This window comes from Cygnus olor, chromosome 1 (genome assembly GCF_009769625.2).
Source record: "Cygnus olor isolate bCygOlo1 chromosome 1, bCygOlo1.pri.v2, whole genome shotgun sequence".
Classification (NCBI taxonomy): domain Eukaryota; kingdom Metazoa; phylum Chordata; class Aves; order Anseriformes; family Anatidae; genus Cygnus; species Cygnus olor.
Window position 1 is genome coordinate 94,420,930 of NC_049169.1, and position 126,847 is coordinate 94,547,776.

General features: G+C 42.8%; 1 protein-coding gene and 1 long non-coding RNA gene across 2 annotated transcripts; one reads left to right on the plus strand and one right to left on the minus strand.

Annotated features, from left to right (window-relative positions):
* Positions 1-50,822: 50,822 nt before the first annotated feature.
* Positions 50,823-78,413, minus strand: DPT (dermatopontin). Its single transcript, XM_040570069.1, has 4 exons — positions 78,005-78,413; positions 67,814-67,939; positions 56,738-56,845; positions 50,823-52,239 (listed from the first exon to the last, which is right to left on the minus strand). The coding sequence occupies exons 1-4, from the start codon at positions 78,301-78,303 to the stop codon at positions 52,173-52,175; spliced, it is 600 nt and encodes a 199-aa protein (XP_040426003.1). The 5' UTR covers positions 78,304-78,413; the 3' UTR covers positions 50,823-52,172.
* Positions 78,414-81,994: 3,581 nt separating this feature from the next.
* LOC121076067 lies at positions 81,995-115,307 on the plus strand. Its single transcript, XR_005823312.1, has 3 exons — positions 81,995-82,161; positions 111,701-111,854; positions 114,749-115,307. It is a non-coding gene; the product is annotated as an uncharacterized LOC121076067 (long non-coding RNA).
* Positions 115,308-126,847: the final 11,540 nt, after the last annotated feature.

Sequence of the window (126,847 nt, forward strand, 5' to 3'; positions counted from 1 at the left end):
CCAATATCTTGCTTCTGGGTAAACCTGAGCTTTCCTCAGAAAACTGAAGAAACTCAAATTCTTATGTTTTCTCAGTGGGGACGGTTTCCTCTACTGTATCTCACACTCTGGAAAGAGCCACTTGGCCAATCGCTACGAGCTCAAATTCCTTTGCTCCGTGATGGTTACCACAGAGAATACGTTGAAGAACTAAGATTGTTGGGGAGAAGAGAGATAAAAACACAGATCAGTGATATTTATCTGTCTCAATCTCATCTGTTGTGTGTGTAGTATTATTTACAAGAATGCAGGGTTTTTCTTATCATTGTCAGGAATTAATTTTTGCAGTTTGTAACTATTTTAGCGTTTGGAGTCGAGGGCTATATAAAAAGAGCATCACAAACAAAGTGACAGGTTCCTGACAGAAAAACAATAAGCAGAACCAGGACGCTTAGATTCAACTTTCAGTCCCTTATCTGCTAACTCCTCTTGTCTCCACCGAAGAATTATTCTAACTCCTTGGCATGAGTTTTCACCAGCCAAAGAAAACCCTACGTGCTCTCTGCTGTCCTGTGGCTGTCCAGTTCATGTGTGCTGACTGGACTGCTGCCAAGCAGTGCATGCTCTTATTCTCCTGGCGTTTCCCCACGGTGGAGGCACTGTGTTGAGTCTTTCTGTCTATTCAGAGACTACTCTTTTGCAAAGCTTGTAGGGATTTCTTTCTTTTAACATCAGTTGAAATTGGTCAGCGTATAAAAGTAAAGGGAAGGCACATGAATAACGCAGAATTATTTTTTGAAAAGGTTACCTTCTCTGAACTTTGTAAAAGGGAATCCTTGGGATTTATTTCTTCTGTTTTTCCCCACATAGGTGATTTCATTTGTTTAAAAAAATAGTTGTAAGTGTTTTTAATAACAAAACCTTCATGAGGTCCTATGACAGAATTTAACAAACTTGCTAGATTTTAATTTGCAGTTATGGCTTTCAGGAGAGGAGGAGAAGAGGAAAAAAATAAAAACAATAAAGCAAAGGGGAGAAGAAGGAAGGAAGGGACCACTCCAGCATTTTTGCAAGAGAAATTCAGGGGATTTCTTTTTAATGAGGACTTTTTTTCCTTCCTTCAAAATTCAAAAGAATTAATAACAGGCGTAGCCATTATAAGGGGTACTTTTTTACTTAATCTCTCAGATGAAGAACTGTCACACTTTCTAACCACACCACTGGTGAGGTGCATTGCCTTTCTTCATGCTGGTTACTATAATCTGACAATTTTGGGCCACATCCTGTTCTACGAAGTGTTAAAATATTTCTTAAAACTGCTCATAGCACTTGACCATCATCTGCTCTACAAAATGAGACTTGGTGCTTGTGCAGTTGTACCTTTACACTGCACAGACTGAGAAGAGCTTTCCTTTCATTTGGCTTCCATCTTTCCTTAGCCATTTGCTCAGTAAGCCAGTATCAATGGGAGGGTCGCAGTGCAAATGAAGGCTTAAATGACAGGGGTGAGGAAAAAAGAACTCAGCTCGCACGGGCCTGCAGCAGACACCTACTCTTGATAATGTTCCGCTCAGAACTTTCTGAAAGAATCCTTGGGGTTTATTCGTTCTCTGGGTTTTTCCCCTCAGCATCACTATGAGTATGAAAGCCTGTGTTAGACAAATGCACCAGTCTATATTATTCACCTGAGCTCACTGCAGTGAGTGATGCAATGTGGGAGGCAAGATGGGAAAATTCCTCCCCGCCACCCCCCAGATTAGCTTTCATTCTATACTTTGTAATTTCAAAGAGCAAGCTGTGGCTGTTAAATGCTGTTTCACTTTTCCTTTGCAAACTACTTTTATCTCTCGCTAAGGGCTGCAGAAAACCCCACCGTGTCTATGACAGCAATAAATTAAGAGCTCCCTCCCATGGCTGTCACATTTCTTGCACTTAATTCAGCTGATTTTGGCACGGCCACGGGCCACTTTATCCCTCTCCTATGGTTCAGTGTGGCCCAATGTGCAGCACTCTGCACAATCTAGCAAAGCACACCAAACCTGGTGACTGCCCTCACTTTCCTCCCATAAACAAAACCACCCCAAATTAACCATGTCCCAGTGGCCAGTAAGGCCACCTGTTTGTGCCAGGTCTCGCTTCAGACTATCAGTTTGCTGTATGTGCACTAGCTTACTTATTGACCTATGATACTTATTTCTTCCATCCCATATATTACCGTTCTTTGAGATAAGCAGCTATTTTCACGGAATCACAGAATGGTTGAGGTTGGAAGGGATCTCTGGAGGCCATCGGGTCCAATCCCTCTGCTTAAGCAGGGCCATCTAGAGCAGGCTGCCCAGGCCCTGTTTAATATGTGGAATGAAAAGGCTACTGACTTCATAATATACAGGTATGCATAGCAATAGATGACCTAATCTCTGCTTGATAGAGCAATTTGTACTTCTGAACTAAGCAGGTATTGATGCAGCCCCAAACTAGATAGGACAGGTGTCAGCTGTTTGTAGCTAGTTAGAAAAATCAAGGACTGCCCTATTTATCCCAGTCCTTACCTTGCTCTAGCTCTTCTTCTTGTCAGTCCACCTGCGAGCTGAGCTATTTTACCTCCTTTCATCATGTGCAACCAGCAGATTCATTTTGAGTAGCAATAATGCTACAGTGTTGCTTGCACAGTGTTTCTTTCCTGAGGTTCTCAAAAAGTTGTAAGAATATTAGAAACTATAACTGGGACCCCTCATTCTAAAAGGGGAAACAGGTCTGGCAGAATAGAGAAGTAGTGCTGTAGCAGTGCACTGTTCCTCAAATAGGCTGTGGAGAGGGTGTTATAGCTGCTAGGCACTGCTTCTCTTTGCTGGAGTCCTCTGCTCTGTCAGGGGATAAGGCTTTGTTGTTCAATTAGAAGTAAGATAAGGTCTACAGCCTCAGTCTCAAAGATTTTAGGAAACAACTAATGTGAAGTAAGTAGAAGCCAAACTCTCACCTTGAGTTAGTAATATCATTTTTCAGTGGCAATTAGCAGTGGTTTTTAAAAGGAGTAACCAGAGATGGGAGAGTGCCTATATTTTGGTCCAGGCTGTAGGGATGCTCAGGTTATGCTGCCCAGACTTTGTCACATTCCTTTATTTTTATGGGGACCTGCAAAACCGATTTATCAATCAGAATGCAATATTACCAGCAGCTTGTTTCATATTCAACTAGGAGGAATTATTTTGCAGATAAATCTCCTTTATCCACATATTGTTTAGAGAAGCATTTGGTGTATATATACATTTGCTGTGCCTATTCCAATGCTGGAAGTGTTCAAGGCCAGGCTAGGTGGGGCTTTGGGCAACCTGGTCTGGTGGGAGATGTCCCTGCCCATAGCAGGGGGGTTGGAACTGGATGGACTTTAAGGTCTCTTTCAACCCAAACCCTTCTGTGATTCTATGACTTGTATGGATGGTTTTATTGTTTGGCAATGAAGCCCACAGGAGATATGCAAATCTGGTGCTCCTTGCAGAACTGCAGGAGTCCCCTCATGGGGAACCAGAGCTGGGAAGTTAGCAAAATCTTCATCTCTGTCTCTGAATTTGTACCTTGATCCTTCTGGCAGCAACTTGGTTGAGCCTCACAATCATGATTTCTTATTCTGCCTTTAAGCACTCTCGTGCTCCCATCTGATCTCTCCTTCTGTGCCCTCTAACTAAATATATTTCATTCCTCTGTATCTTCTTCATGAAGGGAGCACAGCTCTCATTGAAAATCAATTTGATGGGGTTGAGGTCCGAAGCTCTGCCAACTCTCTAGGCTCCTGAGTGCCCTTTTGCTTCTCCTGTGAGGGAGGTGAGACAGGTGGGTCATGGAGGCTGCTGCTACTCCCCACACCCTTCCTTCAGACCTAATGTAGGTAGCTTGTGACATGAGCATGGGTAATGTTGCAGTTCTGCTGTGCCATTCTTCTCCAAGGACTCACTGCCTTGGTCCGCAGTGGGTAAGTACAAAGAAAAGGGGCGGGAACGTGGTGCTTTCAGGGAATAATGTAGGGGGAAGTGGCTGGAGGTAGCTGCAATCTAGTTCAAGTAAGCCATAGTCTTTAATGACTTACCTGTTCACCTATTCCTTATTCTCTGTTTGGTGATGTAAGCATTACCTTAGGGAAAGAAAAGGTTGAAAGGTGTGTCATAGACCCAGGGCCTTAAACCTACGTTTAGCAAGTGTGAAGAATGGGGGGAAACAGAGATTGCAGAGAGAGGAAATTGGCAGGCAAGTATTAAACCTCCTCTCCCCAGGCAGAAGTATTGGAGGGAGGAGGGAAGAGGAGGAAATGTCAGAGATTTAGAGGCTTAGTTGCCTTGGGGAAATGCAGCCTAATAAAATGAATGTCAAGGGCAACCTGAGTTGCCTGCTTTTGTTGTGAGGAAAAAAAACGAGAGTGTTGGTCAGCTGTGACCATCCCTTATTCTTCCCAGTCAGGGACTGCAGAGACTGATCTGGGACCTGCCCTGGCCTGCCAGTACCTCACTGCAAGGTAGAAGGAGGAATCTTCCTCTCAGGAAGGTCAGGTCAGATGGTCTGCTGCTCCTTCCTGGCCTGAAAAACTGCTAAAGCACATTTGCCTTCAGCAGAGCTTGCCATTGCAGCAATCCAGTTTCAGCTGACTTTGGGCACATCCTTGCTTAGGTATCTTCACAGTAGAGGGAAGGGGACTAGAGTTTGAACAGCTGAGAATAAGGTTTTGTACATTCATGATCCTGATGTTGTGCCTTGAAGGCTTCCTGCACTTTGCTCCCTCTGTGTGGGTAGCTCTAGCTGGAGCCCAGCGAAGCCTGAAGCTGGTGAAGCAGAACAGAGGTGGTTAAAAATCAGCAGGGTGTACTAGCCAGAGATGAAGTGCCAGTCTCAGAAAGAAACAGAAATGACTGCCAGGGCTGGTTTTGCAAGGCCTTAATTTCAAGTAACAATGTCTTGGTATGAAAACTCTTCTTTTTAGCAGCTGACTGTTGAGGAGCATCTCCTTTCTAGTGTTATTTCTATGCTGTTTTTTAAGTCTGGCTTACAGGCATATATGTAAAATACAGAGTCCTGAACTCCTTTGCTTCTTGCACTGGTAGGGCAGGCTTGCAAGACTTTCCACAGGCTTGGACTGTTCGCTGCTTGATATGCTGCCAAAACCTACTGGGGTGTAGTTCATTTGTGCTTGAAATTGGACCGGACTGTACACCAGCACTGACACCAGCCTGCCTGTGCTACCACTTTGTAGCCAAATTTACTGCCAGTGGCTGAACTACCTGGTGCAGACAAAGGTGTGAATAACGTACCACAGAGCAACAGGGTCTGTCTGCGTGTCAGACCCTGCAGTACTGGACACAAGTGGGATCTCTGGGCTGCTTCTAAGGGTTGTGCGCAGTGGGACTATGGCAAATCTAGCAGTGGGTTTGCTTTTGTTGTGTGAAGTCCATTTCCCCAGGTTAAATTTTTGGGGGGTGAACATGTTGAAAGCATTCCAGATTGATGAGGGATCACAGCTCTCATTGAAAATCATTGTGACTGGATTGGGGTACACTTGGGTGATTCTAATTTCCAGGTTAGAAAATAGGGGCAAGTCATTTGATTTGGGCAGAGCAATAAAAACAATACGTTTTCCTGCTCAGCCACATCGAGATCTTATTCCTGAATGAACTCAGTGGTTTATGCTGTTTTTCTAGATACTTCTAAGGTACTTTTCACTATAGGGTTGACCTGCTTCAGAGGAATTTTTTTGCATTTCTCTCAATATGATGATGAGAGATCAAGCCTGCTTGGTACAGTTGCAGTGTGAACAAGTGAACACGTGAACAGCGCTTTATGCATAAAGGAGTGCATGTGTTTTGTCATATCTTCTGTGTAATGTGTGGAATTGTATCCATTTTACCTGACTGTTAAAGGAACTGGAGAGTAGAGAAAGACATTCAGCTGAAGTAGAGAAGGGAAGAAAAAGCTGCTACTCAGGATCTTCCAACATCTTTGCTGTAATTGTTAAATGGGGACCTCTCCTTCCCTTGTCATGTGGGTTAAATAGCCAGGTTCAAGCTCACAACAACCTGTCTATCCAAAGTTAACCATTCTCATCCATTTTGGCATTTCAAAATCCTGATCAGGGTCAAGAGTACTTCTTTGCTGGTAGTTTTTGAAGGCTCAGAAATAAGATGCATTGGCTTGTCAAAGTGTTTAAGCCCATCTAGAAGCTGATTTGGATGAAGCCGGACAAGCTTTCCAGAAATCTGCAATAGTCTGTTATAAAAGAGTAAATAATATTCCCTACCAGAAGTATGAAATGGTGATGTAAATGGACCTACTGACTTTGTGAGGACCACTTGGAACATTTCTAAAAGCCTTCTCTATTCGTTCCCTCTGTTCTGTCCTGTTTCATGCCTGGGGATTCAGCTCGTGTGCAGAGATCATACCTCACTGCCCTTCACAACGCGGTTGTGCAGTAGGCTCTTTCCAGGAGAGGTTTTGTTTCTCCTTGCTGTTTGATAGTGGCTTTGGTTGAGAGATTCTGTTATCACAGTTGTTCTTTATGCAAAGAAAGAGGTTCATATATATACATATATATATACATATTTTTTTTTTCAGAAAGCACTAGAAAAGTACTCAGGAAGTCCGATTTCTTCCTGTAACCTTCTGCATATTGCGTATGTTGGCTATGCCTGTCCAGTGAGGATATTTTTTTACTTTCTTTGTATTCTTTACTTAATACATATACCCAAATCTCTTAAGAGTATATGATATTCAGCTTTCCAATCCTGATCACTTAGAAGCTGAAGGCCCCTAAGACAAGGTTAGATTAAAAAATTATGGCACTTTTTTTATTTTTTGTGTCAAGGAAGGGCTTTGCTTTTCTGTGCTGAGAATTTTAAGTATTTAGGGATATGGTGCTCACCTTGGGAGTAGGGAGTAGGGAGGCAAAGTTAGGAAATGCACCTGGCCTGGCTGGACTGGGAGTTCTGGCACTGCTGAATGTCAGATGACGAGTCCCTCGGGCACTGCTCTGAAATTACACTGTTCTTACGGTCTCCCTGCTGCTTCAGTTGGGCATATGGTTCAAAGTAATGAAAAAAATGAGATGGGTATTAGCCCAGCACTACCTTTGCCTGCCGCTGTGCCTCTGACTTTGTTTGAAATGACACGCTGAGCAGAGGTCTTGTGCATAAAACAGCTGGTTGTTTTGAAATGTATTAAAGCACCCTGGAGCAAAAATGTTCTCAAATGGCAAAAGCTGGACAGGCTTCACAATTTTTCCTTTCATTGCTGGGTATTCTGTGTGAGCTCAGGCTTCTCTCGGGCTGTTGGCAGGTAAGTGCATGCTCACACACACTGCTAGCTTAGCAAGGTGCCTCGGTGCTGGCTGGTTGTGCCTGTGCTTGTGCTATTGCAGCGTGGCAATTCCAGGAGGCAGAGAGCTTGTGGCTGTAATTTTTTTTTTTTTTTTTTGCTTTCTATAAAAGCCAGGACTCCAAAGAGGCTTTGATCAAGGTGAGCTTTCCTTCCAGCCCCTGCCTGCATAGCTGTTATCCAAATAGGGGGCGAGGTGCCCCTCTAGGTGAGCTGGCTTGTAAACCAACCCCGTGGGGGGGTGCAGAATCCCACACGCTCTCCAAGTTGTGCTCCCACCCCACCCAAAAGCGGCTGTTTCTGTTTTCCCAGGGAAACAATGTGGTAGCAGCTGGCTGTGGCCTTGGGTCCATTTTTACCAGAGGCTACAAACCTTGCCAGTGATTTTTGGGATCCTATTCTGAGAACGTGAAAGGCTGTCAGCTTATATAAAGTCTTATGCAAGAAATTATTCTAGGGAGAATTCAAAGCTGATTTTTCCTCCCACCTGTGGCTATCCATTACATTTTGCCTACGTGTTCTTTCCATGCCTTTTTTATACTTTAGTGAACTTAATACCTAAGCTGCTGAGCACATTAGTAATGCTTCATTGCAGCCCCTAGCCCCTGCACTTCGGTGCCACTGCTGTGGTATTACAGGAGAGGGAATGTCCTTGGCCTCTCTCTCGGCTGCTCTGTGACCAGGAAACAACACCTCATTAATATCTTTTACTGACCGGTGATTGCTGGGTGCCACTTTGTGGAATGAGAGAAGGAAAAGGCTCTGTTATGGCATTTGGCCTATCTCCTGGATATTTAAAGGTCTGCCCTGCCTATAAATAACCTCTTAACAGGAATTGTCTCGGTGCAAGTTATTGATGGGCCTGGTGTTGTGACAATGGGGCCTCTGCTCTGAGCCAGTGCAGGCCTGATTGAACAAATGAGGTTTGGGGGCCTGCTGCACCGCTGACGTGGGATGCCGGGTGGCTTGGGGGAAGCAGCGCTTCCATCCCATGAAGCAAGGGACCCCCACGGGCATGCACTGCTAGGGCCTTGGGTGCACCAGGGCATGCAGAGCCATGGGTGTAGCAGCTTATAGCAGGTACAGGAGCACCCACTGCTGCTGACTTCTGTGCCTGCCTTCATTTAAATCAGGAGCAGCTTGCTGCTGGTGTGATTAGATATCCCCTGTTCCACTAGTTCTCATCTTTCTCATGTACCATACATTAGATTTTGATCTACTGTGATGGAAATTCCTCCATGATATGTTTTTATCCCTGTGGTGAAACTGAATGGTGCTGTACTGTAACAATAAAACATACAAGTACAGAAAACAGCTTTTGAGTATGGGAATAGTACATAGTCCAATTTCTATTTACTCTTGTGCATACTCCAAATCTCTGCGGGATGGATTTAAATGAAGAGCTTCTGTCACTGACTTATCTATTTAGAAGGACCTTCCTTCTGGGATAATTAGTGACAGGACAGTGTTCAACTTCATTCTGCACTTCCCTCTGAAAGAACTGCTGAGATTTTTATACCATTGTGCACAAATGATACATTTCTGCTGGGGAAAGGCAGACACCTCTGGGTTCAGCGCATCCTAATAGTCAGAAGTGATTTGCACTTCATTTTTTCAGTTTAGCATAAAAGCATTAGTCCAGGTACTCTGAAAGAAAGGGACTTTTGTTTAGGTTCCTACACTGCCGTTTCTGCTTGCTTCTTAGAGATCTCTCTGGCTATTTGGCAGAGGTTTTCATAATAAGTATCTAAGCAAAGGTAGCTGATAAGTAGAGAATATAAGTTGAAAAAATAGTGAATTCACAAGTGCAAACATTTCTGCTGGAAACCTAAACATAGGAAGTGTGCTTATATGGTGTATAAATGGCAGACCGCAGTTTGACTTGCATAATGTATCCAGTTGAGGCCGAAAAAAAATCACTTCAAAATTTAAATTTTGGTTTCTCAGAACTGAAATCATCTATAGAGAAGGCATTGCAGTTCCACAGTTATGATAAATTTATGCTTAATACAATAAACTAGTTTAGAAGCTATTTCACAAATTATTCTCAATTTAGAATGATGGAAACTTCATTGGATTAAAGCGTTTTCTACCAGTGACTCTATTGGATCTGAGACACTGATTTAAGTCACTTTCACAAATCAACAATCTGAAATTTGTGTTTGAATTCAGTGACTTTAGTTATGTATCTTTTGTTTACACATCAATCAAGAATTGTAACATTAATTATAAAATATTTTATTTGATTATTGTAATCCAAAATCATTACATGATTTTTTTCAGCTAGTAAGAAATTTATTCTATAGCTGTATGTACTTAAGCTTTTTTTTTTTTTTTAGTTTTAGTATTTGCATTCTAGTAGACAGGGAAAGGTGAATGATATGTTTCATATTTGTGCCGTAATTAACTTCCTACCTACTCTTTCTATCAAGTTAATTTTGGAAGGAGACTGGAATTCAGATTCATCCATTGAAAACTAACATTTTAAATTCTCTAATACAGCTTAATAGATTTTCCACACTGAACAGTTTTTTGAAATCTTCAGTGAAAGTTGCACTCTACAGAATTCAGGATAACAGCAGTGAATGTGCCAATATAGAAACTCTGTAGGTGCTGACATTTGAATGAATAGAAACTTTCTTAATTCAGGAAATAGTTTATTGTACTTTAATTAGGAAGTGTGATATGGTAATTTAGTTAAAGATATTTCACCTCGTTCTTTCTATAAAAACTTTTACTTAACTACTTCAAAAGCTCACTGATTCAATAAATGGCAGTTTTCAATGTCTTAATTTACTGTAATATGCTTAATTACTAGCATTTACTTTATATTCATTTGGGATATAAAAAGGTTCATTTTTTAAAGTAACGATAGTAAAGTAATAATATAATCAGAGAAAGATTTAACTAAAATGAAAACCTCTACTTCTACAATTTTGAATAATTGATTTTCCTCTGCCTTGTTTACTTACAATAAATTGAAGTTTCAAAAAAGGTAAGGCTTCCTCATTAAATATAAATATATCTGAAATCAAAGAAAATAAGTCAGTAGTGATTACAGTAAATTGTTGTGGGTGGTTTGGAGTAAGAGCTCAGGTTTCTAATAACAATACAAATCTAGTTTTCCTTCGTGTTGAAACTAATTTAAGAGGTCTGTTTATCATGGGCCTGTATTTTAAATTACAAGAATCTGTCTGAGCTCTGTGCAGGAGGTGTATGTTTAACTGGTGTTGGATGTATGCCTCTTCAGGATGGGGCATTCACGTGGCAGAAGGTTCTGTCCTTCCTCGGATGGCTTAGTGTATTTGTGATGTGGAGCTGTACCAGTGGGATCCTCCTTGCTGGTGGCAAATCTACCTCTCCTGCCGGTTCAGAGGGGGTGCATTGTAGATGCAGATTTGAGTAGATATGGAAACGTCTGAAAAAGTGGAGAGAGAACTCAGATCTTAATTATATCTTTTATTTAATAAATTGGTCTATATTTTGCTCCACTTTTGGCACTGGAGGTTGAACTAGTACACAGAAGTCTTGGAATATTGCTTTGATTGCTTCATTATTTTATTTTTCCCTGTCGTTTCTAATGTTGTCAATCTGCAGCTTTGATCACAAAAACTTTCTTCTTCAGTTGCTCTTAAGAAACTGTAACTGTAGATCAACTGACTTCATAAGCATTAGAGCCCAGCTCCCTCCTATTTAAAGAAAGTCAGCACTTCTCAGTGTGGAAACGTGCACCTCTTGAATGAGAAATCCACGCCAGAGGATTAGGAGGTTTGATTCATCTGAAAGGATTCTGCTAAGTAATTTTGTAAAATGATGGAAATAAAACTGGGTTTAAAAAAAAACAAACAAACAACCTCCTCCCCCCAAAACAAACAAACAAACAATTCAACATACGTTTAACAGAAATGAAAAGAGACTTTTTGCTTTCACTTTATAATGTAGGCATAATGAAAACGTAAAGTTGCATTGTGAAAAGATTCCACAATGAGCCCTTCTCATCAAGTTCAGTGAAATACAGAAAGTGAGCAAACAGATTTGCCAATGGTTCCGTTTTACTGCCTTAGTTATAGTAATTTATCCTGAATCAGGCTCTGCTATTTTACCAGTTGCCTTAGTTTTGTCCCTTGCAAGAAAAATAATGTTGCGTCTGACATCTACGACAGTGATAGGATCCATAGTATATTACAAGATGGTAGTGTTTGTACTTTCTCTGCTTTCTTCTGTCCTTCTCCAAGGTCAATTGGCCTCAGCCTCTCCCATTTTCTTCAGGTTATCTGCTGTTGATGCTTAAGGTTGGAGTGATATGACAAGCAGGGCAAAAACGCACAAAGTTTCCATAAGATAAAAAGAAAACTTGAGTGTATATGCAGAGCATTTAGTTTTATGTGATATGCCAATAATTGTCCTAATCATGAAATCCTATTAAAATAGAATTATCACTGCATATCATTCTCATCTTTGGCATGCTGTATGAATTCATGATGTTTTATCTTAATCCTGGGTGCAGCAAGATAAGTGGGTTCAGGATGCTATCAGATTAAGTAAATTATCTTCGCAGTAAAAGACTGAATACTGACAGAAATATTCAATCTAGTTTGTGTGTTGTTAACTTCATTTCAATTTTCTTCCTAATGTGAGGAATTTGTAGTTGAAGATAGCTTACACTTTTTTGTCTAGCAATTTATTACCTCATGGACAAGGAGTTATAAAGCATTTTTGTAAGTCCTTCTCAATGTTTGATTTGTTGATTTCTTGCCAAGGGAGAATCAATGAATCACTTCTGATTCCAAAGGAGATGGCATTGGCTGCATGAACTCGGAGATGGGTATTGACTACCTGATTACGTCTTTTCTTATACACAACTTAGATCAATGTAGGTGATCCTTCCATTGCACTGTGCATCTTATATTTTCTGTGTCTGTGATTTCTTCAATTATTCAGAGATAACTGCTTCATACAAATGTAAGGATCACTTATTGAAAGCTTTAGGAAGGCTATTTTTTTTGGCCTTGGGAAAAATGTTCTTTGTCATCACAGTAAGATCCAGGAACCTCAGTCTTGCACAAAGAACCATTTTGGCAGATAATAAATATATGTGAGAAGAATATTCTGTGACGGGAAAGACTACAAACTAAGTAAATAAGCTGAAAGACCCATGTCAAACAGGCACCCAAAAACATTTTTAAAAGAAGAGCCCTCAACAGAACATTGAAGTTGTCACTATGTCAAGTGATTTAGGTCTACGGCACCACATAAATATTTATTTATATATATTATAGACATATATGTTTCATATGAGATTTATAGAAATATTTTTACATAAGGATGATAAGTCCTCTGTGTGTCTTTTTGAGTATACAATATTAATAGCTCTTTGTAATAGCATCAACTAGATTATTTACAGGATGGAAGGAAGACCTTTTAGCCTTTTTCTCCTTCACTCGCCTGTCAGGAGGTAGTGCAGTGCTTTCTTTTCAGGGGATTTCTGTTACAGAACTTCATGGTCAATGCTGGCCTGAGCCAGAGTTCATTGGATTTCCCCTGTGTTTCCTTCTGTGTGCTTTTACTGCTCACGTACACAGAGAAGGGAATAGCAAAGTAGATAAACTAATTCTGAATCTAGTAACAGAATAAAAAATAAGAAGTCAAAATTGCTCTTCTTGGAGGAGGCAAAGCTAGCTAAACAGTCTGTTTAGCACAGCAAAACAACTTGGGGTTCTCAGTTACATTCATAAAAGTTCTCTCCCAACTGACACCTGATTTAAAGATGAAATTAGCACATATGAAAACTAAAAGGTAGTACATACTAATGTTTGTAAGGATGGGGAGTATCCATTCAAAAGGGGGGAAATGGTATTATTAAGAATTAAATCCAACAAGATGAAAATTTAGAATGAATACCAAGAGTATGAGTAATAAATGTAGAAAGATGCAGACTAGGATACAGTGCAAGGGAAATGTTATCCTTGTTTTATAGCTGAAGTACCAACAGGTAAAACCCACTGCAAGGCTACCTATTGAGTATCTTGAAGGGCCAGGGATGAAATGTCCTTTGCCTTTTAAGAGTATGGAGGACTGAGAATTATTGCCTGTAGTATGGGGAGTGGCTGGAATTGCTGACATTTAAAAAAATAAAAAATTGTCATAGTTTATGAACAAGAAACTCTGCGAGACCTGGCTCCACACATTTAATTTCAGCCTTTTTTTCATTCTCTGCATAATCGTGTGCTGTGTTGGTTTTGTTTGTTTGTTTGTTTCATTAATGTTGGTCTATGGTATAACGAGTGTCTTTTGCTGTTGTGGTTTAACCCGACAGGCAGCTAAACATCATGCAGCCATTTGCTTACTGCCCCCCCCCCGTGGGATGGGGGAGAGAACTGGGGGGAGTAAAAGCTTGTGGGTTGAGATAAAGACAGTTTAATGAGATAGGAAAGGAAGAGAAATAATAATAATGATGATGATAATAGAATGTACAAAGCAAGTGATGCACAATGCAATTGCTCACCACCTGCTGACTGATGCCCAGCCCATCCCCAAGCAGCAGTCCCCCTCACCCCAGCCAGGCACGCCATATTAACTGTTCAGCATAGCATGATATGGTATGGGACATCGCTTTGGCCAGTTTGGGTCAGCTGTCCTGGTTCTGTCCCCTCCCAGCTCCTTGTGCACCCCCAGCCTGCTATCAAGCACTGCTTGGCAACAGCTAAAACATTGGTGTGTTATCAGCGTTATTCTCATCCTAAATCCAAAACACAGCACTGTACCAGCTAATAGGAGGAAAATTAACACTATCCCAGCTGAAAGCAAGACATTTGCATATTTCAGTAGGCTCATTTCTGTGCTTTCCTTGGCCATGTTGTGTAGCTGTGAATAATTAGTATCTGAAGTCACCACTGGCATGTATGAGAAGCATGAGTAAAGGATCTCAAAAAGCAAGTTTTCTTGTTCTTGTTTACAAATGGGTTCTCACTTCTACTGTCTTACTCCTTGGATTTGTGCTCATAAGCCCCTTGGTATGAGAGAGGGCACAAATTTTGAAGGAAACAGCAACATCTTTTATTATACCAATTTAAATATTCAGAATATAGAAAGAATATCAGGGTCTTGAGAGGTTTAACTGGAGGATGAAGAAAGTAAACCTACCTTCAGCCTCTCAGGGACCAAAATGAAAACAAAGGGCAAAGATGGACAATTCTAATATCCTTAAACTCAGTGACTTCCTGTATACTAATAAATTGAACAGTGCCAGAGGTTCCCAGATGCCGAGTATCATTTGGTTTATATTGCTCTAGTGGTGTCAATGCAATGTTTTGGCCCCAACCAACTAGCACTCTACTGGACAATTCCCATGCTCAGCTTGAAAGTTAACAAGGACCAAAACGCTTTGGTCTGTAAGAGAGGATAGCAGCTAAAGAGGGAAAGTCTGTGCTAGAGAACAAGTGTTGGGTGCATTTACCTTCCTGGTATAGATGTGGCAGGGGGGTTGGAATTAAATGATCTTTAAGGTCCTTTCCATCCCAAGCTGTTCCATGTTTCTGTGACGGGCATTAGGTATCTGGTGTGTTAATATATTTTTGTCAGCAGTCCAAGGTGGACGGTTGTGAAGCTGTTGCATGTTATGAATTAACCAGGGCTGAATCTAATATGGACTTGGAGAAGACAGGTTTTGGTCATCTTATTTGCTTCTGACCAGAAAGTTTAGCGTTACTTTCTTTTCAGAACAGGTCATCTTCTCCATGGTATAGAGTGTGCGTCGTCATCTGTATAAGAAGAAACAATTAATGTTAGGTGGTGTTTTCATTTGTTTTCTATTGCATAATAATTCTACACCTGGAAACTGTTCCTCGTCATGATCTCATTTCATATTTGAAAAGACTGCAAATAAATGAGAGTGGTAGTGGATAAATGTGACTCCTTCGAAATTGTGAAACAAACAAAAGCAAAGAAAACAAACAAGCCCCTAACCATTATGCTTCTGAAATTTCATCGTAATTCCTGAAAAGAGTTTTGTATCAGCTGCTTCCAGTGCTCTGGTTGCCTGCTTAGTTTGGGTCCACATCCTTGAACTACATCTCCCATGGCGCTCCTGCAGGTTCTGCGTATCCTCTCCCTTCAGGCAAGGGGGGTCTGATGCCTAAAGGCAGTCACCTGCCTTTGCTGAATCATGTGTGATGGTTTCCCCTAGGAAAGCTGTTTATAAGCAGACATTTTTACGCCCAGTGTTTTGATCAAAACCCTGTATTTGCAATCTTCCCAGTCCTTTGTGGCTTCCCAAAAGAGCCAGGCAGCTCAGGTTAATGGCTTTAACTTTTTGCTGAGCACTGAATATGCTCTGCAGTGGGGGGAAATACCGCTAGCCCCAGCTGATAGGTAGGGAAACCGAGGCATGTTGTCTAATCCCTGGTGAATAGCACAGCTTGGGAACAGAGTCCGGATCGTGTGCCCCCTGCCAAGTACGCTAGAATAGGTGACTTAGAGGTGAAAGGCTGCAGCTGTGAGGCCGCCTTGTTTAGCAGTGATTAACATTCCTGAAAAGCCTGCCCAGGCTTATGTCAGGTAGTCGTGATTTACTGCATGTGAAAGTCTTTATGCAAGGCTTTACATGCCAGCTTTAGCCAGCTCAGGTGCCTCCAACTCTGAATTTTAATTTGTATTATTCCTCTTCTGATTTAAATGAGCAAAATTCCTAAATGTTTTACAGGAATAACAGGGGGATATGTCATTTCTTGTGGAAGAGGTGAACAGCCTGGTGCTGTAAAACCTCACTATGGCACCAAACAGATCTTTTTAAGAAGAAAAAAACAGAGCTGAACTTTCTAATTCAATTCCTTCTTGCACTGGCACAATAGAGCAGCAGCTGCTACTGCATCACCCAAGCTTCCCTGCCTGCAGTGGTTTTGCATTCCTGTCTCCAGTCAGGAGGTACCTCCCCTTCTAACGCAGCAAAGCTAAATTTAGCCCCTGCAGAGTGCACGTTTCCTATATTTAGTGTTCTGAAAGTCAGACTTCAGCAAGTAACTGGCTAACTATGAGGTGCTCTGCAGTCCAGGAGACAGAAATAGAAACACAGCTAAGGGCCTCCTTGGGTTTTCCCCCCCCCCGGCCAGGCAGCAGTGACAATGGAGGGGCCTGTGCAGGGCTGGATTTTTTTTTAAATATATTATCAGGGTAGTTATCTTGGGATTCCTGAACGTGAGCAGACAGAGCTGCAGAGCCGAGTGGTGCTGGGAGGAGGCTAAGCTTTGCGATGGAGGCGGGCTGCTCACACTCTTGCAGCCCTGGCAGCCTGGTGGGCGCACAGAGGCAGTGGCTTTGGGTGCTTGGTGCAGCATCCTCAGGTGCCCAGCCCTCTGTAGGGGTCATTTAGGCTGTTTTTTACTCCTCTGCTGTGCAGTTTTATATATCTGTATATCATATCTGCAAATGTGTGTGTGTGTGTAAAGAAAGGGCCTGATTCTCATTTACCCAAAGCTTGGCTAGTATCAACTTGGCAAGATTTGTAAGGCCGTGTAACATCGTTTGCTAAGCCAAATGATGTATTTGGGGATGCTCTCCTTTGGGTCCTGCATCAGTGCAGGTGATGCAGGCTGCAGGTTTCCAGGGGTGGAAATATGTTGTGTCTCTCACTCACTTAGCCCCCAACCACATGAATAAGCAGTGTGGGCATGGTGGCACCCTGACTGCAGCCATGCTCCCTCTGTGCGGCTCTGCACTGGTCCCTGAGCACAGTATGCACCGCTAGAGGGCTCACAGACTGTGCCTCACTGTGTCTAAAAGCAAATCTGAATTCTAATGGTAAGGGGTGCTGGCACTGAACACCTTTTGTGCTACCAGTGGGGTTAACAGAGTTAGTATAAGCAGGTATTCAGGGATCACTTCAGACTGCCTCTTGTGTACTGCAAGCCATATGATTTAATTCATTTGTGAATCTGAAAGCATCTTTTGGACAAACATCAGATCAATTTGGTCAAACAAATCACTGTTGTCCTTTTTTCATTCAAGTCTTTAGAGTCTGCACCTTGAACAAGATTGGATTAAAGTTTGATCAAAAAGCCTGCTGCATTACGGAGACAAGTCCCCATCAGGGTATTTGAAGAGCCCTGTGGGAACTTGTTTTCAGAAGAAATGTAACTGCTGTAGAAAGAGAAGTATAGAGGGCTAGAAAATTCCCAAAGTGATCCCTTGCTGTTATAGCCATCAGGTCATGCAGTGGTAAAACTTTCCTAAATTGATCCTGTTCTTTCCTGAAAGTAGCCACAGTTTTTTGCCCCCCTGTACTTCTCCTGGAAGACTCTCCCAGAACAGCACAGGAAGAATCATTTTCTAATCTCTAGCCTAATGTTACTGTGGCTCATTTATTCCCATTTGTTCCTGTACCATTTGTTCTTCATTAGCTCTTCTTCCTCCCTGATGTATCGCGTCTATAAATATACCTGGAATAATCATGGTTTGTGCCAGCCTTCACTTGGCTGGGCTAAACAAGCAAAGCTATTCGAATTGCAGATTCTAAAATAGGCCATCAAGCTTCAGGATGTCAGCCACGAGGCACAAGTACTTCCTTTTTCACCTTCTTTTACCCCTTTGTCCGTTAGAGAGCATTGTACAGTGGGGTTACTACAGCAAGGGGAAAACTGGCCGTTAGGTCTTATTTTGAAGTGTGGCATTAGAGCAGTTTTCTGAGAGAGCATTGCACTGAGAGAACCATTGTTATGATGCAGATTGCTGGGTGCTGGTCTAGATGGGCCATTTGTCCCTTCCAATACTTTGATCAATTTTTTTAATGAAGAATTAGGTTAGTTGCTGTAGAGGAAATCATAGTGTTATAAACCAAGGAGCACAACCTCAGCCAAAGGTTGAGAACAAAGCAGCAAGAGCAGAGAAAAAAAGAGCAGAGCTTGCAGAACACCTCAGATTTTCCCAGATTTTCTGTGAGATGCCAGGAGTGTGTTAAAAGCATTCAGGACTGCATTCAGATGTTGGTTGCTTCTTGCATATGGGCTAGTCCTTGGAAAGGGGAAAATGTTTCTAGCCTGGTAGCAATATCCCAGACTGGAATGAGCACTGCATTCCTTTTGCCTCTGTCTCCTGGCTTAGTTTCTGTGCATGTAATGAGTTGCTGTTGATGGCTTTTGACCACTTCTTTGAGCTGGACACAAGGAGCTGGCAGGGTCTGAAAACTGAATCTGTGCAGCAGTGGAGAAGAGGGAAGCATCTCTGATGGCTGGGTCCAGGCAGCAACACAAAGCTTGTGGCTGAGAACAAACTGATAAGCAATCAGTAACTGCTGCTGTCTGTGGAGTCATGAAACCTGAACCATCCTGGGGCAGGACTGGTTTGCCGCACGCTGCTCCCATGAATGGCAGGCAGAAAGATTATCCTATGCTGCTCCAGTTCCGATTTCTCTCGTCTGTCACCCATAAAGTGCGCTCTGACTTGGGTGTTCATTCATATACACAATTATTAAACGTATCTGCAAAAAAAATCTTAACATCCTTTGGCCCCCATGTTCAGGGCAATGTTTTGATCTAAAAACAGGGGGAAGGGGGTGTGGGAGAAGAGAGGGCATTATTCTAGGTGGAGGCCCAAAGCTGCTAGAAAGGAATGGAAATGGAAGGGGTTTCCATGCTGAAGGTAATTAGGGAAGATGAAGTACTTAAATGACGTCAAAGCTTCACTGCGCTTAGAGTTAATGCTGAATTTCACTGGTCTGGGAAAAATGCTGAAATATCGGTGCTCAGATTTGTGTTAATAATTCTTTATGTGCTGCTAAATGGCCCAACTCACTTTGTCATGGGAAAAGGATAGTAATGATCCAGCCGCTGGACTCCGGGAAAAGACTCAGTACAAAAAAAGCCAGCTCTGATGTGTGATCAGACAGCATGTGAACGATCTAATGTTATCTCCCTGGTAGACTCAAGACCCAAAGGAAAAGGAGGCCTTGTTTGCTAAATGGTGCTCTTCCCAATAAAGCCGTACTTAAAGAAAGGCAATGTCAGGAAGGTGCAGCATAACTGCTTCTACAGCAGCAGGCTGATGCCAAGTAGCTTCCTATGTCCTGGCTGTGTGGCAGTCACCGAGGTGATGCCCTAAAGCTCAGGTCCCAGGGCCTGTATCGCCCTTGTATCACCTCAGCTGTGGGGCGCAGGCAGAGCTGGGCCACCAGTGCAGGGCCAGCGGGGGGGTCCCGGGAGGTATGGCAGGGTGGGCCCCTCTGGGCAGTAATGTGGCTTGGCCTTTGCCTGGACTTCCAACCTGTGATGTTCCTCTGTATCATATGGTACCAAAGCTGTGGTGAAAACCAGCTCTGCCCAGGTCAGCAGGCAAATTCCCAGTGACTCTAAGGCCAGGATTTCCTCTTGGCATGCTGTTTGGTAGTGCCATTCTCCTCACAGCCGTAGCCAAGAGATACAAAACAGTGATTTTTCCCTTCATGTTCCTAGTTCACCTGCTAACTAGCTGCTGAGTACCAGTTTCCCATTTTCTGTCTCTCAGGTGCTTATTTCTGTTGCCAAAATGTCTCCCTCCCTGGCAGGCAGCATGAGAGAGGATGGCACCCCTCTCTCCTTCCCCAGATGGTCACTGCTGTCTCCTCCTCAACCACCAACTGCTGAATGTGAAAAGATTCATGACATGAGTGTTGACATAGTGAGAGGCTGAGAAATTCCCTGGCTTATAGTGCTGTCCTCAGCCCGACCTTCCTCTTCATCTACATTTTCGTTTGCCGCTCGGGGTGGAGGGGGGAGGCCGTGAGTCACCCCGGGGGCCGATGACTCATATTTTCAGTCAGGGCCTGAGGTGTGCTGAGGGTGTCTTGAGACTATGCCCAAGCTCTATGCCCGGAAGCTCAGCAGAGGGGAGGACTCTCTCTGTCAGGGGTACGTGCATGGGTTTTCCTCACAGTGATTTCTAGCCCCCAGTTGTCTTCTCTCGATTTCACTGTTTCCTCCCTTGCCAGTAGCTTTTCTCTCTCCCACAACCCACTTCTGCTTTGCAGTTCCAGAGTGAATCTGCCTGTTTTCCATACATGCTAACATTTTCTTTTAACATCCCATATTATTTTGCTGTTCAGAGAGAACGCACTAGTATTTACTGTTTGTATGCAATACAGGTCTGACATGGCTTGGTGAGCCTGTGTCAGTGTGCTTTGGGTTGTGCTAAGATACTGCATTCTTTTGAGCAAGCAGTTGTTAAAGCATACATGCTGCTGTGTGTCATCCCTCACAGCTGGTATCACCATGGGTTAAACAGGCTGGTTTCCAACCGCGTATCTGAGGTTCTTAAAATACCCATCCAGTCCCCATTTGAAGTTTGCCTACCATGCATAGCGACTGGCTGAAGCTGCTGCTACGCCCAAGAACTACTTGTCTCCTTCTGTTTGAGACTCACCTTCACATCGGAGTACAGTGTCAAGAAGCAGCATGTATGGGATCTTGGGGAGGAATGGCAGCTAAGATGCTGTCCACAGCTGAGGGAAGTCTGCTCTGAAAGGAGGTGGAGACAGTCTTGAGATGATTGGTGAGAAGTTGCGGGAAGAGTTCTGATTTAAGTCATTGGTGATATTGGAAGTGTATTTTAATGAGATGGGCATATAAGAGGTGCAGTGTGATGGGGAAACTGGAAAAGAGGACAGTATTGGAAGGTAACGAGTAATTGAAGTAACCCTTCTTACCTCCTTTGAACTGAGGAATATCATAACGTTCAAAGGCACCTGAGAAAAACAAACTGTTTGTATCATGTACTGCATGGCTGAGGTGTTGACAATGCTTCATTGTCACTCTGTGGCTTTTAGTTGAGGTTACCCAGAAACAATAGGGGGTAAAAAGTGTTTCACCATGACTGAGTTCACCATGGAAGAGTTTGTAAAAAAAAAAAAGTGTCATGGAGAAAAACAGAAAAACAAATTACGTTTTCCCCAGTCTTTTCAGTTTCTCCTTTACTTGTAGACCGTTTAACTAAAGCACACAAAGGGAAGTGATGCAAACAGATTACAATCTAATTCCATCATGTTCTTTCTCTGATTTCTTTCCTTTTCCCCAAATTGAAATAAAAAGAGAGAGGAAAGGGAAAAATAATTCAGTTTGGGGTTCTTCATCAAAAAAAAAAAAAAAAAGTTAAATTTTAAATATTATTACAAATATCATTATTTTTTTTTTTAAGATAGCCAGAGGTTGTTTGTTGGAGAAGCAAACAAGAACAATGTGAATTGAAGCTTTCAGCCAGTCTGTTCTTGACAGAATGAAACAATGGCTCCTCATCTCTGCATATATCTTTGCTACAATAGATTTAAGGTTGCATTATACATAAGAAGGACATAACTACTACACCATTTACCAAAATGCAGCACATCTCGCATTTTGTGTGATAGGTTAAAAAACTTGTATGTCATCTGAGCCAGCTCACAATGGATAATAATTAAGGAGTTGTTAGCAGATTACCAAGGAAGTGAAGTTGTTCTGCACCCTTTTCTAATCTTGAGGTCTAAAAATGTATATCAGATCAGGAAGCATGCATATATATATATAAATATACATATACGTCAGATATAAAGTTCTCAGATCAAAGTGTCCCTACTAAAAAAAAAGATTTGTTCCAATAAAGTAGCTTCTAAAGAAGTCTGGATAGTGGCAGTGTTACTGGAGCCAAGCCCCCTGGAAGCTGCCAGCTGTGTTGTGTGTCTTTTGGCACCTCTGTAACATACGTAAATAGCTGGAGACCTTTCTGCAGCCAGGAACAAGTGAGATGAGAAAAGGCTCTGTTTCTAAATTTGAAAAGAAAGCTGTAAACAACAGGCATGCTGATTTTAAGTGTGCTAGGGGACTTCAGGAGTCTGCCCTTTGATCCTCTCTGCAGACAAGGTCAGCCTCCTCTCTGTTTTTTTGTAAACACAGACGGTGCATGGTCTGGGATGGCTCTTTCACGAAGACATAATCCCAAACTGGGAGGAGAAAGCTTATCCCAGAGTGATCAGAAGCCCCAGACTCATACCTAAGCTTTGTTAAGGCATTGCTTACAAATTGTTCAAAGTGGCTGCTTTAAAAATACATGCTCCTGCTATGCAATTCCTCTGCTTAATTGTGCCTCTATAAAGGTCAGGCAAGATTGTTTTTAGGAGAAATCAGAGCAATAAATAAAGACCTCAGGCTATGCGTCTCCCTGCTGGGCTATGTAAATGGAAGTTCACTACACTATAAGTGACAAGAGTCCTTATGCTACCGCTGTCCAGGACCACCATGTTTTTGGTATCTGTCCAGGTGGGTTTGTAACAGATATTAGAAGTCTTTGCTGTTCCCTAATCCTATTTAAATGCCAGCCATATTTCCACCCTCCATGAACTCTGCACAATCCCCACAGTGGGACACAGATTCTGGTGATGGTAGTTTTAACCACCGCTGATCCAGTCAAGGGAGAGCATCGTAGTTTACTGACATACACAAAGCCATATGTTGAGGAATCTTACCCCAGATTTCCGTTATTTAGAGTCTGTGTCTCATTTTAAAATGATAAGGTTTATTCCTAACTTAAAATTCTGCTACATTATTTTGCAGAGGTGTTTATAGAATTTCATGTATCTGCAGAGAAACATAATCCAGCAAGATAAGTGTGAATTCTTCTGGCCACAGCGTTGTGTCAACAGCATTTTAGTTCCTTTAGAAAAAAAGAAAAAGGTTGTGTAGTACACTAAGAGCACAACTGAAGGCAATGGCTACCTGGGTGGTATTGTGTGTCAGTGAAAACTATAGCTGAGTAGGCAGCTGCACATGGTACATTTCACACCTCATCTGCTCATAGCCACTAGAATAACTTCAGTTATTCCTTCCTGCAGGCAAGGTTGTGAACTCTAGAGAAAACATAAACTAATTCCTAATCCTCCAAATTGCTCAAGGTGCTTCAGGTTATTGAGACTTTCTGGCTGCTTTTTGCATGCTTTGCTAGTACACTGAGGTGACCCTTCAAAGTTTTCGGCAGTTTAGAGGAACTCTGGCTGCAGGCGCTTCTTGTTATCTTTGCTTTGCTAATATATTTCACATGCTATTCTTTTGAGAATTCTTTAGAGAACTATTTTTCATTATTTCATCAATTTTCTACTTCTATCTTTGCCAAGATGCTTTTGCAGATGATCAATGTTTATGTCTTTTTTTTTTCATTTTGGGTATAGACTTGATGTAGCAGAGAATGAGTTAGTTCTGTGGGCCACAAAAATGTTCTTGGTGGCACTTTCTGTTCTGTGGTTTGAGACAATGCGTCTTCCTCCATCTGCCCGGTTACGTTTACCCAACTGCTTTGGCTTCATTACAGTCTTTTCCAGAATCCACAGCCCATTTATCAAAAATGGTCCACGGGTATTCAACCACATGTACAAAGCTTGTTTTTCCCAAGTTACCTCTAGCCTGTATAGATTTTGTTTTTTTTCATCTTTTCTGTGGCATTCTTGGAAATGTCATGACGCTGTTCATTGATTGCACCTGTCACCACAAGAAACTCAACTTTATTAATTGTATGTAATAATGTTTAATAACATCTACAGCATCCTCTGGACACCACAAATGAGATCAGCTTCTTTGTTTCACAAGGGAGCACTGTTCTTTCTGTTTTATAGACAAAGAATAGGGCCTTGAGGAGACTATGAGGGAAACCATGGCAAAACGAGGTTTGTTTTCTGAAGTCTTTTCTATCATCCTAGTCAGAGGGCAATCCTTCCTAGTTGGCATTTCTCTGGTGCCGTGCATTACAACTTGCTTAATTACCAAGTAGTGTTGTTCTTCATGCGAGAATATTTTGTTCCCAAATCTTCATAACTTCAGGACACAAGAAATAACTGTATGGATGAAAGAGCTGTTACTTTAGAACAGCCATTGAAATGCACATAAACACACTGCTGAAATTGCTCTGGCTATTTGCATATCATTTACATTACTAAGAGGCCTTGGTAAAAGTTTTTAGTATGAAATCTCAGCTCATGCTTGTAGTGAATGCTGATACAAGTTGGAATAGGTGAGAGCATTGCCAGAATTCTGTTCAGCTGAGTTACACATTGGTAGTGGAAGTGACTGAGGGGAAAATTGCCCTAGAAGCAGGTAATGGAAGACACTTCTTTTCACCTGTTGCATAACGTATCCATTCTATCCCACAGAATTCCTGCTTCTAATGGCTTCCTAAGGTACTCTGTGCTAGGCATTTGGATGGCTTCAATTACATTCCTGGTGAAGAGTTTCAGTAGTAGCATAGCTGCTGCCCTGTTTGTTTTTTCATTATCAGAATGGGGAAACTGTTAGGATGGCGGGGAGGCAAAGCTGTTCTCTGAGTGCAGGGCTGGACTAAAATCTCATTGTGGTGTGAAGGAAACATATCTGAAGTGCGGAAAAAGAGACTGCTGCCATCTCTATGACACTGTTCTTTAAGGTGGATGTTTTCTTTTTGCTCTAACATAATGAGTTGCTAAGTGACTGACGTAAAAATACAGAGATATCAAAATGATGTATACAGCTGCGTTTCAGACATTTAGTGCAACTGCAGAGAAAACTATATGCAATGATGCTTTACCAGCAGAAGTGGATGTATACATATACAGGTTGATCAGATCTCGAGTGGGTAAACATCTGCTCAGTGTGTTGACCTGCATGGAAGTATACCAGTTAACTATAGCTGATGATTTGGCCAGAGGTTCTTTAATTTTTAACATAAAATGCTCAGTTAAGTATAGATTTGGTATCTGATGTTTATTCCATGTTATTATTTATTTCTAAAGCAATTTAATTTCTGTGGTCTAGTAGTATAACAGAGCATTTAGCTATCAGAAGAAATCTAAAAATCACCTTACTAGTGTTACTGTAGCAGCACAGCTCTACAGCTTTAAATTCATATCATAGATACAGGGTGGAAATTTAAAAATGTCACATTTACTAATAGTATGTGTTTGTTGTTTTTTTACAAACTTTCAGACCTTTTTCCAACTTTTCCAACTTTTTTTTCAAACAGGTGATGATTTGCTGAATACTGCAAACTGAAGATAGACCTCAGCTACCAAGGAGTATAGTGGCAACCAAAAGCATTGTTATTTTGCCATGAACTTCATGTAAGACCAGGAACAAACTTTCTCTCACTTTGCTGTGGCTTTCCACTTACAAAATGGAGGATAATTGCACTGCCTTGTCACCGAGAAGCTTGAGCAAATATACCTGGTTGGTGATGATGAAGGACAACAAAAATGCAGCCATGTAAGTAAATAGTGAATGTTGTCAACATGGGTTATTTATATGTTTTCTTTTTTTAGTGTGTACGTGCCTCCTGCTGTGTCTGTTGTAACAATTTATTGTGGGAGCTGGTCCTTTACTTTCCAATATACCAACTTATGCTTTTAAGCTCTCAAAGTCATGGTCTAGTTCCTAGTGAAAAAAATATTGCTGTCTGTCTCTAGATTTATGTGGCAAGATTTTGTCAGTTGGGGACTGTAGTAGTGACCTCTGTGAAAAGAGGCCAGGGGTGCCTCATGCTGGACACGGTTGGGGTCAGCTGACCCCAAAAAAACTCATGTAGGATGCAGCTGGGCCCATCAGCAAAGATGGTGGCACCTCTTTGAAAACATTTTTAAGAAAGGGCAAAATGTTTCACAACAGTGAGGAACAAGGAAAAAAAGTGTGAGAAAAAGCCCTGCAAGCACAAAGGTCAGAGCAGAAGAAGGGAGAAGAGGTGTTCCAGGCACCAGAGCAGAGATTCCCTTGCAGCCTGTGGAAGAAACCATGGTGGAGCAGGTAGATATTTTCTGAAGGAACTGTGTTCATGGGGGACTGATTCTGGAGCAGTTCGTGAACAACGGTGGCCCGTGGGATGCACCCCCATGGGATCAGGGGCAAGGTGTGAGGAAGGATCTTTTTTCCCCCTGTACTGTTGAGGATGGGGAGTGAGAGAGCAGCTGGGTGGTGGATGTCTGGCAGCCAGCCCAGGTCAACCCATCACACCATCAGATTTCAGAGTTTCCCAGCACATCACTGCGGCTTTCTCTAGTTGCTTGACCTCTACCTGTCAGGCAAGGCAGACTGACTCACTGAACAGCTGTGGCTTTAGAGCTCTTCTCTTCATTGTGTCTCTGTTCCTCTCAGCTGACAGTGTGGAATGGGCAACTGTATCAGGTTACGTGGCCATGGCCATGCAGCTGTGCAGCACCCACATTCTTGCCATCATTGTGTCCACTCCTGGCAATAACATACACCCCTCTGAGGCCTGTTGGGCCAGGCAGTTTGTAGACCTCAGCACTGCACTGAAGGGCAAGAGATTTCCATTTGGAAGCTTTTCTTCGTGACCCTACGAGATCACATTTTGAGACAAGATGTTGCAATCTAAAACTGTAGTCTGCAGTGAGGCCATGTTCTAGAGCTCATTCATCCACTCCAAAGCTGCTATTAGCATCTCGAATTGAAGATAAACCCAGTTCAGAAACTGGGAGTCATCAAGGTTTGTGGGGTTAAAGAGGGATATAAATTTAGGGGCTAACGAGTGAGAAAGGGAGTTCATTCTTATGTGTTTGTCAGGTAGTTACATGGCTGTATAAGTGAATACTCTCTTCTGATTGACCAAAAGTAATGAAATAATGGTCTTCACTCATCTTTGTGGTTATACTGCTTTATTCTTCTTGCAGACTGACAGATTGTCTGTTACACAGAATGAAAAAGACATACTTTCAGTTTATTTTCTGAACACATAAGTTGGCTTGGCAACCAGGGCGCCCTGAGGAAGGACAATATAATGGCTTCTTGCATAAGGACAGTACACCCATGTAAACACATCTTTTTCTGTGTTCTCAAATTTGCAGCTGTTGTTATACTGCTAGTGCCAAAGTTTTTTTCAGTCGTTTGGATGTTACTGTGTGTTTACTGGGCTCCTGGCTTTCTGGAGAGATGCAAGCTTCTGAGCAATCTAGATGGCTTCCTTTGAAAGTCAGGAGAGTTTGGAGAGTTAGTCACTCAAAAGACTGCTCTTCTCAGGTCTCTGTGTTTCTCAAAGTGGCAACAAGGTTTGTGATAGAGAAGTGCAAGGAAATGGAGTGTGTGGGGAAGTAGACTATCATCCTACAGGGTCAGGCTCTCTGCACGATACAATCTCCGATACAACAAAGGACCAGCAGGATCCTGCTGCAGACCTCTTCCCGATTGCAGTCTGAGCATTTTATTACATGTAAAATCTTTGCTTTTTCAGTGGAGTGGTTGCTGATGCTGAGGTCCCATCTAAGTTCAGGTAAAGCCCATGGAGCAATTCTGTGGAGTCCCAAAACTTTGGAATGGGCATCCTACATTTTAGTAAGTCAAAAAAAGAAAACCAGAGTCACACCCGAAGAGTCTCTCTGGGTAGGTTGAACCTGATAAATGACAATGTGGCAGAATGGTGTAGAGGCTAATAGAAACAAGCATTTTGAGAAGAGAGGAGAGGGTATACCAACTATCTCAGAGGAGAAGGTCATGGGAGGATATATTTGAAGAATGGAGGGCAAAGCTTTACCTGGCAAAGAACACTGAAGAAGAATATTCTTGTGCAATTTTGTTTTGATGAGCTCCTGCAGATTGGCATGAAGGTATTGAGACAAGCTCAACAGTTAATCTTCACCTACCAATCAGCCACTGATGCTGTGATACATTACAGAGGCAGACTTTGGTTTAGAAAAAAAAATAAAAAGTGATTTATTGAGAGCAAAACATCACAGACCTGTGCAAAGATAGAAGGGGAACAAAGAGACCGATGCATTTGCAACTTCACATTCCCAGCAGCCTCATTACAGAACCTGCCTCATTTAAGTGAAGGGTATCACATTTTTACACACAATTAGATCCCTAAGGATGCGCAGAGGGTGTCTACGCATCCTACTTAAGGGCAATAAGTAAAGTAACTTTCGTTTCCCTACTTGCATTTTAGATGCTTAATTTTTAAAAAAAGTTAATGCTAGGAGGTCACATATGTCACAGCTAATGTTTATTTCATGATTAATGTGCACCTGTGGCCATGAATATTGTTAAATATTTTCACCATATTATTCATAGCCTTCATACAGCAGGATTATTTTAAAATTGGCTGTATGTTTTTAAGGAATTTGTAAAGATTATTTTCTCCTTAATTCCCAGTTCTCATATAAAATGAATAAACAATAAAGGGCATTCTGATGGTGATATGTAAGTTGTTAGTTGGTCTGAATCCAGAATTTTTCCTCTCATGGCACCTACTGTGATTTCCTATCTAAAGAATTCTTGTTCTCTTCCAGAGAGATTTGATCGCTTAACCATGCTTCTTATTGTAAATATGGTGTTGGACTAGGCACAGAAATGAAACCTCACAGTTAACAGAGTTGAGCAATCAACAAACCGACTATGTATGTTGCAGAATGCTCAGGTTGAGATACACAGCAAATACAACAAACTGTTAACCAAACAGTTGTTTTTCTTCTCTCATTGCTACTTCCTTTGCTTTTCCCATCTTCCTCCTTTTTCTCCTTTTATATTTTCTCTTCTTTCTCTTTGCCTTCTTCCTCCCTACTGTCTTATACTTTGTTTATCATATACAGGCCCACTTGACCCCAGGTAGGCAGCTACATTTTTAGAACTTGATTCAACACAGGACTTAAACACAAAACTAGGCTAGCTAGGTCAAGGTGAGACATATCCTTTAGGGAAAGGAAATGTAAGGAATACTGGTTACATTGACACTAGAGGAAGAATCATCCCTTTTTGTAGGCAACCGTCAGAAGTGCAGGGGGTTTTCTGTGTATAAGCACAGAATCAAATGCATGTTGTTACCATAGGCAATGAAGAAATCTTGCAAAAATCTCTGCTGAAAATAGGGGATCAAAGAGTTAAGGACTATTGCTGTAGCAATTGCAGATATTAGTGTGAGTTTAATGAAGAGAAAAATATCTGCCTTGGGGTGCTGGAAAACTACTCTTTAATTATTCATCTGTAGGCTAGTTTGCTTGTCAGACAAGAAAATCCATATGTCTGAGTTTTCAAGCCATGGTCCAATTTTTTTTTTCAGCAAATTTAAAGCAAAATACAGTATCACCATGCTTGTTTAAAGGCTGTTCTTGCATTCCATGTGTTTTGTTCTGAGATGATGATTTGAGAGGTTTCTCATTCTCCTGTCTCGAGCCAAGGTTTCTCATATTGCCAGTTTCGATCATACTTAGATATGTGTGTATTTAAGTTCTAGTTTTGCTGTGAGGTAAGTTGAAATGCTTATTGCTGTCACTCTGGCAGTAGTGAGGTGCAATTAGTCTTATTAATGCAAGACTATAAATCCTATTGGCCAGAAGAAAAATAACTGTGATGATGTCCCTGAAGTTTGCTGGTTGGTTTTGGGTGTTTTCCTGTGATTTATATGGTCCCCCAGTGCAAAACCATCTCAAATCAAGCCATGCAACCTCCGCAAAGTCTCCAGAGTGGATTACTCATATCACAGTAATAGCTAAGGTCATTAGAGCCTAACAGGGAACAAAATAAATGAAAAAGACAGAATAGGTTTATGAAGAGTTGTGGTGGCAGGTAAGTGGTCTGCAGCACTTGATCGCTAATAGCTGTGTACAGTTGTATCTCAGAAAGCAGCAAAGAAACTGCTGCTGCAAGAAAATGCCAGGCTCACAAGTGCGATTTTGTTTTTCCTGTTGGATGCATTTGGTTATTATTTTGAACTGCGTACTACCCTGTGGAATTAGCTCTCTCATCTGATCTTAAAAAGAGTATTTAGACTTCAGAATTGCAAAGAGAAACAAAGGAAAATTTCCAGGAAACCAAGCAGGCCACTTACTTTCCTTAGGGGACATAGGGCAGTAGGGTCTGCAGGTAACTCTGGTTCATCAGCCTTCCTGCAGAGGGGAGACGAACCTCTGCAGCGCTTTCTTGTACTGGAGCTGTGCCTGGCAGCATTTCATTGTCCTCCATCCACAGAGTTGGTTCCCAGAGAATTGGCTTGAAAAACTGCTGCATGAAGTATCCTTAATGTCCACCAAATTGCTATCTGGCCCTCAGTGGTAAAGAAGAGTCGGAATTTGTGGTTGAAGTGTGAGTCAGGCTCCGGTACAAGCCTGGGAGGAGGCAAAAGAGCCTGAGAACAGGATTTGTATTATAATTAATGCTTTTGAATAGCGCTGGGTAATACTTGCTTTTTTTCTGTAAAATCACTGCGGGTGATGGCTTGAAAATGCAAATGTTCTCCTGCTAGCTGGCAAAAAGATGCAAGTAAGGCCAGCTGCTTTCCAGATAGGGCACAGCAGTACCTGCCTGTGTTACTGCTGCTTCAGCTCTTGGAGGAGAAACATGGGGAAAGTGGGGGAAGACAGAAATCTGAGTGAAGGCAAAGAATGGGAGGCACATGGTCCTTCCTGTACAGAGGCTGTGGGCTTCCCCCTTCCTGCCGCAGTGATGGAGCTCTGACCAGCTTCCTCTCTAGTGGAGCACAGAACTGGCACAGTCCCTTCTGCTCGAGGTGGAGGTACACACAAATAGGTGAGGGGCAAGAAAAGAGCAACAGCCTAAGAACATGAGTTTGCTGAGAGACTGGGAAACTTATGGTATGAAAACAGCACTCCTGTGCTTATTCCATAAAAATTCTTGAAGTTATCTTTTGATCAAATCATATGAAGTGGATCATAAGCAGAGAGATGAAAGATCCGAGAAGCAAAAAGGTTACTGGATGACATGGGATGGATTTACATGTCATTAAGAATTAGCAGACTTCAGTTTTTTTGCTCCGCTTTTCTGATGCAAAGCAGTTAGAGCAACAAAGTTGGAGAGTAGTCTTTCAGTTGAAGATCGGTCTGAATGGGAGATGCTGGTGGTAAGGCACAGGCTGTGGGAATATTTAGAGCTTGCTTCTGCCCTTGCTGCAAATTTATACTTGGAAAGGTCTTTACTTTTGCTCTTTAATTTTGTGCTGTGGTACGCTTTTCCTGACTGCTCTTTATGTAGCCTCAGAGTACTATAAAAGTAATATCCTAGAAGCAACAATTCACAGCAGTGTTTGTGGTTGACCTGCATCTTGCAACACATTGTCAGTGCCCTGTTATCAGCTGCTCTTGTGTGCATTTCCCACTAAAATTCCAATATGTGATTCTCCCAAATTCATACTTAGAGAAGATGTGTTTTGCCATGCTTCTAGCTTTCCATGGGCTGAGGTTTTCATAGCTGATTGAGAGTCTTACACAAAGTATATTTCTTTTTTCTTTTTTTTTTTTTTTTTGGCACTCATGTATTTGAAGTAAGATGGGTATTAAAGCATCAAGTAAATGACACAGTAGCTTTTCATTTCAATTTCATTATACAGGGAATTACAATCATGAAACTGAACTGGCTGCCTACACCTTGTATATTGGCCAAGATAGGAAAAATCAGGAGATTATCAAGAGGTCCTTGATATGATTGAGGGGACAGGTAATCTTCAGGTAAAAATACTCACCTTCCCCTGGGCCTGACACAACTGGGCTTTACTGGTGACATTCGTTAGGTAGTAAAGCTAGGATTTGACTGGTTTCTTCAGCAGGTTTTGGCTGAGTGGAGGTGGTGTGTGAAGGAGCCGTTCTTCTAAGACAAGGGAACCTGGTGCTATTTTATTTAGCCGACTTGTGGGATGCATTCTGAGTCCTGTGTGTGTTATAATTTTAACAAATAATATAAATATTTACAGATTCTGCTTCCTTGTAACTCTCCAAATGGACTTTGTCATAAGACAGAGAGACAAATATTGTGTGCTTCCCATGCAATCAGCAGGGTTTGAACTGTTTTTTGACCTTGTGATGATTGGGCCTGTCAGAATCAGAGGTGCAGGACAGCAGTGGCATGACCTTCATCTAAACAGAGAGCTGCAGAACGATGACTGTGTCACAAAATGCCGGACTAAACTTTGCACTGACCAGTGTTAGTTTAATTTGCTGGCAAATGTGTGCTTGAGTTTGCAAAGCCAGCATTTGGGGAATGAAAGGAATATTATCTTTGCTTTTAGAGGCCTCAGTTCCACCTGCAGTTAATGAAGGCAATAAATGTTGAATGAAAAAGTACCATACTTAGCGAGTCTCTTCTCAGGACAGAAATAATGGCTCCTGAATTGATTAGACATGTTATGTGTGTATTCTCAGTGGCTTTATTCTAATTGCCTCTCAGTGAGATTTACTACAGTTTCAGTATGTAAATAAATAGCCAGGTGTGGCTGTGCTGCGTTCAACAGGTTGGTCAGACTTCCCCTTAAGCTAGATGAGAAGCACAAATGAGCAGGAAAGGTTTTGCTTGGGCCAATAAACACTAGTCTTCTTAACTTTCTGGATGGCATCCTTACAATACTGACTCCTGCCCTCTGAGAGGAACTGGATTTAAATCATCAGCTGATTTCTGTAGCCAGAGAACATCACATCAGATTATACTACTTTGGACCACTGTGAATGAAGCTGGCCCTGATTTAGATTGGACATGTGGACATGAAATGTTATCAGTCATATCATAACCACAATGAATCACTCATTGCCCCAGACAGATTTATCCAGTTCTCTCCTCATCATTACAAGTGTTTTCCTTAGTTAATTTTACTTTGTGTGCTAACAATAGCTTTTACTAATTTCTGTGAAATTATTTTTTCATGTAATCTTTGTTGTTTTTTTTTTCTTAATTTCTACTATAACTGCATTTTTGTAATTATAAAATGATCAAGCAGGCTGACTCTTTTACTGTAAACTAGAAGATATAACTAGAAGATTTTGCTCAGTCAGATAATGACAGGACAAGGAGGAATGGTTTTATACTAAAATAGGGGAGATTTAGATTAGAGGTTAGGAGGAAATTCTTTGCTCAGAGGGTGGTGAGGCACTGGCACAGGCTGCCCAGAGAAGCTGTGGATGCCCCATCCCTGGAGGTGCTCAAGGCCAGGCTGGACGGGGCTTTGGGCCGCCTGGTCTGGTGGGAGGTGTCCCTGCCCATGGCGGGGGAGTGGAACTGGATGGGCTTTGAGGTCCCTTCCAACCCAAACCATTCTGTGATAAGGTATATTATATGAAATACAAGGGAAAAAATGAGTGTATGGGTGCCACGAACATTTTGACCCAAGGGTAATTTTGCTAACAGCAGTTTCCAGCTCAGTTCTTAACCTGAAAATCATTCACAGATTTGTTATGAGTAGGGGACAAACTGGGTGACTATTCCCTTGTGTGTACACACACACCTACACACTTTTATAATTTATTTCTTCTTCCTTTTTTAATCTATAATAATGAGAGAAAAGCCCAAATGAGAGTTACGGCTTGGCAGAAATTCAGTTTGTTGAAAGGATTCTATGTTGTTACAGTGTAAAAACGGTTATTTGCTCCTAGGTCAGAAATGGATGTATAAACCATCATCTTTTACCCAATTACTTCCCTAATTTTCTTGCTTCATGAAATGATGTCCCTGATTGTCATAGACTAGTTAGATTTATTTCCAGTGTGCTGAAAGAATGTAATGGGATGCATTGGCAAGTGACAAGGTTTAATGTCTGACTAAGCCATTAGCTATTTTTAATGACTGCCTTGGCCTGTAATGGTACCTGACGCAAGATTAATGGCTTTTCTCCAAGCTTCCCCTGGGAGAGACCCTGTTGGTCAGGGTATTTTGAAAGTCTGTATGGTTTTGAGAGGCTGTGTGGCTATAACACAACTTCTCCGTCAGTGGTTTTCCTAGTATGATTAGGCTGAAGCCCACCCTCTTCAGCAAGCCTTACATGAAGGTGTTTTCACAAACTAGATTGCAGGTTTGGTTCCCAAAATGTGGGAGTGTCAAAATATGGAATGTGGGAGTTAAATGTGTAAAAAGAAGAGAGAAGAAACTACCAGACAGCTCCGTGTTCTCTGTCTTCATTATCAACATCTAATGAAGCTAGATAGCTTTCTTGGCCACTCAGGAAGGGAAAAGGAGAGGCTCTCAGTGCCAGGTCACTACTAACCTACTGCTATCTGGGAGATACCTGCTGATGAGAAGTCTGAACAAGTACCTGCTTTGTTGACTAGTTCTTGAGATGAAGTCAAAGTCTTGCAAGGTTCAGAAAAGAAAGTAACAGGGCAAAAGTAGCTCATCATTTCTGTATTCTAAGGATTTTTTTTTCTTTTCTTTTTTTTCCATTCTGTTTTCTTCTTATTCTGAAGAAGAATGTTTCTGATGGCAGTGTGTGGAGTGTGTGCACCTGCATGCCAACACATGTTGTTGGAAAGGCTGCCTTGACATTGGCACTGGTAAAGCTCCCCTATCTTTAAAATCTAAACCTGCAGTTCAACTCTTCCATATATTGCTTCATTTAAGAAAGTTATCTGAAACTGCTACCTTGTAAGGTGTCAGCTTTGTTTATTAAAGTTACTTTGATTTGAAATAAGTAGGTAAACTGCTCTGTGGGTGATTAGATTAAGAAGAGGATACATGATAAGAAGAAAAATATCCTTTCTGTTGTTAGCTGCATGATCTGCTCTGGCTCTCTGATAACTGAATCAAATAGCAGTAATGTCATTGTTGACCAGTTTGCTGGTCTGTGAGGTCAGGTTCAGCTGTGAGCAAGATTTTTCCATGCAATACTGATGAAACCAGGGAAATGTTAACAGTTTTCATCTGTATGGTAGGTTTCTCTTAAATTAATATAACCTTGCTTATTTGTTTTATTAAGGCCTGTGGATATTACAGAGAAGGGATTTATTCTTTCTCAAAGCATCATGGGCTGAAAATATGTAGTGAGGTAAGGCAGTTGAGCTTATATGAGTTTACACTGAGTTTATGTATTATGTTCTATGCACTTTGAAGTGTTATTCTTGCAATCTTTTGAGAAACAAATATCATCGATGTTATATGTTACATTTTGGAAGTAAATCATACTTGCAAGTGAGTACAATGCCACCAAGTGTGGTACGTGAACCTATATGCTAGGTGTTCCTAAACGGACTGTGATCTCCACTTGCAGACCCATGAGGAATTAGTCATAGATTACTGTAGGTATCAGTAAGTAAATGAAAGGTGAGTATTAAAAGGTAAGTTTCTGTGATGGAGAGCTTGTAGTGCTAGCATGTGAACAAATGCAAAAAGGTAGCAGCTCTGGTATAGTTTAAACCCGTGGGTCTCTTAGATTCTGAAGAATGAAAGCTCTTCCTTTCCAGAGCTTTGCCACCGGGTGCCACGTGGGCTTGTAATATAAATTTAAATTCAGGAGTTGTAGCCAACCTTCAGATCACCCATGCACTGCCTTCTCCAAAATCCCGGTTTTTCTGTAAACTAGAATAGAGTTAGCAGCAGTTAGACTGCTTTGTGTATCATTTGTCTTTGGAAGTGCTAGAGAGACCATCTATCGAAACAGCTGCAAGATACCATGTCACAGCTCCTCTAAGAGACCCCTTAAATCCAAAACCTGCACTTCCCTTTTTGCTATTCCTTTCTGGGATATAATCTACTAGGTCAATCAGATCCCATATCTCAAGGGAAACTGTAGCACATAGCAAATTGATGCATAGTAACATTTCTTTTAGAGTAAGTTCACCTGCAGTAGACATGGGGAAAAACTAATTGCAGGCCCAGAGCTTTAAGATTAATTGGGAGATACCAAACATTTTTTTGAAAGATTTCTTTATCCCAAACAAAGATTTGGGATATATAATGTAAGAGGTTACATTAGCTTTCATTTTGATTTACGTTTGTAATAATTTCTTAACGTTTGTCCAATAAAAAAGGAAGAAAAAATTATTCTTTGGTGGCCAAAATGTTATCTTTCATGAAATATTGGATAATCTTTTAATGAGAACAAAGACACTGCTGTGTTTGAGGACGTGAGAAGACTTCTGTGCTGGTTGGCCACAGGGGCTGTCCGAATGCTGAAGAGGAAGGTGTAAGCCTCCTGTCGAGAGTGAACTTGTTCTGCATCAGAAGAAGAGGGAAGTTTTTGTGGGCCTCAGCCTGTGGCATGAAAGACCAGCAGCAGCCCTGCTGTCTGGCTGCGGTCCATGCAGCTACCAGCAGGTGAGGTCTCACCTGGAAGAGCTGCCAGCCCCTGGTGCACAGGATAACAGGGCATCTGTCCGGGGAATATGTATCCAAACAAGCGCTGTTCCTGATGTTTGCATGAATACAGCAGCAAGTGCAGCTCTACACTCTGTTCACGGCTCCTATACATCTCCTTTTTGTGTGTGAACCAATGCACCATTATGCTTAAAAGACTTAGATCTGAGGGGCGGGTGCTACTTGGGGGATCAGCTGTTTGCTTGCTGGTGTTACTGTCAGGCTTTCCCAGGTGCCTTGTTCTTTCTGAGAAGTGGACGACATGCTGTGATGCTGAGTTAGAGGGCAACATGTGAGAAACACCTTCAGGGCTGTGCTAGGAGAAACAGAGATGGTGTTCGCTGCATGTTGCCTTTGCAGTCTTTTAAAAATGAATCCATTATACAAGGAGGAAATGTGTCTTAGGAGGCTGCTTTGTAGGGCAGGGAGAGCAAGATTCCTGTCACAGTTGTGGCACTAACTCAGTGTGAGACTGGATAAATCCTTTCCCCTCACTTTCAGGAGCAGTAGAATGAGCCACAGAATAATATTTGCTTCTGTTATCATGGATTGTTAATGACTGGGAATGCTTTGAGGTCTGTAGGGGAATGGCACCAGATTTATTGAATACAACGTGCTGCATAAAACGCCGGGAGTGTTTAAAGGGATAGATGAAAAAGGGCTGATTATAGATCTCTTTGAAGTCTGTGTTGAAGTTTTCCCAGGTTTCTTTGGGCTTTTAATCAGATAATCATTGTGGTGGAAGAGAGAAAAACCTTGAGCAAGGTCACGATCTACTTGTTTTTATACAAGGAAGCAAGCTGGTGAACTTGTGGTACAATTGTCCTTTATGATGGTCCTCAGAAAAAAAGGAAGGTGAGGGAAACATTATTGAGATCCCATCAGTGTTCAGACAGGTTGGGAGTGGATCACGGAAACTCTCTGCATCAGTGCTCCCTGAATTTTTCTGTCCACAGATGATGATCTAGTGATGAACACACACATAAAATTGGAAAGAACACTCCCTGTGTCAGGCCCCACTCATGAAATCCTCTCGCAAATAGACCCACCAGTTACTCAGAGTCACATTGCCTGGATTATTGCAAGGGTCAGTGCCCGGGTAAGGAATGTGACACCTTGGGCCATTTATGTAACCACCTAATCATGTAACAGGTGAGCAGGGAGTCCGCGTACAGTGTAAACAAATCCCTTTGCCATTTTTCCCTGCATTGTCAGGCTAATTCTGATGAAGAAGACATGCAAAGCTGAAGCCAGGGATCAAGGCTTGGAGCCTGATCAGAGCTTCGGGAGGAAGTGCTGCAGTGAGGGCGCTTTCCGGCGAGTTTCAAATGAAGACTAAAATATTCCCCCCACCTCCTCTCTCTCATTTGTTTGTTCGCTCCTGCACTGCCTCAGCTGCATGCTGGAGATACTTGTGCTCCGAGGAGAGGGGACGGTTGATGCCACAGCACATGGCTTGGCGCCAGGAGCTGTGGTCTGTGTGCAAATCATTATTTGGTCCCTGATCAAGTTACGGTGCCTTGGTTTCTCATCTGTGAGTGATACATTATAGAGGAGGCTGGGGTCATTTGGTGCTTCCTGAAGGAGGAGCTGCTTGTCTTCGTTGTCTCCTCCACAAACTTCTTACCTCCACAAACTTCTTAAGCAGTGGCTGCAGATGGTGGAAAGGTGCCCATGGCTACACTTACTCCTTTATGACTGTGCACAGCAGCTGATAATCAACAGCTTTTCTCCCCCAATGAATTCATGTTAAAGAAGAGCTCCTACATCTATTTCCTATGGTCAAAAAAAGAGAGCTAATAATCAGCTCCTATTAATTGTTCAAGACCATCATTTTACTCAACTGGGACACACCACAGATGCTAACATGTCTTTTGTATCTTATGCAGCTTCCTCTCTGCTTAAGTGCATCATACTGTTATACCTAGAAAACCCAATCCAGTCTTTATAAAAGACATTGCTCTGGGTTTACTAGAGTTCTGCTATACTTATCATCAGTAAGACTATTTAGTAGTTAGTTGCACTCTCTTGAGGGGAATACGGAGAAGCTTTGCTTGATGTCTGATGAGTATTTTTCAGCCAAGTTTCATAATTTGCCTGACTTTTTACTTGGGCTTTCCCTGACAAGCACACGGTTAGAGGCAGTGATGTACATGTTGTATTGTGCATAATAAATATATTATTAGCATTTTGATCAGGTTAAAGGGAGAGAATAGAGGAATAATACCTTAGGTTAAGTTGATCCCAGAAGGCAAATAACTCTTATATCTAATATATTTGCCTCATTTCCTAGCTGGCAACCGTGTTGTCTTGTGTCTGCACAGCACTTCACCACTCTGCTGGGCTGTTTCCCTTTGTGCATGTAGTATTTATCATTCCTGTGTCCATTAAATCAGCGTCCCTTAATGGAGCTTCATGTTGCCTGGGTTTTCCCTGTACAGTGAGTATCTCATGTCTTGTTTGTCTGGGTGATATTTTTACATTAGGTGAAGGTAAAGAACGGAAGGAGCAACAGCGCTCTGATGCTGAGTCGCAGTGAGCGGGAGGGGTTGCTCTGCGTGTCTACGATTGCGTCCTCACGCTGCCTCCCTAAGTCAAGCAAGAAGTCATCTTACCTTCAGTACATGTATACACCCAAATCATAGCAACACCTTTAAATCAACACAGCTTCATATTATGTCCCCACGCAGACATCAGTCTAAAGCCTCCTGAGCTCCTGGGGAGTCAGTCTGTCAGCTGAGATCATCTTCATTTTCTAGGCTAGAGGCAGGAGAAGGAGAGTATCAGGAGCAAGTAGATGTGTAGGAAGAGTGTTTCCCAGCTAGTCGCAAGCAGGCAGTACTCCCGGAGGCCCCAAGCATGGACCATTAGTTACCTTTGAGGAGGGAGAGAGAGACATAAGTCCTTAGGATCTGTTTGGGAGATCCATAGGGGGATCACCTTTATGCAACACCTACTGGAAATGTCTATGGAAGTACAGAACTGTCAGAAATACTCCACCTGTACCTGGTAATCAGACACAAATATAGAGAATTGCGAAAGTTTTCTCTTGTCCAGGCGTGTTTGAAACAACCCAAGTATTGGCCTTCAGCATTCAAAATATCCAAGCTGTCTGCAGAAACTGTCTATGTTTTACTGCTAAGCAACCGAAGTTTTCTTTTTTGCTTCCTTTAGCCTATGCTAAACCGTCTTTTCTAGAAACAGTGGTGAGAGCGTGGAAACAATTTAACAGGATTTGCAAAGCAGGGAGTGATACTGTACTAAACCAGACTCACTGTAAACCCTCTAAGCTCCATGGAAAGCCTTAGTTGTGGCTTGAGACCTTAGCTTTGGTGTTGAAAAACATGCCTGTAATAGCTCAAAAATGAGGCAATTTCTGCTTTAGCAAGGATTTTCCATAGAGAATTCCCGTCAGGTCTGCCACTGTCTGATGTGTTTGGCCTGCTGGATGAAGACTGCCCAGATCACCACTCTGCGCCGTACTTTAATTTGCTCACTTCTGGACCCTGTCCAGTATCCCTGACATCCCTCCATTGATTGCAGCTTGCACTGGATTAAGCCCAGCAGTCGTCTAAGCATATCCATTTCATGGATGTTTGTGGGCTGTGTTTTCGAGTTTATAATGGTGCTGACTGTTATAAATATCTTTATAGGTTGGCCTCATGAAAATGCAGTGCCTTTACTCTGTACTCATGCCTTTATTATTATCATTATCAAGTTACCACTTTTAAACACTCAGTTGTTTAAAAGTAGAAAAACCTTCCATTACAAAAACATAGCAACCTCCTCCATAGAAGAATATGATTTAATGTCAAGTCATTAGCTGTGGACCATTTTGGCTTGGTTTGTTAGCATTTACGCTAAGCAACCAGCCAATGCCAGTTCCAGCAGGTGGGTATTATTTCAAACTGCTCCATACTCCAAGTTTCTCTAAGCTCTGGAGCCTGTAAAAGGCTCCGCTAACTAGAACAGTGACTGTTCCCATGTGTCACTAGCTATCTATGGAGACAAGTTTTGAGAACATGGAGCTAAAAAGGGTTCGCATTTTCTTGGCTACTGTATCAAGCAGCTTTATGTCAATGTCTTCAAGTTACATCTAGCCTTGACCTTCAGCGTCTGGCCTGGGGCTTTCCAGAGTGAGATTTTTAAATGAGCAGTTCCAGGGCCTTGGGGCCCAGAGTCTGATCTGCTTCGTATGGGCTATCACAGGATGTGCATGTACAATTGCAGTTTTTCAAGAGCCAGTTCCACCAAGAAGCCTAAGTGCCCGGTCAGGTGCTTCAGCACCTCTTTTCAAACCTCAGCCAGCAGCTGTTTCAGTCGGGGGTGCCTGACTGCTATGTGTGTGTGAATCTTCCCGGAAAGTCCTGACTAATTTATGCCACTGAGCACAAACCCAGCTGTTCAGTTTCAGTTGACTCCAGCCTTAAAACCCAACAGGACTCTCAGGCATTTTTCACCTGCAGGACCTTATTCAGTAGATGCTCCCAGACTACAGTGGTCTGGTTCAGGCTGTGCACAAGACAGCACTGACTAGGATATAGGAGATCCAGCTTAAGGTCTCTCCTCTGCCTTATTTAAAGTAAGAATTTGCCTTTGGGTTTTCCACTTGCTGGAAACTGTTAGGCAGCCCCGTATTCTGGCCTGCATAGCTTGTTTTGCTGAAGCCATTCTACCCTGCATGAAAAATTTAATATTTGCTAGAGAAGACTGTTTGTTACAGTTGAAAACGTGAGGTGATCATGTTACTAACAACTCACCTTTAGGGGCTCACTGAGTGGTAACACTGCATATGCTATTATAAGCTTTCATGAGTTATTTTCTTCTGGGATGAGCCGAGGCAGTAGGCAGCACAGTCCTAGGTCTGGGAGTAGGTAAGATGTGGCTCACCTCGCCCAGTATCTGCAATCCATAGCAGCTGTGGCTGAACAATAATGATGGCAGATGTGATACAGGAGAAAGATTCCCCTTAAATCCCTCAAATCCTATTCTCTCTTATGAGGTGGATTTGCATGGTCTTAGTTTCCCCCTTCCCCTTTTGATTCCATACTCTTGCCGCTTCCTAAAGCACTCTATTCCCTTCATTTAGGTTTGGTCTGACAGTGAGCAGAGTTCTCAAGAGCTCTGCCTGGCTTCCAGGATTCCTGGGCTGGTTATGCTTTTCAGCTGCACTACCTTGGCTTGTACTCTGCCACTTTTTGAAAAAATCCTTGGGGAAGAAAAAAGGCATCCTTCTCTGATGGGGGAGTCTTGCTTTTCTTCTTCTGAATAAAAGCAATATGCAGTTGGCTGTTTGAAGCATCCATATGCCAACCTCAGCAACTCTTACTTCCCAGAGGGAGAGGTGCTAGGTAAGATGGAATAGAAGAGCAAAGGAAAATAATGATGCTTTATTAGTATTTTTGGAGTGAGACTGAAATCTGTTCTTATACTGTGAGGAGTCGCCTCTGTAAAATGAAGTACATGAAATTACTTGGTAATAACGGAGCAACACAGGTAGATCCCAGTGTGCACACTTCCTAAATGCAAAGTGTATGTCTTATATGCTAGTATAAAATCGGTAGGTTGGTCAAGGGGGATATTCCTAGCAGCTCCTTAGCTTGTTAACTGTAAACCATTTTAATCCAAAACTCTCTTTGGCCCCTTAAGAACCTTTTCTCTCCTTGCTACAGTAGAGCTGTGTGGTGGGGACAGGGGAGGGTGTCCTTTGTACCCTGTGTCTTGCCTGCAGCACTTTAACAGTTAATATTCACAGCCCTAGTAGCTTAAAGGCAGCAGAGTAGCCCCACAGCTCTGTCCTGAAAGAAAAGAGAGAGAGCTGGCACAGCTGAGAAAGATGATGACTGCCTAGACCACTGGTGAACCTTATCTCTTCAGGAGAGTGATTCCTAAAGGCTGCAGATGGCCAAGCCTAGTTTACAGCCAGCTCATTGACAACATCTGCATGTGGAGAGAGATGAGATGCAAAGAGAAACAAGGCATGTTTCACACACCTAAATTATGTATGAAACAAAGCAGTCTTAGTATTAACCAAGCTGTCCTGGAATTGGGCAAGCCACCTCAGCTGAAGGATGCACCTGGATTAATTAGTCTGGACACAGTGACAGTATTGCTTTGAAAATGTGTGATAGCATCTCTGGATGGGGCCTTTTAGGAGTACCGACCTGCACAAAGCTCACGGTGTGATCTCTAGCCTTGTTCTGCACTGTGGCATGGGAACATACTTAAGCAGCCTGTTTGGCTCACATGAAAAGTGTCTGACAAAGCAGGGCAACCAGACTGGAGCCTCTTAAGTCCCTGGCCAGCACTTCAGCTGCTGGGCACTCTTTCCGTGGAGACTGTTCACAAGGGGACTGTTCACAGTGGTCTGTGAGAGGGTTTTTCAAGGGACTAAACACATCTCAGTACCGCTCTGAATGCTTATTCTCCAGGACTCCCTGTCTTTGTGGAGGTTTCTTTCCTACATCCATTCCTTCCCTTTTTCTTTTTTCTGTGAAACAGTTGCTGGCATGACTGAAATCTTTTTGTCTTGCACAAGCTTTCAAGACACAAACTGAAAGTTGAACAACTTGGTGGAGCATGGTCCTTTAAACAGAATAATGGATTTGTTCCCAAAATTGAAGGTCTTGGCATGAATCAGTTAAAGGCCTTTGCCCAAGCAAAGACTGGAAGATAATGTAGGTGTTTCTGGACTGGACTTTCAACCTGAAACACCCTTAAGAAGCTGGTAGTTTTGACTATTTTTTCTGGAATTACCCTCAATTTTATCATCCTGTATCCATACAAGCACTCTTTGGTTTTTAAGATTTCAGACAACTGACTGCTTTACTAGCAAAGCCTCATAATGAGTATTACTTCTTAACTTGTTTTTAATTGAAATGTTCACACTTCATCATGTAATGTGTAATATTTAAATAAAACACTAGCACAACATTAGTTGTGCACTGTGCAGAGTACCACCTAGCAACACCAAAGCAAATGCTAAGCATAATAGCTCGGATACAGAAATGTGTCTAATTATGACAGGATGGGTCATAGTGCACTAATTTACCTTCCTCCTCTAGAGGAGTGTCAACTACTCTTTGTATCAGGAAGAAATAGATCTCAGCAGAAAGGAAGCCCCAGTAGTAGAAATATTTTTTCTGTTTTCTGACAGATGCCTCTGAAGCACCAGCCATTTTGGATAGTTTTTAATTAACTCAGCAGGAGAAGCACGCTAAGATACTTAACGCCAAGCTCTGGACAACTGGAATTATACTGCTCTGATGAGCAGGTTGATTTCAAAATGCTCTGCTGTGTCAGCACCACATGACGATCTGCTCTTTGTTGTAGCTGAGACCCTCCTCGGGGACAAAGGGAGGCAAAGGAGACAAAGGAAATTCAGAGCAAGCATGGGAACTGAGGTGTGTCTTCCATGGCACATCCTTCTTGCTCAGGGTGTTTGGCTCTAAAAGCATTTAAATCATGATTTTCTTTAGTTCTGCTCATCCCACACCACATCATTATGCTCTCTGTTTATTTGGCATGTTTCTCAAGCAACAGACTGACTCAATTTTTTAATAGAGCAGGAGGGAGAATAATATATATTACTCACTTGCTCTTTTTGCTTGATCAAAAGAGTTAATTCATTGCTGCTGTAAACTTCAGCTCACAAAGATGTAACAACAGCTCATTGTCTTTGCAGGTATTCATAGAGCACGTTATGGAAATATGTTATTAGCTTTATTGAATATGTACATGGAATTTGGGTGTTGTGGTACAAGTGAATGTATCTGGCTTTGCAGAACAGGGTTGTTTAAATCTAACCCAAGTAATGAGATCAACAGGCACAACAAATGGAGAACAAGCGCACTCGCATACTGCATCCCTGAACTGATTGAGCTAAGTCAGTCTTAGGAATCTTTGCCAACCTATTAAGCCAACCACTGGGTGTACAGCTAATACGAGGAACGTGAGATAGTGCAGTCAGCCCAGATGAAAATCTAAAGAAGAAATCTTGGTGTCAGAGAAAGGTTTGTTCAAAAGCACCAGAATAGTGGTTCCTAATGTGTAAAGGTTCTGTTTTGTTGGAAATGGGCACATGGAGATCCCGCTGGATTGTGTTGAAATACCTGAAATTCCCTACAGTGTCAATGATTTGTTGATGTTAATGATTTTTTGTTGCTTACTCATTACAGTTGTTAGTATGGTGCGAGAGGAAAGAGGGTGAAATAGGCATCTCAGAGGGCTTGAAAGGAGCCAGGTGAAAGCAGGTACATTGTGGAGCAGTCTGTGGCATGCAGCGCAACCCAGGCAGAGCACAAAGGCTGGACAGGGACCTTGGGCGTGAGATTCCTTGGCCCGGAGCGAGCAGTGCGGCTGCGTGCTCAGCTCACACCGAGCAGGAGGCATCCCACTACTGCAGCTCGTCTGTACTAGGCAAGGGACCAGGAGACAAATTCAGCTTAACAGAGGAAAGGATTAACTAAAGTCATGATGTACCTTTCTTGCTGGTAATCCTGCAAATGTGCCGAATCTGTATGAAGCGGTTGCAGAGTGGCTCCTCTAAAGTCACCGTTTCAAATTAATGCCATGGTGATCTGTGTATTTACTGTATCTGCTGAACAGCACTTCATTACTCAACGTCCTTTTTCTCTTGCCTGTTTTGGTAAATAATGCAGAGAGTAACAGCAAATGATAGCTCAGGTTATTGCCCTGATGTTTTTGTGCATGTGATGCAATGTTTCCTGTGCTGCAACGTTAAGTGCAGAGTTCGTGATGTGTGTGCCATAGTTCCCACCTGCAGTGATGGCAGATATCAGATGGAAGTATCAGGAAAGAGGGTAATGTTGAACCAGCAAAAGAGCAAAATGCAGGTTGTGCTGCTAGGAAGGTTCAGATTTAGCATTTCTGAGTGGAGTAAAGAAGGCTGTTTGCATCAGTCTTGTCTCATCTAGCTGTCTCCCTGGACTGCAGCTAAAGAAATTAAGATAGGTGACTTTTTCCAACCCGATGCAGTACCCTCAGGAAATAAAAACCATTGGAAAAATCTCTTCTTGATGCTGCAGTCCAGCCTGTGAGCTGTAACAATTGCAAGCCTGTTGCAATTTAATAACCATCTGATTGCTGATCTTGAATTAAGTTTGTGGTCACGAGTCAGTTCCTAGCAGAGAAGCCCCAGTGACTAGCATTAGTTAAGCTTGCCTCAGCAGTAGAGCTGTTGGTGAGTGAGCCACAGAGCCTCGGCTGTTCTCCTAGACACCAAAGAGATCCATCCAAGGGAGGTCAGAAATACGTGGCACAGAAGTGCTGTGCCTGTTATATTGTTAAGTGTTTCTCCAGGAACACCTTTGTTTTCCACCAGTGCCAAATTCACTCTGATTAGGTAAAATCAGGATAAACAAAGTAAGAAAGGAACTTTCCCTGCAAGATCACGATCAGAGTTAGTTTACTTATCACAGCGGTACTGTTTTACACCTTATTAAAACATGCTTTTCTGCCTGATGCCAGCTATGGACTGGGAAAGATCCATGAACTTCTTCCATGTGAGATGGCTTTATTTCCTCACACAAGGAATAGTGCAAACCTTATAAGAATTTGTGGAGAGCCTCCCACCAGTATCAGTGACCTTTGGACCAGGACTGTGGGCAGTGGGGACGTACACTGGAAATTACACTATGATAAACTGTTTTAAGTTCTTGCCTTTTATCATTTATATGGTGCTGTATGCAGTTAATTTGCGTGTGACTTGACAGGCCATGCAGAAAGAGAAGCCTGCTGTCCCCGAATCTTTCAGCAGCTATAAGAATAACATGAATGCAGGAGAGAGAGAGTGAAAGCACAAGAACAGGCAGCTCCAGAGCAAAATCACGTGAAACTAAGTAAAGGAGGAGAAGCTTGGCCGCAAAGATGGCAGAGGAGTTGTTAGTTTCTTGCCTTCCAGATTATAGTACATCGGCTAAGGGCAACCAAGGTGAGACCCATCGAAGGCCATCTTAGCTGTTTTAAAAGGGTGTTTGCCAGATGAAAACAGGAGGGAATGAGGAGGAAAAATATTGTGAGCTTGCCTGGATGGAAGTCAGTGGATGGGAATCACATTTGCGCCAGGACATAGCCATGGCATCTGTTAGATTTCAGTGGAAAACAGAAGCACTTAATTTTGGATTACTTTTGTTGTTATGGCAGTGATTTTGCTGATGAATGTATCAATTTCTGAGTCAAAGCTTGTTCACTCTAAGATGGGTCTGAAGCCAAACCAGAGTCTTAAGCAGCTTCAAACTTTGAAGGAGGTTGGGCAATATGTTTATATTAGCTGAAGCAAAACCTTTTATGCAGCCTCATACAACCACAGAAAGCTAAGAGTTCAATTCTGGGGCCACATGTTGTGCCAAAGGTCTGGTGTTTTTTTTTTTTTAGTTTGTCGAGGATTTATTTGATTCTTTTTTTTTTTTTTCCCTCTTTATTCATCTGTGATTTCACCTCCTCCTTCTGCTCACACTTCAGTGTTAGCTTATTGCTTCTGGTCTCATCTCTCTGTTTTCTTTGGTCAAGAGCTGAAGGCTCCCGACATAGATTAAAAGAATTATATCAACATTATCAGTCGGCTCTGATTCACTTGGCAAATACTCTGCTTTTCAAGGGTAGTGTTTGATATACTGTGCTGGCTCTTTACTTTGCAAAGTTATTTTGGGAGCTTTCTCCAAATTCCTGAAATTTTGCTGGTGTTAAATTATACTACTCATTGCATCTCCCGAGATACAGGAGCATGCATTTCTTTCAAGGAATTGCGTAATTCTTCACGTGGTGTTATGTCTCTCTTCCACAGTTATCTCATCAGTTCTCGTCTCCTCCATTTTTTCTCAGAAAGCAGCATCCCTGCTCTGCACCTACTTTCTGCGTTCTCCACCATTTGGGCTGATCATTCTAGGACCAGGTTCTGCAGTGTGGTGACTTGTCTGGTTCAAACAAGGCCTGGAAATTTTGTCTGGCTCAAACAAGGCCTGCATGTCAATGAAAGCTCACATTACACAAAAATGTTGTGTCTTTCTCTTTAAGGAAATGGGATTTACCCTGTTGACATGGATTTTATGCAAAGCTCAGACTTAGAAACTTGGTGTGTAACAGAGCACTTGGACAAAGCTGTCATTGGAGTCAGTGGAATAATGGTTATTGTGAAGCTGATATACAGGTAGGAAATTTAGGATTTATTCCTATGGCAAAGCTCCTCTTTATTCTTTTTAAATAATTTAAAGCTAATGTAAGGCAGAATGTGTCCTGGTCTCCACAAGATGAAATCAATGAAAATTTTATGTCTGAAGTAAGAACAGATCATATAGTACCTTGTCCATCCCCTTGTATCCCAGAAGACTCTTTGATTGATTCCCTCTAACTCAGGGCGCAGTTTTTCCAGTCTTACTTGTAAATATGCACCGGCTAAGGTAAGATCCTGAAAAGTATTTAGATGCCTGACTCTTGCTTAAGACTGAACTCCATTGATTTTGGCCGAAGTTCACAAGTGGGCCAGCCCATTGATTTCAGTGGATAAGACTGAAATCAATGCTGTTCAGGTATGCAGCTCAGAAAGGCTGAGCCAAGCCTGCTGGCTCTGACCCACAGGCACTTGTGCATGTCTTTAACTTCAAGCATGTGGGCAGCCGTACTGCCTTTTCTAAACTTCTCAGTGCTTAGATCATGATTATTGTGCGAAGCATCAGCTGCACACGTACTCGTACACTGAAATAGTGAGGAATAAAGCAGCAGTCCCCGGTGTAACTGCTGTGTCTTGAAAAGTAAGCCTCGGCAGAAGCAGTGTTTTATCATTGGTAATGTGTTGTCAACAGAAGTCCTCCTGCCTACGGTTCACGCCAACAACTCTGGCACCGAGTGCCACTACCAGTGATGTTCATACTCTGCCTGCAACAGTACCGTAGCCTTAAAGATGCAGGCCAGTACAGTAACATGCTGCTGCTGTGATAAACATGGACTTGAAATATAGTTTAAAAACAGAAAATGATTCTGTGGCTCTGAGTCAAGGGTCAAGTCTAAAGTTCTCCTGAGAGCCAGCTGATCTTCTGCCAGGTCTTCTCCTTCATCCGCAGACTGGTTTCCCTTCAGCTGTGTTGGCATCTCTCTGCTTAGGTGCTGCCATGACTTTGTGCCAGGCTTATCTTGTATTACAAAACCCCGAACACTGGACTGGAAGCAGTTGAAAGCTCTCTCTTGATTTTACAGGAAATGTGCTGCATTTCTACAATGTATTTCAATGGTGAGGTTTTGACATTTCTTTTTTTAACTGGTGCTGTGTTGCTAGGTCTTACATATTTATCATTAGTCTCATAGTATTTGATGTCCTGCAAAACTAGTGATCAAATAAGAATCTTAGCCATCACTTAAAAAACACATTTCTAGGCTTAGACTTGTTGGGAAGTAGTTGAAAAATACTCTGTTTGAAGCATTTGACAAATACTGAAAGCGAAAAATGTTGAAAGATGTTGGAAGTGCTTATGTACCCTGAAAACTCAGAAATTGGAATATATGAAAAAAATTGAGCTCTTTTTTTTCTGCAAAAGTCCCATGGCTTTTAAGTTAGTCTTGTGATTTGGGAGGAAAAGCAGTCAAGTCCTCCTCTTTGATTGTCTGGGGCTGGTTGAACTGTCTGTTTGCCCCAGTTACTTCTGCTGTTCTCTTACTTGAGCCTCTCTTTGGGAGGAGTGGATCAAATGGCAGATGCAGGTTTGGCTTACATCAACCTTCACTGAGTTCCAGGTTTAAGGAGACCCAACAAGGGAGTAAATGCTGATATTTCTCTTCTCCAGCCAGCCCTCACCCTTACATTTCTTCTTCGTCACCTTTTTTTTTTGAGTGAGAAAAGCTCAAAAGGTTCTTATTTTTTTTTTAACGTTTGCTACACTTTGCTTTGTGAGTGCAAAGATTACTCTGCCTTAGTAAGTCTAAAAAAAATCGTTGGCAACACTGATGGTATGCCATCTGCAGCCCTGGTAACATGGCTGGGGCAATGCTCAGCGTTCACAAAAGAATGCTTTTCTCTCTGGTGTTTGAGCTGAACACAAACTTTTGTTATTTATGAAATAAATAAGACTTTGATGATGTTTTATTTATTTAAAAAGTAAGGTTTGATTTAAAACACTAGGCCTGCATGGGACTTTGGTAACACAATAGCTGTGCTCTTCTCAGAGTGGGGTGACTCTTAGCTCCTGCACTAGGAGTGGGGTGGGTGCCTCTGTGGAACATGTGAGGATACGGATGGGCCGTGGGCTCCCCATACTGTGCACCTGCACAGCCTCCTGGTTGGGTTTGGTCTGAGTGGTCACAATGCTGCTCATTTCCCTGCAGCTGCCTCTGGTTTCTGTTAGCAGGAGTGGAAGGTGGTTCAGGTTACAGAAGGGTGGCCTAAGGAGGTCGAAAGGCTCTTTTTCCCAGAATGGTGTTAGAAAGGTCAAAGGAGGCTTGATCAGATTTTAAAGCTAGAGAACTTTTGCAAGGCAGGTGCATCATCATCCTGCTCTGCACTGAGGAATTCAGGCTGGACCCTTATCAGCTTTGGAGTGATGTCTGCCCACACACAACAAAGAATACCAAAGCATTAGAGGTGGATGGTGCAACGTAGATAATAACTAAGTTCAGTTCCTAGCTTTGCTAACCAGCTGTCCTAAGACCATGGGAACCGCTCTTTCTCTGCCTCAGTTCTGCTTTTTTTGCTGGTTTTTTTTTTTTTTTTTTTTTGTCCACATCCCATTTCTGCCTTCACCCAAGATACATTCTGTTTCCCACCCACACCTTTCCACATCTGAGAATTACTTAACTTTCTGAAGAGGAGTCCTGTGAAGTGCATCCCACACAGATGCACTGCTAGGGTGGAGCTGGGAATAGAGCATGGGTGGAAGGAAGTGACTGGGACAGGGCCGAGGGAGAAGGGTGGCGTGTGGGACAACAAGACACTGCAGCTCCAGTGGACAAGCGACCAGAGCTGCTGCTTTCCGTAGCGCTGGGAACCTAAATCAGCTTAAACTGATCTTGCACTGTCTGCTCAGAGGCCTCCATGAGCCCACGGCATGCACACAGAATAGAGAGCAGCCTGAGTGATCACAGTAAAGATTGTGGCAGGGGAAGGATGTGCTGCATAATATTTTGGTGTCCATCTCTAGGGCAGGTGTTCCCGCAGATGATCCTTCTGTGCCTAATTATAGTGCCTGTCCTTTTCCTTCAACTCCCTGGCATGAGTGCCTTCTCCTCTGGTGCTCACCTGTTTGGAGCTCTCATGGCTTCCTTTGCCTGTCCACCAGTGTCAGCTAACAAGCTTCTCCAGCTTCCCTAGGCCTCTTAATTTCTCTTGCTGACTGTTACTCGCTTGTCTCAGCATCTGGCTCTCACAGAAACTCCCTAATTGCCGTCACGGTCGCCGGGAATGACAGAGGGTTTCTTTGTGTGCAAATTAATAAGTTGGTGTATAATCAAAAAAAAAGGACAAGGCTACAGCAATGCCAAACCTATTATTCATTTATTGGACAAGTGTAGTCTTAATGCTCACACTTGAGGGTATGCTAGTAAATATGTTAAAAATGCTTGGAGCCTGAAAACTGACTGTCTGACAACACTCTTTCCTATGAAGCTTAGTCTTAAATTGGTAGCTGGCCCTTGAGCCAGCACCACTGAAGCCACTGCTAACTTTGTCATTGACCTCATGAGCTAAGAAACAGAGCTCTAAATTCTGGTTTGTTCAAGAGCAAAAATCCTACTTCAGATATTCCTGGAGGAGATCAACGCTCTTTCTTGTTGGATTACAGCTGCACCTGTGCTGTACAGTCTTCTGAAAACGTGGTCACCCCATTTACAGGGAGTGAGATGCGCAAGTCGGAGGAACCGAGATCATCTAAGCCATTAACTTTATTTGTCTATTCTAAGCCAAGAATATATTACCAAGGGCAGATGGGTGCTGTAAAGGAACCCACAGTGGAAACCCAGTCCACATGAAAAGCAGACTCCTGACAAGTGCAGGATGTATATTTACTGAGAGCAAGAGTGGCCTGACCTGCTCCTGGGTTTGCCCATAGTAGAGCTCCCAGGTAGCCATGTCACTGAAAACTTTTAGGGCAATATAAAGGAGGCTCTCAGTAAAGCTGTGTTAGGCTTCTGTTTTTACTGGTGGGTCTTCTGCTCTCATTTTAATCAGGTACAGACCTCTTCCAGTATTGTAAATAGCTGGAATTCCCCTGAGTAGGCAGACATCTGCAGCAACAGAGTTCTGCTGAGAGCTGTAGCAGGTAACCCCAAATGCAGTATGTCAAAGACCTACTGGTGCTGTTTTCAGCACGCTCCTAGCTAAACACTGAGAAGCTGGTGGATATCTCTGGGTTGGTTCCAAGTTGGAAGTAGAAGACAGGAAAGACTACTGCATGCTGGAAAGCTTATAGTATGTTTCCACCTCATTTGGTGTGCCTGTGCTGGGAAGCAATTTATATAAAGTTGCTATGTGAAAGTTGTATGTGTTCAGAATGGCTATATATATATAAGTAGAAAAAAAAAAAAAAAAGGTAATTGTGCATATGTCATAGACTTTTGTATCATTAACAAGTGTGTGTCCTAAGCAATTTTACTTGGGGGATACAACTGCCAGTGCAGCTCAAAGGAATCCTCCAAAATTGCTGTTGCAAGCATGTGGGCTGGCAATTTATTTAATAGCTCCAGAGGGAAGAATTGTATCTTCAGCAGACAGCTGATGAGTCTTGGTACATTTTTTGTGAGCCTAATTGCCCTTCAGCCATATAATCACTGACCCTCATCACACCTTGTCCATTCCCCAGCTTTCCAATTTGGGTATACTCAATCTTTTTAAACATTTTGGAATGGGCAGTCATACTCTGTCATCCTGCAGACAATGAACTTCCACTGACGATCCCTGCATGGGAAGAGAGACAAGAGAAAGATGTTAGTGAGATGGAGAGGGCAACTGCAGTGGATAAGACTGTACAAGTAAGAAAATTTTGCGCAAGGTATTGTGGCAACAAAAACATCTGTCTGCCATTAGCCAACTTTTCTCTGAGTGCCTGATGTTTTTGTGGGATGGAAGGAGATTAAATATGCCTGATAGTTATAATTCCTTCCCACTCCCCTATGGGATAAGAAATTCAGCTATCTGAATAATCAGGTCTCTGAACATCCTTCAGAAGACAATGACTATTGATGTGATCAATCCCAAATAGACATAAAATCGATGATCAAGAGGAAAAGGATGGTTCTGTTTGAAGTTATTGTTGTATGATACTGTATTCCAAAATGTGCATGAAGTAAAATATGTGGGTGAGTTTCAAGCCATTTCTAAGAGAGAAGTTATCCACATGGCAAAATTTACTTTTTTTCCTATTGATAGGTCTGCTAGTTAGTAACCTTTATGGAAGATGTGAAGGAATCAATATCGAGAGAAATTAAATTCACTTTATCTCCACAAGTCACATGTGAGGCAAAAAAACATTTATAGGTGTAGGGAGAGTTCATGCTCTTCCCGGTTTGTGAGTAATTGGACGTCTGTACTCTTTCTCAGGAGAGTGATACAACACCTATTAACGATTGTTTGTAGGAAGCATGGCTGGAGCAGCAGGATTCAACAGTGGAGGCCAGTGATTTAGTGTTCAATAGCTAACAAGCTGCAAATTTCCACCTTAGCTTATTGTGCACTACATTTCCCTTGACAAAATGGCATGAGTTCAGAGGATCAAATGCTGTCCTGCTGCGGAGCATACGCAGTGAAAATGTTCCATTTAGGCTGTTTGGTAAAGGCTGAGGAGTTTTGATCTAAAGTGCAGTCCTTGAAGATGGCAGCAGTCATTTGAACTGGCAATGGGTAGTACTCCAAAATGCTTCTGAATTTTTGGATTCTGCTAATAGCAATCTCTTAAACCTGAGACATCGATGGGTAGTGCTGCCATTGAACAGTGGCTCAGCAGCAGCTTTCCTTACAAGACCCTTGCAGGGTCCTGGTTTTCTGGTGGCCAGCTCCAAGAGAGGTGCTGGGACATGAGGCCACATCTTACTAATGGCTGCTCCTCTGTGGTTCCATTGCCTGGGTGACTGTGTCCTCCAGTTAGATTAATTTGACTCTTAAGCTCTGTGTATGCATAAAGCCTCTCATTCCAGCTTTCATTTGCTAAAGTTTTTTAGTTGAAAACTTATTACACTAATTCACAGGTTAATGCTGAATCTCATTTGGAATAGGGTCTGTCTCATACTTGTCAGTAAGTCTGTGCTTAATTATATCGTGGTTTATATTTTTATTTCTTCAGGCCTTTCCTGGATAGGTTTCTACTGTAATTTCTTCATAAAACTGTTACCAAAGGTTAATAAAATGCAAAAATAATTTTTAGGAATTTTTAGAATTATTTTAGGAAGTCCTCATTTGGACTGTGTGTATGCTTTTCAAAAACACTGTTCCTTTGGTCACTGAGATACTCAGAGAGACAAAAAAAAAAAAGGTGATTCATGGATTAACAGGATTTTATGGGTCAAAATTATGGCCTGCTAAACTAGCAAGTATTGTCAGAGAGACTTTTATCTCTAAAAAGCAGGTATTGTCATTTTTCTTAGAAAAAAAGTCTATAAATAACTAACTGTTTGAAGTGATTAGGAGAGCTTAAACTAAAATATCTTCAAAGGCTTTTTTGTGCCTCTTGTCAGCTCAAGAACATTGCCTGTCATGAGTTAAATAGCCTGAACACAAGTTTTACATGCTTGAAGATGAAAAGCAGTCTCAAAATCTACAATGTGTTTGTACAGACAAGCTGCATGTGTGTGTCATCCTGAAAGGCTAGGTCTGGGAGTCGCTTCTTTTGCTTCTATTCTGCCTCAGCCACCTGCAAAAAGAAACTATTTAGGATGACAAACATTGCCCGCTTCTGTGAGAGTCATTTGAGAGAGTTGCTACGTGAATCTGAATCGCAAACTGGTATAGCAAGGCAGTTTTTCACTTCATGTGCTAACCAGAACAAGTCAGTTTAAGGCATTCTGGGAGCTGGAGGCCAGAAAATTCATCAGCTCAGAAAAACTTCCTAGATCGCATTTGTAAAATGTGTTCTTCATAGTTTTCACCCGCTACTATTGCAGGTTCGTCTCTGCCATCACAGCAGTGGTAGGACAGAGTTGGTGGTGGCTTTTCCCTTTTTCAGGTACTGTGGGACCACAACCTCCTGACATCCCCGTGATGCTGCCGGCCCACACAGGAGGCTGTGTTAAGCTTCAGCACTTACAGGCAGAAATCTACTCAGAGGCATCGGTTACCTCAGCTGCTCTGTTTTCCAGATATGTCTTTGTGACTCCTGACATTACCCTGGTCCACACTGATGATGGCTGGAATCCAGCTACAGAGGAGTGCACTATTATCTCTCTGGCTCTCTGCAGGGGCCATGGAGAACCAGGATTAAGAATAGCATTGAGGAATATTTAAGAGAGAGAAGGAAAAAACAAAACAACAATCAAACAAACAAATAGAATAGGGGTGTTCCTTGCAACCTTATAATTTACTTATCTAACCGGACAAAGAGATACTTTCATGTCAGCTATGAAAGTTACTCTTCCACTTGTAGGAATAAATTGCAGACACAGCTCCAGCCTTCTAATAAATAGGCTAATGAATAGGCCAGAAAATTATCGTTATGAATCTGCAGCAACTTGACAGTGCGTTATCATTTCTGGAAAGGTCTTATTTTAGGCAATCTTTGAGCACAGGGGATCTCTAGTGAACTCCAGCAAGCTGAAAGCATCCCAGTGACAAAAGCATCTTGTCTCTTTTGGGTGTTATTAGAGACAGCTTGAAATGTCGGTGTATTTGAACTCCCATTTCTCTTTCCTTTCTCTCCCCTTCTCCTTTAGCCAGACTTAGCAGTGGTAGGCCAGTGCAGTGCACCTTGCCTTGTTGTCTGTGTTGTGTTGGATAACAAATGCTTTAATATACTACTGGACTGAGGTGTCTGATAAAAAACATCAGCAAAGAAGTAGCTCACAGAGTTGATGAATTAGGGGTCAGCTCGAGATGAAAGACCCCTCTTCCACTGTCAGGTTTCAGTGGCTGCTCACACTCTCCTTAAACCTGCTCTGTTAGGATCTCTACGGTTCCATGCAGACAGCACTGTTGAGTTTATATTTGTTCTAAATTTTAACACTTTATGTGCATAGTAGAGAGGAGGAAAGGCATCTTTTTAACTGAGCAGGGTGATTACGAATCCATTTGCATGACTGCAGCATCACGAGCTTTGCTCAAGAAGAATAGCAAATTACAAGTAATGATCAGGACCGATCAAGAAAAATTAGTGAATTCATTTTCTGGAGAGGGATCCAAGCACTTTCCTTTGACAGTAGTTCCTGGTGTGGGCTCATATCGGTTAGAATTGTGTTGCAATGGATCAGGCGGGTTGCAGAATTCAGATTGCATTTTACGTCTTGTGGTCTTCTCTTTGCATGCTGGCAAATTCCTCCTTTCTCTTCGAAGAAAGTTAGGCCAAAATGAGTCCCTCATCCCCTTAAAGGACAGGTTGTTCCAGGATGAGTTTTTACCAGCATAGATAAAAGATGCCCTAGCTAGACGAAGGTGAGAAACAATCCTGAAGATGTTCTGCTTTACAGAGCTCAGATTTAGCCAAGCCTACTGTTACTATATATTTCTCTACTCAAATGGACAAGGCAGATGATCCGCTTGTGCATTAAAGTCCTCTTTTCATAAAATTGCAGAATCACAGAATGGTTTGGGTTGGGAGGGACCTCAAATCCCATCCAGTTCCACCCCCCTGCCACGGGCAGGGACACCTCCCGCGAGCCCAGGCTGTCCAAAGCCCCATCCAGTCTGGCCTTGAGCACCTCCAGGGATGGGGCATCCACAGCTTCTCTGGGCAGCCTGTGCCAGGGCCTCACCACCCTCACAGGGAAAGCATTTCTTCCTAATGTCTAATGTAGATCTCTCCTCTTTTAGTTTAAAGCCATTCCCCCTTGTCCCATCACTACAATCCCTGACAAAAGAGTCCCTCCCCAGCCTTTCTGCAGGCTTCCTTTAGGCACTGGAAGGCCACTACAAGGTCTCCCTGGAGCCTTCTCTTCTCCAGGCTGAACAACCCCAACTCCCTCAGCCTGTCTTCACAGGAGAGATGCTCCAGCTCTCTGATCATCCTTGTGGCCCTCCTCTGGACCTGCCCCAACAGGAGCATGTCTTTCTTACGTTGGGGGCCCCAGAGTGTCTTGATAGACCGCCCTGGATAATTCGCCACATGCACTGTGAACTTTGGTCCTCAGCAGTACAAGCCTGACACCAAGTAGTGCTACAGATGATACAGTACTGTGTACTGTCTGGGGGAAATAGGAAAGGAAGATCTCTCTCTCTCTCCCTTAATTTCTAGTGAAATAGATGAAAAGCAAACCTGTCCACAGCAGAGAAAGTTGTTGTTGCCCCGCGGATGTAGTAGTCGTAAGTATACATCATCATGTCCATATCTTCTCCATAGTGCCCTGGGTATTCTGTTGTTAACCTTTAGATGAACGAAAAAGAAGATAAAATAATGTACCATCTTAGCTAAAAGTCCAGTTGATTGGATGCTGATCATGTTATTTTCCTGTTTCTTTGTAAGTTCATGTTTCTTTATAGCACCATAAGATGCGGTTTTACCTCTACGGCTGCATTTTTCTTCTGCACTATTAATTCATGTAGCTATTTGAATAAATTTCCATAAGTTTAGAATTGTTCAGAGCAGGTTGGAATATTGCATGTGTATACCTCTGCAGCTGTAGGATAAAAGCAGCCTGAACAACAATTTAAAGCTTGTCTACTACTTACATTTTTATTACAGGGATTTGCTTGGGCCTTGTTTCAGTCTGTTTGGTTCACTGCTATAAAGTGCTGTAAATGTTGCCAAGTCAAATAACTACAAACATTTATCCATTTATGAATTATATTAAATGAATGTAGCAATTAATCCATTCCTCTTTGTTCTTTCCACTTTCTGCCTAGCTTGTGATGTAAAAATATTGGCCCGGACAATATTTGCTCAGTGGATTTTATCTAAAAAGCTCAAAGGGCTTCTGCACTTATTAAACAAATTATGGTTGCCGCTTCCCTGGGAAATACAAAATAATTCCGCACTTGGTTTTACAGATATTTTACAGATTAATGAACAGATGCAGGGAGGGGCTGGGACCTTGACCAGTACTTTATGTCAACATTATGTTAGAGGTCGGGAATGGAGACCTGGCGCTCAGTCTTTCCCTGCATTACACCATTTTATGTGGGAGTTGCTAGTGGAGTTGAATCAGCTTCGCTCCAGGACGGAACAGGAAGAATCAGGTCCCCTGTAAGGAAAACGCTGTCCCTGTTGAAATGGTTGGCTGAACTTCTGTGGGGACTAAAAGGGCTAAAATGCCTGTACAGAAATCCTCACACCCAGTTTTCTGACTTAATTCAGCCCAGCAGCAGTACTTGAATGATACTTGAAGGTGGGCCTAGCACATCCCAGCCAAACACTTGTGTGTTTGCATAGTGTTAAATCAGTGGGCACGTGCTTAAATATTTTACTCGCTTGGAATATAATTTTGGGGATGGTTTTAAGTTTGTAAAATCAGATGCTTTGGTGATATTTGGGGCCCAAACCACTCTGTTGGAATACTCAGAAACTGAAAGTTTACCTGAAAACTCAGAAACACTGGATTATATATTAGGCTGCTTTGACCTAGATGTACTTGCTATAACAAAAAAATCCTCCGAAATTGCCACCACTGTCTGTATATTTTAAACGTATTTTTGATCACTTTGTTTACCCCTTTCTTATGCTGTTTAAATCTTTGCAAAGCAGATCTGACTAAATTCTGGGTCATTTTCAGCTTTTCAAAGTAAAAGAAAATCATCACTCAGAACATCATTCCAAACCAGTCATTATTTCTTACCAAATGAAAAATTGGATGAAACCTGAAACTCAGGCATGGCTTTACAACATCCCTAAGTCTCAACAGCCAACTTCTCTGAACATCTCTCGTTCTCATGCCTCCTGCCCTTTGGCCATAACAGTCATCAAACAACTTATGAGCTGTGGTACAAGAACGCCCATGCCCAAGCACGTTGGGAAGCAGAAAATCAGGGCTGGCCACAGCGTTCCTTGTCAGGGCTCTGACTGAGGGCTGGGGGATTTGCCGAGCCCTCACAGCACTGTGTTGTTGATAAGAAATGAGCAGCAATATTTCACAGGTCATGCAGGCAGCTGCTGCAGACTAGGAGAAATGGAAGAAACTGCACATGCCAGCAATTTTTAGGATGGATGAGTAGGTAGAGTCATCAGTAGGCTCTGCAAGTGGAAAAATCAGAGCTGCAGTATTCAGTCCAGCTCCCATGAAAGTCTGAAATGAGACCACAGTGGATTTTAAGGGAACTGGGTCAGACCCACAGAAAGAATAATTACAAATATTACAAAACTGGTTCTCATGGCTTCTCACCATTTAGCTGGTAGTTTTTCCTAGACTAAAGGTTGTCACCTTAATGTGTTTCTGTCAAACCATGGCAAACCTAATTTAGGCACTATTTCGATTGAAGGCTGACAGTATCATTTTTGCTTTCAGGACATCTCCTCTTGTGTTCCCAAATATGTATTTGTCAGTGTCAGACAGTTTACAGCACAGGTTTGAATTTTTTTTATTTAATTTTTTTTACCCAGACAACCTGTGACTTGAGTATCTAATACGCCTTTATGACCCCATAAAAGGACATTAACCTGAGGATAAGCTGTTCCCTCTGTATAGCCAACTTGCTGAAAGCTCCCCAGTAAGCAAAGAGCTGCTATGGGGGCTCTGCACTCCATGTCTAGAGCTCTGATGGGAGCTGGAGTATACTTCACAAAGCCTGACCTTTGTTACCTGTTCTGTGTTTTACCCGGTTCATTTCTGTGGAATTCAGTGCCTTGAGGAGGGTTTCTGGATCCATAGCCAGAGAACCAGAGAAAATGGGGCTATGTCTGTACTAGTAAATTAAACAACACTGGAGATTGTTTCTGAGTACCATAATTTGATTGCCTAGGCTTGCAAATTGTAGGAACAAACCCTAGGTGTCCTGGTTTCAGCTGGGATAGAATTGGTTTTCTCCCTAGCAGCTGGTATGATGCTGTGTTTTGGATTTGGGATGAGAGTAATGCTGATAACACGCTGATGTTTTAGTTGTCGCAGAGCTGTGCTTACACTAAGCCAAGGACTTTCCAGCTTCTCACACCGCCCTGCCCGCAAGGAGGCTGGGAGTGCATGAAAAGCTGGGAGGGGACAGAACCAAGACAGCTGACCCGAACTGACCAAAGGGATGTCCCATACCATGTGAAATTGGGCTGAACAGTGAAACTGAGGGAATTGGCTGGGGGGCTGCCATTGCTCAGAGACCGGCTGGACATGTGTTGGCTGGTGGTGAGCAATGGCACTGTGTGCCACTTGTTTTGTTTATTCTTTTTGTTGTTGCTCTTTTTTTTCTGTTGTTTTTTATCATTTTATTTCCTTTTTTTTGTTCTTTGTCATAAATCCGTCTTTATCTCAGACCATGAGTTATTGCTCTTTTCAGTTTTCTCCCCCAGCCCACTGAGATGGGGCAGGGAGTGAGTGAACAGCTGTGTGGTGTTTAGCTGTCTGCCGGGTTAAACCACAATGCTGGGACACTTTTGGCCCAGACCAACTGGCACAGTCTCTGCACAAAACTCAAAGATGCAGTTTGGGAGTTAGCATGTGTGAGGTACCATTCCCAACAGGCAGGATGCGGACACCCTGTTTTGAAGAGTAAGAAAGTTTAATAGTGTGGCTACTTCCCTATGCTAGAGAGATCCCCCTTATATAATTTTAATTTGTAGCCTGAGCATCTGATAGTGCATCCTTGAAGATTCTTGGGTCACAGTAGGTTTGTAAAATGTGACATAAAGACCAGATATGGATCAGGATTTCATTTCACTTTCCCCCATCAGCTCCAGGTTTTGGGGCTTTTTTTGCGCTATTATTTTGAGAAGACACTAGGACATGTGTTTATATATGTTCTACCAAATGTGTTTCACAACATCTGTTTGGCATTCAGCGAGGAAAATGTTCTGTAATCTTGACCAGCACTATGTTCTGGGCAGACCAGACTCTGCAAAACACAAGGTTAGAAAGCTGCTTTCAGCTCTGCTCAGAGGCAGAAATGAATAACTGAGAGTCAGTTCTCTGAACTTGCTTCATGAGCCTTTCACTTGAAAAGTAAATCTGATGACAAGCTCATGAATTACTGTGAAGGGTCCTGCAGACCTTTTCAGAAGCAGGCAGTGTTATTCTGAAGTGAGTGGATGCAGTAGGGAGAGCCTTCATTCAGCTTCCCACTCTTTTCTTTCTGCCTGCTATCATTTCCCCCTCCCTCTCAACTAACGTCTCCACATTGCTTTTCCGCCTCTCTCGGCAACTCTGCTAAGATATGTTCAAAAAGCAGGCATATACAATTACAAAAAAAAAAAAAAAGGAAAAAAAAAACAAACAGGGTCGTGATCTGAAGTTTTTCTTGTTATATGGACAGATGCCTATTGACTCCATTTGTTCTGGAGAGAAAAATTATAAATAGTGCTCTGAAAGCAGTGTTCAAGTTCACTTGGGTCTGTGTGGTCTGTCTAATTCTGTTCTCTTTGATGTTTGCTGCACTCATTTATGGAACTGTTCCCTTAAGCCCGTGCATCTCAAGGTCATCTGGATAGAGCGGTATCCTTTGGAAGGAAATGCAATTTGTTATCCACAAAGCAGGGCTCTGCGGTGTTATCCAGCCCTTCTCTGTTATCCCTGTTTTTTGGAAACCTGGGAATAAGTCTCACAAAATGTATCTCCCAGAGAGATCACACTGTAGAGTTTTATGCATAGGGATATTCAGTACTTGGTTTTCTTGTCACGGAAGGGAGAATGGTCGTTTAACTCAGCATTAAAGGTCTTCTCAATGTAGTCTGCCTGGCACAGGACAGTGCTTCCCGCAGCATTTGTTGTAGCTCAGTGTGTAACTTTATTATCAGTCTTTTGACTAAAAATACTGTGTTTTACTCAACGATGTGATTCTGCATATCATCTTTGAACTACCTACCAGGGTCATACAGACAGATAATTTATTTACAGATGTGGTAGTATGTGTGAGCCACATGTGGCAATGTGTGGTTTGTACCCAAGAAGACTCATGAAATAAGTGACACCTTTTGCCCATTGGTGAGGCTTTGCCTACCCAAACGAGTCTGGAAGAACAAGGACAAGGCCCATTTGTGAAGACCCACAGCAATGTGCATGGATGCACTTCTGACATTGACCTCTTAGTTAAAAAAAAAAAAAAAGGATTAGGGGAGCATGGAGAAGCCTGGGAACTGCCGGGTGCTGAGACATAGCTGCTGCTGCCATTTAGAGTGACCTAAGGCCTCCAGGGTGGTGCTTTTGGTGCCCAAGAGGGTACGTGAAGGAAAACAGAGTAGAGGCTTGCAGAGCAGCAGTGGGAAGACCTGTGTTGTATTGATCTCAGCATCTAGGCACTGAGTAGTTTAATGTCAAAAAAACGCTGAGGAGCAAGAGGATTAGTCAGAAGCTTGCAAGCTGAATTCAGTGGAATTGTTTCCTAAAACCACATATGCACAAAGGTGTTAAGTTTGGGGAAGGAATTGTAGGGGAGGAAATAATAATGTGAGACTTTTAGCAAGTGATTGTCTTTTCAGACTGTAACATCCATTTGCAAGAATTAGTACAGAAGACAAAGGAATTTTGCTCCTGCTTTGCAAATCTATTTCAGATTAGTATTAGTTGTATGATGTTTGAACACAAGAGGCTTGGAGCAGCTGAGGCATTGTTGAGAACAAAAAGCAGGAAATTCTACATTAAAGGCTGGGAAAGAAAAGCTTGTGAGAAAGAATGTAAGTGGTTCAACATGTATGAGGGAAGGCAGGAAAACCTGGCAGAAAAGGTATTTTTCATAACATGGTATTTAGCTGGTGTAGAGTTGGTGTGGGATGGCATCTCTTCTGACTGGTTTCCACCCCCCACACATCCCCACGTTTTTCTGATATACTTTACTATAATCCTATAAATTTTGCTCAGGGCAGGAAAGGGAATGAAAAAGTCAGGATCTGTAACAGGATTACTGTTGTTATTATTGTAGTCTGAAAGTAGTAATGTTGTTTATTTTCCATGGAGAAGAATGACTACGTTAGGGATTAATAAAAAACACAGGGTTATTCATTTAGCACCGAGAAGAATGCTTTGTACTATTCTGCAGTGATCCTTAGCACTCTTTTAATGATTGACTTCAAAGATAGTTATCATGAATCTATTTTCACTGATAAGAAGATCTGGTCACACCGAGGCCTTATTACCCCTTACTGAAGTAAAAGGCAATTGTGGGTATACCTTGCCTTCAGATATGAGGCAGACAAAAGAAATGAGTCTTTTGAAATATCAAAGAGAGCCAGTGGTAGAGCTCATGGTTTCCTGCTCCAACTGCTGAATATACTTATTCCCTGCTAGTAAATACATTGTTTTGGAGTGTGTTACCCTTTTCTCTTCTTGTGCAACTAGCAAGATGAATGGTGGTTCTCTAACCTTCGTTTTCCTCCTCATTGCTGAACTCTTCCTCCAACAAAGCCACAGCCAAAAGAAGAAACTGTTTCATTTCAGGAGGGAAATACAAGCTTTAATGTTAACTTCCTGACCTTTGAGGACAAGCAGTGTCCTATGCATGGCCTTACTCTTTCAGATGCTATTTTATAAGTACTTCAAGAATATGGATTTCCTCAAAGAATTTTGTTTCCAGAACTGTGAGCCTGCATGCCACATTCAATGAAAATGGGAATCATGTGCCTCTTTAATCAATTTCAATTCATCCTCCAGCTGGAAGACAGCAGGCATTCCCTCTTAAAAAGCATGCTGTCCTGAAAAGCCAAAGAAGGTCTTAGTAAACTGACTACAGAAATTCCTGCCAATGAGTCCAGTACAGATCCCAGGTTGTTGGCCTGCCGGGGTAGGAGAGATGTCCTGGAGCTGCCCTAGAGATGAGCAGTTTTCTCATGCAGCCATGCCACATGTGTTTCTGGATTCATTTCAGGCTCCAGTGCTGCTCTTGTTGTGCTCTGAGACCATAGATTCACCTAGGCACATCTCTACTGTTGTAGTGAATACCATAGACTCTCACAGGGCTGAGGAGCCATGAGGTCAACACAACGGGACCACAGCTCTTGGAGGCCCACAGAAAATAGTGCGATTCAAATAAAAGCAGCAGCTGAGAGCTCAGGGCATCTTCTGCCCATTCCTCAAGAAAGATGTGTCTGACATAACATTAGTCAGCTTTCCTGTGTTAAGCAAAGGCCAAATGTGCTTCTCCTAGGATGTTTCTGGAAGGTAGTGCTGAGGATTGGACTGTAAGGTTTTACTGGGGTAACTATACAATCAGTACAAAAGGAGCAGAGGGGAACTGAGTTCTCCAGAAGTTTATTTTTCCTCCACATCTATTCTGACTTCACTTCCTGGTTTTATATCTCTGCTGTTGGTAATCTCTGAGAAGCCTGCTTAGGATCTCGTCAGTTTCAATATGGCTTTGGAGGCAGGTTGAGTCAAGAAAACAAATAAGTTCTTTAATCCCCATAGCTCTTGGAAAAAGTAATTGTTTGCCTGGACAATGTCACTGTGACAGAGAGCAGCCACAGCTCCAGACAGACCTTCTGGCACATGGACTGCTGGTTGTTTGGAGAGGGGAAACAGTCGTAAACAGTCTGTGCAGACTTGGGGCTGCTCTGTGACATGTGTTTGCTTTTGAGAGTATGGAGTCAAGCTTTCAATTTCCTGGCAAAGAGAAAAATCTGAGGTCTAATGGGACCATTTAATAATGCTTTCTCTGCATCTGCAATGGATTTGTTTCCTTTATGGTTTGAATAAGCATACAGTTCATTTTACTGTGGTAGCATTCCCCAGCCAGGTAAAATAATTGGAGCTTTTCTGCCTCCTGTGGGGAATGTTAATTATTTTCAGAATGGTAAAAATGTGCAGAAACCATGACAAGGCTTGGCATGGTAATGAAGGAAACAAAGTGCTTGTAAAAAATAAAATAGCAAATGCAAAACTATGAGACTGGAAGAGATTAGTATATTTATTTGCAGTATGGGCTTACTGTGCAGGTAAACTGGGAATTAATGGTGAGAAGATAAACTGTGAAACAAAAGTGAAGTGCTGGGACCTCAAAGTAAGTGTATAGATGCTACCAAGCATCAAAGTCCTTAAACATGTGTTTGGCTTTAACTGTGTGCTTAAATTAAGCAAAGTGTTTAAGTGTGGATTTCAGTCTGCATGATGGTGTCATAAATTAGTATTCCAATAAGTGTCGGCAGGACTTAAACAACAGAGAAGAAGGTTCTGGCTGTAAAAACTGGGTCAAATTCTACCAAAACATTTGCGTGGCTCATATTCATGGGGGAAAACTGTCTTTTTCATCGTAGAGAAGAACAGCTCATTTAAGGACAAATATATTCCTGAAGAAGAAGAGCCAAAAAAAAACCATACATAAAGATCATGTCTTGTTTATATATATTTGCCAGAGAGACATGTAAGGAGACAACTGGAAGAAGAAGGGATCAAATACCCAAGGTGAGAATTAATTTAAAGCAAGGCCCTCAGTATATTCAGTTTTCCTCAGATGTGCCTTTCTGTCTATAGCTGGTTTCATAATGAGAGATTCATTGCAAGTTAAAATTCAAGGCTCCAAAGAAATTCTGCAATGTGGATTGTCTTTTAATCCAATATGTGGATTTTTCTGTGCATCACACATGATCCATGAGACACCACAGTCATCACATATTTTCCTGGTGTTATTTTTCCACATAGCCGTATACTGATAGATGCCTTTGCATGATATTAAGCTGCTTCAACCAGGAAATATGAGTCAGCAGCAGGTTAATAGCCATTTCACCACAGATAGTTTGTTGACAACTAGTTTCTGGAATAGAATAAATATCATTATAGGCTTGGGTAGAAAATGTAATAATATACCATACACACACACATTTTTATTGTGTTTTATATGTATATATGTTTTGAGGTATTACCCATGGTAGCCTGGAACTGTTTGGCAGACTGTTTGGAGAACACAGTCTCTGTGGCAAATGCGTCTTAAACTGAGTGCAAGACACAGATCATAAGGGTGATGTATAAACAAGGTTTTTTGACAATATTTTGGAAATGCCATTGGAATTGGAGTTTTGAGTAAGATTCCCTGGGCTTAGTGAATAGGAAGTCTAGTTGCTGTACATTGAAGTTTAGCAGTTCAGACAAGTCATATCTGTAGTACTAGAAGTGGTTCCAGGGCATGGGGTTTCATGCTACCACATTGCAGTTCATGTTGTTCATGTTCTAGCATAAAAACTAGCACTCCCCCAAACACAGTCTGGATAGAGTAGAGGAAATAAAACAGAAAAGAAGCTGTTCCCAGGAGACAATGAGCAAGAGACCACTGTTTTGGAGAAGAGGGAGAGTTTAGCTGCATGATGTGCCAGCCCACTCTTCCTTCTGTTTGGGATCACAGGATAACTGTCAGAAGGAGACCTCAGGAAGTCTCTGGTACAGCACCCTGCCCAAAGCAGGGTCAGCCACAAGGTCAGACGAGGCTGCTCAGGGCTTTTTCCAAACAGGTCTTGAAAAACCAGTAGCTTGAACAGAACAAACGGAGCTCCAGGTGGAGGGACTGAGGCTGGTAATACCCAGTGCCAAATGGTTTTATAATGTACCCATGATCACATACTACATGCCAGCTTTTTTTGCAAGCCAGGTGAAGATCTTTCCAGAAGTTTTGTACTGTGATGTCCAGTTCTCCGCTCCCAGAAGGATGTGAGCATATGGGACTTATACCATGCTTAAGGGCAGAAACACTTCACCTGCCTTTGAAATGTTGCCTTTATCTGCATGGAATGACACTAGCTGTTGAACTGCAAAAGGCATTCTTTTCCAAGCATGAGAAATGGTGTGTTGTCACTGTTTTGAACAGAAGGGCAGTACAGGAGTCTGTGTGCAGCTGGGATGGAAATGCAAGACATCAGTAACCCCAAACATTTACATTTGGGCTTTGCACTACTCTGAGTGCCAATATGCAAGGCAGAGACAAAGCTGTTCCAAGTTGTCAAGACAACATCTGAGGGAAGCAGAACTGTCAACAACAATAAAAGAAGTCAAAGAGGATTTATGCTCTTTCACTGGAAATACAGGCAGCATTAGAGGAGTAAGAGAGTTTGGAAGAAGTGCTTAAAAGTTAGTTTTAGTTTTCCTCAGAGGGAAGAGTCTGGGCGGGTATGTAAATAAACCCTGAGGTAGAAAGCATCCATAGGCAAGGTAGGCTGGAGAGGGGGCAAGAGAATGTTCAAAGACTTTTATAGAGTTCCTTTCATTTAAAATCCTTAAAAAAATAATAATAAATAAATAAATAAAACATATCTATTTTCCTCCTTGCTGCAAAGAGACTGAAGTCTGCAAAGCAAGGCACTGCTGTTGTGTTTGGCCAGTAGCCAGCCAGCCAAAGAAAGACCAGGGGGCATGTAAACAGTTTGTATGCATCTCGATGGGAAGTTTACTTCAAAGCTGGGTTCTGGAAGCAGAGATTCAAACACAGATTTTTCCGCTTTTTTTCTTATTATTCTTATTTATTTACTATTTATTTTTAAGTTCAGGGGTTATTCTTTGTATCAGTGAGAATAGCTAGATTAATAGCCCTGGAGCCTAAAGTCAGGAGTTCTGTTACACAGGCTGGACAGGAGCAATATGATCTTTCCCTACACGGTCTGCTTCTGTGCTTCCATCTCAGTTTAGAGGAACCACACCCGGGACCACAGGGAAGCCCAGGATGTGTAGCTCATTTTTCTATAGCCTCTGTGAGGTTGCCAGCACCAGTTGTGATACTGAGTTGAGGTGAGGCCACCTTTTTGTTAGGTTTCAGCTATGATCAGGAGCTCATTTTGACTTTGGGCCTTGAACAGCTGTGAGAGGGGGAGCAATATTTATGTACTAAAAATACAAAAATCACAGGTTGTCAGACAGAGGATATATTTTTTTTTAAGGTACCTGGAAGGAAGTTCAGTAGTGTAAGTCATCGTGGTAGACTAGTGTAGCACAGAGATGCTCATGCTCCTGTAACTGTGTTGGATCAGGTAATAGGGGCTATATTTGAAATGTAATTTCACTTTGGGAATTCCTGTCATAGTTTCCAGCATAGCTAGGCTGTTGTTGGTACCCAGATTTGTCCATTTAGGGCTAGCTACTGTATTGTATTGTTCAAAGCTCTCATTCTCTTCCCTGAAGTCATGGATCCTCAAGAAGCCTGTGGTCAGATTGGAAATAACTTATTTAGTCCCATAAAACACAGTTAACTTTTTCTTAAACAATTATGTCGATGGGCCAAGTGGCCAAAGACACTTACCGGAACTGCTGGGGAAAAGAGACTAATAGGTTTTGTTGCTGCTTGAACTTACCAGCATGAATATGGGCATCTCCGGCTGTAGCGGCAGCAATAAAATTGCCATTCGCGGTCAAGCACAGATGGAAAATACTGGCTCTGGAAACCAGCCACCAGCCCATTGTTTGAGCAGGTCTGGTACCTAAAAAAGAAGTGAAGGAAGAGAACTTGTAAAGAAGACGTTGTCTTAGATTCCTTACTAGTTTCAAGCACTTTTGAAAACAGCATTTTTGATTCAGGGTGGAAGCTAGGGGTTTTGCTTTGTATTGTGAAGCATTGGATGAATATGCTGTATATTTAGTTACCAGTTTATATAAGAAAGCAGCAGTAATTGACAAATAATGTCTTAGTGTTTACATTGCACTTAAAACAGTTTTAACTGTTTTTAAGTATTTAAATATTCCAATATGTCAGTGAAACAAGAAAATCGTTGTGGTGTTGCCATTCTCGACTGTCTACAAATCATGAGACTGACTTCAAAGTAGTCCATTAATACCTTTACATTGGACTTGAGCATTTGGAGTTCACTGGAGTAATTTTTTCAACTGCTTCTCTACAAAAAAGATACCTTAGAAACTTTTATATGAGAAGTTCATTGATTTCTTTTATTTTATTTCTTTCTCAATTATTTTTTTCAAGGAGAAGGCAGTTACTGCAAAACGTTATAGGCTTGTGATGAAATGATGATTTGATTACAATCATATCAGGAAAATTGAGACCCAGGTCTTATGAAATTATAAGACTAACATAAATTTTGTCGAAAATCTGTTTGTACATGCTTTCTGTGTACTCAGGAATTCTGTCATACGGGTAAGTCAGTGCCTTCAAGGGGAATATGCATGATCTCCAAGCATGCAAATACAATCCTCTCTTTCTGCTCACCCTACAAGTATCTGGACACTGATACCCAAAGTAATTGAAGTAATAATCAGAGTTTGAAGAGCTCACTACTTTGAGACTAAAGACAAGGAGAACAAGAAAACAGACAGCTCATTAACTCAGATGATGAGCACTCATTCTCTCAAGCACCCTCCTAGCCTCATTGTTTCCCTGTTGAGGAAAATTACAGGAATTCAGTTTCTTCCATTTTCTTTCTCTCTTTATCAAGGAAAAGTGTAGCCACCTGTAGCAAACCTTCCTTGTGATACCTTAAACTCAAATACATTGATATATCCAAGAAGTAAGTTTATGATTAAGAAATACCAAAAAATAAAATAATAATAATCACAATTTCATTCAGTAACCTCGTAGTTTATTTTCATTTTTTTTGTCCTATGAGAAAAGGCTAAGCAAGCTGGGCCTGTTTAGCCTAGAGAAGAGGAGATTGAGAGGGGATCTTATCAACCTCTATAAATACCTGAGGGGCCAATGTAAAGTGGATGGGGCCAAACTCTTCTTAGTGGTGACCAGTGATAGGACATGGGGTAATGTGTGAAGGGTAATGAACCACAGGAGGTTTCGTCACTATATGAAGAAGAACTTCTTTACATTTCAGGTGAGAGAGCACTGGAATGGCCTACCCAGAGAGGTGGTGGAGTCTCCTTCTTTGGAGATATTCAAAACCTGCTTGGACTAGGTGATCTCTGGAGGTCCCTTCCAACCTCAGCCATTCTGTGATTCTATGATTCATGAGCCTTTCCAGAAAGAGACACACATCATCTAACACTCTGGTGTTTTGAAAGTCATTCACTTGTGCATACAGGTGTTAGTGCTTGCAAAGTATGAGGCTCAAGGGCTTGAATGCAAAAACTGAAAAAGTGATCAGTTTTGACCAGCACATAGATGAATTCCTCTGCCTGACTCAGCTTCCACCTTTGAGCGAGAGGTCTCTTCTGTACGTCTTTTCCACGGCGTTGTGTTCTTCAGACAAGATTATTTACATTTGTTTGTATCCCCGCATCTCCCATGTTGCTGGGGTCACTCATATGTGCTGTGCTTTGTCAGACTCCTTCAAGGACCTTCAGAATTAAGCAGTGATGGGGACTCTGAGTTGCTATGGTATCACACCAAGTAAGGCAGTTTGGCTCACACTCAGAGGATTTCAGTAGGACTTTGATAGGAAGTTGCTCTGTTTTTTGGCACATGGGCCATGGAAACATATGGCTAAGACTCTGTGTAAACATGTTGGATAGTTTCAGATGATTGGTGTTATCCTGATGGAAGAAAGGTTGATGCACAGAAATATTGGAATGAACGTACCTGTTGCAAAATGAGCACTTTTCTGCATTAATCTGTGTAAAGTAGAACCAAACTTGTGTCTCTTCATTTTCTTCTTCCTCTCCCCCTTCCAGTTGCCGGCATTTCCTCTGTTCCCTTGTGTCCTGGGACATTTTCTAGCTCTTGTGCATAGGTGCAATACTGTGACTATTTTGTTCCCTCATTTCTTTTGCATTTCCTCTCAGAGGCTTGGCTTTGCCATGCAATTTTCCATTTCCACTGATCAGCACTTGATATTCCTACCCATGTTTGTCTTTGTGGGAGGTTCTTCATTCCCCTTTTCTCTCCCCACCTGGTCACATTCAGTCTGGAAAGCCCTGCTCTCCTTCCCTACAACTGTTTTTCTTTTCTTGACACTTTAATACACTCCAGTGTTGACGGAAACAGTCGTTTTCAGAGAGTTGACACAGGTGGACCCTTCTCTCTATGGGGGATTGAAAAAAAATGTGGCTAATGTAACACTCCCATGCTTACATATGTAGGTATTTGAACACCAGACTTCAGGAAGATTTGATTTTTTTTGATCACGAGTCTATGTTCTCATTAAAAGTGTGTGTTGTTGTTTTTGTTTGTTTGTTTGTTTTTAATATATATACATATATTTGGAGTCTCTTTAAAAATTAGTTTCTTAGATGCAGAGTATAAGTGGAAATAAATCATGCCTTATAATTGCATTGCTATTTTATTTTAAAAACATTCAAAGGAAAATGTGAAATGATCTTTTAAGCTCATGTTCATTTCTTCCTCTCTAATTCTGTCTCATATACATAAAGTACTGCAGTCCATTTTTCAAGCTCAATATTGGGTTCAGTGAGAGAAAGATAATGGTGAAATTGAAGTACTTTTCTTTAGCTTTGAGATAATACAAGATTATTTTTCTTCCAGTCTTTGTAATTTTCAACTCAAATCCTAATATTCCTCTAGAAATGAGGAAATGCTCTCAGAAGTTGGAATACTTATTTGTGAGTTCGTGTAAAATCTTTTCTTCTGTTTTTCTTTTCCCAGTTGGCCTCTTCCCTACAATCAGAAAATAAGTCTTCAAAGGAAACAAACAACCCCCTCCCCACACACCTTTTTAGTCAGATGCTGTATGCACTGATCTGAAAACAAGACTTAATTTGTGATGATTTCTTCCTTCTGTGTTGAATTCACTATTCCTGTCACAGTAAATCCTGCAAACACATAGGGTGAATAAAAACCAGCGATTCAGGCCCTTTGGTTTACGGCCAAGTTAAAAAATGTCCTTTTTCACCAAACCCGCTCTGTAGTACTTTTTGTTATAGAGATAATTCAGAAATAATGTTGCTGGGTTCTCTTCATTCTTGAAGTCCTAACACTGCTAAGATACCTTTTAGAAGGTGAATGCAGAAGAGTGTGAGAAACCAGCTGGAAGTGCGTGGGATTAAATTTGGCAATGGATGGGTTGTTTTGTTTTTCTTGTTGGCTCAAATTGCATTGCATGAAGAGTTGCCTTTCGGAGCTGGTACTGGGAGAAGAGGAGGTGAGCTGGCTGGTAGATGAAGGAGTGGGCAGATTGGTGGCAGTGAGGGTCAAGTGCTGTTGAATGGGAAGTTGCCCTTCCCATCCCTCATTTACATCTGCTGGAAATGTCAGCTGTGTTTTGTGGAGAGTAAGTTGAGAGCCTTATTCTGGAAGGTGTTCTGTGTAGTTACAGGTAGGGGTATGGTGGCTGAGACTTCCACTGCCTGCTGCAACTGCTGCGAAAAGCCACTCCTTCGCCAAATCTTCTTCTGACCGGGTTAGTAATTAGTGTTGTACAGTTCAGCCAAGGCAAGCAACCAAAGGGTGCATCTGCATTACCAGTCTAGCTCAGGTCAAGACTGCACTTCTGAAGTAAGTCTCCCAGTCATCCCTGCTTACTGCTCTTTGGTTCCCATTGTAAAGTGATCTTGGAGCATGTAAACTGAATTCCATGCAGGTGAAACTTAACTGGAAAATTTATTCAAAAGCTTTCCTCGTTCTCCGATTCACATTTAGCCGTGGGACCAGACGAGAAGTGGTCTGAAGCAAACCCACTCAAAATGCATGTGTGGATTTTGGGTGCTGTGCACAAACTGTTTCACCCTACAGAACCACTTAAATCATCCCACAGTATTTGCAAATGTTGATACAGTCTCTGAAACCAAGTGTATAGCTCCTTGACTCAACAGTTGCCTGCCAAAATGAAGACAAATATTGCTTGCAATAGTATTATTGTTTTGAACAAAAGCACTATTTGTGGGGATACTTCATACTTATGCCTGCGTCTTATTTTTCTTCTTTGCTAGACAATGCCCCAGAGTGCTGTGTCCCATCTAATGCTGTGTTGTAAACCCGTCCCTGAGGCCCTCTGTCCCTCAGAGGTTAGAAATTAGCCTGTGTAGCATGCGTATCCTGAGGATGATGACCCAAAGAAGAACAAATCTGTCAAGCTGCAGTAACAGATACTTTTAGAGCCTATATTGAGCCCCTGCCATGCTGATGTGGTAGCACTCCCTAAAGCTCTCTGGAAACATGCACTCTGACACACAGTAGGCATGTTGTCATGGCGCATTAAGGGCAGTTTGTTCCTTATAACAGGGTTACCTGAGAGTGTCGTTCTATGTACTCCCAAAAATCCCACTTTATTTTTTGCTGTGGAGCAGATGGCTTCTGTAAAATTTGTATCATTAATTACTTTAAAGCTGGCTCTCTGGAGCCTGTCAGAGCAGAATGGCTCTGTATATTATGGAGAGATGTCAGACATGACAGACTGACCCAGTAGAAATAAAGCTGCATGCTTCCATCTGCAGTCCTGCCCGGAGTGCACACGGAGAGAGGTGGCCTAACCTCATGCAGCTGGTAGGACCATGGCCAGAGTGTGGGAGGCATTTGATAATGAGATGTTAGATATGCTGTTTTCCTGTAGTGTTGTTTCACCAAAATCTCTTACTTTCAGTATCCAAAAGTTTTGGTACAGTTTTGGAGGGGGGGCCCTGTCCCGTAGTCCCGGGTTATTTTTGTGGACTGTCCTCCCTCTGTGTAATTTGGTTAGTCGCATGATGAAAGCTAATTTGATGATCCATCTGTTGTTACAGATGAGTGAGGAGAGAGAAGTGGCTGAGGGCAGGCTCAGGACACTTGGAACACTCGCAGTCAGACTATGGGAACTACTTCTCTGTGTTTGATTAGGCCGTGCCAGTCTCCAGCAGCCACTTCTACAAGGAGTCTTCACTATCTGTTGTGGGGTGGGGAGACATGTTGTCATCCACTTCCACATGCCAAAGGCAACCTCTCTATGAACTTCTGCTGTGTTTTTATTTCCCTCACAAGAGGCAGATAATCATTCAGGGGGAAGTGCTGACTGTCCTTTCTCCTCACTGTGCAAAGGGAAGGCAAGGTCATAATCCCTCTCTTGATTTCTTTCTGACAGGTGTTGGCGATACCTCCCTACCCACAGAAAGACCCCCCTTCTCTGCAAGTGCTCCCATTGGACTCAGTTCACTGCAGCTGTGCTAAAAGCCTGGAGCACTATCCCTTTAACATAAACCTAGGATTGTGGAGAAATTAACTTGTTTGTGTAGACAGCACAAATGGGAATATTTTAAAAGGCAGCTTGATTATCAGGCTTGGGTAATACAGCCTCAAATTTGAGTCTTGGGATTGGTCAGAGATGGAGAACAAAAACAGTTCCTCACAGATGTAGTGGGGTGAGCTGCCAGCGTCTGAACAGGAGGCTATTACAGATACTTCCTTCCTTTGCTCATGGTCTGTCCTTGCACCCAGTTTGTGGGAAATAGGGTTGCATGCCTGCTTAAAGGATCTGTGTGCGTGTCTTTGTGTGCATAAAGAGAAGGCAAAGAGCGAGAATGGGAATGGGGTGGGAGAATCTAGATATCCGTTTTTTTCCAAGCCCCATCCAAACACTTTCTCAGAAGCCTAAACAAGGAAAAGAGGCAATAAACCTGCATGAAATAGCACTTTGCTAGAAATGTTTCTACTTTGTGCTGTACAGATAACCAGGAGTATACTGGGGATATGGCACAGTTCCATCTCATATGCGGTGTAAAACAAACATTTTCTCCTGGAACGGAATGTTGCTTTTCACTTACAAGCTTTAGTTTATTTAGCTTATTTGCTTGTTTCATCCCTGTCCTTTGATACAATCACTTTTAGGCCAGAAAAATTGTTTTTCTTAAGTACCTTGTTCAAAGACTGGTCTGTGGAGACAGCTTTGTAGTATCCAGGGAAGCACTGAAGTAGTCTCGCCAGCTTAGACCTTAGATCTTATGTTTTCTTAGGTGGTGAAATACCCAAGGTCAAACTTCCTCCAGTACAAGTCAAGCTAAAAACATATGCTTTATTCTGTCTGAAAAGGCACAAATCCTTGAGATGTCACAGCAAATAAATAACTATAAGGCCAAGGACTCTGTAGGATGAGGGGATGTCCTGAGGACTCCCCTATCCCAGACATGAGTATTTCCAAAGTATTCAGGAACAGGTTCTGCTCCCAGTGTTGAATAGCATCTGGCTTAGCAGATAGCCTCTGCAGAGACAGTAGGGCCAGGAATAAGTTGTTGGGACAGATTTAGCAAAGCCTTCGTATGCATACTTAACTTTAAACATATTCACAGATTTATGGAGCAGAGAAGGCTGAGAAGAAATTAGTCATCTAATCAAATCTTTTGCCAAAATTTTCCTTGTGAGTCGTATAACATGTTCAGAGGTTTCTCAGCAAAACACAAAAAGAACACAGGTTCAGCAAAGCACAGAGGAACATGCTTTCTTCAGAAGTGCAAATGCACATAGATGATTTGATTAGATGTCTAATGTGGATCTGTGTCATTCCCCTCTTTTTGTTGAATCCTTTTTTTCATATCTGTAAGATGCAAAGTCTTACAGGTTTAATCCTAGAAGTCCATATAATACCAATATAATAATAAGTTAGTGTAGGAAGTAAATTTACCTAAAACAGCTCTGTCAGTGATCCCCTCCTGCCCTCCAATACCTCCAACTCTCCCAGCCCTACACCCCCTACATTCATTTCTACCATTTTCCCCGTAACGCTAATGGCTTTGTATTCCTCTCAGTTTTCTCTCTAAAGCTTTTTTTTGGTTTATCTTTTCTAAAGAAGCCTCACTTGGATTTGGCTCTGTTGTGCAGCTGCACAGCAGTCAGAAATGGTGATTTGTGAAATGCCACAAACATCATTTGTCAGAGGTCATTTTTTTTGGTTTCTGCCAGAAACATTTTTTTGGTGTTTCTGGGACATGGCTGAAAAACTGGAGGGAATTCAGAGGAGAGCTGTACGTTGGAAACTTAAAACTTGGAGAGGAAAACTAGAAGAACAGAGATGTGTTCAGTCTGAAAGCAAAAGCATGGGTAAAGGTGAAGCATAGCTGCAACCTACTAAGAGATTTTGCAAAGATTGCAGTGTGCTTGTTCTCATTACTGCATGAAGGTAGGGCAGGGAATAAAAAGCCTCAATTACAGCAGAGGACACATAGCTTAAATTATGGGAAAAACTTGGCAATTTTGCGGTTATTGTGAAACAAGACATTGAATATCCCTGGCTGTGATGTGCAAGGTGAGACAAAATACCCTGTGACTGCAGCCGAAGAAGAACTATTACAGTTCACCCTCCCAGGATGGGAAATGCACTAGGTAGCCCAGCAGAGTGCTGTGTCAGCTGATGCGAGGATGATATATTGCTCACAAACACATTCGTTATTCAGGAAATCAGTGCAGAAACAGAGGTGGCCAAACAGGAATTGATACAGGTTATGACTCATATTTGTAATCCAAATTGATTACTGGGTGAATCTTTTTAGAGCTTGGGGTGGTTCCAAGTAGCACTGAAATGGGTATGGAAGGCAGAAAAAAAGAGGCAGCTATGAGAAGCAATGTGAAGACTGCCAAGAGAGTAAGTGTGGGATTATCAAAGGCCCCACAGATTACATCCGTGCTGTCACACCAATGTGAGCTTTGGGTGTGGTCTCGGACACCCCATTCTGTTTTTTTTGGCTGGTCCACACTGACTCCAGTCCGGGATGAGTCCACTGGGTTCTTGGGCAGCAGCATTTGGGCACAGTGAGGGATGTGCTGGTATGCTGCAAACCATCCTCCATGAAGCAATATAAATGCAACCAGCTCAGCCCTATGGTACAGAAAACTGCAGAACATGACCTGGCACAGCTAGCTAAGATGTACAGAAACAGCCTAAGAAATTAAGAGCATAGATTCACCTTTGCAAAGAGATGTGTGTTCCCAAATCACTTTGGTATATTTAACACCCTCCCCCCCCCCCTTACTCCACCTCCAAATAGGTAGAAGAAAGAGAGATCTATGCAGAGCAGACAAACAGATGTAGGGATGTCAGACTGGAAAGGTCAGCTAGGGAAGAAATAACTAGAATAACTCCAAAAGCTAGGAGGGTGAGTTAGAGTTAAAAACATTAAAGAGGGCTTGGACAAGAAACATGTTTGGAAGAAAGATAGGGTTGGGTGAATGGCAATAGGAAACATGTAAGCAAAAAAGAGGACAAAGTGAAAAGAGTTTTTTAAGAGATGGAGAAAATAACATTCAGGTGGTATGCTTTGGATGTAATCATGCTAAGCACACGGAGTGTGATGATGAATATGACTCCATGGTTCAGCTAGCAGAAGAAAACATTCTGTATAGACTTGTACACTACCCTGTTTGTAAGAAGTAAACTTAAGCAGTTGCTATCAGGGATTTTTGGAAAGAGAATAACCATTTTATTTTGAACAACAGAAAGGTCTAATTCAAAATTACTATGCAGTAAGTAGAAATTGCACCAATGTATGAAAAATGAAGTCACCCAGCATTATCACAATGTCTTCTTTCTGTCTGTTTTGCAGCCCTCCCCCTTTCTTTTCAGTTCTTAAAAGTGAAGTATGGGGTCAGTCTTTTTTTCCTTAGCAATTGCATCAGCCATAGGAATGTGCCACATGGTAAATGAAATACTATGAATAATTCAGGGAAAACTTTTGAATCATTTAAAAAGCAGAAGCTTAACATTTCATTGTTAACCTGTTCCCATATGATGTGAAATTTGCAAGTCACATTGCAATTTCTGGAGCAAACCCATTTAAAATATTTGAAAATATTCTTGCATTCATTTCATTTTGTCCAAATAATATTTCACATTCAGAGTTTCCTGAAAATGTTTCACATTTCATGAAGAAATCAGTAGAAAATTAAATATTGGTTATATACTGCCTAAACATCAAATGCCATACGTATTTCCAAAAATTATTGTGGCCACAAAATATGATCACTTTTGCCTGTAAGCATAACAGAAAATGTAATGTTTAGTGTACCCAAAGTGGCTGTACAAAGGAATTAACATGATCTTCTGCTATCATTATCATGGATAAATATGCTGTCATTATCAGGGATATATATGCCACCATCATCACTTGTTAGTGTGGATTTTTGGTTCCCGTAATACCAGCATGACTAGAAAACAGCCTTTGACTGGGCCTAAGCCAAAAAGCTTAGCAATGAAAACACAAAGAGAAAAGCCAGCGCAATACAGAGATATTTTTTTTTCTAGTGGTAAGAACAGGAGGTTGGTGTCATGAGCTAGACAGTTTGTTCCCCAATTTAGTCACCGATTCAGTGTGTGGCCTTTCAGAAGCAACTCTGTCCTGTACTCTCTGGAGGTTCGTGCCTCATTTTCCTCACCTGCAAAGTGACATTTGCGAGACCAAACCCCTTGGCAGCTGAGGTTGCAAGAGACCGAACAGCACAGCACACTGAGACCCTCCAGCAAGAAAGCACTACAGAGAAGGCAGAGGGGATGCTGCTGATCGCCCTCACGCATGCATCGCGATTAACGGGTCTCAGGCAGTTGGTCAGGGCAGCGAAGCTGCTGGCTAGGATCGCGTTACTGCGCATTGCCATCGCTACGGCTGCAGTACGAGCACCCGCCTTCCAGACGGGGTATCAGGGCTGCGCCCTCCCAGGACGGTGCGGGGTGTCCTACCATTCGGTTCCCGCCCTGTTGATCTCTTCCCACCAGCACTCTGTCGGCTCACCGAGGCTCTGGGCTGCCGGCATGCAGGCGTAGTTCCACAGTCTGTCGGAGCCTTCCTTCTTGCTGAAGACACTCCTGATGGCCACGATCACCTGCCCGTGCGGGCACTGGAAGTTGAAACCCTGCCGGTACACATTGACCCATTCATCGTTATCTCCATAGTTGTAGGGGCCATAGTAGTAGTCACCATACTGGCCCCATGCCACTGTTACCAGAGGCAGGAACACCCAGAGAAGGACAAGGTCCATCCTTAGGATGTTTCTGGCTTAGAAATGCCCCACTGGTTTGTTGGGCTGGCCCTTTTATATTGCCTCTAACATTTGGCTTCCAGATGTTATGCTTCCAGATCCAAGTGCAATGTGTCATTGCTTAGCAAAACTTCTCTGAGTTACAGACACGTCCAATTGCTTTTAAGGTGGAATTCTGCAAGTACAGTAACTCTGTAGGCCCTAGAACAGGGGCTTCCCACCACCACAAACCATATACAATGCCTTACGGCAGAGCTACTGTATACAGCAAGATGCACGTTGTAGTACAGCTGTCACAGACATCCCACTTTTATCTTCAAGACAGCAGTTAAGTTTGAAAACTACTTTATTTGAAATTAAAGCTCTATTTGAAGTAGCTGTTTTCCATCATTAGTAACATCCTACAAAATGTGATCGTGTCTACCCCCATCCCTCTTTCCCTTAACTATGTGTGAAGGGATCCTGCCAGTTCCTAGAAAGAGGGGAATAAGGCAGGGTGGAGGAACTCACTGCTCCTGTTGTAAAAAATCCTTTAGACATTTTGGTTTGGTTTGGTTGGAGGGGAGGTGGAGCCCAAATTACTGAGAATTTGGCTTGGCATGGAAACAGCCCACGCTGCGAAGCAGGGCATAGGCTTCCATGCAGAGCTGATTTTGCTGTGACTGTGTGTGAGCATTGTAAAACTTGGCGGGTATTTTAATGTGAAGATAAAGCACATAAGGAAGTTACATTGAGATAAACTTCACATGTCACGACAGCCTATTGAAATCTTCGAGCAAGACCTTTTAAGCTACCTCACATTTATCATGGGCTAGAAACAAGAAGCTACATCTGAGGAACTGCTGTGCTGCAAATTCAAACCTTGCCTTGCCACTTGGAAATGTGTTTGTATGCCATATTCTCAGACAACTTCTTTATCAAGAAACCACCCTACTCAGGAGAGCATGGAATGGTGTGCTTTATTTAGCTGTGTGCTTGACTCATAGAAAGCTATGAGACTTGAGGACATTTTAGAAAGTAAGACAGTCCAAAGTCAACCTAGCATACTCTGCATATGCATATGCTGCCGTTACTGTGTTACTATTGAAAAGTATGACCATTGGAATGGCTCCAGATTCAGATCCTGTCTCTTCCAGTGAAATAATCCTGAAGGATCCACAGACTGTTTCTTGCTGCACATTTCTCTTCCACCCTTTTCACTACCCCTCTTCCCCATTTGGGCCATGAACAAAACAATTCCATGTGAACTTTCATTCTGTTACTGATCCTCTTGGCAAGAAGATCTGTAATGTGTAACTGAGTTGATTTGTTCCAAGTTGTATCTCTTGTCTAGGCATTTCCAAACCCATGATGCTTGGTCATTGCTTTGAAGGAGCATAGGCATACCAGGAGATGGACACCTTTACTAACTGGCTCCAGATCTGAAAAGATGCCTTCAGCCCTTCAACCTCTTTAGCTAGGTGCTTGTGTGCCTTTAGCTAAAGGCTTTTTTTTTTTTTTTTCAGCAAAGCCTTGTTTGACATAACTGTAAGTAGGGCTTGAGCTCTTTGCCCAGAGCACAGTACAGCAATAGCTAAGTTGTCCATGCTGACAGCCAGTGTGGATCCACATAAACCGGGCAACCCAAAACTGGTGATCTAGCTCAGTACCTCAGCTCCAGCTGAAGCAGTAGCAGAGGCTTGGGGAAGGGGGAAATACAGACAGCCCTTTCCTTGGAGCCGCCCTGCTCAAGATCTTAGGTAATAGTAGGGGACACAGGTAGCCAAAGTCTAAAGAAAGAGGAAATCGAAGACTGAAGAAACATACTGTTCCCATGAGCATCAGAGCGCAAACTTGAACTGACTGCCCAGTCTCACGTAAGTTTTCCAGCTAACTCAATTGTGTACATTTTTTCCCCTCTTATATCCTTAGACACGTAGTCAACATCTGGGAGTACTGCACACTGCTCTCTGTGCCCGAGAGGCATTCTGGAAGTCATTTGAGCAGGAAGTGCCACATTATCATATATATGATCATCACCTCACATAACCCTTTCTAAGCACCATTCTTTGGAAAGAAGTCCTCAGATAACCCACACAAAATCAGGGGCAAGAAGGGAGTGCAAGGAGGCCTCTGTGGAGAGTAGGGGACAGTCTTCTTTTGCCTACAGTTGACATGCATCTGAAGCTTCAAGGTGTCTGTTGACACTGTTCCTGCAAAAGGTCTACCCTGCCCAAACCCTGTTAGTGGATGGGGAGGCACCTCCATGCTGCACCGAGATCAGGAAGTAGTTTGGATGGAGAAAAGAGGTGTGAAGGGAAGACAGTGAGGGATGTGGAGCTACAACTCTCCTGTAGCAGTTGTGGCAGTGCAGACATGTCCTGACTGGGGACTACCTGAAAATCCCCAGTTTTGTATTTTTGACTCCAGTGCTTGCTGGGAACTTTGAATAATTTCATGCTTCATTCTGATACTGAATAAAAACAAGAGAGAGCAGAATTTCTTACAGGAGGGACATGATGGTTTTTAGTCACCTTAGAAAAGGGTGGTATTTGGGGAGTGGGAGGAGCTGCGATTTGAAAACTCCTGTTAGGGGTTAAAAAAAAAGAATAGTGTACGTACACAAGTTTTCATTCTGAGTAACGTTCATTCAGCTGCTTGGTTCATGGAGCAAAGCTGAGGCTACATGGGGCTTGTTTTGTTAAATTTTCACACCGTTGCTCCAACCCAGATAATTCCACTGATGTTGCCAGTGCTGAGAGTCGCAATCTTAGACATGTTTCCATTGACTCACTGGCACGCTAACCACTATGCCTTATTCTGTTCTGACCAGTGAGTTGAGCATAGCAGTTGAAGGGCCAGTGGCTAGTGGCTTGAAACAGACTTTGGAAGAGCTGCAAACTAGTTTGCAGCATTGACTTTGGGTGGCTTCAGCTGGAGTTCGCACTAGGAGAATAACTCAAGGATGTTTAGAAATCTGCCTCTCTCTGAAATGACCTAACCTTTAATTTGACTTTAAAAAAAAAGGCAGCTGCCTGGCTTGCACATTCGATTTTTAGAAAAACAGAAAATGTCAGTGAAGTAGCAATATGAGGTGCTCGGGCCGACCTTTTGTTATCAGTTCCTTGCTATGAAATCTATACTGCCTGGTGATTTTCTTCTTCAGCAGTTCCTAGAAATGCTGCATTTAGTCTGTGTAAACACATGTTTACTTTCTGTCTTGCCCAGGAGTGGCAGATGAAAGTGATTATTGTTTATCATTCCTCCCTGGCCCAACTTTGAAGTTCGCTCTGCTGTGAGCACAGTTTGGGCTAGAAACCTTAAGAGAGATGGCCCTTCCAACCTGAGTTATTCTGTTTCTCTCCTGCTGCAGATACTGTATGCAGCACTGCCTAGCACTGCAGGCATTAGTAGCGCTTTGGAGCCATTAGGGGAAATGCTGCAGTATCCTCTCACCATGCCATGTTACAGCCATGAAATGCAGAAAGACTGCAGTACTTGGAACTAAAATCATAAATGCAGTAGTGTTATTCAAATGAATAACAGTAACCAGCTTAAGGGGGGTTATTTTAGCATTCAGGCTCTATACTAAAATAGAGGAAAGAATAGGAAAGCTTTATTTATTATTTGGCGAATCATAATTTGATGTTCCTCCATCTGCGAAGGAGTAACTCATGGACACCCATTTTTTGCCCCTCTCTGAGAGCAGAAGGGGCATATAAGGGTGTTGTCTCACAATACTTCATCTTTATGATGTGCAAGAGTGATTCCATCCCATATAACTCAGGACTGTAGCTAGAAGTGAAGCTTGCATTTCGTACTGGGGAAGGAGGCTGGATGTGCGTGCTCTGAACTGTGAAGTCCACTGGACATGAAATGGTAGGGCTGAAGTAGTGGCAGTAGCAGCAGCAATATATGGTCTGATTCCAAGCTAATGCAACCACATCATTATATTTTACAGTGAGAAGAAAGTGTTTTTCATGTCATTGCATCAGTGAGGTCACACATTTCAAACACTTTTTCCATATTTTATTATACATTGTCTCAGAGTGATACTGGCAGTTCCGATAAAGCAGAGTGGCTTGGATGAGTCAGGGAGGCTACACGATCTGAAAGCTGTAAATTGAACTCAATTGCTGATTACTTTTCCAAATCATCTTTGCAGTGTGACATTTCCTCTTATAAGCTTTGTGCATTGTCAATTTTCATAAAGGCGTGAGGATTTGGGGTGCCTTGTTACGTTTTTGAAGCAAGGTTACAGAAGCCTTGGTAGTATTGAGAAGGATTAAGCTGCCAGAGGGCTGTGCTTCACAAAGGACAAAGATACATCCTTGTCAACTTTTTAGCTCAACGTTATTGCCTTCTTTCAGAGTAATGTATATGGCGAAGGCTAGAGCTCATTCATTTGCCAAGACTTCCTACTGTTAATGGTATTTTTTCCTAGTGTCTTTCAACTGACGTTCTCAAAGTACTTTGATTGAGTTCATTCATGTTCTTGAAAAGTAGGAAATGTTTAAAAAAAACTCCTTATGTTACACAGTAGGTCCAGTGGTCTGCCCAATGTCAGACAGCACCTCAGGGCAAGAAACAGATTTTAAATTCCCTAATTTAAACCATTAGCATTAGCCTCCAGTTGTGGAAATGCACACCTTTTTCCACCCCCTTCTTCCTGTCCCTTCCCTATGGAGACATGGCTTCAGCTTCTGCTTTGTATTGCTCTTTCTTTGTAAAAGGGAAGGTACTGCTTAAGATCCTGGGATACTAGAAGACACTGCAGAGCCGTTTCCTCTTTGAAAGTAGCTGTAGAAAATTCTGATATGATACTGCCTGAAATGTTGCTGTGGAGAAAGAAAGCTCTAACTACAGTGCTGTTTATGCAAGGTTATCATTAGCCTTTCAGATTATTTTGTAATAGGTTTCTCCCTGAATATGTGGTATTAAATCATGGGTTTTGTAGGAAATAGGAAATTCAAACCTCAGGTCATAGAGTCTCTGAGAAAAGGATAAGGAAACTGCACTCATAAACATTAGTAAAGAACTAATTGAAGCAAGCTTTCCTGGTTTGGGAAACCGTCTGGATGCTATGATAAATCTTTTACATCTGCAATGCTGAAATTAATATTTTGGAAACAGTTTTCAAGTAATCAGTGAACAACTGTCTCATAGATTGACCAAATTACCCCCCAAACTAGGTACAAGCTTTGAACAGGATAGGGAAAAGAGTGAAATTGTGCAAGGGGATGCATGCTTATCATCTTGCAGGGTTTGTGCAGGCATCATAGGATGTCCACACACAATATTCTGATGTTCAGTTAAGTAATCCAGGAACCTGTCAGTGTCATTACTGACTTCCACAGACCTCACCCCTGAAATAATTTTAAATAGATTTACTAGGGGGCACTTGGCCCGGTTCTGATGCAGCCATTCCTCAGATTTGGGCATGAAGAACCATGTATCTTGACAATTATATACATGTAGTAAGATGTCATGAACAGTTTATGAACAGAAAATGAGGCATTATTTCTTCAGCTCCACTAATAGCAAAGAAGTACAGGCTTTTGTCAGCACGGTGATATAACTGCTCCTCTCCACTCCACACATCAGGCTGTAAAAGTAGCCCTATAGTCAAAGTAAAAGTTCCTGCAACTCCTACCATTTGTGCTAATAAATTCACTCCCTAAAGTTGTTGCAAATTACAGAGCTGTTGCAATTACAGTGACTCTTCAAGATCATTACAATGAGGAAAAGCCAATTTGATGAGTGTTTGCAATTACAATTTCAAATGTCAGGACAGGGCACAGTATTTTTCTAATTACATGTCACTGCTAAAAGATAGGTGTTTTTTCCTAGTATTCTTTGCTAAAAAAGGTTGTATTGCTATTGCTGCTGCTGTAGTTATCACTATTTATTTTAGCATGTATGCCTAAAATCCATAACAGATCTCCAGCTACCCATAACAGGTCTACCAGCTAAAAATCCCATATTAAGCTGAGTCAGGCAGGGTGCAGTGTCTGAAGGTGAAGCTGCCAAAAGAAGAGAAAAAATCCTTAAGGCTTCAGGAAACGGTGGCATTGATTCAGGAGAGAGCCAGATGCTTCGGTCTGAGTGCCGAACCTCTTCACAGAATTAGCAGGCAATATTTTTCTAGGACCTTCTTATACATGAGCTGAGTAACTGAATCCCCCTTTTCATCAAAGATCTCCTCATCTATTTTTCATATAGTCATTTATGTCTGCTCTGTGGGCAAAATTCCAGCTTGGCTACTTCTGTGCTATCTAAAATTTGGTGATTCTTTAAATATCTGGAGAGAGCTTTCTTGGAAGAGCAGTCATCACCAGATCATTGAAGGCAGAAATGTTCTAGAACTTTTTATGATTATCCCTCAGAAAGATGCTTCTTCTGCAGTGGGCTTGTTGGACATTTGAATAAAATTGGTACTGAACGTAACGCATGTGGAGTTTTGAATAGATCTATGAAAAATGACCCTCTTCCTCTCCGAATTTGTTTTAAGTTTGCCCTCAAAATGTGTAACTTCAGCTGATTCTTGAAATCTGTTGTGATAAAATAGGTAGGAAAAATCTTAAATTATCATAGAATCATTCAAAGTTATCACAGAATAATTCAGGTTGGAAGAGACCTCTAAGGTCATTTAGCCCGACCTTTAATTATAATGCAGAACAAGTTAGAAAAAGCAATCAAAGTATTTCTGAGCTATTTTTCATAACATGAGAATAGATCAAAAAGTCCTATTTCCTTTGTTTTGTAAATCTCACACAAAGCCTGTTTCCATTGATGGCTCAGTTACCTTTTCTTGCAGTATAATCCATGAGAAATGTTTTAAAGAAGGCCTCAGCAGCCAGCTACAGCACTTTCAATATCTGTGGACTGAATATGGGCCCCCGTTTTCCAGCGGTGTGACAGTAGCCATCTGACTGAATGGCATTGCGAGGTCACTCAGCTGTGATCCGTGTCATGGAACGGAGATGTTGTGGATGGTGAGCAGGTTTCTCCTTCACATAATTTTGATATCATTAGAAAGCTTTCACATAGCTTTCTCTAGCACATACCATGACCTGCAGATCATAACGTCTCTGTGAAATGCTGCAGGGGAAATTCTGAACTAATCACTCATAATAGCTCTGGACAGGCCCACGGGGTAAGTCTAAGGTCAGGGCTGGATTGATCTTTGATGTGAGAAAGGCAGTAGCTATAATTCGCTTACTGGTCATGGGAATGGGACTGAGCCAAAACCGTTTTTCTCTGTGCTAGATAAGGGGGGGAAGGGGTGAGAATGTGACTTAGGAGTCTCAGTTTTACAATGATGCAAAGGACCGTATCTCTGGGCAGCCGTTTATGCCAGTGCAATGCGAATGCTGAGTGGGAACACTCGGAGCTCATGTGTTTTATACCGGTTTTGTGCCCTCTCTCTGCAGACTTCTTTTTGTCAAAATAAAATCTTAAAGAGTTCAGAATGATACCACTTTAACATTCACTAAAGCAGGGTATTGTCTCCCGGTCCATGTTATGTGGAAAATGAAGAGAGATGCTTAGATAGTCTCTTTTGGCCATATGGTTTGGGAATCTTGATAGCTGGAGTGACAGCATGTCCATTGAAACACAGCTCCTGGTGCCCTCCTTCTGTTTGCATTCTAGTTACTAGAATGATCTCTCTCTCTTTATTTTTTTATTTTTATTTTTTTTACTTTGCTTTTGTGGTACTGCCGATACTGCAGATGGTGGGGGGAAGAAGCAGGGAGGGAGGGAGAGAAAATGTGGGGAAGGGGCTTCTGAATCCTGTCACTGCAATTCATCGTGACCTTCTGGATTTTCAGCCCAGCTCAGCCATCCACCACATGTCATGTGACTGTCACCTCACATTATTGTAATTAGCAACTGCCAGCCCCAGAGATTTGATGGTGGAAGTAAAAATGTCTGAGAAGCTCTCTGCCAACTTAAAATTAACCCTCTTGCTGCGGGCAGATCCTTCTTCAGCTATGGTCGTAAGTAGCTCTTTGCTGATAAACAGCCGCCTGCTTTGTCCTGCCCCAGAAGTAGCTCCTTAGCAAATGTGCTGAGACAGTCCCATGCTCCTGTTGTTGCAATCCAGCGCCCTTGTCTCACCCTGCTTTCTTCTCCTTGTGTCCTCTCAGTGCTGTTTCACCCTCCTTTCTCTCCACACACCATCCCTCTTCGCTGGCTCTGAGAAGTGATGCTGCTAATGAAAGCGATCAAGCCGACAGTCCCAGAGTCTGTGTGGGTGGACGATAAACGTGGCTTTCCATGGCTGTGCCAAATGAGCTCCATCTGCCCAGTCCCAGAAGAGGCCCTGCAGCTAGTCTCCGTGCGTCTCTCTCTTCCATCCCCTCTGCCCCGGGCAGCTCCTTATGCGAGTACCTTGGAGGTGCCCAGGTCTCCTTAAGTACACGTCTTACTTTCAGAGCATCCATGCGTCTTTCTGGTCCTGCAAGCTGGCATCTATCATGTCAATGCCACTCAGTATTTTAGGCCAAATAGTAAGAAGTTTTGTGGCATTGGGAATGTGGATATTTTGTACCATTCTACCTGGTGCTGTGTCAAAGGTGGAGAGAAGGATGAAAACTGCTCCCTGGTGTAGGACAGAGCTTTGCCTCACCCACCTTCAGTAGCTCTGTGCTTTTTTTACCTCTGCCAGGCAGTTTGGCCCAAATCATTCCTATGGAGAAATGGCACACTGTGAGTGTAGTTATGAGGCAGAAGCTTTCCCCCAAACTCTGCCATCACCCAACTGGCTCAGCAGCAGTGGCAGGGAAAGCACTTGCATGAGGGACACATGCTGCCCCCTTGTCTTGGTCAGCTGCCTTGGGCAAGGCAAGGGAGTGTCTGGGCAGCTGGACTTGGCACCCCACCTCTGCTGTGGGCATGTTGTGTGGCTCCGGGCAAGTGTGAAATATGAGTATATTGAGCCTGATGGCACTTCAGGCAACTCCTGAAATACCAGTAAGAAGTCAGAATCAAATCTCCATGTCAGGCTGTGCTTAGTCTGGAAGATGGCCCAAATTCAGGCCTGTATTTGGGGTTTCAGTGTTCAGCAATCCCTCAAAGTCTGGCTGTGGTTTGTACTGGGTGCTGTTCACTTTTTATACAGTACAACCCTTCTTGCTGCAGATAGAACTGAAAGCCTACTGAAGCTGGCAGGGGGTCTTCCACTGAGTTGGACTGCCCCCTTCATTGGGAAGCTGAGGAGACATTTAGTGAATGAAGAAGGCAGGAATGAATTGGCTGTGTTGGGTTTGGGTGCAAAGTGGTTTTGGTGCTCCATGGGAAGAAGGTGTAAGAAAACTAGGAGCATTGCAGAACTACAGCTTCTGCAAAGGTTAAGCAGAACATTTTTGAGCCAGCCTTCACGGGTTTATCTTTCAGTCTGGATAACTTTTAACTTTGTCAAAGGCCCAGAATTTTGACAGGCCTTTGACAGGCCCAGAAATTACACTGGCACGTGGATTTCCAGCCTGAGATCCACAAGTAAGGTGCTGCTTTGGTCTCCTAGCAGAGGTAGCACTGTGTGTGAAAGGAGAAAGGTGATCTGAGGATTTTCACCTCCCAATACTCTTTTTTTTATTTGTGCTTCCTCTCCGTGTAGAACTGAGGCAATATCTCAACTGGAATTAGGAAAACAATGACAGCACATAAAGAGCTACATGGAGAGCTACCTGAGCTACCTTAAGCACAGAAGTAGTAGCATGGACTTCAGTTTGGGCCGTACAAAACCACCTGGATCCCTGTCCATTTATGTGGCAGCTCTCTCTTTGTGGCAGTTCTGTCTTTGCTCCTGAGGATACCTCAACCAGGTGGATTAAAGCTAGGTCGGATATGCCTACTCATGCTACAAGTTCCTCACTTTCGTAAAGGATTATAGACTTTCTCCAAGCACGACTGGCAACTGCTGTTGTCAAGGCCCTCGTTACATGGCATTGACAAATCTTGCTGAGTTATCTTCTGAGCAGGGGGTGGCTGGAGGTCATTCTTGCTGCTCCTCTGGTTAATTATGAGCAGCTCCTGCTCACCTGCTGTGCAGAGATGACATCACAATGACAGCTCAAAGGAAGGTTGCCTTCCCCCAGGAAATATCTGAGATTTCAAATGAAAAATCAGAATATGGAGAGTGCGACAGTATCTGAAACCCAGTCTCTGTGGTCATTGTATCTGTTCAAATGAATGGAGAACAGTCAGGTAGCGAAGATATCCTGTTAGTCCCGCAATTCAACTAGGTGATGAACTATTTCAATGCATGTGACAGGTGGAGTTGATGCGGTTCTGGCTCAGATCCTGTTCTGATAGAGTTAACGTAAAACCAAAAACATATTTGCTTGACCTATTCTGCACCCCGGCTCTTAGGCACTGGTTTTTGACTCCGAGGGTGATAAAAAGAGGTTAAGGATAAGGTCATACCCTTTTTGCAGTAGTTCCACATTGCCATAGTTAGTTCTGATCTGTGATGTCCTTTCCTCCTCCCATGTTGTTACAGACAGTTACAATGACAGCTATTGCTAGAAATTGCCTATTTCTTAGTTTGCTTTCTCTTGTTTGTGGCACCGAGGCAGAACAGTTCCTCCTCATCACCACAACAAGGGTGCCTGAGAGCCTCTGAAATGTTATTACAGTAGATGGTCTTTGCATGCTTGAGCCATGTAGATCTTGAACCTGTTCTCAACTTTTGAACATGCAGAATTTACCAACACACCACACAGCTTACCATGCCTTATGCCCATCCACATGGCAGGCTGTTTTTTTAAAGCTGTCTTGCATTTTGTTGCCAAGCCTGACACTGTGCTAGATCCAAGTAATAACTGCGTTCACCAAGGAGGAAAATGCCTACATGGCTATTACTGTCTTTAGCTTTTCTAATCACAGCAAATTCTGATGGCTTGTCAACTACATCCACAGAATAATGCATCTTTTCTTTGCTGTATGCTCTAGGTTATTTTATTGTATTGAGAGCTCCAACAGCTTTATTAAGGCAGCAGACTCCCCATTTTTCTTCTCATTTTAGTGCATTTACAGCCCATGCTCATCATCAGAGATCACTGGGGGGTCTCTCTGTGGAAGAATAGCCTTGAGAGTGAATAAACTTGGCAATATTATTTGCTTTATATGGATAAATGAAGAGAAAATACTTGCAAACAAATGTAAATATAGACATGGAAAGAGTGAAAAAGAATCAGCAGAACCCTTAAAAAAAATCAGAAAACAAAGTTATGTGCTTGGGTTCTTCATAAGGTGAGGCATTAGAAGAGCAGGCGTGAGGAGCAGTAGCAGAATAGTTTGTGCTTGTATTATGTGACTGCCTTCAAGAGAATATGACATGATTAAGAGAAATTTCTGCTCGTGACTTGAATGCCTGGCTAAATCGTATGTCCATGCAGCTCAGTGCAAAGTGTCAGCACTCATTAGATCTGGAGCTCGTGATTTAAGCTAAGTAAAGATGTGGGTGGATATTTCTTGCACCACTAGGCTAAGCTGCCTCTGTAGCCATACCCCCAGTGACACTTCCTGGTGGAGCATAGGAAATTGAGGGGTTTGTCTTCAGGAGCCAACAAATTTTCAGCACTAGCTGAAGGGAGTGACGGCCAGAAGCTGCCATTCTGCTAACCGTGGGCAGCAGCACCTCATCCTCATGCCATGATGAGCACAGGATAGTTGGCATTGGAAGGCACCTCTGGAGGTCTCTGCTTCAACCTCTTGTTCAAATCAGGGTCAGCAGAGGTCAGGCCAGGCTGCTCACAGCATTATCCAGTCTTGAAAACCTCCAAGGATGGAGAATGCACAACCTCTAGTTTTTCCACCTGCAAACAGAACGTGTAAGTTACAGCATATAGCAATGTAATATCTTTGTGACCTGATGAACTTGGTAACAGAATCCAAGCTCCTGCTACTCTGCTACTTCTACACTCCTCTGCTGTGTAGCTGTCTTTATCACTATCCCATTATAAGAGGTATATAGAAAGCTGTACATTTTGCCCATAAAATACTAGGCAGCACAGATACAGATGCATGATACACATGCAGTGAGAGTCAAAGATTCTCTTTTTCTCAGCCTCTGTTAGGCTAATTTGCCAGCTCTCACCTGGTTAAATATGAAGCATGCAAAAACCAGCATTTTAAAAGAGTGCATGATTTTATGTTTTTAATGTCAGCAGTGTGGTAGATCAATTGCCTGGGGAACTGTCATTGTCCCTAGCTCAGTAGTGCTGCAACTCTCCAAATGCCCTGGCAACCTTGCACCCAATAAAAGAACTGTGCTAATTCCTTGAAACTCTTTTTATGTCTTCCTTCTGGCAATATTTTCATATATTTAAACATAAGCTTCAGCATATCAGCAGGTCAAGGGAAGGTGCTGGTTTACTAAATCCTGGAGTCCTGGACTGATAAATCCTGACACACACGGCTTGGTCACAGCTCAAGCTGGCTCTGCTGCTAGACTGTTTTTTATCCTTGAGAAAGATACTTTGGCTCTTCCTTTTTGGCTTTCTGCTCATTTTTGGCCTTTCTAGCCTGATGCTGTAAGCTTATTTGTTAAGTTACTGTCTCTTACTATGGATTTGACAATCAGTGTCTTGCAACCCCAAGCAAATGCCCATATTCACTAGCTATTAACTATTTGTCTGGTGCATCCTACTGTCTTTTCACAGGAAAACTCTCAAGAGTCTCTATCTTGTCCATTGTGAAGCAAGATGGAAAAAAAAAAGGCTTACAACTATTCAGCAGAAAATGAAAAAATGTTTCTTACCCAGCAGTTATAACTATTATGAACCTGTCTCTCTAGACATATGATTTCCCAACATTAAATGAATTTGACATTTACAGCTGCTTTTATTTCTTTCAAGAGCCTTGTCTCTGTTCCCACTTAAAGTGCTGTTGTACTCAGAAAATTGTTAATATTGGCACCATGGGGGACTCCATATTTCTTATGTCAAATTTACTCAGAGCACAAGCATGTGGATCAACAGCAGGAAACTCCCTGGCTTTTGTGGCTTTTGGGTCATGGAGGAAAAAGGTCTTTGCTAACTCATAACCCTGCTAACCTGGATCCTGGGATCTGCCTGAACTGTGCAGAAGTGATGGAGGGTGATGAAGGAGAGCGTGACATACAGTGACAAGAATAGGCTGTGCAAGAAAGGCAGAGACAGCAGGCTTCTCTCCCTCAGCCCGCTCTTGCAGCTACAGAGGATTTATGATGTTGTAACAGGCTTCATCGTGAGTTGAATATGAATAGCACTACTCCAAGACCATAGTACAATCAGCATTTTTGCTGCATTGGCTTCATTGCTTTCCTTAAATACTGGCAGGACTGACTGGCAGAGTCCAAAGCTGCATGCTAAGATCCCTGCAGCGCTGCAGACAAAATAATGACCGAGCTGCAGGAATAAGGAAATGGTGTACCCTGTAAGTGCCCTTCATTTAAGCAGAGATTCACTGGGGAACAGAAAAAAGAAATCTGGAGAGTGTTGCCAAAAATTCCTTCTTCCCTGTCATCCACTGCAGAGAAAATGATGTGCATATAGTTACTGCTGTGTGAATTGTCTGATGCAGTCTCTGCCCTCTGTGGCAGAGAATTGCTGGCTGCCTTCATACAGAACAGACAGATCCAGATTCCCAAAAGTACGATGCTGGGATGATGGGATCACTTATCATTTCACCAAGATGAAACACAATTAGAAAAAAAAAAGATTTCATTGCAGTATGTATATCTCTTACCAGCATACTCTATCTGTTGTTGTCTCTCGCTTTTACTCTAAATAAGCAACTCTCAAGTAAGGATCATTAGGTGTTTGCAGTGCTTAACACAATGGGATCCTGATCTGCCTTCATCTGTCACTATCACTATCACATCAGCATTTATTTGTTTGTATTGAATGTCCTTTCAATAGGAAGCTGTGCTGAGAAGGGTAATGATAATAAGGATAGAGCACTGCTTTCCTCAACCATGTCTCTTTGTAAGAATGACTTAGCTTTTGATGGCACCCTGAATGATATTTTTCCACAGATACCAGTGATTATTTTCTGAGCTGGCTTTTCCCTTTTATGCCTGCCTGATGTTTTTTAACACTGTAGTTAGTATTTTATAGCTTGCCATTGCTTTCCATTTAAGGAACTTGAGGCATTTATACCTATGATGTAGAGAAATGCTATTATATCTATTTTACAGTTGCAGGAAACTGAGGAAAAGCATAATAAAATTAACTTGTCGTCAAAGTCATGCACAGAGTTTATAGTAACATTGGCAATAACAAAAGCAGGTCACCATCTCTTCCCCTATTTTTAGCCATTCCTTTCTTTTGTATCCTATCTCCCTCCTATCTTCTTTTCCTTCTACCATTTTGCCCCTATTTTATCCTCTCTTTCAGCATGTCTCGTGCCTGAAAGTGTTTTTGTTTTCCAGATTTGTGAATCTGGATCTGATCCCCAACCACTCCTTTCATTTGCACATATGGCAATCCATTTACACACTGCCAATCCTGTTTCTCTTTTACATGCTAACAGCTAGGAATTTCACATAGCAAACTCCCAGCTCTTTCAAAGACCTTGGACGCTGGCAGTAATTCTCATCTTTCCTGCATTTTTTCTGGTGGCCCATTATAGTGGTGGCATTTAACTTTGTGTTATAGGCATAAGTATTTTGCTTTATGGCCATTCTGAGAAGCTCTGTAGCTTGGAATGCGTGTAGATTTGGAGCATGTACTCCCATGTCTGTTGTATGACTACCTGCAGTACTATGTGAGGATGAGGGTGATCTTTCCCCAGCCTGTATTTAAACAAAGATTACGTGTACAGATTTGCTTTCTGCTGTTCCCACATAGAAACAGTCGAAATGCATCCTTCATGAAATCTTCGGTGTTTGCCTTGCAGTGTGCTCCAACAAAGACAGTCAATGAAATATGATATAGCTCAATAAAGGGAGATGTTTAGGGTTTGGGTTTTGTTGGGGTTGGTTGGTTGTTTTTTTAACCCTTCCAAAAAAAAAAAAAAAAAGAACTTCTGCACCTGTTTATTTCAAAAATCTCTGGGCAATGTGCTCTGTGAAGTAAGAGGAGTCAGCTCAAAATTCTGCAATTCTGTTGACATGGGCACTCTTGGTATTGTTATTCTGATATTAATATATTGAAACAAGAGGCAGCTGCTAAGGAGGAGGGCAGGCTTTTTGCCAATGTAAGGACACCAAGGAAGCTGTCTGCCAGCTTCAGTATGAGAAGAACAATTTTTTTTTTCCCTTTCCACTCCTCTGGTCTTTCCCAGTTCTTCTACTCCTTCACATTCACTAGATAGAGGTGGGAGTTCAGTCCTCAAGCTGAATCAGCTCTTGCTTCCTTCACTACTGCTGCCAGCGGAGCAGAGTTTTATGTCATGACTGGTTTTGTGATGTGGATAGTGCTCCTGTGTGTGCTGGGTTGTTATGAGCAGCCTTATAGCCCCTTATCCTTTAGCCTGCTCAATGCAGCATGCATGCTGCAGACTGCTGAGGCTGAAATTCCTTGGCTATATGTATCTTCTCTAAAATGACTTCTACCCCTCTTTCTCCCTTAAGGATATCAGAAGATCTCTGAAGTCATGTCTTTCATCTCAGTATTCTCAGAAGGAAAACTCTTTAAAGACCTGTTTTTCTTCTTACTTGTTTTACCTCACCAGTTATCTGTATGAACACGGCAAGGCAAAACAGCCGTAAAAAGTAATAGCCCCACTCTGCTAAGCTGCCTACCAGCTGGTCCAATGTTACAGCATGTGCCAGTTACCTCTACCCAAGAAAAACATCAGTGACTGGAGTAAGAAAGTGGATGGGAGATTTGCAAGGGATGCTGCCAATACTGTGAGTGCTACAATGCAAGTATCATTTTGTCAGCAGCAGTATCTTAGATGCTCTGGTGCTGGTGGAAACTGTAGTTTTTGTTGGGACAAAAAAAAAGAGCTCCATGCTATGCTATTTTCCCCAATAGTAGAGGCTGACACAGCCTTATTCTAAACATACAATTATTTATCCTTGCATTTCTGTGGCACTTTGTTACTGGAGGCTGGTTATGTTCTGCCTTACTCAGAATTTCTCCAGCACTATTCATTTGTAAAACCATTCCTCCTCACTTCGAGCCCTGAACTGCTGCTAAATAAGTAGATGTGTTTCTGTGCTGGGGGAAATTTGCCCTGGATACAGAGCAGAGAGTATATTAGAAATGTCAATGTCAGCTGTGCTAATTCACAGAACGATGAAACCCATTCCAGTTGCTTAGATAGGGCCACTCAGGTGTGCTAAACTATAGCACAGAGGTGGAGTATTAATCCGGAGAGAGGAACTTCTCATCAGGTTGGAAATCCACGTACAGTTGGCGAAACAGCATCTAAAGATGGCCTCTTGTTCCCCCTTAAAGTTTTTAAGTGCACTTCAGCTTTTGAAGCTAAACCACTCCACTGGAGGACTGCCCAGTCTTGCTTTGGCTTGGCTTTCTCTGGATACCCGCCACATACGAGATGTTAGCTACTTTGGATGTGTTTTAGAAACATGGAAAATATGGGTCATGTAACCTTATGTTAATGGATTGCTAGACTATTCAGGCTGATTTTGTCTTTTGCATTCCGCATTTCATGCTCAAGAAGTTTGTTTTTCCCCCTGTCTAAACCTCACCCCTATTGACTGTTTGCAAAGAGAACTCTTGCAGAAGTGGCAGGATCCGCTGAGAGTAGGAGGGGGAACGGCCTTGCTATGTAGATGTAACATTTTCTCTACCTGATTGGAGCTTTGCAGCTCTTTTCCTTGCTCTCTGATGTCCTCTTTTGCTGTACTTTTGACAGATTCCTGTTAATGCTTAATCACTGGTCAGCAATGCTTGAGCTGTCTCATAGCTTGCTGTGGTCCACTGATGGTGATCATGCAACCCACAGCAGCATTGTTTTTGTAACATCAGAGTAAGAGGAAAGTTGTCTAACAGAAGCACTTCTTACTGGAGCTTTCAAAGGGACAACCACCTCTACTTTTATCTCATTGTAGGTAAAGATATGCTCATGAGGTAAGAGGATTGCAAACAGTTACTTATTTAATAAAATACCATATATATTTACTTTTAAAATTAGGGACTATCAGTGATCATATACAGTTCAGATGCTAAAATGGACCCCTTTGCTGTGAGGCCCTTGGGCATATGGCAATTTTCTCTCTGTATGACAAGGCACAGGCTCCACATATCCCTGCAGGCTTGCCTATGTAAGGATGGATATTTTATTGTAAGGTGAATTGTGGTTTCACTGTTTCAGTTTTCCCCTCCTTTCTTGGAGTGTGATTTCCTGCCAAAGGTATGGTAATATCATCTTGGCATCAGAATGGCTTCAGGGAAAGAGAATTGGCTTAAGAACTATAGAGCTGGCTTGTGAGACAGTTCATTTTTCTTTTGGCCTTCTCATACCTCAAATGCTTCAGCCATTTCTTGTTTGTAGGGCAGTGGCAAACTTCTCATGAAGATGGTGAGATACAAACACATGTAAGACTGGTGAAGTGTGCAGCTACTATATCATGCTGTTGCCCAAATTGTTCTGAAGAATTGCACATTTTTCCAAGTCCCATTTGTAATTCTTCTCTTGATTCAGCCTATTTTCTACCAGAGGGAAGGGAAGATGAACTGCTTAATGTGCATAGCACTTGGAGCCAAACATTTTCAGAAAAATTAAGGCCTAGATATGGTGGTTTTGTATGCACACAGATGTCTTGTCAGTTCATGGTCATCCCACAGAGACAGCGTTTTCCTAAATGAGATGGTAAGACCTATGTGCACGGAGTATATGCAGTGCTTTTGGTTTCTGTTGGGATGAAATGCCCTTGAAATAAGCCCTGGCCTCACAGAAATAAAGGTCCAAGCTCCCAGTTGACATACTTTGGGTCAAAGGATCACAAAACCTGACCTTCTAGAAATGGTGAAAGTCTGAATGGACCAGATTTCTCTGAGCTGCTAATAGGTTTCTATACAGAAGGATCTGTTCCTGTACTGAAAATACATTTAATTTTAGAAATGGTGTACCTGTGGTGACCAAGTCAAGAGTAGATGACAACCACACAGTTGATAAGAGACTCTACAGCTGTATGGGATGAGGCAACAATGTTCTTCATTGGGCAGCATAGAAAAGTCCTGAAGCACCTCTCAGAAAAGACTATGGAGAAACCCAACTATGCTGGTTTTTCAGGGTTCAAATTTCAGGGCTGAACTGGGATCCAGACAGAGGCAAACGGTCATTCTCTCCTTACGGAAAGCCTGAAATTGCAAGTTGGCATTTCCCTGATTCCTGAGTTGTTCCTAGTACCGTGCTGTGGTGGCATCAGCCTGTCTCACCAGCAGTGTTAGCTCAAACGAGACCCCGAGTCCTCCTTGTCACTGGCAAAGGAGTTTTGCATTCTTGTCTGACACATTGTTCTTACTCACAGCTGACCTCTGAGGTGAAGATGGCCTGGGAGGATTGCTCGGAAACATGGGGCATGGGTGGGCTGTAGCATGCAGCCTTGGAGTGAGTCAGCCTCTGTACATCTGTGCCTGCCCTGTGGCTGTGGGCAACTTGCATTTCGGGGTGAGGAGAGAGTAGGAAAGACAGGCCATGAGTGCGGGTGTTGGTAACGTGTGTGTGTGTGTGTGAGTCAATCTGTGAGTTAGGAGCTGAACGCAGAACTAAGCTGGGCTTGGCAGGCAACAGAAGTAGTGGGACTGGCCCTGAGGGTTGGGGCAAAGAGTAGAGGCAGCTGAAGACCTAAAAAGTGCCGTCATGGGGACTAGACTGGATCAATACTGCTGTTCCATTGACTTCTGTGTCATACAGCCACAGTGACCACAGTCACATTTAACCTAAGGCTTTCCTCTTCTTCGAGGGGAGGAGAGGGTTCAGAAAAGAACCGTCCCATTAGCTGGCTTTGGGGCTATTTCTTCTCAGGTGGGGGCCTCTGCACCCAGTTACTCACTGGAGGGTGACTGGCAGGTGTTCAATACCCACTGCCCGGGGCTGCCCAGATGCTCCTGTGTGAGCGAAGGGAAGGGGTTCACTCTGTGCCAGACAGGGTAGCACCTGCAGAAATTAGGGGAAAACTTGTGCATAATAAGGAGGTGGAACTAAAGCTGGCAGCCAGAAACTAAAAAAAAAAAAAAAAAAAAAAAAAATTTCTTAGGAATTACATTAAATTACATTAATGACTGACTGACAACAACAATAGGATCAAGATGAGTCATATGGACAAACGGCAGTAATGGGCCAGTTTCTAATACAGATTTCTCTGTCGCTGTTGCACAGATCAAAAGAGACTTTCAGCATTCATTCCTAGGAACAATAACACGGAGGCCTACCTCTCGTTTTGATTTTAGCAGGGTAAATCAGGAATGAATCTGTTAAGTCAGAGCAATTGGTGTGACACAGTGGATTGAAGGATAAAGATGCCTAAATCCATCACCCAGGAAAGGGACAGCCCTCAAGATTTAAAGATACACTAAAATGATTGGCAGCAGAGACAGTAGGAGTGCAGTTTCTTCTCACAGCACTATCCAGCCAACCCTGACCTTTAGGGAGAATTACCAAGTGAAGAAGACTGCTCTGCCCCCATAGTCCATTTAAGCCTCTGGGACGCTGGCCATCAGCCAGCAGGAGGGCTGGTGTGAAGTGTCCCAGGAAGGCGCCCTGCTGTGTCCCAGTACCCTGAAGGAGCAGTCAGCAGCAGAGGCTGATGAAGCCCTCTTCTTGCTTATGCTAAGGACAGGCATGGACTTGCAGGGATTTATGCTGTTCGGTCTCATCGTTTGCTCCTGTTTGTCTCAGTGCTGGATAACCATCTGCTGAAGTTGAGGTTATTTCTAGTGCCTTGGGCAAACTTTTACTTCTGCTTTCTAGCTCATCAGCTGGGTGCCTTTTTTTTCCCACTGTTGTGCATGGTAAGCCTGGACCGACAAAACGCAGCCCGCTGCAGAGCTGCACATCCGCAGAGCAGCCGGTTCTGCTTCCACATGCAGTATGTTATGGAAAAGGGTTTGGGATGCTTGTAGGATCTTCTTACTACGAGTGGAAAAGGTGAGATCTTCTCCTCACCTAGACAGACACAGTCTCGGGTTATAGCTTTGCCTAACTTCTTGGGAGCCCAGATCTTGGTGGGAACCTGTTGGCACTGCAGTATTGTTCTCCTCCACAACACTAATTAGCCTTCGTTGGCCTAGTTCTCCACTGACACTGGCCTCCTAAGCTGCCTCAGGGAGATTTAGATATAAAGGTGTCACTTCTATTCCACTGCTTATATATGGAAGAGTTGGTGTTGGAGCTTGGAAGAAAGAGGTTTGAAATTCCTGCTTGCTCTCCATTTCTGGTTTCTGCTTTCTCCTCCCAGCAGATTAGGAGGTATCTGTATTTCAGGTTCATTTTTTCTAGTTTTAATGGAGAATGCCTGCTGGTATTTTCCAGTTGACTACATTTATTTTACAGAGCGATCTTATAATTCTGTCATTCAGTGTGGCCTTCTGTTCCCTCTAGTGGTGACTGGGCTCTCTGTAAGGCGTAGCTTCATAGGGAATTCAGTTTAGGTCTGTGCCTACTTCCAAGATCTAATTTACCTCCATCTATGTCGTTCACACACAGATACTCAGTAAGAGGGCTAGAGGGCATGTAACCCAAACTTTGGAGTTTGAGTATCACTCTAGTGTACTTTACACAGCCTGATGGGTCAAGCACCAGCAGGTGTCCCAGAAGCACTTTGGTTTCCACCACTGCAGGCACAGGATCTCTCCTGCCTGGACCTGGATCTTCTGAAGGGCAGATCCACAAGCAGGTAGAGGTCAAACTAAAAGCACAATGTACAGAAGGAAAGTGTGTGGATCATAGGACTGTGTGTGCCTGGGCCAAGATCTTCACCTTGCCATGTAGATGTGCTCCATTTAGGGGTCGAGGAGCTTGCAGTTGCCTTGGTGATTGGAGCTGGCTCTATTAGTGCAAACAGGAGAGTTTAATCCTGTACAGTCCAGAGGATTAAGAACAAGTCCCTGCAGCATTGTGCAAGAAGGGGTGATTTCAAGGATGATGTGAGGCAGTTACCATTTTTTCTGTTATGTTTAGCCAACATGGGAGTACTGGATTGAGTAAGTCATCTGCTTATCATTCACCACACTGCAAAGAGTGCATTATCCTTCCTATATTCCAGAAGCCCTTAGTTTTTGAAAGGGACGAGAATTTCACTGGGGACTACCAGTTCTCTGTCAGCAGTACCATCAACCAACAGTAGTTTCTCAGGTTTTTGCAATGGAAACGAAACCTCTGTCTAAAGGAAAATCAGTAATAATGTTGTATTAGTCCCTGACAAATGCACAGGAGTATGTGCTAGCACCATCTAGCCAGCATCTCCATCATTGCATCACCAACTGCCTCTTTCTCCCTATTTTTTCATCTTACAACTCAATGCAAGTAGTTGCCCTGTATTTTAAGCTCCAACTCTCAATTACTGCCTTATATCCTTTGTCCTCTGGCATAATTACACATTCTCCTCCATTCCCCACTGTCTGTCAGGGAGAGCATGCAATCTTGCAGGTGAAGCCATCAACCATGTTCCAGTGCTTGGGGTGTGGAGGAAGGGAGATGTTCTGGTGATTTCCCAAACCTCGGACCCCTCTGAGAAGGGTGAAGCCAGAGTAATTCTGAACTGTGCTTACCATAAGTGTCTGAAACATGGAGAAAATGGCTACAGAGCCCATATTGAAGCTTCTCCTAGGGAAGTTTTAGAAACAGGGAGCTGTGAAGTCAATTTGCTACCTGCCTTCTCCAGATGGGGTAGCCCCAGGCACGAGTCACCTGGACCCAACTGCCTAATTTCTAGACCATGTGTCCAATGCAGCAGGGGAGTGGCCAGATGAGCAGCAAGTAATCACCTGAGGCAAGGAATCACCATAGATCAGGCGATGCTGTGGGGACAGCCATCCTTGCACGCAGTGTAAGCACCACCCCGTTTTGCGCCATGGAGGCTGTCCTGGCAGCCCACTCTGTCCTGGAGCTTGCACAGCTCCTGAGCTCAGCTCCTGGCCCCCTTTTTGGGGCTATGCTCTACCTGGGCGGTGACACGGAGGTGGTACAGCGGCATGTGAGAGAGAGCAGGATATCGCTGCAAGCTCCCGTTCCTTGTCCCCAGCAGCATGTGAAGGTCGCCAGCTCCTGGGTAAATTTCCATCGGATGCGGCACTCTCCCATTGCGACTCAGCATTTCTGACACCCGACTGCAGCTTCTCTTTCTCATTTGATCATTTTCTTGGTGAGAGGAGATAACAGCCGTTACTAGAGTGATTTGGCCACTGTCCAACAATGTGTATATTACTCACACATTTCCCTCCTAGCAAAAGGCTTTTCTTTTTTCTCTGTCTGGTTGCAGCCTCTTCCCATCTTCATCATTAGATTGCTCAGAAGGTCAGTGCTAAAAGAGAAATCTCCAAGGCTTTTTTTACAACCCAGACTAAGGGCCAGGGGGAGGGAGAGCCCAACCGAATTGATTCTTCACTAGGATTTTCTCTGATGCAGCTGAAAACACAATCCCGGAAAATGGGACATTTATAGAAACGGTACTGCCCCACTTGGGTAAATCTCAAGGTCGTCTGATGATCACTGCAGAAGGAATGGCCAGATATCCGTTGCCCCAGCATCATGAGACGTTAGACCTCAGCACTGAAATCTGCATACAAAATGGGGTCCTACTCCCTCTCCCTAACAACCATCTCTCCTGAAAACGCATTAAGGAAACACACAGCCCAGTATTGAGGCTGCTCAAAATGCCTGCATGGATTTTTTTTTTTTTTTTTTTCCCTGCTGCGAGAACATTAAGCTATTAACTCTAATACCCGCTGAGGTAGAACCAAGCTTGTCTGTAACTCATTTCACATATAGGGCATCTTAGGAGTTTGCTTTAACAACAGATGAAGGACCGAGTGCTGGCCAGGAGCCAGTTCTTTGATTTGTGAGCCCTGCCCATCCCTTGAGGGAATTCTGCCTGGAGGTGCTGGATGCCTGAGTCCCCAGAGAGGAAAGAAGAGCAGAGCACTCCTGCTTTCACTACATCTCTTACATTCCTGCACAAAGACAAGCCCTATCCACATTGTCAGGTGAGCACAGTCCTTTCACTGCCCTCATGCTCCCAAAAGTGCCCAGCTGCCAGAGAAATCTTCGGTAGCAGGCAAAGGTGAGAACATGGTTGGGACCGCAGCTGTGTCATACTGGCCCACACAAGGGGCCAGGCATAAAGAGTGAGGGATCTCACTGGAGAGAGCAGAGTCAAGGAGTCACTGTCCTGAGATGGCTACCCACTTCTGAAGGTTTAAAACACTCTCCCCTTCAAAAACATTAAAGGCAAACTAAATGCAACCTCTAGACAACCTTCCTGAATTGCCTTTCCTGAGCACAGAGGAAAATCTTCCCTAATGTTTTGTTTCTGCTGTATCTTTTCTCCAGCAGGGGTGCTTGCAAGAACCTTAAAGTTTTGTGTACAGGGTTGATAGGGTAAATTAGGGTAATTATTCATATTGTCAAACATTTATTCTGCTGTGAACCGAAATACTTGATCGCAGTGACAGTATTGCAGCCAACACAATACAATGCAAAGCAGTAATAAAAGCCAAATGTATCCACACAAAAAAAAAGTCAGTCTGTGTCACAGCGATCTGTGATGAGTGTGAGAATAATCACGTGGCAGCTGCAACCAGGAGCAAGCAAAGCATGCAGCAAAGCTGAGCTCTCACGAGCATACTGCATGAAGGGTACGTTTTTGCTGTTGCATGACCTTGGTCAGATTGAGCTAGACCAGCAGATACAAGTGTGCCAAGCTGTACTGGAGCGTGTCCTTTGCAAAGGTGCGCCCACTCGAGTGAGGCCACAGGACTTGTGCAATCATTTGCCAGGTCCTCAGCCCTGCAGCACCCTGCGCATATGAGTTTTTGTTCTGTGTAGCTGGAAGCTGGTCTGGGTGTCTCCATGGAAATACTAGAAATAATGCCTGCCCATCAGGCTGCATTCCAGGTGGATTTAAACCTGGTATACAGCGTTGTAGTGAGGGGTCATTTCTGATGTAGGAGGAGTAAGTAGGTAGCTGACCAAGAATATGTGGCCCAGGGGAAGTAATGGAAAAGCACTGGAAGACTGGCGGGTTTGAATACAGTGGCTAACAGCCTGAGCCTGAGCCAAGTTGAATGGCTCATTGCACTCAGGTGACAGGTTCTTGTAGGTCAAGGGGAACTGGATAAGGAAAAAAGCCCGTGCAAAAGCTCAAGTTAATGCTGCAAGTGAAGGTGAACACTGAGTGTGAACATGCAGTGCTGCACAGAAGGGTGTACAGATACAAAAATGAGACACAGGGCAAGACAGTCCGAGGTATTTAACCAGTGAAAGCCAGAGCAAACCTCCCTGGTTTGGGAAGGAAAACTTACAGATTATATAGGTTTAAAGGTGGATCCTATGGGAAAAGCAGGGGTTACTCGTCTCTGAAAAGCAGAGGCTGTAGGAGGATATGAATTCCTAGCCAAGGACGGTCCATCTTGCTAGGACTTGCATGAAATTGAATCCACTGTAGAGGATTCAGACCAGAAGGGCTGCAGCTAATACACATGACATTCTGAAGGATTAAAAGGATGATTTTTCATGGGCCAGATTACATTAGGGAGATTGACGCTGTCATAACAAGGTGAGTCCTATTAGCCATCCAGGAGTATGCATGACAAATATGAGAGGTCCACTGGAGTATGAAATGTAGAGGCAGCCTAGCTACATGGGAGGAGCTGGTGAATGCACTGGTGGGAGAGAAGCCTGTGACTATACTGTTTATCTACTTAAACTTTAAAAACTGGGGCAGAGCTTGTCTCTGTTGTATGTTCAGTGTTGTGTTAGCCATATTTTGGAGCTTGTAGGATTGGCTTTTAGTTAACAAGTTCCAGCTCAAAGGAGGCAAATGGTGCACAAAGCACCCAAAATACAGCTTGTCGTAGGAATTCAATACTATTTCTTGATAGATGTTTTACCTTTTCATTTGAATGCTCTCAGAAGGGAAATATGTTGCCCTGATCTGCCAGATACCTGGATGATTAATACACAGCTGAGGTACTAAGTGTCTTCAGGTGGCCTCACAAAGGTGTCTGGTAAACAAGAAAGACAAAGCTGTAGCTCTGACATTGTGGAAGCCTTTGTCTGCTCTTTTTTTCTCCTATTTATCAACACTTGTGCATTGAAGAACTATAGCATAATCAATTATTATGCTTATGCCCCAGTCCATGAGATCAGGGCTTGAGCAGAATTCTCTTCTTAGGTCTCACCCTAACAACAACTCGATATTTGCTCTCTCCCAGCGGATCTGGGAGCAAGAATACATCTGTACATTTCTAACAACAGGACAACCATCCCCAACAACACAGCGTGCTAAAGGGGCCGTACAGGTACTGTACAATTTAGGGCCACGCCTGGTAAGAGGGACATAATCTGTTCGTTCACTGCCTCTAACACTGTTTTGTGCTTCTTAAATTCTACAAAGTCAGGAGAGGCTCCTCCTGCTGTGCACATTTTTGAGAGACCTCCAAATAGAACGACCTCCTTTTTTGCTCCCTTGGTGAGAGGACACCCTTCTGCCTACAGTGAAATGAAGCAAATAATAGCATCTGCAAGTCCAGGGGGCATCTTTCAGCACTGGAAGCTTACAGGTTTTGCCTGGTGTTTTCCCTCTTCCTAAAGCTCATGTTAATGGTTTTGACCTTTCCAGTAATTTGATTCCAAAAACGGTGTTGTGGCAGCTGAGCTCTGAGCTTTCATTTTGAAGAGAAGATTATTATCGCTCTGAAATCAAAGCAAAGGGCTGCTTGTTCAAGTCTCTGTGGAGATCCCCTCGTGTATGGAGATCTTCCTCTCATTCTCTCTGTGCCCTCAGCTGTGGGCCCGCTGTTAGGCCTTTCCTGTCTGCTTGGTCAACGTGAGGATACATTTGCTGCCAGTTCTTGTATCACTGTAGGATGGAAAAGCTCTAGGAGAGCCAAGCTGGTTGAATGTTTTGGGGCGATACCAAAGGAATCTGGTACACATGTACCTAGGATAGAGGTATGTGTGAGTGTGCGAAAACATCTGTTCTTGGTGTGCAGTGGTCAGAAGAACATTTAGGCTGCTTGCACAGAGACCGCCTTTGCCTGAAGCAGAAGCTGGCTCACACGAAGGGTCTCCTTCCAGATCTGGGTTTCCTTGTCTCCTCCCACAGTGTGAATAATCCATAACATTTCTGTGACTCAGTGGATTTGCGATGAAAATTCATGGCAATATTTTCAAAGTCCCAGTCTAATACCTGAGCCCCGACAGGATTCGTTCCCCCACATCTCTGGCATTTTGCACAGTTATGTAATGTGTCTTACTCACAGCACCGAAATCGGGAATATGGCCATGTACTGAGGAACAAGTGAAATTCAGAGTACAATCCAAACCTCCACCTTTGTTCAGTTTTGAAAACCTCCTCATTCTTGTTTGGTTTTCCGCCTTTTTTTTTACAATGTCATTTTTTGGTGGCTTACATTTGCAGATAGTTTGCTCTGCTGGCAGGAATAATTAAAGTCACAGCTTTATTTTTAACCTCTGCATTTGCCTTGCAAAAGTCAAAGTACTGTACAGAAAGAAAGTCCAGTTAGCTACTTCACAAGCCTGACAGCCACAAGCCTGGCTGTTTCATCCCCTCTTCTACTATTTCTCTTCCTCCTGTTCCCTAAATGCTTATTAAGAACAGCAATTGTGAGCAGAGGTGTACAAAAAGAGAAGTAATCTCACCCATACAACCCCCTAAGCTCATGGTTATGTTCCTTATATCAACTGAATAGAAAGCTGCTGTCCTCAGCAAACTGGCAGTAAAGATCATTTGGGAGCTCACTGCTCAGTGCAGAGCAATATCTGTTCTCAGTGCAATTTCTGGTTGCTACCTTATGGAAAGTGTCCTTTTTGCTGTGCATGACAAAGGTTGTTCTCCAAGGTTTGACAGAGCATTCGCAGTCACATGCAGACACCATGGAGCCTTGTCATGGGGCAAGTACGCTGGGGAATCGTCATAAGAGGACTGTTCAGATATTTTTGTGTCATATTCTGAGAGGGGAATTTACCTGGCTAACTGAAAGGTAGGGGTAAACCACTTTGCAGTGAGATCACATACATGAATGCAAATAGGATTGGAAAGCGCTAGGTGTAACCCTTGCATGTCTGCACCATCTGCCTTTTCTGGGCCGTAATCTCCTTTTTGGAGAGGTTGTATCAGCCACTGCTGCTGTCTCTAATAATCACAGCAATACTGACTGCGCTGCTCACATTTTCACACAGCCGTGATCTCCCACCGCAAAAACTGCCTACTTTAGGGCTGCAGCCTTGAAAGCAGACCCACCAGACCCACCTGCAGACCGCTGTGCCAGGAGCTGAGCAGGCGGGGAAGCCAGGGCCAGAAGAGCAGGCACGCATTGCAGAGCCACTGACAGGCTGTTTCACAGGTGAACAAACTGAGACAGATGGAGGGAAAGTGAACTGCTCGAATTGCTATGAGTAATGTCAGCGGCAATGCCCAGTCTTCAAAATAAGCCTGGCTTAGGCCAGGTTCTGTGCGACGTGCAATAAACTGGACTGCCACATCCCTGGGCTCCACACTGCTGCCCCAGGGAGATCGCTGCAGGCAGCTGGCACAGCCGACGCTGCGGTTGCACCAGTGTTGGCTCTGATCCGACAGTGCTCCTGGGGGACCTTCTCCTTTCTTTCTCCTGAGGGTGTCTGTGTTGACACTAACAAACAAAACAAAACAAAACAAAAAAACACCACCACAGTAGCTTATTCTTCACACAATAGGTGCTCTGTCTTTAATGTAAGTAATCCCCTTTGGGTTTTGATCCGGTTTAGCTCAGTCTTCACTTTCTGGGCACATGATACAGTTGGGTGACTGAATGATTTATAGGTACCACCTGGCAGGGGCAGAGACATTGACATTTGAAGAGTCAGTAATGATGAAACAAAGGCTTTGTTGTTTGCTGATGCTCTGAGAATAGGCACACCTCATGTTTCCCCTCTTCACCTTGTCCCTTTGTTACCATCTCCCAATCCACTCCAGTCTACATTTTCCACTCCTTCCTTCACTCCCTAGATTTTGCTGCCTGGGTTTCCTTGTTGGAAAGTGATGCTCGGGTGCTCCATGCCCTGGTTGTGCAGAGATTTCAGTAGACCACGAGCAAAAGTTGAAACAATCACCTTTTTTGCAGTCAGATGTATTACGGTGATGAATCGGGACTCTCGACAACCACTCCTAACTGGGAGCTCAGGGTGGACTAGCCTGCCCCATTTCTTGACCTCTGAGTAACCCTTTTCTGCCTGACTTCTTCTTTCCATTTCTTTAGATCTAAGCATCTGCTAGACCCCTGTCTCTGACTTGAGAGCATTCTCACCCATGAGCCCTGGTTTGGACTTTGACCTTCCTCGTAATCCTACTGCTTGGCCAGGCCCCAGGCTTGAGGAGACTGGTCAGTGGGCAGTCCACTCTGCAGGGAGAGAGAGGGCTGCGAAGGAGAGATGTGATGGAAATCATCCCAAATAATATTTGCCATTTTTGGCAGCTGTCCTTCCAGAGGAGTGATTTAATTACCCGTGATGTGATGTGTACCCACCCTAGGCCACCTCTAATCCACCAGTTCTTCTCGTCTCGCAGGAAAAATAATGGGATGGAAAAGAACCAAACAGATGAGCTTGTGTTGGGGCTAAGACTTAGATGGCTCATATGGCTCTTTCATGGCTCATATGGCTATGTCAGACAAACCCATGATTCATTGACTTGTCTTGTTATTCAGACTTTGCCTAGCTGTCCATCATCCTAGGAACCAGCTGGTTTCCTGAAAGCTAATTCTCCCTGCTGACACTGCCAGTTCAACCTAGTATCTTTGGAAATCCTAGGACACTTCTCACACTGTTTGGTAGGCTTGGACCTGGCCTAGATATGCTAGGAGGCCTTGTCACTGCTCTTTGAACAGCATGACCCTCTAGCAGCTATTCGGCTGAAGTATATGAATGCTCTTGGTGATGTGCTTCACTTTTAAAAAGAGAAAGACAGAGAAGAGCAGAAATACACACAGAAAGCTGTCAAATAATGAAAAACAAAGAAGTTTCTAAGGCTCGCTCTCTTTTCAAATTGATTAATTGCCATTCAGTGTTAATGGTGTATTGCTCACGTCTCCAGAAAAGGTAATTAGGAGGAAGGAGTTGCAGGTTTCGGGAGCTAGATGAGTTGGGAAGGATAAATAGCTCCATCCCATAGTAACACTAGTCAGTCAGGCATGTGCTGTGTGTCACTCAGTGGAGCAGTGCTCGCTCCACTGCGCAGCATCTGTGCCAGTGCCGACAGTAGTAGCTTCAGTCCTCTATTCCTGCCTTGTCTTCCCATGGTGACCTCCCCCTGCACCTTCACCCTTAGTATCAGGCTGCTTCCTGCAGCCTTGGAGAGTCCTTTGCAGGATCCCATCACCAGCCCCGTTTGGGGGATACCAGCAAACAGCTGGCTCTGCAGGAATATTCAAAATCTTTTCCAGATGCTTGAAACGTGTGCCTGAAAGCCACAGGCTGAGCAAGAGAGAAGGATGTGATAAATCAGACAGATGTTTTATTTGTCCTTTCTGACCTGTATGAGAGTATCATTATTTGACGCTGTGCTTTCAGAGCATGAGCAGGCCTTGCGTGAGCCTCAACACAGGAGTGAGCATAGCTCAGCTACCTGGAAGGACATACGTACTTTGATTTATTGTAGGGAGAGTAACAGAAGAGAATAAAACTACATTTCTCCCATTTATGGAGGGTTTGCTGTGTGTCTGCTGTACATTTTCCTCCCTTGGACAGAGCTGTTGAATGGCTGTCAGTACGCTGAGGGCTTTTAAATATAATAGAAAGCCAACCTAAACTTCCCTCATCTGGTCTGGATAATCTGACTGATCTCACCATTCCTGCCGAACAATGGAAAATTGCCTGAATATTTAAACATGTATTGTTCTTAGGGAAACAAAATGTTCAGCTAGTTTGGTTGCCTTAGCAACATCCACTTCTAAAAATACAAAAGAGACAATCTACAAAATAAGTGAACATGTAGAACAGGCAAGGAGAGAAAATGCTTCTTTCTCCCTGACCCAGAGCAACTGGGTCGTGGGCACGAAGTGCCTTCATTTAAATCTCTGTGAAGGATTTAGGGCATATCTTCACACACTGGTTGCACAAGTTTAATTTTAAGTAGTCTAAAACGTGACTACTGTTAAGCCCATGCAAGCCCCTGTGACATCTCTTTTATACTGGTTCCAAACTGATTTTTGTTGATGGTAAGTTTACGGTGAAATGAGCACAGAAAGCACAGATCCACCAGAAGTAAGCAGCAGGTCATCGGGGTGATTGCTGGGGGCTGGGGGATAGGGGTGCTCAAACTGTTAGAATTAATTAAGAATGAACAAAAGCCAACCTTAGACAGACCTTGAGAAGGAAAGAAAAAGAAACAACAACCAACTCCTTTGTGACATGACACGGAGAGGACCTATGTGTGTTTGGGGAAAGTAATGAGAAGATCATAGGTGTGACCCAAGGACAGCAGGAATAAAACGGAGTAATATTTCAGTTTTCAGTAACTGTGACAATGGAGAACACAGGACAAACACTGTATGTATAGAAAAGGAAATGACTGCATTCGAGATGAAACTAGAACGTAAGCATCTCGATCAGCTCCAGTCCCAGGGACCAGAATATCTCAGAATATTGAGATAGCTGGCATATGAAACGGCAAGTCTTCTAGGGCGGATTTTTAATTAATCTATCAAGTTGGTGGTGGCACTGTCTGACTGCAGAATAACAGATGCAGTACTTCTGTTATCTCTAAGAAAAGGAAGAGTGTAATCTAGGGAACTGCAGACCCACTCTTCTGACCTCCACAGTGCATACAGCCTTAGAGCCAATTTGTAGGAAATAATAATAAAAAATATGGAAGCAAATGAGCAACAACACGGTACCGTGCAATATTAGTTTGTCGAAGGCAGAGCATGCCAGAATATCTTGATATCTTTCTCTGATAAGGCAACTATTTTGGACAGGGAAAATGATAGAGATCTTGTCTGTCCCAGACTACAATAAATTATTTGACACGGTACCATATGCAAAATTAATAGCTAAAATAGAAGTTATGAAAAAATTAGAAGGCAGATAAAAAACTGGCTGATGCAGAGGCAGAGGTAGGTTGTACGGAGAAGGAAAGCATCAGGTTGGAAGAATGGAAATCAGAGACTGGCTTTGCTAGTGCATTAGCTTTACTATGCATAAATATATCAGCATTCATAACAACAACACTGTGATGGCTCGGCAGCTGGAAATGCCAGAGAAGCACAAAAGCTTGCACAAGTAATATGTTATATTGTCATCACAGCATGACTGTGAGCCCCAATGTGTTACAAATGTGAAAAGACAAATAGTACCCTACAACGTATCCAGAGAGAGAGGGAAGAATGAATAGTGTTATACAGGGCTCAGGAGACATCTGAACTGAAAAAAATGATGTGCACTTCTTGTCACCTACTTACTAGAAATATGTATTCCCGTGGGAACAGGTGAAGAAAAGGGCTAGCAGATGATACCGGGAACACAGAGACTCCTAGCCTACATGGAGAAATGAGGAGAGAGTGGCTTTTTCAGCCAGCAAAATGAAGGATGAGAAAGGCTGTATTTCCTCTCTATAAGCGTATCAGGGTGTAAAGATCAGAAGAGAGGAAATCATTAAAGGTGAAGGAAGAGTTTATCCCAAGAACAAATGGGTAAGAACTGACCATAAAGGGATTTAGCTTGGAAATTAGAAGAAAGCTTCTAGCCATCACAGTAATTAGGTTTGGGAACAGTCTTTAATGGTAGAAGCGAGGAAAGGAGCCCAACTTGCTTTGAGAAGGATTCACTTAAATGAAAGACAGTTTGTGCCGTGGCTGCCTGTAATGGCACTCAGTGACCCAGAATTTTCTAGAGCTATATTTGCTGAACCACGAATCAGTTTTGTGGCACCCATATCCAAGAGGTCATCACTTTGTGTAGACGTAGCCTGTGCTTTCAGCCACACCAGTACAGCTCAGGGTGCAAACCAGTGATTCACTGGTAAACACTTGTTGGGGAGAGAGTGACAGCAGGGAAAGGCAAATACTGTTACAGCAGAAGGCCCTTATCCATCCCTAGCACTGAGGAGCACAGGATGACTCCACACTTGCAAACTGGGGATAGAGCCCTGCGATACTGGTGCCAACAGATGAGCCAAAAGATCCTCTTGAAGACCAGTCATGAACCAGGCAGAGAGAAACAGCCCTGACTCTCCCGATCTGTTCCTGTTTGCTTTCCCCCATGAGCTGTGACTTCGTTGAGGCCGTTCAGATGAAAGCTGTCTTTTTTCTGGGTGTTGTTCGTCCTCTTTTATCGCTTACAAGGTGTTTGCCATTCTGTATTTATGCTCCTCATTTCATTTTGTGACAGTTCCTCTCACAGAAACTTTTTACAGAAGAAGAACTGATGTTAAAGCTGACAAAGTGACTTGCCTAAAGCTGCTCAGAAAGTCTGTGGTAGAACAGATTATCTACCCAATTCCTGCTCCCTGCCTAACCCAAAGCTGTTGTCTCTGCTACCCTTTCCTCCTTGTTTAACTGTCCACTTCCATTTTAGCCTGCCTCTCTCAAGCTCACTCCTAGCCCTCACTTCTCTCTTCTTGCCAGCTGAAGCCCACAGCTCAGGCGCCGCCCTGCAAGCCACTACCCTTTGGTGTCCCTTGGTTCTCTGTTTGTGCCATCCATTGCTCTCATGGTTGTAGATCACCACAGCAACAGCACAGCAGTGGTAAGGAGGAATGTAAAAACCATCAGTATTGTGGCCGTGGCCATGGCAATATACAACTACCAGCGGGAAGCAGGGCTTTGGGAGACACCCAGACAGATTTCTTGGTTTATACATTGGATAGATGCTAACACAGTAGACTTGAGAGATCTTGCTCATCAAGGGTAGAAAAACTCATGCAGTCAGCTCCCAGCTTGTGCCTCCTCAGCAGGCAGCTTTTGCCCTGTGTTTTCTCTGCAACAGTGCAGCCTCTTTCTCACCTGTGACCCCGTATACCAGGCACAGCTGGTGAGCATCATCAGTGATCCCCTGCGAAACATCTCAGGGGAACAGGTGCCACAGAGCAGGACAGAAACCTGTCATGCTGTCATGTAAGCCAGTCAACCACATGTACTCCCATCAATATAATGCACGGAAGAGAAACAGAGTTGGCAGAGAAGAAAGCGAAGGCAGCAGATACTGCAGTTGCTATGCAAGGCTGCTGAAATGATCTGAAGTGACTATTCTGGGGGGATCTATAATGCAAGGAAACTCACATGTGCCTATGTTTCAACAGGCAGCATGATCTGCAGCCCATCTCTACATGTGCTTCAGTCTGGAGAAACAGCTAATTATATATCTTCTACACTCTACTGTAATTATTATGTCTCCAGAAACAAAATTTATGTGCTGTCATGAAAGAGTCTGTTTATGCTACTGCAGCCCTTCAGGTGAGCAAGCTCGTGAGAGGCTGGTGTTTTGAGCAGGGAGATTTTCTCAGAAGTATTTTGACTCTTATGTGTTTAAGTTGTAATAAGAATGGAGATCTTTCTCATCATATGTGCGTCTTTCCAGTCAGGCAGTCTTGTAAGAAACTGTGATATGGTGAGCGTAATATCTGAATACACAGCCAGTTGCAGAGAATCCTGCATTTCACAATCTTCCTGTTACCGTCCCATTTGTATGGATGTGAATTTTGATGCAATTGCAGCAATTGCATACAAGGAAAATGACTTAGTTATGTATAAATGTGGTCAGTGCCATAAGTGTCTGAGAAATTATTAATCATAATGGGCCTGATTTTCAGATGAATCAAGTTAATATTTTTCTCAGAGAAAAGTGTGCAGGGCAAGGTGACTTAAGCTAACATCTTACCCAGCTAACCTTTATCCTGCAGAGAGATTAAAATGGATCCAAAGAAAATGTTATTAAAAGGAGTTCAGGGTTTGCTCTAACTATGCCAGAATTTTATATTCCTTTAGAGACTGCTATAATGGCCAGAGATTTGTATGTGCTCTCCTCTGTCTGTTCCTAAATAGCAAGAGAAGCAACAGACATAAAGCTGGGTGTTTCAAGTCAGTGCTTATGAACTCTTGTCCAAAGACCAGAGGTGACTGGTAAGACACTAAAGGTTATCTAGATAATGCTGTTAAAGTGCACACTGAAATAAAACTCAGATGCACATTCCTGCTCACAAACAACGACAGGAGAAATTAAATGATATTTTATTTATATAGACGGGAAAAAATTAAAGGTATGCACAAAAAAAATCCTAATTTTTAGTTGATTATAAAGGAAAAGCAGTGAGCTGTGACTTTTCTTTCATAACAACTGGATTGCTAAGAAACATAGCTACCCTCTGTCTCACTGCAACTCTTGATCGGCTTGCTAACTGTTTTGTGCCACAGGCTCTCTGACAACGATCTGTCCCACTCTCTCCCTTTTTTCTCCATCCTCTCTCCCAGCTAAAGAGCTCACACACTACAGTGAAAACCTGGGGGCTCAGATCTCACTGTCTCCACCACCACACTTCAGTCTTAACCCCTAGAGAGTTTTCAATTTTCTTGTTGTCACGACAGTTGAAGGGAAGCCCACTTTGTGCATGAGCTTCTGCTTTGCAAAGCTTCATGCAAAGCTTTCTGCTTTTTTTCAGGAGGATTCTTCCCCTCTTCCCTTAGCTCTAGTTCATGATTACCTGAAGGAATGATGTAGGACTCATCCCCTTTCTTCTGAGGCATCACATCCTGCTAATAGCAAGAGATTCTAACCTCATGGCCCAGTGGTCAAAGTCACTGAACCCATGATGTGATCCTCTCTCTCCTGCATATGTAGTCCTGCTTGGCCTCTTTGATCAGGCTCCCTAGCTGTCACACCCCCTTTTCCAATGGTGATTTCCAGCTGTTGGTTTCCTGCCACCCCTTCTCTGAACTGTGGTTAAAATAACTGTGGGAGTTCTTTGGCTCTGGGGACTGTCATCATAGGCTTTCATGAGTATCTGGTGATGCGGCAATGCATCACCTTACAGTATGGGGACACAGCATAAGAAAGAGGAAGGGAACAAGCAGGGAACTGAACTTCACCAGAGGTTGTGTCTGCTCTAGGGCACGTTGGCAGGCAGCCACATCACAAAATTGCAAAATCACAGACTGTTTGAGGTTGGAAGAGACCTCTGGAGATCATCTAGTCCAACCCTCTGCTCAAGAAGGCAGCACCGAAAGCACATTGCACAGGATCATGTACAGGTGGGTTTTGAAAATCTCCAGAGGAGGAGACTCTACAATCTCTCTGGGCAGCCTGTTCCAGTGCTCTGTCACCCTCACAGTAAAGAAGATTTTCCTCACATGCAGTGGAACTGCCTGTGTTTCAGTTTGTGCCCATTGCTTCTCATCCTATTGTTGAGCACCACCAAAAAGTCTGGCCCCATCCTCTTGACGCCTTCCACTAAAATAATTATATACATTGATAAGATCCCCTCTCAGCCTTCTCTTCTCCATGCTAAACAGGCCCAGCTCTCTCAGCCTTTCCTCACAAGAGAGATGCTCCAGTCCCCTAATCATCTTAGTAGCCCGCCACTGAACTCGCTTTAGTAGTTCCAGGTCTCTCTTGTACTGGGCAGCCCAGAAGTGGACACAGTATGCTAGGTGTGACCTCACCAGGGCTGAGTAGAAGGGCAGGATCACCTCCTAACACTCTTCTAAATGCACCCAAGGATACCATTGGCCTTCTTGGCCACAAGGGCAGTTTGTTGGCTCATGGTCAACTTGTCCACTAGGACACCCAAGTCCTTCTCTGCAGAGCTGCTTTGCAGCAGGGCAGCCTCCAGCCTGTACTGGTGCATGGGGTTATTCCTCCCTAGTGCAGGACCCTGCACTTGCCTTTGTTGGCATTCATGAGGTTCCTCTCCACCCAACTTTCCAGCCTGTCCAGGTTTCTCTGAATGGCAGCACAACTTTCTGGTGTATCGGCCACTCCTCTCAGTTTTGTGTCTTCAGCAAACATGCCAAGGGTGCACTCTGTCCCTTCATCCAGGTCACTGAATAAGTTGAACAAGACTGGATCCAGTACTGACCCCATCTGTATGTGTTTGTCTGTAGTTATACTTGGCTCATCTGTCATGCTCTCCTACACTGCTTTCCACCAGGCGGGAGAATCTGCCAGGATATAAAAGCTAATCTAGGTGGGGAGACCCCAGGATTTTCTCTTTTGTCAATTACAAAACCTACCCAGCTCATCTGTCACCACCTTTTTACGTACAGCTTTGATGGCAATTACTGATTTGTTCCTGAAACTGGGGGCAGATACAAGTAAGACAGTAAAAATGCCTTTACTCTTCTTCCCTTTGTAGGAAGGAAAAATGCTCATGAACCTGGAGATCCATGTGAGCAAGGCCAGAAGATGAGTGGGGCTCTCTGCTGAAGAAATACAGTTGTGCCTCATTGCTGCTGTTGCCCTCTGACTAGCAGAAAACGTACTGAGCTCAGGAACATCCCTGCAAACAGACACTGGTTCTTGCTCTTGCTTGTTCTGCACAGCCCCTGCCTGGGACCTGGTAGGAGTGTGAAGCCAAATTTCCGTTACATTAGAAGTGTGGATCATGAAATTTGGTCTGGGACAGGCTGGTGACTGTTCTCAGACAGCAAAAAGCTTTGTTTCAAGGTATTTAAAAAACATTTCACAGGGCCATGGGGAGGAGCAGGGGAAACCTTGCTTGTTCAGCTTTTCTGTCTGAAGCCAAAAACTTCCCTAGGGTTTCATAAGTTTTGGATATGGGGTGCATAATGTAACTGAAAGTTTGTACTTTCTGACTAATAAAGGATTTCCTCAGAAAAAAACATTCTAGGTAGCATTGAAGCACATGGCAGAATATCATGAATATGCTGCAATATTTAGGTTTAAGGTGAAATAAAAACCAAAAAGAGTGGATGAACTCTCATAAAATCTCTCCATTGCCACGGTTTTTAAGATAGCAAGTATCATTTTGTACTTAACATAGAAATTGCCTCCTGCAGAATACCTTATTAAATTTTAGCCAGCAGTGAAACAGCAGATGGGTAGCAAAATGCCACCTTGAGCTCATCACTCTCTGAGGTAATGCACCTTGCTTTAATGCATTAGTTTAGATAAAACACCACATCCACCATGCTCAGACCGTGAGCAGAGTCAGTTCTTGCAGGCTTACAAGCACAGCAGATCTCCAAAGCCAAACCCAGACTCTCCTGAAATGAGCTGAAGTTCTGCTCTGTCTTGGATTTCAGGAGAGCCAGGACTTTTTCCCCACATCTGCTTTCATCAGAATAACTTTTTTTTCTCTCCATGCTGCTCTTTACCCAGCATACATCCCAAACCACCTATCTTATCAGTGCCCTTTTCTCATTTCAATCCTTGGCTGTCTTCCATGAAGAATCACTTAATATGAATTACTACTTTACCATTTTGAAGTTACTTTAGATATCTGTAAGGCGTTCCATAATCTGGCTATGCTATGCCAGTTTAAATTATGCCATCTTAAACCGAGTCACTGTATTTGTTGCAGTTCCTCTCCCCTGTTGTTCTCCAGTCATTTCCTTACTCCTCCATTACTCCTGTGGCCACATTCTAGGTTCCTGAGAGAAACCCATCTTGAGACACTAAAAACAGCAGGATTACCCCACCAGGAGGCTCCAACCCACAATTGCCTCTCAAGGGCGAGTGCCCCCACTTAACACCCCAGCTGACATCCCCACCACTGTGTGCACCCATGGAGGCATCCCATCACCCAGCCCTTTGCATTCTTTCCAGAAAATCTGGAGGGGTCATAGCACAGCAGTGGGCACAAGAAAGAGTGCCCTGAAGGTTGCCTTTAAAGCCGTGAACTGATGACGTTGTCAGCACATAGTGTTCATTCCCAAGTCATGAAGTTTATTCTGGGACCACTTGAGAGCTTCAAAGGTCCGTCCTCTTGCCAGGAAAATATCTGTGCTGTTGAGCTCTCTTTCAGATTCTCTCCACATGCCATAAAGGAAATGTTCAGAAACCTAATCTGAGGGGGATCGGGCTGAGAATTCTCCTTGTCTCCATCGACATCATGAGGCACGAAATCTGAGGGTGCCGTAGGAATCAAGAAGCCTTTCTAAAGCAAATCAGCTGTGTCATGTGTCTCCAGCAGGGAGGCAAGCTCTCATGGGCCCTTTTTGCTTCAGACTGTGCTTGCTGGTACCCTGCACGCTTAGGAAGACGGACAGCCTGATGATAGGACTGCTGCTAGGTAAGCAAATAGGAATGACATGTTTTTCCCTTGGGGTAAGAGTGAAGGATGAAGGATGGTCTTGTGACTGAGGCACTGAGCTGTGACTCAGAAAAATAAAAATTTCTGTTCTCATTTCTATTGCTCAATTCTTGAGTGACCTTCACACATCACAACTACTGTTTCAGTTCCTGTCTCTGAACTGGGGAAGGTAATGCTTTCTATTTTCTGTTTGTCCATGTGTAACCTGTATCAGTACTCAACCTTTTGTGTCCAACTGTCCTCCACGGTATGTTTGTATGTCATTTAGCACAGTTGGTTCTTCACTGTGGATGAGCCTTTAGATGCTGTTTTGATATCCCTAGGTAGGAACAGGAGTGGAGCCTTGGGCACGCGTGGACATTGCACTGATCCTGACAAATTCCTTCTTCTGGCCCTGTTCTCACGGTGCATTTCAACTCAGCAAAAGCTGTCACAGTCTCTTGAGCATTGAACCCCTTGGTCTGATCTGCAAATAACTACCACAGCCTCAAATGGATAAACACCAGATGCTAAGCATTCACTGTCAGATGCTGCATTGTAAGTGAAGGCAGATAGTTAACCTACTTTGGGTACTTCATCTAGGATGTCAAGATGTGTCCTTAGCTCTGCAGACACAGACTTGTGGAGATAAGTCAAACTACGTAATCCTCATGACAAAGGGCTTACGTGCCATGATTTGAAAGGCCACAGAAATGCCAAATGCCTGACTATTTGGAAGGGAGATGACTGCAGCAAGGAAAGGTCTGTTTTAGCCGTGATACGTAAAATGCCTGTATTGTATGAGGAGAATACGTATCCTGGCAGATGGGTCATTTCCTCTGTGGAATATACTTGTTGGCAGGCTCTTTTCTTGGGCCACACAATCCCAAGCGAAGTCAGCTTTTGAGAATGACTTGTCACCAGAAGGAGAGCAGAGTGAAGCCCTGTATAAATGGACACCAGAAAAAAATATTTGAAGGAAGTGATTTTGTAAAATCCTGCTTCAGAATCCAAACCTGGCTTAACTCTTCTATATCCTACACAGAACGAAAGCTTTGGGATGAGATGAGGTGAATGGCAAGGGAAAAGCTGATGGAGGACAGCAGAGATGGATCTTGTGAAGAAACTAGATTGAAAAAAGGAAAAGGTACAAGAAGGTTTGGGAGAATGGGGTGAAGAAATGACATGGGAAAGTTAGTGAGTGGGTGGGAAAGAAAAGATGAAAGAAAATTGAGAGGAAGTGAAAGGAGAAAAGCTTTTCAGTGAGAATGTGGTGATGTATTTGTTGAGCCAGGTATACTTTGGTGCAGGCTTGTGTATTGCCTTGAATGGTATATCTGTGACCATCCTGGTAGATCTTGGGCAAGATTGTCATATACTTTCCTCTTACCTTTTGATCTGGACAGGGAGAAGGATGTTATTAAGGCCTAGGCCTCTTCATTAGAATCCCTGAGTCTCAGAGCAAGCTAAAACTAAAAGGTTTTGCAAACATGCTTACAAAGAGTGACTTTTTTCAATGTCTAGAATTCCTTAAAGTCTTGTCTATGGTTTGAATAATCCCTACAAAGCTATGTGATTTCAGGTATATCTTGCTGACAGCAAAGGCAGATTTAGGGGATGAGACAGTTTCACAGAGATACCATACTAGGCCCTCAAGGGCAGGGCCTTTTTACATGAGGAAATAGCTTTACAGGCCCTTCCTGTTATTTTTGCAGGCCAGTTTGAGACTCAGTTCTGACTTAGATATAGGGTGAAACTCTCTTTGCTTCAGCCTTCCTCCCAGACCAGCCAGTCACTGGCTCCTGAAGAGCTAGATGTGGCAGTTGTTGCCAGCTTTTCTTATTTTATTGGGAGTTTCTCAGCAGTCAGAGGTTTTGTGTCTGAGTTATGGGATTATCCAAGGGTCAGCTTTATGTTTATTTAATTACAGTATGTTTCCCCAATGCTTGCTGAGAAGAGCTTTAAAGCATGAAAATTGAGGTTTAAAAATGAAAGAAAATTAAAAGAGTGCTTGATTAAAAAAAATAGTTTTTTCTAGAATGTCAGCAGCAGCAGATGCCTCACTTGTAAGTTTTTAACAGACTGATTTTTTAAGAGATTGTGACAAAGGAAAATGAGACAGGAAAATGGTGGATGTTACCCAGTGTATTTGTATAATATATTTTCTGCAGTTCCACGGAGTATTTCAAGATAGCTCAGGCAAGCAATGTATGATACAAACTGTCAGATTAATTTCTTTCAGTTTATTTTCTTCCCAGAAGTTGTTCACTTTGGAACAGAGTGGCCAAAACAAGTGCAAAACTTTGCAAAAGTAATTCACTAATGGAAGTGAAGCTGAGGGCTTCCTAGCTTGGGGAAATCTGCATAAAGACTACATTGTGAAGTTGTCAGACTGGAAAATACCTGGATTGCATTTCCATCAGCACTCCTCCCTCATTTAAACAAGCTTTAAAACATTGTGGTATGCTTGACAGTGTGTCAGAAATTCTTGTGCCCAGCCTTGGCAGTCACCTTTGCCTCTGATTCCTGCATACTCCCCTGGTAACCCACACTATCGCCCTACACATCCAGGCATTTTGTTTGACCTTCCAGACAAGCAACAATGCCCAACCCCAATTAAGTATTCCTTAATTTAATCTTCGGCTGTGGTAGCAAAACCAATCAGACCCTAAAATTACTTCCTTGACTAAATAAGCAACTTCTGTTTACTGTTGCTTTTACCACAACATAATTTGTTAATAACCCTTAAGAGCCTTCTCTCTCAAAGCACCCCACTGGCTAGTACAGGCTACACCAGCAAAAGATTATGGAAATAAAATTGCAGAACGATGAACAATCTTGCACATAGCTTGAGTCCCAGCTCTATATACTGTGCCTAATATAATGAGTCTGTGAATCAAGACAGCATCTAGGAACTCTCACAGCCACACGACAACCAGTAAAGTAATTATGCTCGCTGCATGAGTTTCATATTTCACCCCACAGATAAACCCGCAGTCCCACTGAGCCCATGGGAGCAGCCAGCCTGTGGCTCCTCACCTGCCTGCAACCTGCCAGCAGCCCATGGGCAGTTCTCCTGTTGGGTCTGGGGGCTGCCACTACAGAGAGGGCAGGGGTGGCTTGAGCAAAGAGAGAGGAGTGCAGCCATCCAGGCCTGGAGAGAGGGAGACAGCAACAGCGCCTGGTGCAAATGCAAAAGCAAGCCACAGTAAAGAGAGGTGTAAAGAAATTGACAGTGGTGGTGTAGGGGTGAAGTTCTTGAAACCCAGAATTGATGATGTCCCACAAATAAGATAAAGGTGGACTCTTTTCCTCATTTCCTTTGTACTTGCGTAGACTCTATATTATGGCAAGACTCTCTTTGGCAGTGGATTTGTATGAACGATGTGGCTGTCCTTCACCCAAGTAAATCATATCTTGTTCTCAAGCATTTCCAAGTGGTGTTTGTGCAGTTCTGAAGTCTCAAAATCCTACTTGCCCAGCAAAAGTTTTATTTCAGTAATCAAAAGTAAGTGATTCTCCTTGTGGGACAGAAAACCCTCTTCAGGACTGTAAGTGTGTGGAGATTCCAGTGCTGCACAAAATAAATAAAATAAAATAAAATAAAATAATCACCTACTGCTCAGCTGTAGCTACTTTTGGATTGAACAGCAGCTGTTGGGTTCTGTGTGACACCATAACACACCAAATCAGTTCAAGAAATGGAAGACTGTCAAGCAGATGCTGCTAGGACTCTCTGGGAGGGAAAGCATACTAGGAATTTTGATTGAGGTACATCATTTCCTATAGTGACCCTCTAGAAAAGGTATTTTTAAATATTTTGTCTATTATTGCTTGTACAGTGCATCAAAGAGCATCTTCAGAAGTGTAAGAGTTATAGTAAATGGGGTTACATCAGGCTGGCAGCCAGTCACTAATGGGGTTTTCCAGGGCTCCATTTTAGGGCCAGTTCTCTTCAATGTTTTCATAATTGACTTAGATGCAGGACTCAAAGGTATTGTAAGTAAGTCTGTGGATGACACTAAATTGGATGGAGCCATGGACTCCCTCAAGGGTAGAGAGGCCTTGCAGAGAAGTCTTGACAAATTAGAGGGTGAGGCAATTACAACTGCATGAAGTTTAACAAGAGCAAGTGCTGGATTCTGCACCTGGGACAGGGCAACCCTTGATATATGTACAGACCAGGGGAAGAGTTTGTTCAGCCTAGAGAATTTTGGTTTGTTCAGCCCAGAGCAGAGCAGGCTGAGGGGAGGCCTCATGGCGGCCTGCAGCTCCCTCATGAGGGGAGCGGAGGGGCAGGCGCTGAGCTCTGCTCTCTGGGGACAGCGACAGGACCCGAGGGAACATCATGGAGCTGGGACAGGGGAGGGTCAGGCTGGGTGTTAGGGAAAGTTTCTTCACCAAGAAGGTGGTTGGGCACTGGAACAGGCTCCCCAAGGAAGTAGTCATGGCACTGAGCCTGCCAGAGTCCAAGAAGTGTTTGGATAACACTCTCAGACACATGGTCTGATTTTTGGATGGTCCTGTTTGGAGCCAGGAGTTGGACTCAATGATCCTTGTGGGTCCCTTCAAACTCAGGATATTCTGTGGTTATATGATGACTGTGTGATACCATGTAGGGGTATTGGTTCAACTCTTGAGCAAGGTTTCTTTAATGTCTCTCATCCAAGTAGTGACAGGAGTAACACCTGTCAGAGAGGACTGATAAGGTGAGACCACAGAAAAGAGGAATAAATAAGTATTATTTAAAGTCAGTGAGAGAATAACTAAACACAGCATGCTGAGCTCATTATTTCTAAAAATTTGTTATTAACTTAGTCAGAGAAACCAGTCACCAGGCAGGAAACAGCTCGTAAGCTGAGGATCTCTAGAAAGAGAAACATGGCATAAAAGTGGTTTGTAACTAATTAAACTGAAAAAAAATACATTTTTTTTTTAATTTAGGGTTCTCATTACTAGCAGGAAAAAACAAGAGAGAATGCTGTGGTAACTTGCAACTGCTGGTGTGACTAAGGTAATTAAAGAGGCCCATATGGATTTCAGACCACCCACCCACCCCAACCCTTAGTCAAGTCAAAACAAAGCATTAATTTTTTGAAGAGCTGCAGCTATGGAAAAATATAGGCCTTTAAAAGGCTTGTTATTAGACACTGCCAAGATCATTTTTGATAAGTATTTCTGTTAATTTGGCAATATAAATAAAACACCGAGGATTTTTATTACAGTGCATAAGGCAAGGTGGAAGATCTTTGGCAGGTGTTCCCCTTCAGGGCTTGTCTCTCAGGCGTAGGAGATGCAGGTGGAAAGGCATGGTGACATATTCTCAGGGTTGCCAATTTTCACACATTCATCTCAGTAAGCCAGAATCTCCTCTCTGTGATGTGGTAAAGCAGGATTAATTCCATAGAAATAGATGGTATAGAGCCAGCATGAGTTCACCACTGGAATGTGAAGTCACAAGCTCCTCTGTGTAGAGTAGCAAGGGACACCTTGTGAGGTGAGCCACAGATGAGCAAAAAAATCCATGGTCCTCAGCATTACACTGTGAAATTTTCCAATTCAATTGATTTAAGAGCCTAATTGCCATTTACATGCAAAATGAAGCTCCTGAGTAATTTGTGCTGTTCCCACAGTCAGGAGTTCTGCAGCTATTAGATTCCTTGGTTTGCATGTGGTACTTTTATCATATCACCAAAAATTGTATATCCCCAAATGTGGTTTGTTGGCTGAAGTCAAAATGCCCAGTAGACAGTCAGCTAGTGCTGCCCTCAGGGCTTGACACAGTGCTCTGTGTGACCTCTCTGCAGAGCATTTCTGGAGGCTGTTGCAGCACTCAAAACTGTGGGACTGCCAGGGCAAATTGCCATGCCCCTATCCTCCATTAAGCATCTTCTACGTCTTCTAATGTTTTAGCTTCCTTGGAACGACACTGTTTCTTGTGTCCTCCCTCCAGATGATAATGTTCTTAGTTCTAATGTGCAAATGGATCATGCAGCCTGAAGAGACCAGATATTGATTTCAGGAAAATGCCACTGCCCAGTGGTTGTCTCTCAGAAGGAGGAGGGAGAGGACAAGGCCCTTGGGGGTTTGCTTCAATATGGCGTGCAGCACCTTTGTTTTTCTGCCTCTGGAGGCCCCAGTGCACCTCTGTCCTCACACCTCTGGTGGGGCAGCTCATCCTTTTCCCTTATGGGTTTCCTTTCTCCTTAGCCAGAAACTTTTGGATAGGATGATCTCTGAGAGTCTACATCACATTTGGTCGTCATTTCAAGTTTAGGTCTGTCAAAACTAGGTGGAGAGGTTTTGCATATCACAGACACATTAGTTGAGTATAATAGCTAAAAAAGAAAGAGAGAATAGAAGCATAGTTAGGTTTATACCAGTAGGTAATATGAAAAGTGTGGGGCTTTTTGATCCTTAAGTATTTTTCTGTAACTTGTTGAGGAGATGCACAGATATGTTCTTCTGTCTTTGGAATTGCTCATTTTCACATTCTCCTTGTGGTCCTTACTGACAGTTTGTAGCAGTAAAGTAGAGAGGATCGATAAGGTGAGTCCCAGCATAAAAGTAAAGGAAAGCAGTAGTAACTGCTGCTCTGGTCACTATGGAGAGAAGTAGCTGTGGCTCACACATCTGCCCCACGGCTAAAGAAGAGCTAGAGGGAGAAGATGCTCCTGAGCTCATCCCAATCCTTCTGCCGCCCACCTGCTTTCAGCATTTGTCTCAGCTGAGCTCCTCCCCAAGGCCATGGAAAGGACTCCTCAGCAGATGGAGACAGCAGAAGTGCCATTGCTAGGCTGGGGTTAAAGGATCAGTGTACAAGGGATCAGTTTTGAGCCATTGGGACTGGATTAATTGACTGCCTGTTCCAAAATAATTGATAGCATTGCAAATTAGCATCATTCTCTCTCTGCTGAGAGGAGATTAACATCCACCACAGGTAATCAGGTCTTTGAAACTTGATGTGATGTGTTCCTGCTGCTCACCACAGAGAAAACACAAGTCTGTAAGAGAGTTGTGGCAGGGCACAGTTTTGGATCTTTTTTGCTAAGAGATGTTATTAAGAGTGGAGCTTTTTAGTTCTGTCCTTTAACATGCATGTGAGACGCTCAGAGATGGATATTAAGACACAGATAATGACTCAGGAATATCAGGCAGGCAGGCAGAGCAGGCTCTTCAGTGCAATCGCAGAGGGAGAGAGAAAGAATAGCTGAAAGTACATTTCAAGGTCAGCTTTATGAAAGAGAAACAAAAGCCTGTAGACTTTGAAGGCTGGTGGCTTCTGGGTGGAACTGGTGCCTGCTTTTATGAAGCAGGACTGCCAGAAAAAATCCTGCATATTGTGACAATATTTCAGGGCAGCAAGTTTTGGGAAGCTCTCCAATACTGTGACAAACCAAATCTCAAGAACTGTGACAGATGAATCTCAGAGGGTTTGAAATTGTGAGATTTGTCTACACAGAGAAGTTGCAGTGGCTTTAAATATCCTGATGGAGTTAAAACTCTGCGCTCTCCTTTACAGTGAATGAATGTTGTATTTGTATAAAAGTGTATTATGCCAATATAACCATTTCTGTATGTGAAAAAAGAGACACATTCCTGACTAAAATAGTTATGCCTGTAGAAAGATTGGATTGGAATTACTTAAGCAGAATATGTGGATCATACCAAACCTATCCAAAAGACTGCACCATGGTCAACTGGGAGATGGTTTATACCTTTTGTATCCTTGTCTAAAACTAGATTTGAGACTAGAGTAAACTGATTCTGTACCTCCTCCTAGCTTCTGCTACAGCTTCTAGCTTTAAGGGGCTGGACAAAACTGGCCTGGGAGAGAGATCATATCCTAATTTTTCCATCTCCATGGCTGTGGAATTTGTCATTGGCAACTAGATATATAGTAACTTTGATAATTCATAGAAGTGGATTTTGTTAGGTTGAAAATTACCTAGATAAACTTAGCATTTTTGTTTGAGTTCCTTGGCTTATCATGCAAGCATATTCTGGATTTTCTCACATCTTATGAACTAAAACAACTTTTATGGGGATTACTTTTTACAAGTATATAACTTTCTGTAGGTTTCTATGTATTAGACAGTTACATGGGAGCAGAAGCTTAGGCTTGAGTTGGACTCCAGTGGATTATAAACTGGTAGGGGAGTATCAGCAAAGTCCGAGCATGGCCTAAATTGACTTCATTTGCTTCATTCCAGATATAATTCAGAAAGCATTATTCTAGGCAGCAGCAACAACAAGGGACTTCCACATGCAATCATCTAGGGTGCTGGGGAGAATATCCCCTACAAATAGATGTCACAGAGTTAGCTGTCCTGGAAAAGAACAGTGCTGCTCAAGGACCTAGAAGAAGAGGGGGGGAAAAATCAGATGAGTGTCTTGCTGAGTGACTGAATCCTGCTTTATGAGTAGATGGGATTGAGGTTTCCAAAAAGATAATACATCTGGCACGGTTGCTGGTATTCTGAAATTTTTGACTTTGAGCTTTGACTGACCGACTGCCAGTTTCCTTGTCTGGTTAACAGATGAACAAAGAGTTTCAGTGTTGTTTCTTTGTGATGTTTCTTTACCTTTTGTAAAACCCCAAATTACATAAAGTCACTGAATATTCACTAAATTTTATCTTCCTTAAGCCTATATTACTTTAGCAAAGTTGCAGTCAGTTTACAGCAATGCTACAAAGTTTATCCAAAATCTCTCCACTAGCCTGTATAACTTAAAAGGATGTTATGTATTAACAGGAGTGCAGAAGCCAATGATTGTACATTATTCTAGCTTTATATTGAATAACAAATGTCTCTGTAGCTTAGTAACCTGCATGCAGGAAAAGGAATATAGGTGAATTCTCCCACAGGTGTGCTGTGTTTGTAACATCTGTGCTTCAGTTTCTTCTTTGTAATAAGAACAAGACAAGACCTGCTCCTGTCAAGTGCTTACAGCTTTCTGAATGATGGACAGCTGCTATAATTGTTAAAGCTAACAGCACCTCTCTTGCTTGCAGTAGGAAAATGGAAGTCCACAAAACAAGCAGCTCATCATGTGAAATATTTATGCAGTAATCCCAATAAAAGCACCTACCCCATCTGCAAAACTACAGTGAAGCAAAATACATTTTCTGTAGCTTAGAATGACTGTGAAGGGCTTCCTAATTGATGCATGTGAATTTCAACTTACCTTCTTATTTCTCTTTACTGTATCTTCTGTCTTTAGAGAGCAGGTCATTCCTCCTAGAGCAATGAATGCAGAACATATTGTTTGCAGTGCATAAATCCAGGATCCATTGTAGAAAATGAGTTCCAATGTCAGTGATGATGCTTTTAAAATGCCTTTCCCGTGGCATCTTCTTACTCAAGCGTACTCTGATTTTTGAGTAATTTAGGAGAGTAGAACAGCAGAACTACACAGATCAAAATCTCAACATATTTCTTGGGCTACTCTGTGTTACAGTGGATGCTTAACAATCTGAATTAGGGATGAAAAGGGAAGGAAGATACAATAATGTGTTAGTCCAGGATTCAGAGACCTGCAGTCAGTTCTTAGCTGCCATGGATGTCTCTCCATTCCTCATCTGTAACAAAACACATTTAACAGCTGCAGCCTTTCCCTTTGGGAAGTCTTATGAAAGGGTATCTTGATGTTTATCAGCATCAGTTAAATGTCTAGGTACCGTACAGCTGTGTAAGCCAATAATGTAAGCAGGCAGAGCATTGTGTTGGAACAAACCATTTTTTTCATGTGTCATATATTGACCAGAAGACTTTCGATTACAGGTATAAAGCAAATGCTACCTAAATTCTCATGACATAACTTTTAATTTGAAAAAGAAGCTGAAAAAGTGTATATTATATTTGTAATTTACAATTCTCTCAGCTATAACATGTGAGATGAAGTTTGATGGACTTCTGAAACCTTTGAACAACTTACCAGCTACCTTTTAGGTTCTTTGTCTTTCCTCTTTTCTTCACAGTAAGCATTTTCCTATCTAGTTAGACCACTAAAGGAGGCAGGTATGATCATGTGTGTTCAGGTGTTTATATGTGTTAGGTTGCATTTTATGGCTCAGTAAATAATTAAGAGTCTTACAAACTATGTGTCTTGGAAATCATGAAATAGTGTGTGATTTTAGCACCTTCTATAGCCTCAGTCCTTTCAGGTTCCTGCTCAAGCCGGAGAGTGACTCAGATG

Bases quoted from the DNA above. Each gene is read 5' to 3' on its own strand.
- DPT (XM_040570069.1), bottom strand. From the start codon at position 78,303: ATGGACCTTGTCCTTCTCTGGGTGTTCCTGCCTCTGGTAACAGTGGCA. The intron at 67,940-78,004 runs GTAGGACACCCC...CTTCTTTTTTAG, and splicing joins AACAGGGCGGGAACCGAATG to GTACCAGACCTGCTCAAACA. The intron at 52,240-56,737 runs GTTTGCTTTTCA...CTTCCCATGCAG, and splicing joins ACTTTCTCTGCTGTGGACAG to GGATCGTCAGTGGAAGTTCA.